Source organism: Leucopleurus acutus (genome assembly GCF_964270905.1).
Source record: "Leucopleurus acutus genome assembly, chromosome: 19".
Lineage (NCBI taxonomy): Eukaryota > Metazoa > Chordata > Mammalia > Artiodactyla > Delphinidae > Leucopleurus > Leucopleurus acutus.
Window position 1 is genome coordinate 20,860,847 of NC_139161.1, and position 136,718 is coordinate 20,997,564.

The 136,718-nt window shown below is 56.5% G+C and overlaps 9 protein-coding genes across 10 annotated transcripts; 3 read left to right on the forward strand and 6 right to left on the reverse strand.

Annotated features, from left to right (window-relative positions):
* Positions 1–3,303: 3,303 nt before the first annotated feature.
* On the reverse strand, positions 3,304–12,350 carry GRB7 (growth factor receptor bound protein 7). Its single transcript, XM_082860969.1, has 15 exons — positions 11,978–12,350; positions 7,709–7,865; positions 7,441–7,594; positions 7,101–7,257; positions 6,853–6,974; positions 6,682–6,759; positions 6,207–6,344; positions 5,770–5,880; positions 5,470–5,568; positions 5,091–5,171; positions 4,862–4,978; positions 4,636–4,696; positions 4,423–4,510; positions 4,225–4,318; positions 3,304–4,003 (listed from the first exon to the last, which is right to left on the reverse strand). The coding sequence occupies exons 1-15, from the start codon at positions 12,039–12,041 to the stop codon at positions 3,857–3,859; spliced, it is 1,668 nt and encodes a 555-aa protein (XP_082717095.1). The 5' UTR covers positions 12,042–12,350; the 3' UTR covers positions 3,304–3,856.
* Positions 12,351–17,686: 5,336 nt separating this feature from the next.
* Positions 17,687–19,749, forward strand: MIEN1 (migration and invasion enhancer 1). Its single transcript, XM_082861015.1, has 4 exons — positions 17,687–18,035; positions 18,139–18,236; positions 18,600–18,676; positions 18,764–19,749. The coding sequence occupies exons 1-4, from the start codon at positions 17,947–17,949 to the stop codon at positions 18,845–18,847; spliced, it is 348 nt and encodes a 115-aa protein (XP_082717141.1). The 5' UTR covers positions 17,687–17,946; the 3' UTR covers positions 18,848–19,749.
* A 127-nt stretch (positions 19,750–19,876) lies between these two features.
* Positions 19,877–42,269, reverse strand: ERBB2 (erb-b2 receptor tyrosine kinase 2). The gene is made up of 27 exons (XM_082860957.1): positions 41,978–42,269; positions 35,787–35,938; positions 34,659–34,872; positions 33,764–33,898; positions 33,410–33,478; positions 33,110–33,225; positions 32,843–32,984; positions 31,857–31,976; positions 31,465–31,591; positions 29,357–29,430; positions 29,177–29,267; positions 28,738–28,937; positions 28,254–28,386; positions 28,077–28,167; positions 27,244–27,404; positions 25,723–25,770; positions 24,243–24,381; positions 24,038–24,160; positions 23,652–23,750; positions 23,184–23,369; positions 22,894–23,049; positions 22,702–22,777; positions 22,256–22,402; positions 21,784–21,881; positions 21,398–21,586; positions 20,861–21,113; positions 19,877–20,719 (listed from the first exon to the last, which is right to left on the reverse strand). Exons 1-27 carry the CDS (start codon positions 42,048–42,050, stop codon positions 20,364–20,366), a joined length of 3,768 nt encoding a protein of 1,255 aa, XP_082717083.1. The 5' UTR covers positions 42,051–42,269; the 3' UTR covers positions 19,877–20,363.
* A 9,451-nt stretch (positions 42,270–51,720) lies between these two features.
* PGAP3 (post-GPI attachment to proteins phospholipase 3) lies at positions 51,721–64,789 on the forward strand. 2 transcript variants are annotated; one of them, XM_082860999.1, is made up of 8 exons: positions 51,721–51,905; positions 53,141–53,238; positions 54,036–54,188; positions 62,003–62,065; positions 62,757–62,818; positions 63,133–63,269; positions 63,552–63,756; positions 64,079–64,789. In XM_082860999.1, exons 1-8 carry the CDS (start codon positions 51,725–51,727, stop codon positions 64,239–64,241), a joined length of 1,062 nt encoding a protein of 353 aa, XP_082717125.1. In that variant the 5' UTR covers positions 51,721–51,724; the 3' UTR covers positions 64,242–64,789. The 2 variants fall into 2 exon arrangements, with proteins under 2 accessions (XP_082717125.1, XP_082717124.1); XM_082860998.1 differs by having other exon boundaries at positions 63,906–64,180.
* A 1,534-nt stretch (positions 64,790–66,323) lies between these two features.
* On the reverse strand, positions 66,324–67,814 carry PNMT (phenylethanolamine N-methyltransferase; the record flags this gene model as incomplete). The annotated part of the gene is made up of 3 exons (XM_082861003.1): positions 66,324–66,765; positions 66,890–67,097; positions 67,613–67,814. 3 exons carry the CDS (start codon positions 67,812–67,814, stop codon positions 66,324–66,326), a joined length of 852 nt encoding a protein of 283 aa, XP_082717129.1.
* A 1,766-nt stretch (positions 67,815–69,580) lies between these two features.
* Positions 69,581–70,764, reverse strand: TCAP (titin-cap). Its single transcript, XM_082861009.1, has 2 exons — positions 70,648–70,764; positions 69,581–70,401 (listed from the first exon to the last, which is right to left on the reverse strand). Exons 1-2 carry the CDS (start codon positions 70,755–70,757, stop codon positions 70,008–70,010), a joined length of 504 nt encoding a protein of 167 aa, XP_082717135.1. The 5' UTR covers positions 70,758–70,764; the 3' UTR covers positions 69,581–70,007.
* Positions 70,765–73,095: 2,331 nt separating this feature from the next.
* On the reverse strand, positions 73,096–95,379 carry STARD3 (StAR related lipid transfer domain containing 3). The gene is made up of 15 exons (XM_082860981.1): positions 95,292–95,379; positions 82,880–83,151; positions 79,879–79,956; positions 79,417–79,494; positions 79,240–79,293; positions 78,724–78,841; positions 78,433–78,531; positions 78,161–78,216; positions 77,701–77,793; positions 75,919–75,981; positions 75,662–75,757; positions 75,201–75,280; positions 74,995–75,099; positions 73,775–73,868; positions 73,096–73,326 (listed from the first exon to the last, which is right to left on the reverse strand). Exons 2-15 carry the CDS (start codon positions 83,099–83,101, stop codon positions 73,222–73,224), a joined length of 1,341 nt encoding a protein of 446 aa, XP_082717107.1. The 5' UTR covers positions 83,102–83,151; positions 95,292–95,379; the 3' UTR covers positions 73,096–73,221.
* A 1,267-nt stretch (positions 95,380–96,646) lies between these two features.
* Positions 96,647–104,141, reverse strand: PPP1R1B (protein phosphatase 1 regulatory inhibitor subunit 1B; the record flags this gene model as incomplete). The annotated part of the gene is made up of 7 exons (XM_082861010.1): positions 96,647–96,696; positions 96,787–96,906; positions 98,199–98,396; positions 101,524–101,599; positions 102,055–102,077; positions 102,363–102,423; positions 104,061–104,141. The coding sequence occupies 7 exons, from the start codon at positions 104,139–104,141 to the stop codon at positions 96,647–96,649; spliced, it is 609 nt and encodes a 202-aa protein (XP_082717136.1).
* A 19,480-nt stretch (positions 104,142–123,621) lies between these two features.
* On the forward strand, positions 123,622–125,032 carry NEUROD2 (neuronal differentiation 2; the record flags this gene model as incomplete). Its single annotated transcript, XM_082861002.1, has 1 exon — positions 123,622–125,032. The coding sequence occupies exon 1, from the start codon at positions 123,884–123,886 to the stop codon at positions 125,030–125,032; it is 1,149 nt and encodes a 382-aa protein (XP_082717128.1). The 5' UTR covers positions 123,622–123,883.
* Positions 125,033–136,718: the final 11,686 nt, after the last annotated feature.

Consider the following 136,718-nt stretch of genomic DNA (forward strand, 5'->3'; position numbering starts at 1 on the left):
TCATCAAACCCAATAACTTAATATTGAAAAGACAATATCCAAGGCACTAGCCCCTACTTCCTCTACCCGCCCCGCCTCCTCCCGCCAGCCCAGATTTCCTCATAACCACAGGCCTCCGCTATCTAGCACTGCAGCTCTCCTTGGCAGTCCCTTCTGCTGTCTGGCCTCTGGGGGTCATGCTGCATCCTCAGAGCTGGGGAATCTTGCCCTGGTCTCTCTGTGAGCTGAGGGGCCCTTGTCTCCCGCATTCTCAACTGCTGCCTCTCCTCCTGGAAGCCAGCAATCTCAGCCACTCACCAAGGATGTCCAGCTGCCGATTTCCAGTATCCAGCTCAGGGCTGAGCCAGCTGCTGCCTCTAAAGGCCCCCAGCAGTCCAGGTCCCTCATGGTGGCCCTGAGAAGGAAGGGGGCAGAGAAAGAAGGACAGGGCGAGGAAGGACTGTGTTCACCACTCGCAAGATGGGCTGAGTCTGACCTCTGTCCCTAACTGTATCTATGACCTCGGGGGGGACTCTCTTTGAAGCTCAGTTTCCCATTTATAAAATGGGAATGATCTCTGTCTCACATCCTCCAATTAGCTGATTGACATAGAAGGGCTTTGTCTCCTGCCCTGTGTCTTAGGCTGTGCGGGGACACTGTGTCCTGTTTTTTGTTTGTTTGTTTTTAAATAGAGCTTTTTTTTTTTTTAACATTTATTTATTTTTTGGCTGTGCTGGGTCTTCATTGCTGCACCGGGCTTTGTCTAGTTGCGGTGAGTGGGGGCTACTCTTCATTGTGGTGCGCGGGCTTCTAGTTGCGGTGGCTTCTCTTGTCGCGGAGCACGGACTCTAGGCATGCGGGCTTCAGTAGTTGTGGCTCGAGGGCTCTAGAGCGCAGGCTCAGTAGTTGTGGCACACGGACTTAGTTGCTTCGTGGCATGTAGGATCTTCCCAGACCAGGGATCGAATCCGTGTCCCCTGCATTGGCAGGCGGATTCTTAACCACCGCGCCACCAGGGAAGTCCTGTGTCCTGTTTTTATGCAGCCTAAATCCCTGGACATGCTTAAGAGGTGACTCATTGTAACCCCTTTACTCTCACCCCGGCCTGAACCCCTTGCACCCATGCTTCGGAAGTGGCCCTGGGCATCCATGGCCAGCACACAGCCAGTACCAGCCAGCTCGAGCCCGAGGGGCAGCCACTGGTAGGATGGTTCTGGGAACCGTGGCAGGTAGCAGGTGGCAGGCAGCAGGTTGCACTGGTCCCTGCCTCCTTAAATCCTGCTAAAAAGAAACAAAATCTGCACCCCTCTCACACCTGGGCTGCAGTTCTTCAGGGTAAACCCTGGAAGCTTCCAGGCTGAGGACGGATGAGGCCTTTCTGCCCACCTCTGTCTGACAGGCCTGGCTCCCCAGCCTGGGATTAGCCAGGGCTGGGGATGCTTCAGTCACGAGTGGCTGCTGGAGCTGCCAAGCCTGGCCCGAGGGCTGGCTGTAGAGGTTGGTCCTTCTCAAGGTCACCTCAGGACACCACCTCCCATCAGCCAGAGGGCTGCAGAGAAGGGAGGGGGCTCTCCAGGGGAGGAACCCCTACAGGCCACTTGGGAATTCCACCTGGAAGTCAGCCTGGCAGGGGCAGGGGAACGGGCCAGACCTGGCTCTCCCACTGATTTGGGGCAGTTCTCCTCGAGGAGGAGTCAGTTTCCTCACCTGCAAAATGGGATCCCACCACCTCGTGCCCAGCCAATCTCAAAGATTTGGGGAGAGAGCCTACATTAAATTTTTTTTAAATTATTCTAGATTTTCAAGCTTATACAAAATTAAAGAATAATTACCCAGCTTCAATGTCAACTCATGGTCAACCTATGACTATACTCACACTCTCTCCCCTAACCTCTGGGTTATTTAAAAAACAAAGCTGAGACATCATTTCACCCATAAATACTTCAGAATGAATCTCTTAAACGTATAGACTTAAAAAAAAAACAAAAAACCACAATACCACTATCACCCCTTAAAAAGTTAACCATCGTTCCTTAATATTACCAAATATCTCATCAGAGTTCAAATTTCCCCCAATTGCTCATAAATGCTTCTTCCAGTTCTCTAGTTTGGATTTGAATCAAATAGGTCAACACATTACATCTGCTTGATAGATGTCTAAATTTCTTGAAACCCCGTCTTTTCTCTTGTAATTTTTTGTTGTTGAAGAAGAAACTGGGTTATCTGTTCTGTAGTTCCCCAATCTGGATTTTGGTAATTGTATCCCCATGTGTCATTTCACGTGTTCCTCTGTTCCTTTTATTTCCGATAAACTAGTCATTGGATTCAGGGAGCTTGATTTCTTGGCAAAAATAATGACCCGTTGAGGTTCACACGTGTGGAGGGAGGGTCTCTCTCTTTGCGATCTGAAGATGGAGCAGGAGTTCAGGTGTTACCGGTCTAATACCTTTCTTATAAAGCCCCCCCATCATGTAAGAGCTGAAACTATAAAACTCTTCGACAGAAACATGGGCTGGTATGGGCAGTGGGCAGAGGCCAGACCCTGCAGGGTGCATCGGGGCTGAAGTGGAGGCACGGGGGAACAGGCGGAGTGATATTCTGGAAAGATCACTCTGGATGCTGAAGGACAGACTGGAGAGGGAAGCCAGACCCAGAGGGCTGAGTGCTGTGGGATTCCATTTATAGGACTTTCTGGAGGGCGTAGAACCAACTGTAAGGACAGGGAACAGACCTGGGGTTGGGGAGGACGGAGAGGGTTGACAGGGCGGGGGGTGGGGGTGCGTCACAGGGACCTGTTGGAGGTAAGGTAACAGAGCCATTGTGTGACTTGGTGGTGGTAGATCGTGTGTTTCTCAGGACTCCTTATCTCGCCAGGTAGCCCCGGACTTGCCAAGGACACGGATGCTGTCTGACTCATCTCCAGCTCCCAGGCCCTGTTAGAGTGACCTCCATAGCTTTAGGTCCTGTCAGGAAACCTCACCTGGATGACAGTCCCCTGTCCATTCATTCATTTAACAAGCAATCCTTGGGCACCCACTATGGGCCAGGCTCCATGCTGGGCACCGGAAACTCTCAGATGACCAAAAGAGGACCTCAAGAAACATCCAGGTTTCTAAGAAATGACTGGGGGATTAGTGGGGAGATGGGATATACAAAAAAAAAAAAAGCAACATCCAGGCTTGGCCAGCATGTGGCCTCGATCCATCTGACACATTCTCAAGGCCTTGACGGGTGCCCACCTCTCCTCTCTACTCCACCTAACCGTGCCTTGCCAGACAGAACTCACCCCTGTGAGTACCAAAAAATAATCTTTATTGTCACTAGTATAAAACAGACATCAACTGGCCTCTCAGTCTGTACAAAGTGTGGAGTGTAAAGACCACCGGGGCTGGGCTTCCCTGGTGGCGCAGTGGTTGAGAGTCCGCCTGCCGATGCAGGGGACACGGGTTCGTGCCCCGGTCCGGGAAGATCCCACATGAGCCATGGCCTCTGAGCCTGCGCGTTCGGAGCCTGTGCTCCGCAATGGGAGAGGCCACAACAGTGAGAGGCCCGTATAACCGCAAAAAAACCCACAAACAAACAAAAGACCACCGGGGCTGCCCCCATTTCTCCCATAATGCCCTGCCCCAGAGCAGCGCCATGAAGGGGAGATGCCCACCCAAGCGCCTTCCCTTAAGGAGAAGTTAAGGGTGGACCGGGCGGGGAGCATTTTCGGCCTGAGGGAGGCCAGGAGCAGAGGAGGAAACCGGGGTGGGGGAGCCCCCAGCCATTCACGATGACCCTGGCCCCACTTTCTGCCCCCTCCGCGTCCGCCCTAGGAGCAGAGGTGGGTGGGCAGCGCAGAGTGGGCTGAGACGCAGGCCTGCCTGTGTGGTGGTCAGAGGGCCACACGGGTGCAGCAGTGGCGCAGCAAGCAGGGCAGGATGCCGCGGTTCAGCTGGTGGAATTCCACAAGCTGCAGCAGGTCGGTGAAGCGAGTCTGGCCCTCGTCCATGCTGAAGTACAGGCGCCCCTCCTCTTCGCTCTGGGGTGTGGCCATAGGGGGTGGGAGGTCAGGGAGGGGCTCGGGGTGGAATGAGCTCCCTCCTGGGTCAGGGCTGAGGTCCCCACAGCTTGAGCAGGAGGAAGGAAAGAGCGGGAGACCCCAGGCACACTGGGGGCCAGCGTGGGGAGGGGGCCTGGCGAGGAGGGCAGGTTGCTGGGACTCCTGCATCTCCACTGCAGCAGGAACCTGGGACTACTCACCGGCATGATGAGGTAATGTTTGACTTTCTGCACATGGCACAGCGAGAGGACAAAGCCCTGCGGGTTCCGCTGGCTCTCTCGTACGAGGAACACGCTGCCAGGAGACAGGGCAATATTACCCGAGGACACACGTCTGCCACCTTGACCCACGTCTCTCTTGTCCCCGGCGCTGCTGCCCTGCCCAGCCCTGCCCCTTACCCGTCTACCAGGCCCTGCTGCCCGATGAGCCGCTGGCTCTCCTCGCGGGAAATGCGTCCGTGGAACCAGGGTTGGGTGCGGTGGATGGCTGGGGTGAGGAGAGGCAGAGGGGCGGTCACTCCAGGGCGGGGACCCTCATTCTAACCCCCCATGAGGAATGTGCAGAGAAGCCATGGCAGTCCCCACTCCTGGGGACGGCGGGCCCTCACCCACCTGCACTGAGGCTCGTGCCGGAGCTCGGGGTGGGCAGGCTTAGTCGGTGGTTCGTCTTCTTCTGCAGAGCAAGTGAGGGACACGGGGGGTCAGGGCGTGGCTGGGGTATTACCAGCCCCTGAAGAATACACAGCCTCTTTCCGCAGCTGGGGGCCTCCCCTCTCCCCTCGCTTTCCTCTTCCCACTCCATGGAAACCCATGTGGAGAGTAGGTCCCCAGAACAAACCCTCCAGGCCTGGGCCTCCTCCAGGGCGGCACTCAGAGCTTCCCGGGGGTTCTCGATGACACGCCCGGCGTGGCCAGAGAAGTCCATGGCCACCAGGGTGTTGTCTGAGACACTCCTCTGCAGATTGGACAGGGTGGGGGGATGGGTCAAAGCAGGACCCAAGTATCCCCAGCACGGGGCCTGGGTGCCTCCCCCGTCTCCCCACACTAACACCCCTGGGCACACTCACCAAGGGCGGGGAACCCACACAGGGTGGGCGCAGGTGGCGGCACAGTGCCTGCTGATAATTCTTATACAGCTGCACCCCATACTGGGACGTGGAGAGAGAAAGAAGGCCGGAGGTCAAGCAGGTGCTGGGAGCTGGGCGGCGGCACCGCCCCCTACCCAGACCAGAGCTCCCCAAGAGCAGGGCTACATCTCTGCCCCTGGATAAGGGCCTTTCCTGAAGCCAGAGCTGAGACTCCAGCCTTGGACCAAGGATTCTGAGAGAGCAAGGTTGTGATGCCCCCTCATTCTGGAGCCTTCCTGAGGGCAGAGCTATAACTCCTCCCTCACCCCAGGGATCCCCAGGGCTGGGCCAGCCCCCCAAGCCAGTGCCAGGACCTCACCTTGAAGAGGCGGAAGGCGGCTAACCAGCAGGTGCGGCTCTGTTCATCCTCACTGCAGAAGATGCGAAGCCCCTTGTGGCCATTTCGAAGCTTGTTTGGCTGCGGGGAGAGGAAACTGGCTGGTCCTATATCTGCCTTTAGGACCAGAGATCGTCTCCCGTCTCCCATCTCCCGTCTCCGCGGGGCAGGGCAGGGTGCAGGGAGAGGAGTCTGGGGGTCCCAGAGGGAGCTTAGAAGCCCCAGGTAGGATCTGGTGCTTAGAAGCTCCTGCTGTCTCCCAGACCAGGCCAGGCCCTTTACCTTGATACAGAAGCCGAAGTCCGTGGGCATTCCGTAGAGCTTGCGGCCCTGGGTCACCACGTACACGTTGGACTCGTTCACATCCGCTACATACTGCAGGTGCCTCGGGTCCTGCACAGCACAAGGGAGCAACACTCGGTAAAGGCGGACCCCATCCCCCGCCACTGCCCCCTAAGCCAGCTGGGGAGAATTCAGGCCCAGAGAGGTGCCCCAAGTCACACAGCACACAGAAGTAGAGCCAGGACTTGAACTCAGTTCACTGCCTCTCCCACTGCTAGCTCCTGAGGCAGGTAAGTTGGGAGGGAAAGAAGAGCAGCTGTGGGTCTCAGGGCCTAGAGGGGGGAAGGTCCAGGAGTTCCAACAGAGAAGGGGCAGCTCCTAGAAGGACCAGGGATGGGGTATCTGAGGGGCTGGGGCTGTCACCCTCAAGACCTCACCTTGGAGGTGCCCTTGGTGGAGTAATAGAGGCCAGACCGGCGTAGGAAGCAGAAGAAGCGTTTCCAAAGCTTGCGTCCTGACCCCCGTAGCTGCAGGAAGCCCTGGATCTCTGGGAAGCTGCCTGCGTTCAGGAAGTTCTGAGGCCAGAGGAGAGCAGGGTGAGAGGCCTAGAGGTGGACAGACACACAGACACACACAGACACACACAGACACACACACACAGAGACACACACACACACACACACAGGGCCTCCCAGGACCTGCCTTTATGGCAGGAGGTGTATCACATACATTTATTGTCTTCATTTAACAAAGACGCTGATGGTCAGGCAGAGAAAGTGACTTGTCCACGGTCACTTAGGGCTGCGCTGGGTTTTCCACCCCCGAGACGGAAGGCACAGGCTTAAGGGCCAAGAAGCACTGGGCATTCCTGCGGAGTCATGGACATGCCGTGAAATGGGGGTGTCCCCTCACCTGGATGAGGTCTTCGTGGGATATGCCCGTGTGTGCGTCCAGACAGCTGGAGACCATCTTTTCTGGGAACAGGGAGTGCTGGGGGAGAAAGGAGCCAGGAGTCAGGGACTGAGGGTCCAGGGTGGGGATCGGGGTGTCCCAGTGCCCAGACCCCCCCACACACACACTCACTGGGGTGTTCTTGAACAGCTCGTACTTGGCAAAGTTCTTCCGGAAGAGAAAGCGGCTGTCTCCGCCGATGGGCCAGGCAGCCTGCACTTCCGCCACCGACTCATGGTCCTCCAAGACCCGCTCTAGGGTCAAGGGCAAAGAGCAGGGGTCAGTGGAGACCAACGAGGCCTCCCGGATGGGCCACCGGCCTAGCCCAAGGTGTGAAGCATTGACTCCCGGGCCAGGCAGCCCCCTGCACCCCAACTCACCCAGTGCTAGGTGGGGGTGGCCCTCCACCAGCCCCCAGTTCTCGTCACTCAGGGCATGAGATCGCTGCACCAGCATCTCACACACGTAGCGAGCCGTGGCGCCCGCTGCCACCTCCACTGACCGGCAGGCCCCATCTTCACTGTACACCTTTATGACCTGTGCCCCAGGAACGGCAGAAGACTCGGGGAAGGGCAAAGGATGGTTCTTTCCCGTCCCCCGTCTGCTCTACCCTCAGGGATCCCTGACCAAATCCCCCCACCTCCTCCGGGGCAGCACTGTGTCCAGCCCTGTCCCATAGCACCCCACGCTCCCTGCCTTCTTCTTCCCAGGACAACTCACATGGGGGCAGCTGGTGTCTCGAGGGAGCAGCCCCCTTGCACTGGAGGGCCCCCCAAGAATGGGGGTCTGTGAAGGAGGACTGCAGAGCTCGGGGAAGGGGTTGGGGATGGAGGGTAGAGAGGTTGACCGCAGCTCCTCCTGTCGAAGAAGTTTCCTGGGCGGTGTGGGGGGAAGGAGGGGGGAGTGAGGAGTTGACTGCAAGCTTCTGTGCGTTACCCCGGCGCTGACCACTCCCCCCCGGCCCCCCTCAGCCGTCACCCCATTTTACCTGCTGGTCGGAATGGGCAGAGGCTGGGACCTCTTCACCTCCCCAGACAGAGGAACATCGGGAGGTGGGGGAGTCCCAGGAGGGGTCCCAGGGGCCAGGTACAGGTCTTCTGGGGAGCTGCTGAGATGAGGTGGAGACAGACCCAGCTCCATGACATCTGAGGGAGAAGAGGGGGCTGACACAGCTGCTCCTGTGCCCTCGTCCTGGGGAGAGGGGCCAAGAGGACCCAGACCTCCTGACTTCACCCTGCTGTCAAGGTGCCCCCCAGAGTTTACACAGCACCTCCTTGCTCCCCCCTAACTGGCATTCCCTGGAGCCTTTGAGGAAAGGTAGATTGTGCCCATTTTAACACAGGGGACACTGAGTTCCTGAGAAGGAAGCATCGTTGCCCCATCACAGGTGAGCCAGGGAGTGGAACCCGGTGTTTGGGCTCCAAGTCCAGTGCTCTTCCTTAGGCCCAGGTTGTCCAGGGGAAGAGCTGTGAGGGTTCCCCACCACAAGACAGGCAGCGGCAACAGACTCCATGACGCACGGACGGTCTGGGGCTCAGCGTCTCGGTGCACCCTTTCTGAACGTGGGGCATTCACTCCTCTGGGCTCTGCCCCAGCTTTTTCCAGCGCTTTGCTGTCAGAGCCTGTTGTGGCAACGCCTTCCCAAGTGCCGAGTGATGCACAGAAGGGGAGAAGGAGGTGCGGAAGGACAGGAGCCAGGAGGGCAGGAGGCGGGCTCAGCTGCTGTGGGAGGGAGGAAGCTAGCCTGGGGGCCCTCACCCTAGAAGCCCCCAAACCTTGTGTGCCTTCCCCAGGCCCCTCCTCCTGCCTAAATTTCTTAAGGCCTCAATGCCGAGCCACTTCCTCTGAGAAGCCTTCCTGGATTTTCCACATTCAGACTGAAGGGCTCCCTCTCCACACTGTGCTGGGGCCTCTGCGCCAATTACTGTGCACCTGTCTTATCCACCCACTGGTCTGAAGATGCCCGGCCACCCCAGGCAAGGCCAGGGTCTTACCCGTGTCTTATCACCCACAGGCATCCAGGACGAGTAAGGAGAGAAGAGATGAGGCAAAGGTGCCCACTAGCGGGTAGAGGCATTGCAGGCCCCTCCCCCACAGGAACCAAGACCCTTTTGGCTGGGCTGAGACCTGGGAGGACCTGGGAAGACTCACAGTTCAGCCCCCTACTTGCTCTCCAGACACTGGGCCGGTGCTGTTCGGTGCCTAAGGTACCTGGGATTGACCCCCGTCCCCCCAGGATGAGGCAGGTCCCCAACCCTTAAGTGAGGGCATTAGGAGATCTGGGGGACAGGTGAGTCAGGGTGGGGTGGGACAGCACTGCCTGGGGCTCTCCATTCAACCTTGACTCATCTGCACAACTTCCTGGCTTAGGAGAAACAAACAACCCTGCCTCTACCCACCCCCTCCACTCCCCCCCCCCAACCTACTGGCCTGGGAGGAATGGGGGAGGGGCCGGGAACAGGACGGGGGAGGAGGAGGATGTGGGGAGGGGGGCGCTGAGGCTCCTCTGACATCATCTCCTCCTCCCACCCTTGGCCTAACTCCAACTCCTCCAGCACAGGTGGCACCTGCAATAGGCCCCAGTAGCCACCACCCAGCCCAGGAGCCCCCTCACCCAGGAGGAAGAGAAGAAAGGCTTGGCCTGGATTCAGAAGCCCATCTGGAGTGGAGCTGACCTCTCAGGGGTGCCCCTAGTGCACCCAAAGTAACCCAAAGAAACATGCAGTGCTCCCTCTCCTGTCTGGGGCCCTCAAGACTTTCATTCTGCTGCTGCTGCCCACCCTTAGCACCCAGGACTCAGCTGGCCCATGGGGCTCATCCTCATCACCCCTGGGGGACGAGGGTCCTTCTAATTAATACACTCTCCTGGCTGTCCTGGCCAGAAGTGTGCTCAGGAACAGGAGTAGAAAGTCAAGACACACAAGAGGACAGACACAGACAGGCAGACAGGGGAAGGCCAGGAGAGAGAGAGCCAGGGGGGTCCTGCCAGGAAGGGGAAGACACACCCACCATCGAACATCCAGAGACACCGACACATCAACACTCCACTCGCACCCGTCTAACCTCTGGCAGCCAGCCCTGGCGACTTCGTTCCGAGGAGGACTAGGGGAGAGGCTGCAGGGGCTACCTCCACCAGGAAGCCAGAGACCAACAGTGCGGTGGTCTGGGGCCCAGAGGACTGGGTCCTCCCCCATCCCAGAGGGAAGAGGAATCTGGGCAGCATTTGGAAGGGAAGAGGGTAGATTTAAGTCAGACTAGAGTCTGGCCTCTGTGGGCAGGAAGGCTGACTCAGGATGGGTTTAGCCTTCAGATTCCTCCACCCTGCTCTCCAGACCCTTCTAAGGCAAGACAGGCATGGGGCAGTGGGGACCAAAGAGAAAAGGGAGCAGAGACGGGGTCCTAGCTGCCCGGCTTGGGCAGCTTCCACCCCCATCGCCAAGAGAGCTGAAGCTTTCAAACTGGGGCCCTGGGAAGGTTTGAAGAAATCGACCCCCCAAATCAATCTGTCCCCTCATTACTGCGAATCCCAGCGGTGGCTTCCCCAGCAGCCTCTCCGGCCCCGGCGGCTCCGGCCCCACCCTCCTTCCCGTCCTCCAGGCCTTCAGCCTCCTTGTTTACTTCCAGAATCCTGCCCCACCTGGCTGGCGGGTGGCAGGGCCCAGTAAGAGGCCCGTAGAAAACAAGGCCACCTTCGGTACCTCCCAGGGGAGGGGGAGGGGCTGGAAGCGCCGGGAGGTGGCGGGAAGGCCCCGGCCTGGCCCAGGACCCCACGCCCCGCCCCCATCGGGTTTTAGTGTGTGTGGGGGGAAAGGCTTTACCCGTGGGGGAGCCCTTAGGGTGAGGGCCCAGGTGAGGAGGCGGGAAACCCCTAGATGACCCGGAGCTGGGGGGAGGGCCATGGACCCTGAGGCCCCGCCCACTCCCTAACTAGGGAAAAAACGCCCAATGGGAGTCCGGGGGGGCAGCTCTTTTAAAGTTTAATTTGGGAAGAATGCTGGAGTGTCTGTGGAGTTAATCATTACAGGCTGCTAGCCTTCACGGGGGGCCTCCCCAGCAGGATATCAGGGGGAGAGGGGAGAGCAGAGTCCAGGACAGGCAGACCAAAAGGGGGCATTCTTGAGGGGCAGTGGGGTTGCAAGGCCTGACAATGGCGGGCAGGTGCATTCTCCATCCCCAACGTGCCAGGGAGACCCAGACTCGGACCGGGTCTTTCCTCAGCCTATTCAGACAGACGAGGCAGCCCTCTCCGCCCCGCACGCACACACACTCTTCCCAGGCCCCCCCGAGCTGCAGATCCCCCAACATCTAGCCCTCCAGCCTGCTGAGACCACTTCTTTCTGAAGCCAGAAGAGACCACCCCACGTCCCCCGGGCCTGCCCCACCCCCACCTTCCCACCCGAGGGCAGGACCCTGTGTTCCTGAGTCAGGATACAATCCAGAGAGACGGAGCTCTAGCAATTAAGAGAATCCCTCTCCTTTACTGCCCTCCAAATTGGTGGGTGCCCCGCTGCCCCCGCGGAGACGTCTGTCTTTAATAAAGACTTGGGGGAACTCAAACTGGGGTCAAGTCAGACTGAGCTAGGGAGAGACTTGGGGCAGCTCCCTCGGTATTCGGACTCCTCTCCTAGCTCTCTTTCTGGGAATGTGGGGAGGGGCTAGTTTCAGCGGGAAAGCCACGTCTCCACGGGGAGAGAATCTGGTATCTTGCTTCCCCGACCCCATCAGCTGGTTCCTGAGTGTGTCTGGGGTAGGGGAGGTTAGGGAGGGGGAGATGCGGAGAAGGACGAAGGACCAGGCAGAACGGGAAGTGAGCATAGGGAGAGACTGGGGGTAGACGGTGAGGAGGGGGCGGGATGGGAGACTGGAGAGAAAGAGAAAGCGAGGCCGCTAGAGCAACACAGCAGGAGGCCAGATCTTTTTCCTTATTGATCCTGCATCTGCCGGTGCTCCCCGACCCCAAGATGAAATGCCCGCTCTGGTCCTTACCTGGACCCTGGGTGTTGGTACACCTGGCTGGGGCCACCGGTTTAGGGAGGGAGACTCCAAGCCCTTAATTACCTGTCCCCCTCCTGTCCCCGCCCTTGGCCTGACATCACTGAGGGGGGGAAGGGGAGGGGGAGCCAGGCGACCGCCTGTCCTGTCCACCTGGGCATCCGGCCAGCCAGCTCCTGGCCCTGAGACTGGCACAGCCTGGGGCCCTGGTGCGGCTGCGGGGTGGGAGCACTTTGTCGTCTGGGACCGATCTCGGTCCCCTTACCTGGAGGAGCCCCAGCAGGAGTAGCAGGACACAGCGTTCGAAGTCCGGCTCTATCTAGGAACATCAGATGCCTGGATTTGATTTCAAATCTGCTCCCTCCTCTCTACAGGTGGCATGAGGGTGTCCTGACTGGACGCAGAAGTGGGGGCAGGCTGAGCTCTGTTGTCCAGGCTCCTGGCCCAAGGAAACAAATTATCCTGGGCAGGTGGGGGCGGGGCCTGAAGGAGGGGCAGGGGAGGAGGAAGCACAGGAGGAGGGGCGGGGACTCCCTGACACTCTACGCTGGCTGGGATTGTTTTTGTCCTTGTTAGCAGGTGCCAGGGGAGAGACAGTCGAACTGAACTGCCTCGAGAGCGAAGATCTAGTATCCTCATGACCTGGGAGGGAGAGGCTGGGGCCTGGAAAGTCAGGGAAAATGGCCCAGCCCACTCTTCCCCATGCCCCTCCCCAGACCTGGTCTGTTCATTGGCCAATTTAGGGGGCCTGTCTGCTGCTCAGGGTCCTACCCCCCTGGAGCAAAGGGCACTCTGCGAAAGAGGGAAGCCAGCCAGAGGGAGTCCAGCAACATGGCCTGCCCCTCGACCTCCAGCCACAGTCTGGCCACCCAGACTGCACCCTGGCCCCTCAGAGGCACCCAGCATATATCTTCCCTTCTAAGCAAAGTCCAGGGTCTCAGCTTCCCCTTCTAAAATCGAAGGGGTTAGGCAAGGTCTCATAGCGGGAGGAGTGATTTGGGGAAAGGTCTGGCCAGGTGCCAGGGGACTCCCCTTAGCGCTCTCCTTCTGCACTAGGCAAACACAAGGGTGGAGAGCGGGCCTGGAAGGCTGAGATCAAAGGCAGCAGCCGCCTTCCAGCCCAAGTGGGTGACAGTGGGTTAACCAACAATTCATAGGGGTGATAAGAGGTCTGCCCTGGGGGACCAAGAAGGAGTGGCTCCAGGCTCAACTTTCTCCAAACTGTGTTTTCCTTGGAAAAACCAGTACGAGCAGACTAAGCAAAGATGTGGGGGAGGGGGCAGGGTCACCCGGGCCACTAGACAGCTTGTGCAAAACATAGACAACTCACTCAATCATTCCTTCATCCACTCAACTAATATTTGTCAAGTACCTAGTATATGCCAACCCCATGCTTGGCACTGGGGATACAGTGAGCAACAAAACAGACCCCACCCTTATCTTCATGCAGCCCAATCAGGGAGACTGGTGTTAATCAAAGAATCACACAAATAATAAGAAATGACAGGACAGGGCTTCCCTGGTGGCACAGTCGTTAAGAATCCGCCTTCCAATGCAGGAGACACGGGTTCGAGCCCTGGTCCGGGAAGATCCCCCGTGCTGTGGAGCAGCTAAGCCCGTGCGCCACAACTACTGAGCCTGCACTCTAGAGCCCGCGAGCCACAACTACTGAGCCTGCGTGCCACAACTACTGAGCCTGCGCTCTAGAGCCCACGAGCCACGACTACTGAAGCCTGTGCACGTAGAGCCTGTGCTCCGCAACAAGAGAAACCACTGCAATGAGAACCCCACGCACAGCAACAAAGAGTAGCCCCTGCTCGCCGCAACTAGAGAAAGCCCGTTCGCAGCAACAAAGACCCAACGCAGCCAATAATAAATTAATTAATTAACTTAAAAAAAAAGAAAGAAAGAAATGACAGGAGACAACTATGCTGGGAGAATGGCTTACCCAGGGAGTTAGGGAAGACTTCTCTGTAGAAGTGACAGTTGAGCAGAGGGGAAGTTGTATGGGGCAGAGAGATTTGGATTGGTGGATGGGAAGTGGGGGGGGGCACCTTTCATGATGATGGAACAAATGTCAAAGCCCTTGACTAAACGGGACAGAGCATGCGTAGGCAGAGTGGGGTGGAGAAGGAAGGAGAGGAGGCCACACAGGTGCAGCTGAGCAGGTGTGGAAGGTGTGGGGAAAGGCTTTGTACTCAGCTCTGTTTCTCAAAGCGTGGCCTGTGACCACGGCCTCCAAATCTCCCTAGGCTTGTATAAAAAAACAGATCCCTGGGCCCCTCCCCAACTACTGAATCTCGGTCTCTGGGGCCAAGACCCAGGAATGTGTGGTACTGACAAGCCCTTGGGTGGTTGTTCTGTAAACCGGGTTTACGAGCCATCCATCCTGTCTGTCCAGACCAGCAGGAACTATGGGCAGAGGCCAGACCCTGCAGGGTCCATCTGGGCTGAAGTAGAGGCACAGAGGAGCAGGCAGATTTATATTTTGGAAAAATCACTCTGGATGTTGAAGGATAGGTTGGAGGGGGAAGCCAACTCAGACTCGGAGGGCTGAGGGCTATAAGATTCCATTTATATGACTTTCTGGAGGGGGCAGAATGCTAAGGACAGAAAGCAGATCTGGAGTTGGGGAGGAGGGAGAGGGGTTGACAGCAGAGGAGCTTATGAGGAGGTAATGGAGATGTGTATATCTCGGGTGGACGTACAACAGGACTCACAGAACTGTACACTCAAGAGGATGTGTATTACTGTGTATAAATTATATCTGAATTTCTTAAATAAAAAAAGAAACAACAACAAAAGGAATAGATTTATAGATCAGTAGAACAGAATCAAGAGTCCAAATAAAACCCCTTACATTTCTGGTCAATTAATCTTTTTTTCTTAATATCAACTCTTTATTTATTTATTTTTGCCTGCGTTGGGTCTTAGTTGCGGCACGCATGCTCTTCCTGGCAGAGCATGGGCTTCTCTCTAGTTGTGGCGTGCAGGCTCAGTTGCCCTGCAGCACGTGGGATGTTAGTTCCCCGACCAGGGATCGAACCCAAGTCCCGTGGTTTGGAAGGTGGATTCTTAACCACGGGACCACCAGGGAAGTCCCTGGTCAATTGATTTTTTTTTTTTTTTTTTTTTTTTTGTGGTAAGCGGGCCTCTCACTGTTCTGGCCTCTCCCTTGCGGAGCACAGACTCCGGACGCGCAGGCTCAGCGGCCATGGCTCACGGGCCCAGCTGCTCCGCGGCATGTGGGATCTTCCCAGACCGGGGCACGAACCCGTGTCCCTGGCATCGGCAGGCAGACTCTCAACCACTGCGCCACCAGGGAAGTGCTGGTCAATTGATTTTTGACAAAGGTGCCAAGACAATTCAATGGGGAAAAGGATAGTCTTTTTGATAAATGGTTCTGGGACAACTGAATATCCACATGCCAAAAGATGTGTTTAGATCCTTCCTTTATATGATGTACAAATATTAACTCAAAATAGGCCACAGACCTAAATGTAAGAGCTAAAACTATAAAACATCTAGAAGAAATTATGCAGGAAAATCTTCCTACCTTGTGTTAGGCAGAGATCTCAGATGCAACAGCAAAAGCACAAATGACAAAAGAAAAAATTTATAAATTATACGTTACCAAAATTTTTAAATTGTGCACTTCAAAAGACATCATTAAGAAAATTTTTTAAAAAAGAAAAAAAAACCAAACCTGTGGAAGACTGGAGGAAAATAATTGCAAGTCGTATGTTTGATTAGGGACTTTGTATCCAGAATAGGGTTGACCCCTGAACAATACAGGGGTTAGGGGCACCGACGACCCCTGAGCAGTTGAAAATCTGAGTATAACTTTACAGCCAACCCTCCCTATGCAGTTTCCATCTACAGATTCAATCAACCTTGGATCATGTAGTACTGTATTACGTACTTTTAAAAATCCACATATAGGGCTTCCCTGGTGGCACAGTGGTTGAGAGTCCGCCTGCCGATGCAGGGGACACGGGTTCGTGCCCCAGTCCGGGAAGATCCCACATGCCGTGGCTGGGCCCGTGAGCCATGGTCGCCGAGCCTGCGCGTCCGGAGCCTGTGCTCCGCAACGGGAGAGGCCACGACAGTGAGAGGCCCGCGTACCGCAAAAAAAAAAAAAAAAAGATTCGAATAAGTGTTTTTCCAAATAAGATATATGAGTGGCTAATAAGCACATGAAAAGGTGCTCAAGATCATTAGTTATTAGAGCGATGCAAATTAAAACCATCTCACTCCCATCAGGATGGCTATAATGAAAGAGACAGACAACAAGTCTTGACAAGGATATGAGGAAACATTGTCATATATTGCTGGTAGGAATGTAAAATGGTGCAGCCACTTTGAAAAACAGTTTGACCATTGCTTAAGATAAACATAAACTTTCCATACAACCTAGCAAGTCTACTCGTAGGAATCTACCCAAGTAAAGACACACGCACATACAAAGACACTTACATGAACATTCATAGCAGCATTACTCAAGACAGCCCCAAACTGGAAACTCAGAATGTCCATCAACTGGTATTGAACAGATAAATAAAACAGTACATCCATACATTGGGATATTACTCAGCACTGAAAGGAACAGACTACTGGTACATGCTACCGCATGGATAAACCTCAAAAACTTTAAACGGAGTGGAAGAAGTCAGAAGCAAAAGACTGCATATCAGTTCATGTATAAGAATATCCAGTAGAGGCAAGTTTATAGACAGAAATCAGATCAGTGGTGGCTTAGGGCTGGAGCCGGGCGCTGGATTGACTGCAAGTACATAGGTGGGACTTTTTCATGTTGGTGGAAATGTGCAGTGATGGCTGCACAACTCTATAAGTCATCGAATTGTTTAAAAATGAATGTGAGAGGGCTTCCCTGGTGGCGCAGTGGTTGAGAGTCTGCCTGCTAATGCAGGGGACACGGGTTCGAGCCCTGGTCTGGGAAGATCCCACATGCCGTGGAGCAACTGGGCCCATGAGCCACAACTACTGAGCCTGCGCGTCTGGAGCCTGTGCTCCGCAACGACGGAGGCCGCAACAGTGAGAGGCCCGCGCACTGCGATGAAGAGTGGCCCCCGCTTGCCACAACTAGAGAAAGCCCTCGCACAGAAACGAAGACCCAACACAGCCAAAAATAAAAAAATAAATTAATTAAAAGAAGGCTCAACATTTAAAAAAAAAAAAAAATGAATGTGAGGATATTATGGTGAGACTCCAAGGAGAGTAGAGGCAGGGAGACAGCCTCCATTTCTAGAGTTACAAGACGGGAATAAAGAAGCCAGCTCTGTAGCGGGGCTAGGATGAGACGGGGAGGTGCAGGAACTGGATGCATGCGATGGCAGCATAGAACCTGCGAAATCAAAGCATCAAAGCCTAAGGTTCCAGAAGGCGGAAGGCTGGCGGCGACTGCCCAGACTGTGCCTGCAGTTTAGAGCTTAGGAGAAGTACCTGAGTGTGTAACTGTAGAGTGGTTTAAAATACCATCAGTGGGACTTCCCTGGTGCTGCAGTGGTTAAAAATCCGCCCGCCAATGCAGGGGACACAGGTTCGAGCCCTGGTCTGGGAAGATCCCACCTGCCGAGAAGCAGCTAAGCCCGTGCGCCACAACTACTGAGCCTGCGCTCTAGAGTCCTTGGGCCACAACTACTAAGCCCACGTGCCACAACTACTGAAGCCCACACGCCTACAGCCTGTGCTCCGCAGCAAGAGAAGCCACTGCAATGAGAAGCCCACTTACTGCAACAAAGAGTAGCCCCCGCTCGCTGCAACTAGAGAAAGCCAGCGGGCAGCAACGAAGACCCAACGCAGCCAAAATAATTAATTAAAAATAAAATAAAATAAAATGCCATCAACTAGTGAGAAATGGCAACTGCTCCGTACCATCAGCCCACCCCAGGCCCTGGGTCCGCTTGCCCCACTTTCTCTTCCTTTCGTAAACTGGAAAGCGCTTTGCAGTCTAAGACACGTCATTAGATTAAATAAGACCGTGAAGTCCAGCGGACACTAGGTGCGGGGCAAGTCGGGCGCTGAGAACGCAGGCCAGGAAAGTTGGTCTGGTCCCGTCCTCGCAGCCCAGCTCTCCAGCTGGTGACAGTGTCAAAACAAAGCAGCAGCAGCCGCCTGAAGGGGGCGCCCGGATGTAACGCGCGGCCCCGCCCCGTCACGTGCCTGCGGCGTCGCGTCACACCCGGAAGCAGCTGCTGTGGGGAGCCGGCAGTAATGAGCGGGGAGACAGGGCCGGCGTCCGCAGCGCCCCCTCCCGGGGAGGTCGAACCGGGCAGTGGGGTCCGCATCGTGGTTGAGTACTGGTGAGGGGCTCCGGCCAGTGGGGGAATCCGGGCCGGAGGAGGGTGGGTCCACCGGAGGTACCGTCCCCGAAACCCAAGCGGACCTCAGGTATCTTCTCCCTAGTGAACCCTGCGGCTTCGAGGCGACCTACCTGGAGCTGGCGAGTGCCGTGAAGGAGCAGTATCCTGGCATCGAGATCGAGTCGCGCCTGGGGGGCACAGGTGAGGCCGCAGAGCACCTGCTGAGTCAGTGTTCTAATTCCCAGCTCTACCACTTTCTAGCTCTGGCACTGGCTGTTTTATATAGTGTCCAGCAGTGTCTGGCACATAGTAAAATGTCCATGCAACTTGAGTGAGAGGGGGTTACAGATGACGCCTGTTGGGAAAAATGGGCGAGACTGAAGTGTAGGGTTGGAGGGGAGGGAACCCTCTATTGAGTTAGGAAGCCGAGTTCAAAGGAAGCGGATGGGGCCCGTGAAGGACATGAAGGAGGAGCCTGTGTTAAGTCTAAGGAGTGTGGAGGGCCTCCCCTGACTTTTGCCTGTTCTCAGCATACAGTTCATTCATCCGTTTATTTAATACCAGGGGCCTTTGAGATCGAAATCAATGGACAGCTGGTGTTCTCCAAGCTGGAGAATGGAGGCTTTCCTTATGAGAAAGATGTGAGTACTTGCCATGCTGGGAAGACCCCTGGTTCACCCTGACCCTACAGTGAACGCATCATCCCATTCCACATCTCTGCCTTCTAGCTCATTGAGGCCATCCGAAGAGCCAGTAACGGAGAACCCCTAGAAAAGATCACCAATAGCCGCCCTCCCTGCGTCATCCTGTGACTACACGTGATTCTGGGTTCCTGTTCTCTTCTGGGATCCAAGCCTTGGTCACCCCTTTGGTTCTGCTGAGGGCTCCCTACTGCCTCTTTCACCTCACTTAGCTCCCCGTAGCTAAGAGACCCTGGTCTCCACTTTGCCCCTTTGGGTACCAGGAGGGTTCTGCGGTCTTAGGGGTGAAAGAGAAAACCCTCTCCATGGACATTTCTACAGCCACCTTATACCCCTTTCCCAGGATCCGTGCCCACAAAAACCTGCTCCCCTCTCCAGCTTAGCCATACCTGTCAGATGCTACCATAGTTCTAATTTATCTTCCACTAACCCCAGGCAATGTCAGCTATTGGCAATAAAGTGGCACTGCAAACACCAGTGCCCACTAGTGTGTGTTTTTCTGTCCAGTTTGGGACTGTGGGAAGGGAGGAGAGGGAGACAGAGGCCAGCCCACCCTTTATACCACCAACGTGATCGTGCTGTCTGGGTGGGTTTTTTCTGGATAGCTACTTCTAATTCAACGATTTCCTTGCCAAGGCAAGGAAAATGAGTCACACAGTAGGCACTGCCTCTTCTTTCCTCCATCCTTCCCCGACTACCCCTACCTACAGGGAGGAAATTACCCCATTCTGGTGGGTGGCCTTAGGAGTTTCTTTTTTTCTAAGCAAGAATGATCTGGTCATCAAAGGGCTCTCAGGTCAGAATCCCAACCAGTTTTCCCCCAACCCAGGAGCCAGGAAACTGGCAGTAGGCTCCTCATTCAAGCTTTCCGAAGATTCCTAGCCAGTCCCTCCAGGCAAGATGAACTGAATGTAGGTTAAGAGGTGAGCAGTAAAGGGATGGCTCAGAGCCACCCCAGACATAGGCTTGTGTCCAGCTGTTTTCCAAAATATATTTGCAAATGGAGAAAGTGGGTATGGAGAAGGGACATTCCTCCCGCAACCCCAGGGACTGCCCCCCCACCCCGCTTCCACAATATCCACCGAGTCCTTATTTCATCTTAAAAAAAATAATAAAATAAAACAACCAAAAAAACATAAGTAAAAACAAAACCAGAAAAGCACTCTGTACAGGGACCGGATCTGGGCGCTGCTGCCGTCCCCTGCTGTCCCCTTCTTCTTAGGGGCAGAGCTAGGTCTCAGGGAGTCTCTGCTCTGGTTCCTAGACACCCTCTTGGGGCCTCTTCCCTTCCTAGGCTCAGCTTCCCTGTCCTTCAGTGTCAGGTTCTGGAAGAAGTCAGGCTGGGCTGCTCCGTAAGGAGACTGGCTGTGGCGTCCAGTGGACCCTAGTGGCTGGGCCAGGGCTCCAGCATCAGTCAGGACTCCCCGGTGCTGCCCCCTCTTCCAGCCAGGCTGGGCGGCTCTCAGCCACCTACGAGTTGGAAGAGGAAGGTAGATTGCTGGCATGGCAGGCCGCCCTGGATGTGATCCAAGGGCCCTCTCCCTGCCTCGTCCGACGCGGGCCATAAGTCAGGCCTTCCACACTCCCTGAGGGGCCAGCAGGGCCTCAGCAGCCCGGGCCTTTTGGCTCATACTGGCATGTCCAGACCCAGGTACTCAGGGTTCTCTGCTGTAGGGGTCCCTTCAAAGGTGCTGGGTGGAGAGCCCCGCTCTGATGGGTCCTGGTCCCAGTAATAGAGGTTGTCAAAGGCTGGGCTGAAGGCCGGAGAAGAGTGGGACTGAGGGGCAGCCCTGCCCCGGGGTGCCAAGTACTCGGGGTTCTCCACGGCAGCCCCAAAGGCAAAAATGTCTTTGACAACCCCATTCTTCCCAGGGGAGAGAGTCTTGGGCCTTTCCAGAGTGGAACCGGCAGGTCGAGGAGGAGGCCGAGGACCCTCTAGGGGTGAGGGGGGCTGTGGCCGAACCTCTGGCTGGTTCACGTATTCTGAAAGGACAAGAGAAGGAGGCTTGTTAGGGGGAGGAGCCCGTGTGTTCTGGCTGCTGCCCCTGCCTCCATAGTGGGCCCTGGGCTGAGCACCCCCAGTCCCCACCTCCCAACCTCTCAGCTCGGGCCTGGACTCCATACCGGGCTGGGGGCTGTAGGTCAGGGGGGCAACGTAGCCATCGGTCTCGGGAGGAAGCGGTACTGTGGGGTCCTCGCTGTACCGCTGTAGAGGGCTGGAGTCATGTTGGGGGAGGTTCTGCAGCCCCTTGGCTGCCCCCATTCCCAAGTCGCCGTCAAACACATCAGAGCCAGCCCCTTCGGAAGGTGCCAGTGGAGACCTGGGGGGCTCCTCCTCCGAGGGCTCCAGACCCAGCGTCAGCTCACCACCGCCACTCTGAGGACGAGCGAGAAGGTCATGACGGGGGTCATTCATGATGGAGACTCCACGGGAGGTGACAGGGTCACAAGAGATAAAAGGAAGTTGCCTTCGGGGTTTGACACAGTCACTGTGGCAAGAGTGGGGTCACAGTTGGAAAGCAGTAGGAATCCTTCTTGGGGATATTGGGGTCTCCTCCATGAGAGGTGATGGTTGGGGGACACTGGAGAAAGGGACTCTAGTCCACTGGGGTCGGGGGAAGTAACCAGCCACACCCACCACACTGTGACAGGGGCACTGACCCTGGTGGATGTGCTGCGGTGCCTGCGGTGGGCTGTGGCCCCAGAGCCCGGGGCAGGGTCTGGGCAGAAGAAGCCTTGCTGGGGTACCAGGTACTCCTCAGCATCCACCAGGTCCCCCATGTCGTCATCCTCCAGCAGTGAGCGGTAGAAGGTGCTGTCCAAGGGGCTGGTAGGGCCCAAGTCTTCATTCTGGGGAGGCGGAAGACAGAGCGTGGCAGCCTCTCCCCGCCCAGCCTCCCGAGGGAGGCTCAGGGAGTACCAGAGGTCTGACGAGTCAGGCAAGGGCTGGGCTTGGAAGCCTGGGACCCAGGAATCATCTCCCTTTCCTCCCTCTAAGGGAGAGTGATCTTAGCCATAGGCAGGGACGGCGTGGAAAGGCCCGGTACCTGGATGACCACAAAGCGCTGGGGGTCCCTGGCCATGCGGGAGAATTCGGCCACCAACTCCCGGAACCTTGGCCGACATTCAGAGTCGATCATCCAACCTGGGGGTGGGCAGGAGTCCAGCATCTCAGTTCTGGCTGCAGCCTGTGTGCAGAGCCCCTCACCCCCACCCCCGGCCTAGACAACCCCAGTTACTAGAGTCCAAAGCCCTCAGGTGGTAGAGAAGAGGTACCAGACTCGGATCCTGAGAGAGAACCTTTGAGAATCTCTACTAGTTTCCCCTTTTTATTTTGCATTAAGTTTCTTTCTAGCTGGTCCTTGATAGCTCCTCTGGACCGGTACTGTAAAGGGAAGTGAGACCCTTTTGAGGCTGCATTAAACACATCCTGCTCTTGGCCCCCTCCCATGCCCCTTTAGGCCCCTCCACCCAGGCCCTCCCACTCCTCCAAGCAGCCGACCCAGCTCAACCACGCACATTTGACCATGATCATGTAGACATCGATGGTGCAGATGGGGGGCTGGGGCAGCCGCTCCCCCTTCTCCAGGAGGTCAGGGATCTCCCGGGCTGGGATCCCATCGTAAGGTTTGGCCCCAAAAGTCATCAGCTCCCACACAGTCACACCTGGGGCAGAGATGGGGTCAAGAGGTGGGGGGACCAGAGGGAGCGTTAGTGTACTGAGCCCCAGAGGCTCTATCCAAGAGCCTGGCACCATGGGGGAAGGAGGGGAGGGATGCAGGGTCAAGGGCAGGAGATACCCAGTCTTTCCGCAGTCCCTGGCAGACTGAGGCACTGGCAGCCCCCTCCTTCCTTCATGATAAAGTGTCCATTAATTCGCTCCATCCCAGCTCTCATCCTTCCACCCACATCTCCCCCAGGGCCACGGCTCTGTGTCCACCCTTCCAACCCACCCCATCACACACCATAGCTCCACACATCACTCTGGTGGGTGAACCGCCGGCGGAGAATGGACTCCAACGCCATCCACTTGATGGGCACCTGGGAGAGCAGAGAAGGAAGTGCTCCAACGAGGTGTGGTGGGGAGGTGGCCGTTCTGAGTTCTCCCAGGGGCCAGACCCCACCCTCCCTCGCTTCACTCTGCTCCCTCCTCTGACCTTGCCCCCATCCGCATGGTACTCTGTCTCATCAATGTCCAGCAGCCGAGCCAGCCCGAAGTCTGTAATCTTGACATGGTTGGGACTCTTGACCAGCACATTCCGGGCAGCCAGGTCCCTGTGCACGAGCCGCACATCCTCCAAGTAGCTCATCCCCTGGGGTCAGAGGCATCTGTGTGGACCTCGCTCTGCCAGAGCTCTCCCAGGAAACCTCCTCATCCTAGCTCTGAGTGGAGACAGAGGCGTGCTCCCAAGGGCACCCGCAGAGCCCCGGCCCCCAAAGTGCATACCTTGGCAATCTGCACACACCAGTTCAGCAGGTCCTGGGAGCCCAAGCGCCCGCGGTGCTCCCGGACGTGGTCTAGGAGGCAGCCATAGGGCATAAGCTGTGTCACCAGCTGCACCGTGGATGTCAGGCAGATGCCCAGAAGGCGGGACACGTATGGGGACCCTACACCAGCCATCACATATGCTTCCTGGGAGCAAGGGTACACACTGAGAGGGTATGGGAAACCACTAGCCCCCAAACCACCACACACCCCTCCCGAGGGCTGAGCCGTGACTGGGGACCCTCACTCAATCCAACCCCATTCGTCACAAACCAGAACCATGGCCCACAGATTCAGGAGGTTAAGAGTAGAGATCTGGGGGATCACAAAGGGTCTCCTAAAACCCCAGTGAAAACAGAACCCACAGCCCACACCTGCAGCCAGGGGGTCCCCACTGTACTCCCAGCTGGAGAGGGTGGAAGGGCTTACGTCCAAGATTTCTTTGTTGGCTTTGGGGGATGTGTTTTCCCTCAACACTTTGATGGCCACTGGGATTTTCACATTTTCCCCATCGGGGATCCAGATGCCCTGGGCAGAGAGAGGAGGATGTGAGCAGGAAGAGGGTGGGCCAGATCCAACCTGCAGTCGTCCAAGGGGTCACTACTTGTGCTCCCAATCCTCCCCCACCCTTGGGCCAACCCCATTATTGAGCAACAACCGCGCCATTTCAGCCCACTCCCTATCCCCTTATACATAACTGCCCCACCCAACAGAACCGCCCCCAGCCCCTGGCTGTCTTCCAGACAGAACCCTCGTCCCCGCCCTGACCGCATCCTCTGGGACCGCCCACCCAGGACTTTGGCCCCACCCCTGACCTTGTAGACGGTACCAAAAGCTCCGGATCCAAGCACCTTCACCTTCCTCAGCTCTGTCTCTTTCAGGATCCGCATCTGAGCCTGATTTGGCATCGCTCCGCTCGGGGTCAGGGGCTCCACCAGCTGGGGTGAAGGGGTGGTGCGTCAGTGCCGCGGGCCGGGCTGCAGACCACAGGCCACGCGACAGGCCCTCGGGCCGCCTCACCTCTGTCTCCTGCAGCAGCCGCCGCATCGTGTACTTCCGGATCTTCTGCCGCCGCCGCTTGACGAGGATGCCGAAGACCAGCCCCACGACGACGACCAGCAGGATGCCCACCACAGCGGCAATGATGGACGTCACGGGGCTGGGGGCAGGAGCCAGGGTCAGGGATTGGGGACCAGTCTGGGGCAGGAGGGATGAAGGGGTCCCATGGAGGGGCCTGAAGGTCACTGGCGTTTGGAAAGGGAAGTTGGAAGGGTGACGTGCAGGCTCCCGTCCTGTTTCACCTACTCAGAAACCTCCCTCGGCTCCTTACTGCCTCCAGGATGAAGTCCAGACTCCTTGCTGGGCATTCAAAACCCTCTCCACCCACACCTCCAAATTGTCTATGCTCTTGCCCAGGGCTCTAGCCCAGGATTCTCAAACTTCCTGACAAAAAATCACCAGGGAGCTTGTCAATATGCAAGAGTCTGGAGCCCTACCCTCCAGAGATTCTGATTGTGGTATGAGGTGGGGAACGTGCGCCCAGTGATTCTGATATTCTAGCCACATTTTCCACCCATAGGTCATGATTTCCACACCTCCCAGCCTTTGTTAATTCTACCTGGACCATCATTTCTGCATGAGGTCATCTTTCAAGACTCAGCTCATCCTGGGATAGAAGGATCTCCTGGGTGCTGACCCTACATCATTGTCATCCTTGCCCCCTTCCCTTGCTTAGCCAAGGGCTGGCACATCACAGACCTCTAATGAACGCTTGTGTCATGGACAAGTGCTTACCTAGGACATACTCCAATCTGTTTTTCTCCCCAAAGCCCTTCCCCAAGCACCCCACTGCCTAGAAATCAAGTCCAGTGATGGCAGTGATGGACATCACAGGGCTTGTGGCCTCATGGTGAGGGAGAGCCTATGCCCTCCAAGATCCTGCCCTAACCTGATTCAGACTTACTCCCTCCTCTGAGCTTACTCAGTGGCCCACCACAGCAGAACCTTCAGCAAACACGTCCTAGATTGTCCTGACCCCTCTCACCATGCTGCCTGGTTGCTTTCCTCCTAATGCAAGTGACATACCTGCCCCTCTTTCAAGACCTGGCTCCCATGCCACCTCCTCCTTGAAGCCTCCCACTGACCCCGGTAAGAATTCATGGTCCCATCCTCAGTGCTGTAGTTGCGTTCTCTTCTCAACGTGCCTTGAGTCCCAGGGAGTTGCAGGCTGCCTGTGTCCCTTAGGAGACCCCTACCTACTCGAGGGTGGGGAGGTGCTGGGTGTCTTCGCCATCTTTTCCTGTTCCCTGCCCCCCAAGCATCCCGAGCAGGTCCTCCGTCCACTGGTTGAAGCTAATTGAAAGGAGGGTCCTTAGTGGAAGAGTGGGCTGGGGAGGGACATGTGTCATGTCAGGAGACCCCCTCCCTACAGCAGTGACCACTCAGGGGCCGGAGGGGGACTGAGGGGCAACATGGGATGTGTCCTGGGGACCAGGCTGACCTGGCTCTCTGCTCAGCGGGGCAGCCCTTGTCATCCAGGTCCACACAGCTGCAGAAGAGAGAGAGTCCTGTCAACAAGGCTGGGAACCACCTCTTGCACTCACTCAGCCTCACAATATCCCCAGAGGTGGGTGTAGCTGAGTTATGATCCCTAACTGACAAAGGCAGAAACTGGGCTCAGGGTCACCAGGGCTCTTTCTACCACCCCACAGGGGAGGCCTTCTCCAATCTGCAAACCTGCATCCCCTGCACCTCCCTGTCTTGGGTAGGAAGTGGGGGCCACCCAGAGGAGCATCAAGTCCAAAAGCTTGGCTATCCCCTCTGTAGAGGATGCCAGGGTAGTAGCTGGGCACAACCTGCATCGAGGACAGTCTGACAATACTGTGACCCAGCAGTTCCACCTCTCAGGATAGACCCTAAAAATGCCAACACCTGTACACTAGGGGGCATGTACAAAATGCTCACTTGTACGTGGAGCTCAAGTGCAATAAACTGCACGCCCCCCCAAAAAAAGGAGACAAGTTCGATGAATATCCCTCGAACAGGGACATGGTTAAATAATACTACATCCGTACAGCAGATTGAGTAGTTAAAAAAAAAAAAAAGGAGGTAGGTTCATGTGCGCTCACAAGAAAGAACCTCCAAGATACATAAAGTGCCGGGACGGAGGGGAAGCAAAGTGCAGAACTATATGTAGAGTACTATCCTGTTTACATTAAAAAATGCACACACACAGAAACCAAAACTGATTATATGTGAGTCAGATGAAATTGCTGTTTCTTGATCATTTTTGACTTCCCAAAACAGCAATCTTCCACCTAACATAAATGTAAAATGCATTTATGTAAATGTGTAGAGCACACCAGAGTGAGCTGGTGGTTCTCCCCAGGGAGGGGAGGGTGGGGGACTGGGTGGGTGGGGGAGTGGACGAAAGGGCACTTCTGCTTTACAGTGTTTATACTTTGATACTGCTGAAAATGTGTATCACAAGAATGTATGCATGTACTCCATGTGTAATTAACAACAACTAAGTGAAAAACATAAAAAGAACAGGGCAGATCACTGTGTTAGGACATGGAAAAACATTGCAAGCAAAATTGCAATGCTGAGTGACAAAAAGCAATTTCCAAACAATATGTATGGTCTATGATCCCATTTTGGTAAAAAGAAGTATATACTAGAATGTGCACAGATAAAAACTGGAGAATAATAATAATAATATATAAACATATACTTTATGTTATAATAATACGTATGTTACTGTGTGCATAGATTAAAAAAACTGGAGGAAAAATATTGCAAATTATTAACAGTGGGATAGAATTGCTAATACTATTCACTTTCATGCTTTAATTAAAAAATTTTTAACCACGTGTTACTTTTGTGATCAGAAAAAAAAGATATGAAAAATTAAGGGTCTCGGGGTAAGCAAAGGCAGAGTTGTCCCACTTTTAGAATAAGAGCCCCAGAGAGGGTCCTGGAACAAAGCCTTTCTTTCCGTGGAAAAGGCCCTCAGACTCACGAGTGGGTGCAGTTGATGGGGCATGGCTGGCACATGCCCTCCTCATCTGGGAACTTCCAGATGGGCATGAAGGAGAGGTCAGGCTTCACACCACTGGGGCAGCGAGCCACGCAGAAGGGAGGATCCTTGTAGTGGGTGCAAGCCACACACTGGTCAGCCTCCTGGGAGGGGAGGAAGGGTTTGTGGGGGGCTGGCACCGACACCCCCAGGGCAGCAGGATCAGGCCCTTGGGTCCCCTCTGTGCTTCCCTCAGTCACTCAGCAGCACTGTCCACCTTGCTCCTGGGACAGCCCCATACCTGCTGTGTCTGATGCCCCTGTTCTGTACCCAGCTCCCCACCTTCAAAGCTTGATCCCCAGGCCTGGTGGGGTGGGGGGAGTGTATTACCTAAGGTATAACAGCAAGTAATAATAGTAACTAACTTGTGAAGCCTTTTTCCTGTGCTCGGTCACTGTGCCAAACCCTATTTTGAGTTAATTCTCACTGCATCCCAATGGGGTAGGTACTAGTATAACGTTCATTTTACGAATGAGCCAGTGCAAGTGGGGCCTGGATTTGAATCCAGGTCACCTGATGTCTAAGCCCCCAGGTCTAACCACCTTAGCACAGCCACGGCCAAGGGCACAGGCTTCCCTGGGCCCTTTGCATGGTCTGAAGGGCCTCAGCGTCCGCAACTCTTGCTGTCCCCAGCATCCCAGCCACCTTCCACCCTCCTACCACCCTCCTACTGTTCAGGTCTGGGCTTGGAGTCCTCCCCAGGGGTATTTCACTGGACTTGGCCAGGTCCCTGCCCTGCTTCCCTCCACCCAGCTCTGAGCGCACCAGCACCTCACCGAGCCAAAGCAGGTCACTGAGCCATTCTGGGGCTGACACTCGGGGTGGCACGGCAGACAGTACCTGTCCTTCACGTACTCCCGGGGGAGCCTGAGGAGAGGACGGCCGGTGAAGGGGTCTGGAAGGAGCCCCTGTGCACCCCCCAGCCCGGCCGCCCCCTCCTCTGCCCCGCATACCCCTGCAGTACTCGGCATTCTTCCACGCACTGCTGGCCCCGGAGGAACTGGCTGCAGTTGACGCACTGGGTGGGCCCTGGACCCCAGCAGTGCCCGTGGGCACACAGCGGGTAGCAGGCCAGGCCCTCGCCCACTGCAGTGAGGAGGAAGGGGTCAGAGGGGACTCTCAAGGGAGACTCCAGGGAGCTGGGGCAAGAGTCTGTGGGCATGGCTCTGAGCTGGAGAGGTGGGGATAGGTGCCACGCAAAGCAGGGAGAGAAAGAGTTCTGAGGTTCCAGGAACGGAGAGGAAAGGGAAGGGAGGGATGCCAAGGCAGTGTGGCAGGACCCTGCTAGAAGCCATGCCAAGAGGCCAGGCCAACCAGAGCTATATCAAGGATGGTGCACCAGGGATGGGCAGTGCACACGCACAAGTAAGTCCCAGACTGCGGCTGCCAGAGGCCCGTGGGCACGCCTGAGCAGCAGTGCTGGGCTCCCTGTCTTACCGCACTCGACCTCTGGCCGGTTGGCACTGTGGAGCAGGGCCTGGTGGGGGTTCCGGAAGAGCTGGTCCCAGGGCACCGTGTGTACAAAGCAGAGGCGGGCGTTGCGGTGGATGAGGGCCAGCCCACTGCCCAGTTCCCGCAGAGAGCGCAGCCCCAGCCAGCGGATGCCCAGCCCTTGCAGGGTCAGCGAGTAGGCACCACTGTGGGAGGGGGAGTGCTCAAATGCAGGGGGGCAACGCACCACTGACCCTCCCCCCTCAGCAAGGGCGGCCCTCGCCTTCCTCCTGTCCCCAGCACACTCTGCAAACTTCCATGGGAATGCTGCTGCTGGAGTGCCCAGGGAATAAGAACCCCCATTCCCCCTCTACACACTCAGAGCTTCTCCCGGGCCTCCCGGGGCAGCTCCTCCTCCGTCAGGCCTCCCTCCCCTGGTGCTCACTCATGCAGAACTCGTCCCCGGATTACTCGCAGATTCTGGAAGACGTGGAGGTCCGGCAGGCTGTCTGGCCACGCTGAGATGTACAGGTAACCTGCAGACACAGGGTGAGGCTAGGGGTGCGGGGACAGGACAAAGACCTCCCAGCCCCATCGAAGCAGGATTCAGAGAGACAGAGCTCACCTGTGATCTCCTCCAGAGACTCAAATACTCTGAGCTGCTCAGGCTGTAGGGGGGCAGTGTTGGAGGCTCGGTCCCTAGAAGGAGGATTAGGAGAGGGCCAAGAAGGGGGTGGGTAAGACCCCCCTCCACGAGCTGGCTCTGCCATCCTCCCCAACCTCCCCTCCACTTAAACCCATTGCCCATCGAGCCCGGCTGTTCCCATCCTGAACTTCAAAGCCCAGGCCCTGGCTTGGCAAATATCAAAACAATATTTATATCCTTTGATCTAGAAATTCTACTTCTAGGAATGTGGCCTAGAGAGACACTGGCCCCTGTTCCCAAAGGCATGTGCAAAGGAGAACTGTTTGTTAGAGGGAAAATAAAAAAACTAAGGAAATTAAAATTTTTTTAAATTTAAACTTAAAAAATTTTTAATTAAATTTTTAATTAATTTATTAATAATTTATTTTATTAATTAAATTAAAAATTTTTTAAATTAAATACCTAAACATCAGTAAATGGGAGCTATTAAATATAATCCTGATCTATCCAGACTACACACGAAAAACTAACATTCAGGAGCGTGTAGTATCTGCTGGGCACAGTTATAGGAGCTTTACAAATATTAACTCATTTAAACTCTATAACACCTTATGAGGGCGGGACTATTTTTGCCCCCATTTAACAGATGAGGAAACTGAGACTCAGCAAGAAGGTCACATGATTAGTAAGTGGTAGAAGCCAGGTCTCAAACCCAGGCAGCCTGGGCTCTTAGCTGCTACTCTTTGCTGCCACCTCTTCCACAGCTGTGGAAAGAACAAGGCAGCTGGACATGAACTAACTGTCATAACCAGCTCTCCAAAGCCAGGGGCAGACAATATTCACAACAGGCTCCCATTTTAAATCAACCTTTCCCCCCAAATTACTAACACTATGTTTCTCTGTGCGTGTGTATCCATATACGTATGAACGGTCTAGAAGAACACACACAAACTGTTAAGAGTGGTCTCCTCTAGAAAGGGGAGTAAACGTGGAGAAAGTGTTGAAGGGAATTTTCTCCTTTCTTAATACATATTTTTATTGAAGTATAATTCACATACAATAAATTGCAGATTTTTAGTGTGCAGTTTAATGAGTTTTGTCAAATGCATTCACTCACCTATCCACTACCCCAACTGGTATACAGAACATTTCCATCACCCCAGAAATTTCCTTTGTGTCCCTTTCCAGGCTCTCACCCTGGTGCAATCACTGTTCTGATTTCTCTCACCACACAGTGGTTTTGCCTATTCTAGAGCAAAGGGAATCATACAGTGTGGACTCTCTCTTGTCTGACTTATTTTGCTTAACATAATGTTTCTGAGACACATTCATGTTGTTTCACGTATCAGTAGGCCATTTCTTTTACTGCTGAGAATTTCACTGTACGGATATACCACCTTTTACGGTTGACCCTTGAACAACGCCTGGGTTACGGCACCAACCCCCCACAAAGTCGAAAATCCAAGTATAACTTTACAGTCAGCCCTCTGCATCCATGGTTCCGGATTCAAGCAACCCCGGACCGTGTAGTACTGCCGTACGGATTTATTGAAAAAAGTTCACATTTGAGTGGACCCACGCAGTTCAAACCCGTGATGTCCAAGGGTCAGCTTTATTGATTCCTTCAGCTATTGATATACATTTGCATTATTTCCAGTTCGGGGCCATTATGAATAAAGCTATGATGAACTCAAAGAGAATTTTACTTTATCTGGATGGTGTGACCTCCATACAAGTGCATGTTTGTAGATAACGTGTCATTTATGAGAAAAATCCCAGGAATTCCCTGGCAGTCCAGGGGTTAGGACTCCTTGCTTTCATCGTCAAGGGCCTGGGTTCAATGCCTGGTTGGTGAACTAAGATCTAGCAAGTCGCGCGGCGCGGCCAAAGACAAGCAAACAAAAAGAAAAACTCCCCCCTCCAAAGTCCCTGCTGGTCTTCCACCTGCTTCCTTTGCATCCCTGGCCTCCCACCTCTGTCTCCCGCCATCCCCGAGAAATGCTTCCACTTCTGGGGCCTCAGGATTTGGTGACTGCCCTGATGCTGCCTCAGGCCATGTGCCCACCCTTAACTCTGAGTATCCTTACCCCTCAAAGCTCTCCGGCACAAACGCCAGGCTCCCAAAGATCTTCTTGCAGCCAGCAAACTCCTGGATGTTGGCACTGGTGACCGCCCTCACCTCCCGCAGGTGTTCCATGCCCAGACCATAGCACACTGTGGGGAGGGGGACAGGGGGGCACCTCAGCCTCCACGTGGAGCACCAGGAATTCAACCTCCTGGGTCCTGTCCACAGTCTCCTCCTGGGGCCACATGCCCCCTCCTCACATTGGCAGAGACATGGGGGAGCTTGTGGGAGTACTCAGGGGAGGGCCAGGGGCAGAGTCAGTGGGAGAACAGGACTGGGTCCCAGGAGGGTCTGAGGGAGGGTGGCACAGCGGGCTAGGCCAGGCTGGGTGTGCAGGGGGCGGCCACTGGGTACCTCGGGCACAGGGCTTGCTGCATTTCTCACACCGCTGGGTTCCATCCTCAGCTGTCACCTCTTGGTTGTTCAGGGGACAAACCAGGGTGCAGGATCCCACGTCCGTGGACAGGTAGTTGTCTGAGGAGATCAAGATCATCTGTCCACGTGCCCTGGCCTTTTAGCACTGCCCCACCATGAGCTGTGTGACCATGCCCAGGTAGCGCAATAAGAATGATATCAACCGATACCGAAATGCCCTTACACCATATCTGAGCCCTGGACACTCGTCCACTCCTCACGACAACCCTGTGCGGTAGGCACCGTTAGATTCCCATTTTGCCAAAAGGGAAACCAAAGCACAGAGTTTTCTGTTTAAATTACTCAAGGTCCCTGTGCTAGTAAGTGGAGGAGCCAGGATGTGAACCCAAATGATCTAGCTCCACACTCCGTACTCTCACCCACCATGGGGAGGGTACGACCAGGACCCAAGAGCCCACTGCTGTCTCCTGTGACAGGAGGAAAGAGGTCCCCAGGTCTGAGGCCAGTCCCTAAATGCCCATCAGTAAATAGGGGAGCTAGTAAATAAAACTCTGATCTATCTAAAAATCAACATTTAGGGGTGCTTAGTATTGTCTGGGCACAGTTATAAGAGCTTTGCAAATATTAACTCATTCAAACTTTGTAACCACCTGGTGAGGATGGGACTATTTTGGCCCCCACTTAACAGATAAGGAAACCAAGACACAGCAAGAAGGTCACGTGACTGATAAGGGGCAGAGCCAGGTCTCAGACCCAGGCAGTCTGGCTTCTGTGCGTGGGCTCTTAGCTGCTATTCTGTGCTGCCACCTGCTCCACTGCTGTTGAAAGAACGAGGCAGCTCAGTACGAACTGCCGTGACCAGCTCTCCAAAGCCAGGGGCGGACAGTACTCACAACATGCTTGCATTTACATAAACCAAAGTCCCCAGCAAAACTACTAAAAGTACGTCTCTCCCCGGCACTCACAAGGACAGGTGGTCACGCAGCTGGCGCCGAAGGTATAACGGCCCTCGGGGTTGGGCATGGACTCGAAGGTGTCCGTGTTGTAGGTGACCAGAGCTGGGCAGTGCAGCTCACAGATGCCACTGTGGTTGAAGTGGAGGCAGGCCTGGGGGACAGGCAGCTGGTGGGCACTGGGCTGTTTTGCCCTGGTGTGCCAGAGGGTTAAGGGCAGCACCAGGCGGGACGCCCCTCCCCTTGCACCCCGAGGGCTGGGGTGCCGGGAGCACGTACCAGACAGTCAGAGTGCTTGGGGCCCGTGCAGCCGGCAGCACACTGCTCGTGGCAGCAGTCGGTGGGCTGCGGGCCCTTACAGCGGGCACAGCCGCTGGCACAGACGGTTCGCGTCACTGTTGGGCAAAGGGCAGGATGAGGGCTGGACGGCAGCCTAGGCACCGGGCCCCTTCACCAGCATCACCTTCTGGGGAGACTTCCTGCCTCGGGGAAGATGCCGAGGCCGGGCACCCACCCGCCATGTCACCTTTATTCCCACCCAGCCCCTGCCCCCAGATTCTGGGCCTCCCTGTAACTCACAGCTCTGACAGTCCTTGGAACTTTCTCCCCAGCAGTGGGGAGCTTTACAAGCTGGAGAACAGGGTGGGCCTGGGGAGAGACACAGAACGGCAGTGAGAGAGACAGAGACCAGGAGACAGAATGCACAGTGAGGGAGAGAGGCAGGCAGGAGGAGAGGACTCCAAAACCGGAGGCGCGATCTGGAAGCAGAGGGAGACAGGGCAGAGAACCGCAGAGATGAAGAGACACAGAGAAAGAGGAAACGGGCGGTGTTAGTGCAGCGGCAGCGGGGGGCGTGGAGTAAGCCAGGCGTCTGGGGTCGGTGGGCTGCGTGAGAAAGAGAGGCGGCTGCAGGCGGCGAGGGGCGTGGCTTACAGGCCCGTGAGCGGTTGGTGTCTATCAGCATGAGGGCCAGCTGGTTGTTCCTGTGGAAGATGTCCTTCCACACAATCGTGTCCTGGTGGCAGAGCTGGGGGTTCCGCTGGATCAAGACCCCTCCCTTCAGGATCTCTGTGGGGCGGGCAATAATCAGGTGCTTCTTCCCTCATCTGTCCTCTTCTGACCTCCCTCGGGGCCTGCCTGCCTTCTAAAAGGGGAATGGGGCTCTTAAACACGCCCCAGGTTCCTCGGGGAGCAGAGGAGACTCCTTCAGCATCTTTTAGCCCTACCAACACCACCCCACACGTGAACAAACGGAGATCCGGGGCGGAGTGAGTTGTCCGTGTCACTGTCTCCTCTCCTCCACCTCTACTCTGTGCACATTGCTTAGCAGTTAAAAGAGAGTGTGAAATCCAGCCTCACCACCACTAACTCGCTGTGTAACCTCAAGCAAGTCACTCATCCTCTGTAAACCTCAGTTTTCTCATCTGTAAAACGAGAATAACACTGGTGCTTCCCTTGCAAGATTAAAGCACGACTGAAATGGGGTTATGCAGGTAAAGCACCAGGCACTCAGAGTCTGGGACACCGTCAGCTCCAAGGCTGCCGCGTACAGTTACACAGGTTGTTCACTGTACGTGTGCATTCAGCCAGGAAGTGGGCAAAAACCCAGCCTGCATCCTACCAAGCTACGTGGGCTGGCACAAGCTGTGACTTCCTGGGAAGAAGGGAAATCTTTTTCGAATCCTCACAAGGGCGCCTCCCCTAGCTCCACTTGCATCCATCCGGAAGGGACCCCAGTTCTTATTCACACGAAGCATCCCCATGGCTGACAGGGGCCCCGGTCAGTTCTCAATAACCAGCAGGGAGTTTCAACGATAAGGATGAGCACCTGTGAGGCTTCGCAGCTGCAGCTCCTGCAGCCCTCCCGGAGCAGCGCGTGCAGCAGGGGGAGCACCTTCCAGAAGGCCTCCGTTGTCCAGCACGGCCAGGGCATAGTTGTCCTCAAACAGCTGGGTGCCTCGCACGATCCGCAGCCTCTGCAGGGGGACCTGACTCACTCGGTTCTGAGCGATGAGCACGTAGCCCTGCACCTCCTGGATCTCCTGGGAGGGGACAGGGTAGGGTAGGGCTAAGGCAGGTCCAGGCCCTGGACCACTACCACCGCCCCCCCCCGCACAAGGCCTCCTCCAGGTTACCCTGTGCTCGGGGAATTTGGGCAAGGCCCCCAGCCACGGACCAGTCCTGCTCCCTCAGGCATAAAATGGAGATCAAGGCCACTCCCCACATCCCCGAACCAGATTCTAGTACGATCAAGAAAGAAGATGGCGGGGGAACACTCTGTAAACTGTAAGCGAGCACCCCACCCTCTCTGCATCTCAGTTTCTTCATCTGTAAAGGAAAGGCCTGGACGAGGTGATGTTTGTGATCTGACAGACTAAGCATCGCACCTGAGGCCCCGCTCCAGGGCACCATGGACACAACGCAGAGGCTGGTTTCCATTCTCTCTCCTGCTCCTGACCCTTTCACATACATTTTCCATGTGATTTCAAAATGGGCCCCCCAGGGAGTTCAAGCATGTCTGTTGCTCCCAATATACAGATAGGGAAACTGAGATCCAGTGAAGCCAAGGGCCTAGATCACATTCACATGGCTTGTCAGTGGCAGAACTGGACCGGGAACCAGCCAGCCCTTGCATTACTCCGGGTAGGAGGGGGACAGTGGCTGGGGCAGTTGGACAATGGAAGGTGATCATGCTGGCGAGAGAGCAAAAAATTTAGCAGAGGAACGGGTGCATTCCACCCAGAGATGTCCACAGCCAGCCACGTTGTAGAGAAGGAGTCAACTGGTCTTGCAGTAGGATGGACGGGGGTTAGACAACAGAAAGGACTTCCCAGTTGAGGAGCCACAACAAAAGAGGAAATACAGGGTGGGGAACACTCTTCTACCACCCATCTGCAAGCAAGGGCTCAGCCCAGCAGGAAACAGGGCCTGGCTGGGTTTTGCCCATGGGCCTCACCTGCAGGAAGGAGAGGCTGGCATTAGCGGGCAGGTAGGTGAGCTCCAGGTTACCCTGCACCACCTGACAGCCCTGGTAGAGGTGGCGGAGCATGTCCAGGTGGGTCTCGGGACTGGCCAGCGGCCGCAGCTTCATGTCTGTGCCGGTGCACACTGGCAGGAGAGAGAAGATGGGTCAGAGGGCACTGCCCAGTGAGCTTTGCCAACCTGGCCACCTCTGCCAACCTACTCGCCAGAGTCATGCCACCGCAGACAGCGAGAAAGCACAACGGAAGGATCCCTCCTCCTGTGTCGCTTGTACCCACAGAACGTGCAACAGCAAAAGAAAGTTTGCAAATTTGGGAAGAGGAGGGACATCAGGGGAGAAGCTCCCCTGACTCGGCCCATCCTGAGCAACCAGAGGGTGTCTCGCTGTGCCAGCCTTAGGGACTTGCCTGTTTGATCCAGAGTGTTGGCTGGCAAAGAAAGCCTCCCTTTGTCCCAAAGGCACAACTCAGGGCCAACGGGTAAAAATCCCCCAAGAGAAGCGATGATGAATCATGAATCCTCTGGATACCCTTGACCCTCTCCCGAACAAACAACGCCACCCACGTGCCAACCTCCTGGCAAGGGGTACCCACCCCCACAATGCCACCCAGAAAGTGGGGAAGGAGGGTCAGCTGGAGTTATAGCTGGGGCATGGGGACCACCAGGGTCCTGGTCACTGCAGGAACTTCTGGAATTCCCCCAGGCAGAGAAAAGGAACATCAGATCCCAACTATGGGCATCCGGACCCGAGCTGCAGATGCTGAGCCAGAGTGCTGCCTACTCCAAAGGCTCCTACGCTGGTACCTCACCCTTGCCACCTCCTCAGCGCAAGACTCCAGAACCAGCTGGCAGAATCTACGCCACGAAACTCCTGCCACAAGGGCATTACGTCAGCCCTGTGTACCTGCCTGGTGCCAACCACCGGCCAAGGGGCGTCAAGATGAACTGCCGCCCAGTCCACCTGGACCCCAGCCCGGTGTCCCTGAGACCAGAAGTACTCACTAAGCCCAGGGATACTAGAAGGGGTACACTAGCCCGGGTAAGGGGGCGCTCTGGGCAACAGCTGGCACCATGCTTGCCAGCAGTGGGGGCGATTAAAGTGCCCAGTTAAACCCGTTTTTCTGCTCTGGTGAGAAGATGAATCACCTGGCACATCTTGCCCAGGAGGGTGTGCCAGGGGGAGGTGGGTGGGGTGCACCCCCAGATCCACAGGTGCCTCAGCTGCCCTGGATTCCTGTTGGTCCCCACTCCACCTCCCAGGGACTACATGCAGACTCAGGGGGACAGCACCGTGGCTGACTTTGGGGTCTGATCCCCTGCTCTCCCAGCAGCTTGGAGCCTAGGGTCAAATCCTGGGGGGTAATCAGAGATACCCCCTGCCTCCAGAAATCGGGGGAAAGGCTGGTGGGACAAGCCCCCAGGGTTCTGGCCTGGACCAATGGCCGCTAGCTGGCAGCCTCCCAGGAGCACCTAGAGTGGTCTCTGTTCCCACCCCTCTGGCCAGATAGGGAAGGAAGCAAAGAGGGAGGAATGGGAGGACCCAGAAATAGAACTCAAGGGTCCCTCCCCCCAGACTCCCAAGAGAAACAGGAGCCGGGGATGGCAGGCCAGGCCCAAAATAACGCCCGCTGCCTCAGCCCCCCCCAGCCTCGGCAGCTTCAGCTGCTTTGCAGGCACAGCTGTCTCCAGGCCCAGACCCCAAGGCCCTGGCCCAAGCCCGGGGCAGGGGCCCGTCTCCACGCCCTGTGCCCTCTGCCGCCTCGAAGGGACACCAGCTGCGGTAGCCAGGCAATAGGAAAACAACAAGGGAACGCTGGGCAGGCACTCCGGGTGGAGCCTCATCCTCCAGAGGCTGCGACTACAACCTCGGTCTTGCAAAGAAGGAAACTGAGGTTGCCAGGGGTTATTCTCCCCAGATCAGAAAGCCTGTGAGCAATAGAGGGAGGATTTGAACTCGAGTCTGCGCCGACTTCAAATCCCACATTCCTTCCACTAGACCTAACTGCACACACACCCCTCCCCACACCCTGTTCAAAGGTAAATACACACCAGCTCTGTTGATGCCACTGATTACATTATAGGCTTCGGGCAGGGCCGAGTGGCTGAGCTGGGTAGGAGGACCAGAAGGAGCAGCAGCCCCGCCCCACGAGTTTGTTTGTGTCCGTTTTTGAGTCTGATTCAGACTAAATGTTTGCAACAGGTGGTAACGTTGGGACCCTGAGACCTACTCCCAGGGAGCTGGAGGCTTGGGGGCTAATATCCTCCAACCTGACACCTCCTCTACCTCCACACTTCCCTCCCCCTCCCATCTCCTCACTCATCTCCCCCTCCCCAGTCCTCGCCATGGTCCCCATATCCACTCTGCCCCCCACTGATTTTCTGGGGCGGGGGTAGGAGGTCCTGTTCCACACAGGGGAGCGCTTTGTCTCCGGAGCACCTGTCCCTTGGGAGCCTCGCCCTCCAGATCTCTGGGGCAGTCAGTGTGACCGGAGCCGGACACAGTGGGCCCTGGATAAGTGTTTGCGGGATGAATGAATGAATGAATAAATAAATGAACTCCAATCAAGACTCTGCAAACCAAAAGGGACCAGTTGAGGTCACCATGTCCAGCCCTCTCTTCAGAGGCTGGTCACGGCCGCCATGTCCCTCTAGCTGGGTGTTAGTGGTCAGGTCCCAGCTCTGGGGGGCTCTCAAGCGGGTTCTTTCTTCCCCACCAGCCTTCAGCCCCAGCTGCCTCTCTCGCTCACCAGCATGAAAGCCAACACTTCCTTTGGTTTCCATGAACACTACCTGCATCCCCAGAGCTCACCTCCCCCAGACCCGTGGGGCCAGAGCCCATTCCAGTGACACCAGGACTCACCCACCACACACGCCTGGGGCCAGGGCTCAGGTCATTAGGCCACAACCCTAGCTGGGCCACTCACGGTGTGACCTTGATCAAGTCCCTGGATCTCGAGGGCAGAGGTCAAATCAGATTCACCTCTACGTCCAGCAGTGCCTGTGACTTAGCAGGCACTCAGTGAATATTTACTGACCTGACCTTGACTGTGAGTGGGGGATGATGACAACTCTTACTCTCTGCAGAGAAATTACATGAGAGTTAAATGAGGAAATGAATCAAGAAACAGTCTGTAAACGTGACAAGGCTTTGTAAACAGAGCTGGGGCAACACAACATCGGCTATAATAATTCTCCCACTCCTTAAGAGAGCACACACCCCTCACCCCGTCTCGGCTCTCTTCCCAGGGGTGGGGAGGAGAGGTGGCCTATTAAGAGATAGGGGTGTCACCCCAGAGGGGTTTCCCACAGGGCAGGGAGGGGGATCTCTTTCCAGGTCATCCCAGCACCCAGGGCCAGGCACTACCAGCCTGGCCCTACACCAGCTCCCCAGCCCCAGCCCGACACTGGTCCCTCCCTCACCCGTAGCCCTGTAGGTCCCACTGGCCTCTGGCCTGGTCCTACCCTCAGTCCCCTGCCATGCCAGGAGGGCCCAAGAGGAAGGCAGACATGGGCTGGTACAGGGAAGGAGAGGACTCCAAAGCCAAGAGGGAACCTGGTGGGGGGCGAGGAGCAGCTCACCCTCATTTTCTAAAGCCTAGATAAGGGAGGTCATTCACCTAAATAACAAAATAGCACCTCTACCGGAGTCTGGCCACCTGAGTGCCCCTGAGGCTTTGCTTAACCCATTCCTGTCGAAGGGAATAAGACTTTGGTCAACTCTTAATGCCTCCTCGTCAGAGTCTAAAAATGCCCTGGACATGATTGGGTCGCTGGGAAGCCTTGGCTAAGTCACTTCGTTTCTTTGAACTTCAGTTTCCTCATCTGTGCACCTACTTCACAGGATTGTTGCAGAGATGAAATGAAACTGTAATGGATGAGAACCAGGCAAATAGGAAGCACGCTGTACTTTTCTAAAAGTTAAGGCAAGAGAAGTTCATATAGCAGGAGTCCGGGTAATTCCAAGCCCAGAGAAAATGAACAGTGCTCTGTGTTTGACTTTGTAATACAATGCATTTTCTCTTTCGGCATTTGATCCTATCTTTCAATTATTTTTTTTCTTGAATATTAAAATGAGGTTACTTTCCCTGAGTATAGCAAAAAGAAGGATGCTGTTGGGAGAATCATTCAGGAATTAAACTATGAGCTCTGCAAGATGTGTTTGCTGCACTTTACAAAACCTTGACCTCTAAGAAAAGAAAATCCCAACCCTCTGGGCCTTCCCCATCTCCCTTTCCCCCACATGCCTGCGCCAGCCCTCAGCCCTGGCATATACCGGGCGTGCTAGAGGCAGCTGAGTGGGGCTCTGCTTTTAGCCATTCCCCTGCACAACACACCCAACACCTCTCTCTGCACCCAGCACTGCAGGCGGAGGGGTGAGGAAGACCTGAGAAGCTCCCTGTCAATGGCGGGAGAACCGACCCCTCAGATCCCAGCACTGCAACAACCCGGCCGCCCTCCCCCTGCTCGACTCCCAGGCCCAGGTGAGGAGGGCTGCGGCTCAGCCTGACAGCCCAGCCTCGCCTGCCTCACCTCACGCTTCTCAGAAGGTCAGGGGAGAAGACGCCTGCCTGGGAAACAGGGAGGGGAAGGGGAGGCTCCTGGGAAAGAGGAGTCTCCTTCCTCAGAGAGAAGGCTGCGCAGGGGGCACCTCCCGCTATTCACAGCAGCTCTTGAGGGAGTTCCTTGAGAGGGCAGAGTTCAGCAGGGAGACTGCCGTTTGGTCACACAAAGGCCAGACACACAAACACACAGACCACACAACTCAAGAACACCCTAGTATAGACATCCCTCAGATAACACAGCAGAGCTCTGACAGAGGGGGCCCTCGGGCAACACACAGACAGCCCGACACCCACCCCTTCTCCAGACTCCCTGATCCATGAAGACCACCCACTACTCCTAGAACATTCTCATTCTGTCTTCTCACAACCAGGCGATGTAGGGAGCAGCAGCGGCCCCCCAATGTTCAGGGCAGATGCATATAGTGATTTTGAAGCTGTGGTTGGGGGTTGCACTGCCTGGGGTCCCATCTGGGACCCACCAATTACTTGCTGCTTACTTCACCTCTTGAAGCCCGGGTCTTCAAGCCTGGAAAATGGGCACACTAGTTAGGACTTCTCTTACAGGGTTGTTCTGAGGATGAAAGCAGGGAACCCAGACAAAACACGCACAGCACCTGGTACACAGTGTATTTCCAGTACACGTTAGCTTTCACCGTTATCGCACCCAGACGGACAGATGGGGCAAGACACACACTGCACCCCACCCCAGCACCCTTCCCCATACACAGCCCAAAGGAAAAGGCAGAACAACCCGGCCCTCGGCATACCCGCATCTGGCCCCGTTCCTTACCCTCCCCCTCCCTCCAAGTGCCCAGGAATCCCTCAGAACCCTCCCACTTTATGCCCCGGACCAGGAAGCCCACCGCCACCCCTCCGTGACCCACGCTCTCCAAGCCACAAAGCACAGAGCCCTAAGTCGGCCCTAACGAGACTTGTTCAAAACAAACGTCTACCCCTTCCCCCACGCCAGTCTCCGGCGTGAGGCAACTCTGCAGCCGGACTGGCCACCCCCTGCTCCCCGGCTCTGGCTGGACAGGTAGCTTTCCTCACCTCCCCCCTCCACACCCCGATCGTGCCAGAAGCTGGAGTAACTCAACCCAGTCGGCCGAAAGGGGGCGGGGAGGGGGCCGGGCAGAAGGGACCCCCAGGAATCCAGCCCAGTCCAGTCTGGAGGCGGAGGCTGCCAACTGGAAAGGCTTTGAGAGAGGCGCTTGAGGGGGGCTCAGGAAAGGGGACACACACACACACACACACACACACACACACACACACACACACACCCCGCAATACACCCTTTGAGGGAAACTTTCTGAACAATTGCAGAGACCTCTTTTGACAAGTTCCGGAGCCGTCGCGGGGTCTGCAAAGCACAAGTCCCTCGAATGGGACGTCTAGAGCCGCTCCGGTGTAATCGCCCCCCTGCCCCACCTCCTCTGGTCCCTCCGAGCCCGAGGGCTGGCGGCTCTGAGCCCCCGGACTGTCCGAAACTTCGGATCGGGAAGCTCCGATGGCCCCTCTGTTCCCGTCTGACCAGGGATTTAGACGGGGGTCCCAGGCTGCACGGGCCCGTCGCCGCTCCCTGCCCTCCCCACCCCAGACCCACCTTGGGTGCCCGCGGCTCCGGGGGGCAGGAGGGCGAGGAGGAGCCCCCAGCGGCACCAGGCCGCCAGCTCCATGGTGCTCACTGCGGCTCCGTCCCCATGGCTCCGGCTAGACCAGGCGGCGAGGGCGCCGGGCGGGCGAGGGGAGGGGGCCGGGCGCTCGCGCCGGAAAGAGCACCCAGTGCAGGGGCGGCCGGCGGCCTCGGGGGGTCTTCTCGGCTCTGTGGGCACGATGGAGAGGAATCTCAGCTCCACAACTTCATTCCTGTACTTCCTCAAGGCAGCCCTCCTCCTCCACCCCCTCCTCCTCCCGTGATTGGGAGCCAGCGCGCTCGCAGCTCGTCCCCCCCCCACCCCCTCCAACCGCATTCCAGCAAGTCCCGGGGAGTGGCAACTCCCAGCTTCACTTTCTCCCTCTCTCCGCGCAGGCCTGGGTGGCGGTGCTGCCAGCGCGCGGACTCCAGGGTTGCCCGCAGCAGTTCTCACCCGTTTCCATGGAGAACCCCCCAAAGCAGAGGAGGGTGATGGCGCCCCTCCCCCGGGAGTCCGGGGCAAACGCTTTAGCCTGCCATTCTTAACTTTCTTTTAAGTCGCAGGTTTTATCTTAAACATTCCTGGCCGTTTGCATCCTTCTCCATCCCATGCCTATTTGTTTTAATATCAAATAATGGTTTTCCTACCGCATCCTCAGGTAAAAATGTTAGTCAAGTAGGGGGATGTGTTGCGTTTAACCTGTGGCTTCCAGGACTCCCTGGCATACCTTCTCGAATCTTCTAGATATCTTTTCCAGTCTGAAAAGCATGCTTTTAAGGGGGTCTACAAGTTTGGGGAGAGAGGCAAATTGTAGAAACCTACATCTCAATCCTTCAAAGAACATCCTTGTTTCTTTACGGGGCACTCAGCACGCAATTCATCCAAGGTTCCTTCTCTGTCCCTGGCCTTTTATTAGTCTGCTTAATTCCACCTCCCCACCCTGCATTCCACCTGGAGCCCCTGACCCAGTTACTAAGACCCGGTCGGGGGTCTCGTGCGGGTGGGGATGGAAAGAAGGCGTGTTTTTGTTGGAAATGCCAACAAAATATTGCACGAGATACACTTATCCTAACAAATTATCTGTTGTTTATCTGAAATTCAAATTTAACTGGGCATCCTCATTTTTATTTGCTAAATCTGGCAACTCTAGTTGGAATGCTCAGCCCTGAGCATGTCTGTGCTGGTCAGGAGGGGATCAGAGGCACCTACTGGGGGCTGCAGAATGAAGGACATTAGCATCTCTTAAACTGCTTCCTTATTCCTAGCGTGGTTCTAGGCAGGCACTTTCACAGTAGGGAACTTGAGAACACGGCACTCTGGGATCAGAATGACCTCGGTTCAAATCTCAACTCCACCACGGGTTAGCTGTGTGACCTTACACAAGCGACTGAGCCTCTCTGGGTCTCAGTTGGCTCACTTGTAAAATAGCATCTGGCACACTGTGCTAAGGGTTAAAGGAGAGAATACTCCTGAAGCTCTAAGCACAGTACTTAGCACACAGTAATTGCTCGAAAAGTGGTCTCAGGTTTAGTTATACCGGGACAGATCCAGGTTTTGTGAGACCTGAAGCTTATGAAATTTGGGGGACTCTCTTTAAGAAAAGGAAAACAAAGTTATAAATACAAAATTAGAAACATAAATGCAAATGAGGGGCCTGAAGCTTACCCCTCTTTAACACCATGGTAAGTCCACCTCTGGCTCTAATCAGTGATGATCAAACTGCAGGTCAGTATCCATTAGAAGGTTGGTTGTGAAACCAATTTCAATGATCAGGACAAGTCTGTCTTTCTTTCTTTTTTATTTTATTTATTTATTTAGTTTTTTTTGTTTTTTTAATAAATTTATTTTTATTTTTTATTTTTGTCTGTGTTGGGTCTTCGTTGCTGCACGCGGGCTTTCTCTAGTTGCGGTGAGCAGGGGCTACTCTTTGTTGCGGTGCACGGGCTCTAGGCACGTGGGCTTCAGTAGTTGTGGCACGCGGGCTCAGTAGTTGTGGCTCTCAGTAGTATGGCACATGGGTTAGTTGCTCCACGGTATGTGGGATCTTCCCGGACCAGGGCTCGAACCTGCATTGGCAGGCGGATTCTTAACCACTGTGCCACCAGGGAAGTCCCAGTTAGTTTTTGAGAAATAGAATGGAATAGAAGATTGACTACAGGTAAGTGGGATAAGGGCATGTGTGTCCTGGGTGATGAGGTACAATGGATTTATTCTTTGGATTATAGTCATAAACGTTCAAGAAATACTGCTGTGTATGGGGACACAGTGGCCCTTCAGGATGGGCATCAATATCCCTACTTTCTCTAGGGTTAGAGTTAGAGTTAGGATGAGGGTGAGGGGCAAGGAAACGGAGGCTCAAACACGTTAAACAATTTGCCCAAGACATTCCCAGAGCTAATGAGGGAAATAGGTGAACAGCCAGCAAAGCCAGCCCCTCACCCTCACCCCATCACCCAGCCCAGGTCCTAGTCAAGGTGCTGCTCAGACGCATAGCCTCTCAGCCCTTCAGGGAGAGGAGACGCGCTCTGGCTCCAAGAGGCACTTGCTGGTCGCACACTGCACTGGGCGCCCAAGCTTGAGGCTTCAAGAGACCATCAGGGTCTTAGAGTCAGGGTTAGAGATGTCCTGTCTCCCCTGGGCCCCATGCTCCCTGCCATTGTGTTGGGGGGGCTTGTCCTGTCGGGAAAGCTGCTGTGATGGCATCCTTTCCTGAGTCCCTTACTCGGTGCCACCGTCTGTCCTAGAGCCACACTCCTCATCTCACTGAGTCCTCTGGCGGGGTGTTATCTTTCCCCATCTTGCAGAAGAGGAACCCTTGGATCCCGAGGTAAATGAGCCATGAGACTTTGGCTTTATCCATTTGGCTCCAGAGCCCGGAATCAAGGGTGCATGAACCCACCCTCCCTGCGGGTCCCTGCACAGGAGTCAGAGGGGGGGTCCTCCAAGAAATCCGGGCAACTGCTGGTCCCTCCGTCCACAAAGATCCCGCCTCCCTACCCACTACTCCTGCCTTGGGCAGACAAGCCCACCCTCTCCCGCATCCCAGATTCCAGCAGGCAACTTGGTCTGGAGACAATGCTCAGTCCTAGATGGCTGCTTAGGGAGGGCGGAGCCAGTGGGCGTGGGGGCTGGAGTGGGGATGGGGGAGGAGCGGGGTCAGAACTCACGCCCCTGGAGGAGGCTCCAGCGGGGCTGAGTTTCCCAAAGAGAATGAACCCATTCAGAGCCAGGAAGGAAGGGGAAAAAACCTTGTCTGGCATTTGACAAGAGGAGAGGAAGGGGGGCAGGGGTGGGAGCTGCTGATTCGCTTCTCCCCTCAACTGCCCCTCCAGCAGGGCCTGCCAGGAGAAGCCAAGGAAAGGGGATATCTGAGGGACAAAGGCGGGGGTGGGGGGTGGGGGTGCCCTCAGGAGGAGAAGGGAGGGGGCCAGGGGACTGCCAGGGTTGCTGGAGGAGCCTAAGAGTTTGCCTGAAGGGTCCGGTGAGGGACCCAGGGAGACAGAGACAACTGCAGAGGAAAGGGGTGGCAGGACAGAGGGCAGCCCCCCAGAACTGCCTGAGACGGTCTTTGGGTGGCAGGTACTGGGTCTGCGGGCAGTGGAAGTGACTACTGGCACTGAAGAGGCAGGAAGGGGCTCTGGCTTAGGGAGGTGACCTCAAGGGGTCAACAGGCTGGGGTCTGGAACCAGCGGCCTGTGAAATACCAGTCAATCATTGACCAGCCCCTGAGACTGGGGGCCCAGAAGGCCGTGTGTGTGTGTGTGTGTGTGTGTGTGTGTGTGTGTGTGTGTGTGTGTGTTGGCACCAGAGTCTCCTCCTCTCTGCCTACCTCACCAGCCAGCCTGCGGTCAGAGGATTGAAAACAAACAGAAAAAGGGAGGAGATGAGGTCCACAGTCCGAGGTCCAGGCCACAAACTGGGGCCTACCCCACAAGGCCTCTAGTCTGGGGCATAGTTTGTTGGGGAAGTGTCTGTATTAATTAGTTAGTTGGAAGGAATACCCTGAAAGTAGGCACAAGGCCTCTCTGGGGCCACCGTAGAGTAATCTAGAAGTTTCTGATAAGAAAATCTGTCCTTCCTAAAGGTGGCCTTTTCAGAACACTTGCAACCTATCCTCTGGGAGGCCCCTCTGTGGGCCCAGGATTAGCCCCAGTCCCCAGGTTAGCAAAGGAGCAGAGCCCAAAGGGCACACCAGACACGTTAGACCCTGAGCACGCTGGTTGCCCCCCTCAACCCGTCACCCTCATCTCAGGCATGCAGGCCCAAGGCCTGCGTAGTTTGCCTTCCTCCCTCCCTAGGCCGCTTGTGCTCTCGCCTCACCTGGCTTTAATGCACGTGCAGGAAGCGCCGGGGCCATCCATCCTGGCCTGTGCGCACACAGCTGTCACGGTCTGTGATCCCGTGTCCTGTGCCGTCGGTGTGTTTGTGCTGGCTGCTCGCCATGTGTCCTTACTTTATCTGGGGGTCTGTCCTCAGACTAGCTGGGCCGTGTGGCCTTCAATAAGGCTTCACCTTGCCATCTGAAATATGAGAGAGTTGGACTGAATGGTCCCTGGTCACAGTGTTTTAGGATTTGGTGTGGGGGTCGTGACCCTTTCAACCCCTACGCTTGTCCCTCGAAAGCCCCATTGAGTCATCTGTTAGGCAGACTCCAGATTCCTTGTTTCACAAGCACTGGGTCTTCCTGCTCCATTCAAGCCTTCAGGACCCCAAGCTCACCCCACTTGCTACCGTAGATACAGACCACTGGGGTGTGAATGAGGACACTCTTGCCTCTGGCTTTTGGTTTGGGGAAGAGGAGGCTAGGAAGCTTCCAGAAGCATAAAGCTAGGGCAATCCTGAAATCCTGATTTGGGAGGACAATTCCAGTTTCAGATGATTTCATTCATGGAACCCACATTGTTTATGCCTCCCTTTCTTTGCCCTTTCCATCCAATCATCTTTAAGATCTATCAATTCCCGTTCTAATACATCTAAGCTTTTCCCACCACCAGTCTAAGCCTCTGTCAGTTCTCTAGGTGAAAGCACTGGCCTTTGATCTTTGCTCTACAGCTCTTGCCCCCTTTCAACCTGCCCCTTTTTCCCCCACAATACCAAAGTAAATGTTTTACTATAATTCAAAAAGATACATGCACCCCATGTTCATAGCAGCACTGTGCACAATAGCCAAGATATGGAAACAACCTAAATGTCCATCAACAGATGAATGGATAAAGAAGATGTGGTTGGGCATCCCTGGTGGTGCAGTGGTTGAGAGTCTGCCTGCCAATGCAGGGGACACGGGTTCGAGCCCTGGTCTGGGAAGATCCCACATGCCGTGGAGCAGCTACGCCCGTGAGCCACAACTACTGAGCCTGCGCGCCTGGAGCCTGTGCTCCGCAACAAGAGAAGCTGCGATAGTGAGAGGCTCGCGCACCGTGACGAAGAGTGGCCCCCGCTTGCCTCAACTAGAGAAAGCCCTTGCATAGAAACGAAGACCCAACACAGCCAAAAATAAATAAATAATAAAATTTAAAAAAAAAAGATGTGGTATGTATATACAATGGAATTCTACTCAGCCATAAAAAAGAATGAAATGTCATTTGCAGTGACATGGATGCAACTACAGATGATCATGCTAAGTGAAGTAAGTCAGAAAGAGAAAGACAAATACCATATGATATCACTTATATGTGGAATCTAAAATATGGCACAAATGAACCTATCTACAAAACAGAAACAGACTCACAGACATAGAGATCAGACTTGTGGTTGTCAAGGGGGAGGGGGAGAGGAGGGAGAAGGATGTACGGGGAGTTTGGGGTTGGTAGATGCAAACTATTACATTTAGAATTGATAAACACAAGGTCCTACTGTATAGCACAGGGAGCTATATTCAATACCCTGAGATAGACCATAGTGGAAAAGAATAGTAAAAAAAGAATGTGTCTCTGTGTATAACTGAGTCACTTTGCTGTACAGCAGAGATTAACACAACATTGTAAATCAACTACACTTCAATTAAAAAAATAATAATAAATAAATAAAAATAATTTTTTTAGAAAGTAAATGTTTTAAACATAAATCAGATCATTTCATTCACTTTGGTGCTAAAACACCTCCTAATGGCTTCCCATTGCCTAAACTCTTCCCTGTGACCTGAGACCTTCTAGAATCTGGTCTCTGGCCTTTGTTTCAGTCTTACAGCCTTCCACCCATGCAGCCTTCTTTTCTATTTTTCAAAGATGACAAACTTGTTCCTGCCTTAGGGCCTTTGCACTGGCTGTTCCCTCAGCCTAGAACAATCTGCCCCCAGGTGTTAGCAGGGCTGGTTCCTTCTGGTCATGAGAGTTTCAGTTCAACTGTCACTTTCTCAAAAAGTCTCTGACCACCCAATCCAATGTAGCCTCCACCTCCCTCCCCACTCCCTTGCCCTCCCTCCCTCACTTACGTTATCCAATTATATAACTCAATGCTTGTGACTACATGAAATTTTTTTTTTTACATTTTCTCTTTCTTTTTAACTGATGACATACACAGATGGCACAAATTTTTCAAAGTACAAGAATATAAAAAATGTCCCTCACTTCCCTGTCACCCAGACACACAATTCCCCTTTTCCACAGAGGCAACAATTATTTCCACTTTCTTATATATCTTTCTAGATACAGTCTCTAAAATAACAAACATAATATATACTCTTATTTTTCCTCACATGAGGTGATGTGTAAACACACACACACACACACAAACACACACACTGTTCTTATACTTACCAAAACTATCATGAAGGCTTTTCTATGTCAGGACATTATAAATCTGCCCCATTCTTTTTTTTTTTTTTTTTTTTTTTTGCTATTGAAAATAATGAACAATGCTACTATGGACAGCTTTGTACTTACCCCATTTTGCACTTGTGTAGGTATACCTAGAGATTGTGTAGATATACCTAGGAGAGAAATTGCTGGTTAGAGAGTCTATGTAAATTACCGGGTTACAGGGTATGTATATTTTACACAGTGCTAAATGATCCTACATAGTGATCATACCAATGTGCTCTTACATTAGCAGTGAAATTATCTTAGTCTTTTATTTGGTACTCATTTGTTGTCTGTCTCCCTCCTCTGACCATGAGAAGGATGACACCTAGTTCATCACTGTCCCCAGAGACTTGCACATGGTAAACTGCAATACATATGTGACGAATTAGGAACCCTCATTGTAGACTATCCTCCCATTTTTATTCTAAGAATACGGTCAGTTTGCCTATGAGCCCTCAGCACACTATAATGTTTGCTTTGTCTTTCTCCTCCCTGGACTGGGAAGTATTTCTGATTCACCTATTTTTTTCCTAGTGCAATGGCTGACACCCAGTAGGGTTCAATAAGCCTGAGTTGAAGGAATGAATCAATGACTTTGCAGGCTGTGCTCACATAAGAAACCAAATGCAAGGTAGGAAGCAGATTAAGCTGAGGGGGCTCTGTGGGGAAGGATAGGAGGGTCTCTGTGTTGAAAAGTGGGGAGATGGAGAAGCCTGGTAATTGTGTAGGGCTCTTCTGGCAGGCAAAACTCTCAAGAGATGTCCCAGAGAAACAACACCTCATCTCCCACCAGGACAACATGACAGATGTCTCCACCGCCCTCTCCACCTTTAACATAGGATTGTTTTCTCCATCAGGTAGCCATGAGTTTTCAAGGACCTATGAAATGTTTGAGACATGAACAGATTTTCAATGTTAGCTCCAAAATACGATAAGAAAACTACAAAAAAATTAATATTTATTAAAAATGTAACACTATGTCAACTATTTACAGCAACTCAATTCAACTATATATAGTTACTTATAAATTTCTTTAATGTGGGTGTTGCCACATTTTAACATGTTTGATATAATATAGGATGAGGCTTCCAAAATTGGAACCTTAAAAGTTTTAAAAGAGCTCTATTTCTACCTTGGTGTTCTCTCAAAGGGAGAATTCCTGCTTTGTCCATATTTCATCCTCTTTAATTCTAAATTTCCTCATCTTTAAATGGGTATCCTCATAAAAAGTTTCATCCAAGCGTTATAGTAAGGACAAAATAAAATAATGTATTATAAAAGGACTGATCTATCACACAAAATTGTAAATAAACTATACTTCAATTAAAAACTAAAATTTTAAGATAAAAAAAAATGAAACGATCCATCAGATGCAAAGTAGTATTAGCACTCTGTTGTTTTCCATCAGCTCCTGGAGGGCTGAGTGGTTGTTTTGTTCATTTCAGCTTCCCAATCAGTATCAACTGGGTGCCCAACTCCAGGGGACACTATTCATGTTATATTTAACTGGAAGAGACACCATTCACAGAAAATAGAATGTGAATGAAGCACCCCTGAGCGCCATTCACAGAACATACAATATGAATGGTGCCTCCTGGAGTTGTGCCTTGCCACCTTGGTGCTAAGGGCTAAGTGCTCAGAAAATGTTTGCCAAACGAGTGAATGAACAGAATCCAAATCCAATTTTACTTCCAGCTCATTCCACCTCCCAAGATAAAAAGTTGACCAGGGGTGAAGAGAGTGGAGAGGAGGAAAGGCGGTCATTAATCTACACACACACTAATTATGCATCTAGCTACAAGGCGTCAATGCGCCAATGAGACGGGTGTGTGTGTTTGTGCTGGTGGTAGTGTGGGGAGGAGGGGTGATATAAAGCGAGTGTTCTAGTCCCAAAGAGCCTCCTGTTAATTTTTCTTGAAACAGGACACCTCTCCTATCTCAGCGTGGTCTGAATCACACTGGTGATTTGACAGCCCTGGTTTGGCGCCCAAATTCTTACGATGAATTACGTTGTTCATTTACTTAAAAAAACCAAACAAACACAAAAACAAAAACAAACAAAAAAACAACGCGTTCTTAGCGAGTGCCTACCCTGAGGTAAATTCTGTACTAGTGCTGGTAGTAGAGTAGTAAACAAGACAAAGAGACCACTGTATGTTATAGCACCCTCCAGGTGTTATCACCCCCAGAAGTAGTGTTTAAGTTGAGACTAAAAGAATCGGCAGGAGTGATATCAAGAGTGATACAGACGAGGTAGAGCCACGGGGCTTGAGAGACATGACCCCTTGAGGGGAGTCTGGGGCAGACGAGTGAGGGAGACCAGTAGGCAGGGGCTGGATCGTGCAGGGCTTGTGGAGTTATGATTTTATCTTGAGGCAAGTAGGAGCCAGTATTTTATGAAGAAGGATGACATGGTCAAATTTGAATTTTTGGAAATAGAGCATGGGCTGGAGGGGTATAAGTAGAAGTAGGGGGATGTGTTAAGAGGCTAATGCGGCTGCCTCGGCGACAGACGATGATGTCTTTAACTAGGGTGGCGGTGCCAGTGAAGATGGAAATAAATGGACAGTTCCGGGTACATTAGGGAGTGGAAACCCGACAGGGCTGGGGACAGAAAACTAGCCCTACCTGAAATAAAGAGGCCCTGGAAAAGAAGGAAGACGGATGTTGATAAGATACCACTTTATTTTGCTTCTTAACCCACCTGGTGTCTCCCCTCCCCTAACCCTGACGTCTGTTACATGCAAATAACATTAAGGCGAGGGGCGGGGCAGGCGCCCAAAAAATTGCGGGAACGTTTATTTAAACTGGGGTGGACTTCAGCGGAGAGTAGATGAAAGAACACAAGGCACTTCCGGTTACTCCGGAAGTGAAGACTCCTAAGCTCCTCCGCCGGCGGAGGGCCAGGGTGAAAGGATGGCCGGGCGAACGGTGCGGCTGGTGCTGCTGGTTGGGGCAGCCGCACTAGCAAGCGGCTCCCAGGGCGATCGCGAGCCGGTGTACCGCGACTGCGTGCTGCGGTGCGAGGAGCGGAACTGTTCGGGGGGCGCACTGAAGCACTTCCGCTCCCGCCAGCCAATCTACATGAGTCTAGCAGGTAAGCCCCACCCCGCGATAGGCCCTGCCCATTGGACTTGCCCTGCCCCTTTCGCCCCCGAAGACCACTCTGCAATCTGTACCTTAGTTCCTCTCCCGGGTCCATTGTGAGTGTGAGTGAGTGGAACCCCAGAGTGATTAGATAGTCTGTCAACCAGGAGCTTCATTTACTTTTTATTTAGTCAGTCAAATGGGCATTTACTACCTCCTGGGTACAAAGACCTGGAAGGACACTGAAATCAGACCAGGGTCCTGACTTCGGGGCTCACAGTCCCCAAGGGGACTTTAGCCTTCTCAAGTGCAAGGGAGAGAATGATTTGAGCCCCAAAGGACTCTTAGATTAAGTAATAGGGAGGAAGGAATCGTTCCTGGCTTTGAGGAGGTGGGGGCAGTGATTATCTTGGAACATTCGAGAGGAAGGGCTTCTGGATGGATGCATTAAATCTAGGCCTGTGGCCATAGTGGGCACTTACTTTGTGGCAGGTGTCAAAATAGTTATTTTTCACAACAACCCTTTGAGGTCAATTCTCTTAACCTGATTTTTGCAGATGGGGAGACTCAGAGAGGTTAAGTGTCCTGCCCAAAATCACATAGCCAGTAAGTGGTAAAGTGGAGTTTTTAGTTCTGGCCTGTTTGACTACACGTTTCTTCTCTTTACTATCCCTTTGCATACCAGACAGAAAGAACAGAGAGTGGAGGCCCTGGACAGATATGGACACATCCAGCAGCTTGGTTTACTCAGCGAGCAGGGTGCATGAAAAGGAGTAGAGGGAAATAAAGTTAGAAAGGGAATATGGGGCCTTAAAAGTCAGACTGAAGAATCTGGGCTTCATTTTCATAGATGGGGTGTAAAACGGCAAGGGTTTCTCCCTGGTGAGTGAGAGAAAATCCTGTGTTCAGGAAAGGCAGACGTAAACCCAGGTATCCACAGATGAGTCCATCAGATGCCAAAGTCTCCGTCTTGGGTGAAAGGAAGAGAGAAGAAACATCTCCACTTGCTCACTGTACACTCCTACCGCTAAAACACACACACACATGCACACACATGCCTTTCCCTTATGTATATTTTACACCATCTCTCATCCATCCAAGCAGGAAGCTAGAATTTTCCGATTTCTTCTGGTTCTCTCCAACCTGCAGGACCTCTTGGCCTGTGTTTGAGTTTGGGCCCCATTCGAGCTCTCTCTGTGCCTCCCTATGCTGGGGAGTTCACCAGGCCATATTTATCTGTTTCAGGCTGGACCTGTCAGGATGACTGTAAGTATGAGTGTATGTGGGTCACCGTTGGCCGCTACCTCCAGGAAGGTCACAAAGTGCCTCAGTTCCATGGCAAGGTGAGTTGGAGGGTCAGGGTTAGGTAGATGATGGGAGTAAGATGCCTCTAGTTGGACCACGCTTTCCAAGCAGGCCAGGGTGTGGGGTGATGAGTGTGTGTTTGGGGCAGGTACCTGTTTTTCTCAAAACATGCTGGTTATCATCAGATGGGAACAATGTGTCCTGCCTCTGGATTTGAGGTAACAGGATCTGGGAGGCTTTGGAGTCTCCTCAGGGAGTGGTTCTGGGCTGCTTAGAGTGGTTGAGATGCCCACCTTGCTACAAAGACCAATTCCCTGAGCATCCCCCGGCACACTTTCTGTTGCTTCTTCAGTAGGAGTCTGGATTAAAATAATAATACCCCCTCAGATTGCCCAGCGAGACACAGCTTGCTGATGCCTTTTGATCCAGCATGATCCTGTTCTAGAGTGTTGAGGTTGGCAAGAATTATTCTCCCCAGTTTGTCACAGTAAGCTGAGGCTCAGAGGGCTGTGGTTAGTAGTAGAGGAGGGATTAGGACCTGTGTCTTCTAGATGGCAGGTCTGTGCTATTTCCACCAGGCCATACTGAGCCATCCACACTGCCCGGCCTGGTCCTCCCAGTGCTGTGAGTGCTGGCCAGGAGAGAGGGATAACGCTCACCCAGGGACTGCAGGGGAGTTTGCGGAGCTGAAGAGGGAAAGCCCCTGAGGCTTTGGCCAAGGTCCAGAGCTGCGGAGCCGGCCGGGGGCCTGGTGATGCAGCAGGTCAAGCAGCGGTAGGTTGGACCAGCTGGGCATTGCTTGCTCCTCAGGCCCCTCCCTGTGCTCCTTTTTCAGTGGCCCTTCTTCCGGTTCCTGTGCTTCCAAGAACCAGCTTCTGCTGTGGCCTCTTTCCTCAATGGCCTGGCCAGCCTGGTTATGCTCTGTCGCTACCGCACCTCCGTGCCAGCCTCATCCCCTATGTACCCTACCTGCGTGGCCTTCGCTTGGGTAGGTAACCTGGCAGGATTCCTGCTCGACACCCTCACCCAGGAACGAGGAACTCTTAGATCCCCATTATCACCCACCTAGCTTCCCCTCTGTTTTCCAGGGTTAAAGTTGCAGCTATGGGATGGTCGAGCCTGGGGAGGACATGGAAGGTACTGAATCAGGCCTTCCCTTTCTAGCAGAGTCCTAGGTCAGGCTGTTTGAGAGAGTGGGAGAGAGGAAAGAAACATTGTTCTTGTCCTGAAGCAGGAAGCTGCTGAAACACCCAGCAGGGCAGTTTACAAACACAGAGGGGAGATGGGTGGGAGCATGAGGGGACCACAGGTCTTTCCAAGGACCCCTCTGGAAGGTTCAAAGCACTGTCAACCCCAGCTGAGGCCTGGAGGCAGTAGCAGCCACAGCATTCCATCTAGAGTTCAGTCTGGTCTTAGACCATCCCTGGAGAAGCTGAAATATGTTCCATCTGAGTATCCAGAGAGGGCTGTGAGCTTCACAGAATGGCTGGTCAGAAGAGCCAGCATCCAGAGCGTGGAGCTGTGTGAGAAGCAGGGACTGTGGTGCAGGAGCCACAGCAACCCTGGGGGCGGGTGTGAGAGGAGGAGGTGGCGGTGGATGTCTCTAGACCAGCGCTACCACTGGAAGCCTTAGGCAAACAGCCCACCCTCACTCACCTTCCTGCCATCAAAGCAGCCTCTTGTTCATATATCAAGCACCTGCTCTGTGCCAGGCACTTTGTTGGGTGCAGGAGATCCACAAGGATATAAAAACAGACAGGTCCCTGCCCTCTGGTACTAATCACATAAGCACACAATTGAATGTAAAAGGACAGCTGTGAACAAGTGCAGTGGAGGATAGATGTGTGCTGCTGTCGGGGTGTGTGATGGGGTCTAGACCAGTACAGGGCAGTCCAGGGAAGCCTTCCCTGAGGAAGGGGTGTGTGAGGTCAAATCAGAATGATGAGTGAATGTGCACTGGCAGGACAGAGTGCAGGTTATATGAGGACCTGAAAGGCCAGGAGACCGACCAGGCAGGAAGCTGGGAAGGGGTATGAGGCGGGTGGGCAGGTGGGCAGCAGGTGGAGCCTGGAGATGAATGGGGATGGAGAGCCTGGAAGGCACAGTAACACTTTAGATCTCGACGGTCAAAGCCTCATGAAGCAATGAGGGTTGGAGAGAAGGGGCTTCGTGAATAGATCTGCTATTCTGGCTACTGTGTAGAGACCAGGTTGGAGCGGGCAGGAGTGGATGCGGGGCCTAGTTGGTAATTTTAGCATAGGGCACAGTAGCGAGACTAGAGAGGTGGCCTGGATCTTGGGAAGGAAGGTATTAAAGAAAAGTATGTTTGAGCTCTGTTTTGGAGGTGACATTAAAATTTTTTAAAAGTTTTTATTTTACAAACAACTACATAGCTGTTACTGTGTGCCAGGCACCGTTCTAAGCGTTTTATAAATGTTAACCTTGTTAATACCATAACAAGTTTATGAGGTAGGTAGTATTATTGTCCCCAGTTTACAGATGAGGAAACCAAGGACTGGAAAGTTTAAGTAATCTGCCCCGGAGCCAGGGTTTGAATCTAGGCATCTGGCTCCAGAGTCTACACTCTTACCTTCTTGGCTGTGTGGATAACCTAAGATGGGAAGAGAGGAATCAAGGATGACCCCTGTGCTTCTGCTTAGGAGACAGTGATAGAAACTGTGGATGTGGTCACCAGGGGGGAACTTGGGGAGAAGAGAAGGGGTCTAGGATGGAGCCTCGAGGAACCCCAAAACTTAATGGCTGAATAGAGGAGGATGAGCCAGCAACAGAGACAGAAGGAGTGGCCAGAGGGGGAGGTGGGAAATGATCCATCGTGTGGTTGGGGGAGCCCTGGGACCAGGACAGGAAGGAGAGAGTAGGCCATACTCCTGAGTTCTGCTTCAGTCAAATAAAATGAGACTGAAGGCCGCCCCTAGATCTGGCGACCCTGAGATCTCTGAGGACCTTGGGGAAACTGATAGTGTTGGGGTGCCGGAAGTCCAGGCCAAACCTCAGACTTGAGGGATGGGGATCGGAAGCAGGGCAGCAAGGAGGCTGCTGAGCCTCTGGGTGATGCAGCTCCTCCCTAACACTTCCCATTCGATAGACGTTAATAATTTTTATCAGTTATGGAACACACGTTACGTGACGGGCACGGTCCTCAGTTCTGTACATACATTTTCTCACTTAATCCTTGTAATACCACTGTGAGCTTTGTGGAAGGCTCAGAGGGGGGAAAACCTGCCCCAGGTTAACAGCTAACAGCGTAGTGAACAGTGGAGACAGGCTGGCACCCAGGGCTGTCTGGCTCCAGGGCCTGAGCACCTAGTCCCTCTCTGGGCTCTCTCCACGTGCTGTGCGAAATGCTTATGGAGCATCTGCCGTGGGTGGAGAAAGAGGTTAGCGCTTGTGGTAGCTGAAGTCCCCGCCCCAAGGAGCTAAGCCAAGTGGGAGGTCCAGGTCCTGCCAATCTGGGTGGCAGGATGGAGGCAGAGGTGAGGAGGGCTCAGGGAGAGAGCTTTGGGAGCTGTGAGGTGGGGAGATCATATCGTCTGGGGGAGAAGTCTTTCAGGGAAGCGCAGAGAGGAGGAGAGGCTTCATCCGGGATTCGTAGGCCTGGTCAGGCTTAGACGTGTGCACATGGCAGGAGAGGAGGTTAGATTCCAGCATTCCAGGCTGGGGGCACAGCAGGAGCAAAGGTGCAGAAGCTGGTCAGTGTGGGGCCTGGACAGGCAGCCTTGGGAAGGTCAGCCTGACCACAGCGTGGCTGGGTGAAAGGGCGTCGAAGGGGGGTAAGATGAAGCAGAGAGGGCCCCAAGTGCCAGGCTGAGAGGCAAGAACTCTTGTGTAGGCAAGGGCCTGGCATCAGCCCAGCCTGTCACAGGCATGGGTGGGATAGAGCCACCACTTCCTGTTTTAGGCCTCACACAGAGAAGGGAATTTGGTCCTGGCCAAGAAAGCAGGAAGGGTGGGGAAACTGAGGACAGTACACCCGTCCCCTTTCCCTTGGGGTTCTTACAGGGACACTGCTGCCTGGCTCACCGCTTTACCGCCCCCTCGCCCCTGCCCCTGTTAGCACAGGACAGCCCCGCCTGATCTCTCCGAACTAAACTCAGAGCCTCCCTGGGTGGACGTGCTGGTCTGAGGGTCCCAGCGTTTGTCTTCACGACACGCGCCAGAGGCCGGTGGTCACTTCACAGCTCTTGCCTTGATCTCCCTGTTTCTTGGGTCTTTCATCTCACTGGCATCTGCCACTCAGCTTCCTTCTTGGTGAGGATCATACCTCCCAGGTGTACCCTGCAGTCCAGCGTGACCAAGGACCCTTAGGGACAGATCAGGAGATGTTAGGTTGAGCGGGGACAGATACCTGGGGCCTGTGTCACAGGGCACCCTATGGGATGTGGTGTCCTGGGACATGGGACCCCCTTCAGGCCACCCATAGGCCCTCGAGGGACAGAGTCTCGGTGCCCACACTCCCTTTGATGATCCAGTTTGGATTTTACACTTGATCTTTAGTCCTGTGTATGTTTGCAAGCGCGAAGGATCCCAAGCTCTGTGGAGGGTGTGGCAGCGGACTTTGTCCTGGGCTGGGTTTTCTGGAACAAGTGGGGCTCCTGATTTCTGGTGGGGTGGGGTGGGAAGGCCCCCCCACCTGCTCCAGCTTAGGTCTTGGGGAGGGGAGTGGGTCTCAGTCTTTTTCTCCGGGAATTAGCAGAGCTAATGAAGCTTTGGCACAAGAAGTCAACCCCTGCCCTGGCATTTAGACCTGGACTTAGGCTGGGCAGCAGCCAGGCTTTGGAGGAGCCTCGAAAACTCTGCCCTCCACAGACCTTTGACTTCGTGGAATCGGGGGCCCCTGCTCTCTGCCAAAGCTGCCAGGCCAGACCAGTGCTCTGCCCCTTCATCCAACAAGGAAAGGTCCTCAGGGGTAGAGGTGAGGCTGAGGGTGCCGGGAAGCCCCAGACTGTCTCTGCAGGATGATTCAGGGAGGTGGGGACTGACTGTACCCTACCTCTGCTGAGGGAACTGTGAGAAGAGACAGGTTAAGCCTACAGCAGAATGGTGGCTAGACTTCAGGAAGGATGTCCCTACGGTCACACAAGAGCCAGTGGAACAGGCAATGGCAAGAAATCAAGGGATTTTTTTTTTTTTTTTTTTTTTCGGTACGCGGGCCTCTCACTGCTGCGGCCTCTCCCGCCGTGGCGCACAGGCTCCGGACGCGCAGGCTCAGCGGCCATGGCTCACGGGCCCAGCCGCTCTGCGGCATGTGGGATCTTCCCGGACCGGGGCACGAACCCGCGTCCCCTGCATCGGCAGGCGGACTCTCAACCACTGTGCCACCAGGGAAGCCCAAGGGATCCTTTTTGATGGTGGAAAAAGCCCCCCTTCTCTAGTCTCCATCCACTTCTTGCCCATTCCTTTCTCAGGAGTGAACTGGGGCCGGCTTGCCCTGCCTGAGGCCTCTGGGGGGGCCCAGGATGGCAGCAGGCATCATATTTAACATTCTGCCTCCCCCACTTCTGAGACACCGAGCTATTTAAAGACCCACTTGTCCCCACCTCAGTGGTGTCAATGACAGCCCCGAGCACTGGGGCTTAGTACTGGGGTCGAATTCCTGACGGATCTGGCTCACTCGGCATCCAACCAGTTTCACGGCTGTGATATTTTTGTCTCAATTTTCCCATTTTCCAACAGACTGAAACAGCCTCCTGCTCTCCCTCCGCCCAGCCTTCCTTGTCCGCCACCAGTTCCACCCTCGTTGGCAACCTGCCCCGCCTCCCCCTTTCCTCCGTGTTTATGCAAAGTTCTTGGCGTCCATCGCGCTCCTGGCCTGTCTGATTGACCAGTTATCCCCCCGCCCCCTCATTCTACTCAGGCTCGGCTGAGGAGGCTGGGAGCAGCCGCACACTTGGGCTGTCCCTTGCTTCCACGGCCCTCTGTCCCTTCGCTTGAGTCTTGATGACAAACTCAAGTGAAGAGAAGTAGCATCTCTTCGGTGCATCCTGGTGGGGTAGTGGCTCAGGAGCAGGGAGGAGGGGCCTCTTCCTACAGCTGAGGCATCTGCGTTCTGGAATCAAGAGACCCTGGGGCCCTGTGGTTTGCCCTGGAACACTGTGACCTTTGCGGGGGGGGGGGGGGTGTCAGGTGAAGAGAAGTGGTAGGGGGTCAGTCCCTGGACATGATGAAGGAAACTGACATTTCTGGGTCACCTAGCGTGTGCCAGGCCACAGTAACAGCCACCACTTACTGAATGGCTTCTTTGTGCCCCGTATTTTGCAGACATCGTCCTCACAACTCTTACGCGGTGGATGCTATTATGAACCCCGTTTTGTAGGTGAGGCAGCTGAGGCTCAGAGAAGCTGTTATTTGTTCAAGATCACACAGCTCTTTAGGGGCCGAGGCAGAACTTGAACCCAGAGTCCATCTCCTTATGGAGGCTGCAGACATCCTGCCCCCAGCCTGGAACTATGGGATGAGCCTAGGCAGTTGTGGGGAGACCACCCCTTCTTGGCCTAGACCTCCCTGGCCGGCAGGGAGAATGGGAGGCAGACTGGGCTCTTTGGCCTCAAGTCTGTGAAGTGGTGTGAGGATCCCACACTGGTCAACTAGGTGGGGAGAAGTAACTCCTAATGTTTAACCCTGTTCCTGGGCGCTGTGCTGTACACTGTACTTGTATTGCTCATTAAATCCTTATCAATACTATGATTATTCCCATTTTACAGATGAGAAAACTGAGGCACAGCAAGGCTAAATAACTAGCCCAAGGACACACAGGAAATGCAGAGGCAGGATTTGAACCCTGGCAGTCTGGCCCTAGGGCCTGCATTGTTAATGACACTATCTCCCAAATCTGTGGAGAGGGTCAGAAGAGGAGCCCTCCATAATGGGAAACTCCCCAGGGGAGAGGGGACTTTTCAGGGGTGCAGAGTCCAGGCTTCAGGTGGGTCTCTGTAAGTGGAAGGCCCCCTGGGGAGGCAGTTGGACAGGGAACCAAGCCACCCCCAACCCCATCCCATAGAGCTAAGCCCTAGCCCTGTGCATTCCCCCCAACCCCCAGCCACCACTTAGTTCAGTCCTCCTGTCACCTCCCCCTTCCTGCCATGGGTGACAAGGAGGCCTGGCTGGCCGCCATTCCCTGCTGCCTTCCCCACCACCTCCCCCTCACGTTGGCTCCAGGGCTACTCTTCCCCAAGGGTGTCCCTGTTCCTCGCCTGCCCAGGAGACCTGGCCCATGTGATCGCCTGGGCCCCATCTCCAGCCCTGGGCCTGCTTCTCTCCCCACGCTGACCCTGAGTACCACAGACTCTGCAGAAGCAGAGTCTGAGAAACGACTCTGCTCTGGAAAACGACCCGTTTTCCAGCCTCCGGACCATGCCTCCATTGCTGTCTCTGGGGAAGGGGTAGCACCAGGGATGGGACAGGTTGGCTGTCCTCAAAGGAAGAAGCAGCCTGACCTGGACTGATCACCTGACATCAGGGCTGGAAAGGGGACAAAGGATCACTTTGACCAGCCCCTGATTTGTCCCAGGGGGAAGCTCGGGCCCAGAAGGACAAAGCCTGTGCCCAGGTCATGAGAAGCATACGCAGCAGGAGTTAGCCCTGGACCCAGGGCAGACAGGCTTACACCGGCCTCCTCGAGCCTCCAGAGACTTCCAGCTTTGCAGTAGAGCCCAGGCCTCCACCCCATTGCTCTTCCCGTTTCCTCATAAGCCCCCTCGAGCCTGCATTAGGGAACTCATCCTACCCTCTGACCTTCCTGCTGCATACCGGCTGGAGAGTAGCTTTTTACCCTGCTCCCTCTGTCCCCTGCCTGTCCAGTTCTCCTGGTATACTGGACCCCACTGAGCAGCTCCGGCCTTTACCCATCTCCGGCAGGCCTGTACCACCCTAGTGCATCCACCCCCACCTCCAGGGCGTTCCAGGCCAGACCTTGGCTGTTTCTCCCTTTGGCTGCTTTCCCAGCCCTCCAGTGTGTGTATCTCCACCCCAGCCCACCCTTCTTTCAGTACGTTGGGCTTCTGCTGTGGACACAGCAGTCCCTCAAAAAAATGTCAGCACCAACTCCCACAAGAGGCAGACCTCGTTTGCAAGATGATCTGTGCGTTCTCCCCGCGGTTAATTTCCAGGAGAAAGGCCTCCAGCGTTCCCTTGGGCCCTTGCCCACCGCTGCCCCTCCAGCCCTGCTCCTCTACTCCTCCCAGAGCTTGGAGCAGCAGCCACTGGCCTGGGCCCGGAGGGTTGGGCCGGCCCAGCCGGGAGGAGGCTGGGCTCCGTTGGCCAGGCTCCTCCTCAGAGACTGGCCCCAGTGGGACCTACTTGGTCTCCCTCCCTTGCTTGCTTGCTCTGGACACGCCCCAAGCTGGCTCGAGCCCCTCCACCCCACCCACTTCATTCCCGCCACCAGAGGCTGAGGTCACTGGTTCACCTGGCCCGGGTGGGGCTGCCATCATCACCTGCCAGTTGGGGGAGGAGGTGAGGTTCCCTGGGGGCTGTTGTCTTAGCCACTGAGTAACCAGGGAACTTGACTCTGCTGGAACTGGTTCCCGGGCCAGGCCGGAACCTGTGGCGGCTGCAGCCCCCGTGGCCTTGGGGGTTCAGGGTGGTGGGAGGCTGAGCCTGACGGCCCCGGGCTGGGTGGGGGTGGAGGGACACGGGTTTGTCCAGTCCATGGGCTCCAGGGCCCAGGGGAAGCATGCTTCTCAGCTCTGTAGATCCCTTTCCCCAAAGTGAGATGGATGTGAGCCCTCTGGGGGGTCTTCCCCACCTTGGGGCACCACACTCACCAGCCACTTCCCTCCTCAGGTCTCCCTCAATGCTTGGTTCTGGTCCACAGTCTTCCACACCAGGGACACCGACGTCACAGAGGTGAGCGCCCTCCCACTCCCGTTTCTGCTGGAGACAGTCCCCAGCGGAGCCAGGAGCGGTGGGGCAGAGCTGAGGAGCCAGGAGCGGTGGGGCAGAGCTGGCTTAGTTCTCTCTTCGTTCTCGTGCTGACTCGTTTACGGAGCACTTGCTCTGTGCTGGGCGTTTGAAACCTATTCGTGCACTTGAGCCTCACTTGACCCCTGTGAGGCAGGTGTGATTATTGGCTCTTCTTAACCGATGCGGCAGCTGAGCCTTGGACGGGGTGAAATCACTTGCCCAGCATCCTGCAGCCAGTGAAGGGGTGCAGTCCAGACTTGAGCCCTCAGCTGCTGAACTCCAGACCACGCTCTGAACTCTGCGCATGCTCTTACGTTCTGGAGTCTTGGCGGGCACCCTCTACCCACACCTCTAAAGCCTCGCTGCTGAGCACACATTTTTTTTTAAATTGTATGTGAATGCAAGGGTCAGTCTGTTGAATTCAGGCATGAAACAGCGATAGACAAAAGGAGCACGAGACACGTCCCCACCAGCCATAGGCCTAGGACTCCCACATTAGACTCTGGCTGGGCCTCTGCCACCCCTCCCTGCCCCCATCCCTAGTGGGTCCCCTCTGGAGCCTGCCCTGCATGAAGCCTTGTCCACCACCTGTTGCCCACACACTGGTCCTTCATTCAGCTCTCCTTGTCCTCAGAAAATGGACTACTTCTGTGCCTCCACTGTCATCCTACACTCAGTCTATCTGTGCTGTGTCAGGTGAGCCCGCCTTGGCTGCTGTGGGAGCAAAATCAGACCCTGGGGGCAGAAAGGGGTCGCCAGTCTCTCCGCTGGGGGTGCTGTCCCAGGGCTTTCATCTCGCACGTGCATACGCTCCAGACGGCTCTGGGTAGGGACTCTGTGGTGGGACCAGGGGCCCTGGCTCTTTTCAAGGAGGTTGGCAAAGTCCACAGGAATTGGAGGCCTGCCCTGCTAGCCTGTTTTGATGGGGGAGGAGGCAGTGGCTCCCCCACACTGCTGCTGCTGCGGGGACGGGTCACCCTGCATCTGAGCGGCTCTGGGTGGCGGGGCAGGACCGTGGGGCTGCAGCGCCCGGCCGTGGCCAGTGCCTTCCGGGCCCTCCTTCTGCTAATGCTGACGGCGCACGTCTCCTACCTGAGCCTCATCCGCTTCGACTATGGCTACAACCTGGCGGCCAATGTGGCGATCGGTGAGGTGGGACAGGGTCTCTGGGGGGGCTGGACCATCTGCAGAGCTGCTGGCTTGGGGTGGAGGTGGGCATTGGTGCTGTTCCCAGAGAAGGAGCTTCTAGAGAGACCCTTAGGGGGAGGGAAGGGAAAAGAATTGGGGCTGGGAGAGGGGGGAGGTTGGGAGGAGCCCCTGAGGGGGGCCCTGGGGTCACAGAGCATGGGGGCTAGGAGAGACTTTGGGAGGAGAGGAGGAGAGAAGGAGGTCGGGGAATGAGCCTCTCCCCGCCCCCACCCGCACCCAGGCCTGGTGAACGCGGCGTGGTGGCTGGCCTGGTGCCTGCGGAATCGGCAGCGGCTGCCCCACGTGCACAAGTGCATCGTGGTGGTCCTGCTGCTGCAGGGGCTGTCCCTGCTCGAGCTGCTAGACTTCCCGCCTCTCTTTTGGGTCCTGGATGCCCACGCCATCTGGCACGTCAGCACCATCCCTGTCCACGTCCTCTTCTTCAGGTGGGTGCTGCTCCCTGCCCGTCCTTGCCTGCTTCTTAGAGGCCTCTGTGCGCTGGTCACCCACTGCCCGCTCGCCTGCAACACCCCACCCTGCCCCCAGGGGACGCTCTCAGAGCTGTGCCTCAGTGGGCTCCTCCCTTGGCCCACAGCTTTCTGGAAGATGACAGCCTCTACCTGCTGAAAGAATCCGAGGCCAAGTTCAAACTGGACTGAAGGCCCTGGAAGCGGGTCTGCCCTCTTGGGGACTCTGTCCCTCCCTGCTGGCTCCCCTTCTTCCCCCCGTCCCCGCCCCAATCCTTGAGATGCCTTTTTTTCCTTTTAGCATCTTGTACTTGGACATGGAGGGTGAGGGACCAGAATCATGTAACCTGCCCACCCCCTTGCTCACCCCCACATGGCCCTCACAGTTTTTGGCGTCAGTTCAGACCTGGCCTCATAACATCTGGGGCTGGAAAATGGGCAACCCCTCTGGTCCCTGGAGCTGAACAGGGCTGGAACTGTGTTCTTAGCTCCACCGAGAGGAGGGCTGCCTCTCCCTCCCCATCATCTTCCTCCTCCCATCCCCTCACTGCCTGGGTGGTTCCCAGAGCCATCTGTCTAGCTGGGAGACCAGGTACCACAGGCCTTTGGGGATATAGTGGGGTCCCCTTCTGTTACCCCCGTGCCCTCCTCCGGGGCACCACTAGGTGGCACTAGATGCTTGCTCTTTGCCCAAGTTTCAAGGCGGGTCTCATTCTCCCCATGGGATCTAGAGGGACCAAGCTGTTGGGATGGGGAGCAGCCTCACCCAGACTGTTGTCCCAGTCAGACCCCCAGGAGGCCTCACCACACCCCCTCTTCGGGGCCAGGACCCCAGAGAACCCAGGACAGGAATCCCTCTGGCCCCTGTGCTGCTCTTCTGGTTGGGAGCCCGCACGTGAGTGCGTAAGGGAGACCAAGTGTGTAGGTGACGGGCTGGTGGGCACGGGCCTGGGTGTGTGGGATGCTGGGTGGGGCAGTGTGTGTGAGCATTGGCCTTGTGCAGTGTGGAAAGCGGGGGTGTATGTGAGTGGTTTTGAAGTGTGGTGTTGGGGGGCAGGCGGGTTAGTGTGGGTTAGGGGAACGTGTAGAGACTGAGTGGAGGTGCAGGGGAGTGTGAATGCCACACAGTGGGCGGGGGGGAATCAAATCATGTCCACAGCCATTTACTGAGCACCAACCCTATACACAGCCCCAGGCCAGGCAGAAAGCCAGGGTGTCCCCAAGATCTGGCAGGGGTAAGGGTGTCCAGGCTGCATGTGTGTATATGTGTTCCTTTCTTTTGCCGCCCTCTTTACGAACCTCACTGGGCTTCTGCACAACCCAAGGTCTCCCCCAGAATCAGCCCCTTGGGAGGCAGAGGGAGGAAGAAAACTGGGGATCCTCCTTGCCTGGACGTGGTTGGCCAGCCCCTACCCCAGTGTCCTGCCTGCTAAGCCCCTTTGCCACTGCCTGACCCAGGGGAGGGAGGGGGCAATCTGAGGGAGGAGGGGAGAAGGCTTTGGCTGGGTCTGGTTTCTGGTCTTCCCAGAGGCAGGCAGGGGCCGTGCTGTACCTACACCCTGGTAAAGGTGACCCCTGCCAGTTGCCAGCAGCCATAGCACATTCCTGCTCCACAAGGACAGAATATGGAGCTGCAGAAACTTTGCATCCAAAGGCAGTGTCTGTGACTGGAGCAAGGAGTTGGGATTCTCTGCCCTCTTGCCTCTCCCTGGGGGTAAGGGCGCTGAGCTAGGACTCCAACCTCAGGGACTTGGGTGACCTGTAACTTCTTTTGATACTAAGAACTATTTTAAGGTAGGAGGGTGGCAAGGGACATTCTTAATAAACCAATTCTCAGACTCACCTACCCTTTTCCGGCTCATTTGTGTAAGTAGGGTGGGCTGGAGGGAAGAAGACAGAGCTGGCTGGAGGCAACAGGCAGATGGCGTCTCTACCTAGGCCCATGGGAGTGGGGATGGCAAGGACCAGATTCAGGGCAACAGCAGATCTGGATGGAGCTCCCGTCCCGCTCGTAGTGGGGGCTGGGAGAGGGAGCTGGTGCCTGTTCTTCCCCTCTGACTTCCCTTGGCCTTTGTGCCTGGGTTGTAGCACCACCGCCTGCAAGTTCTCCTAATTATCCCCCTTCACCTCCCCTTCTGGGCTCCGCTAAGCTCCTCTATTATTTATTTGTTCCTAACCTTTCTGAGCTTCACCTGCAAACAGGATAACAGGACCTGCTGCCGAGTGTGAGGACTGAATGGACCTAGCAGGTGCCTGGCACACAGCAGATGCTGAATGAGTTTCCTCTGACCCTGGCTTTCCTTAGTTTGGGAAGAATGAGTGTACGGAAACCTTCCTTCATGGAAGCTTCTGGGAAAAAGGCCAGGGTTGATGCCTCCCATATGCCCACAACACAAGAGAGAGCTCTGGGCCCTTGTTGCTTCCCAGGAGAGCCGCAGACTGCACTTAACACCAACCAGCATGGACTTATTTCTTTATTAGGTGCCACCTCAGATAACAGGGAATCTAGGTGGGTGAGGGCCGCCGACACTGTATGCACTGGGGCCTCACACCCCCACCTTCTTCTGGGCCCAGGCGAAGAAGATGCCCTTGACATCATCTACGCCTGTCCGAAGGTGGGAAGGCATGATGTAGGTACGCAGATCCCTCACCTCATAGCCGCTACGCACCAGGGCCTCCCTCACCTCCTCCTCACGCACTGGCACCACTGCCAGCCTGGCCTCCCCAGCCAGGTACCATGACTCCTCCAGGGCCCCGATGAGGAGGAGGTGCCCCCCAGGCCTCAGCAGTGTAGTGATGTGGTCCAGGGCCCGCTGGAAGCTGGCAAGGTCCGGACTCACAGCCTCTAGGCAGAAGGCGGAGACCAGGGCATCGGCAGGCAGGGGCGCCAGGCTCCCGGCGCCCAGGGGCTGGGGCTGGTGCACGTCGATGGGCAGGATCCGCTTCACCCTGGCTCTCAGCTGGCACTCCTTCTCTTGGCAGGATTCACTGTTTGACTCAGAAGGCAGAGTCAGGACCAGGGCTCTGGACTGCCCACACCCCGTTCTCTGTTGCCTCCCACCAGCCACTCCGTGGGAAACCCCCTGCCCAACCCGTACCCCCCAGCCCTTACCCCTTGCCCTCGATGAGACAGACATGCTGGCTGTACACGCTCCAGTCGAAGGCCCCAGGCTCGTCTCGCAGCCAGAGCCCCAGCTCCTGGCGGTTCACCTCCAAGAAATCTGTCATCGTGATGTCCTCAAAGTGGGCGCAGGCGCTGAGCAGCTGGTAGATAGTGGGGCCTGAACCAATGTCAATGAGGGTGCGTCCAGACACCTCACCTGGGTGGGGCAGAGGAAGCAGGTCCTGGTGCTAGGCCTGTGCCTGCAGCCCCCAGCCTCAGTCACGGCCTCCCTTACCTGGGGCTTCTTCCCCCTCTCTCTGTTCCTTCTCCCCCTGGAAGTGTGTCTCTGTCTGGAAGAAGCATTAGCTCTGGAGTTAGACTAACCAGGGTCTGAGTCTGGCTCTAACGCCCGCTGACTTTTACCTTGGGAAATGAACCCAACCTCTCTGTGACTCAGGCTCCGCAACTATACTCTAGTCACCTACCAGTGAGGATTAAGTGGGGGAACTCTCAGGTGCCTGGCAGCTTCTCTCCTCCGCCTTTGCCCCTCATTCTGCATTCCCCACTTCACTTCTCAATTCTGAGTGCGCTCCCTCCCGACCCCCCCCCCTCACGTGAGGGATGCTTGCCCCTCTTCTGTTTTCACCCCTTAACTACCTATCCCCATCTGGCTGTCGCGTGCGCGCCCCTTTGGCTCCCTGATGACTCCTTGTCCTGTTTCCCAGCGCTCACCGGTGGCGAAGGTCTGCGCCAAGCAGCGCAGCTTCCAAGGCCCGACGCCGTCGGGGCCGCTCAGGTCCCCCCGAGGGGGCGCGTAGTTGTTGCGGAGATAGGCGCGGGGCTCGAAGCGCTGGTAGGCCGAGGCGACTGCCGCCCGGCCCGGGTCTAAGTCGGGGGCCGCGCCCGCAGCGTGACTCAGGTCTGTCCCGCTCATGCTGCTGCCGCGGCCGCCCTTGTCCCCCGCTCGCCTTTATCTGCGGCCGGACCCCCGCCCCGACCTCTCCGCTGCGGCTGAGCGATGAGCCGCCCGGGGCCACGCGCGCTGCGTTTCCCTTACCCCATCCATCTCCTTTAGTGTCGGAGCAGCAGACACACGGGGGGAGCATCCGTCCCCGCCCCTGCTCCACGGTTGCTCCCCTCTGCCCTCCACCCTTTGCCTCACCTGCCCTGGTCCAAGGCCAGCTCCCGCGCCCTGCCCCTCAGCTTCGTGCCCCCAGACTCCTTAGACCCCTGCGTCCACCAGCCCCAGCTCCTCCCTGTAGCTCTTCTCCATTCACCCCTTTTGCCTGGCATCCCTTCCCTTCTTTTTTGCCAGGGTTCAAGCTAGCCCTTTCCCCCATTCCCAGCTCCCAGCACCAGGGACATCTCTTGGGACACCCTGTCCAACAGCCACCCCCCCTTCCTTAGTGAGGTCACCCCAACTCCCCTTCTCCGCCTCTCCCCTAGGCCTCTTTTGTCCCTGTCCTCCAGCGTTCCCCCCGCCCCCCGCCCCGACTCCAGAAAGCACAGTCCGTTCTGGCCTCCGCCACGGTCGCCCCAGGGCCCCAGAGCGGAGCTCCGGCCCCGCCCGTCAGATGGCAGCGACGATAGGGCAGGCGAGCAGGGATAAAGCACTTAGCGGACGGAACTGCCCGGGCCTCCCCTGCGGGCCCTGCAGGCTCCCAGCCGCGTATCTGGGGGCTGCCGAGGGCGGAAGGCTCGGGACGTTCTGTCACGTCCGGGGCGAGGGACCCAGGTGAGGACGGAAGGGCGCGGGGTGCGTTCTCCAGGCTGCCAGGGGTACCAGGGGACGCGATCCGAGCCTTCGGGTGCCAAGGGATTAGATGTGTCGTCTGGTCTGGAGTCTGACCCCTCTCATCTCCCAGCCCACACTCCAGCCCCCTCTGGGGGAGCAGGGCCAGGCCAGCCCTGCAGATTGCTTGGCACTCCAGGTACCAGGCTGTCGAGATGCCAGGGTCCCCCTTCCTATCCTCCCAAATGGGAAGTGGATTCTGCGGGGCCGTCTCCGTGGTCTTCCTGGAGTGGAACCCTCCTCTGGCTAAGTCTAGTGCCTCTCGGCCCTGGGTAGGCTACCAGCCCCTGGCCTCCTCTGTGCCACACCCTTACCCTCACCTTGTCCCAAAGGGAAAGTGTCTTCTTGTTGGACCAGGCAGCCAGGTTGGGACATGAGTCACCACAACAGCTGCAGGGGTCACACACAGGAACCTGACCACCCCCCTACACACCCTACCCCCAAGAACACCTCACCCCAGCCAAGGATTGATTCTGTCTGGATTCAGAACCAAGAGAGAGGTCAGCCTTGGGGTCACTGACCCCATCCACACCCTGAGGCACAGCTGAGGACAGTCCCGGTGCCAGCCCCTTCCATATTCTTCATGAGGTCATTTAAACAAACCCTGGATGCCAACTGGCCTCCTGGGCACTGCCCAGTGCCAGGGGACTCACACAGAGGCCAGGACTGCAGAGCAGAGTCAGGGGGACTGGACAGACAGCCACCCTGTTTATAGCTCTGTCCCTGCAACCCTCCCCCCCCGCCCCCCCGCCCAGGAGCATGGGGTGACCCACTAACTCTGCCATATTTAGCTCAGATGCAGGGCCTGTTCCCAGAAGTGAGCATAGGGGGGACACCAACGGGTGGGCCCCTCAACCACCAGGAAAGAGACGAAACTCTGGCATGTGATTGAGCATTTATTGCAGCGCTAACAGAGGGTGCTGGGAGCTCCACCCTGCCTCGGCCCTCTTCACGTCCCCCTCCCTCCGCTCTTCTCCAGGCCTCCTTCCCTGAGCATTCCTTATGCTTTTTCTTCATCCTTCTCTGAAGCTGAAATCCGGACTGGGGTCACTCCTCTCAGGGACCTCTTACCCTCACCAGCATTTTCTGCCTTTCCTCCTGGGGGTACTCGGCTGTGCTGGCCCCCAGCACTCCACCCTTAGTGCCCACCGTCTTTGCTCCCTCCCTGTGGGAACTCAGGAGACCCAGGCATCCTGGCCTCTGGCTCCCACCTCCCCTAGCCCCCAATTCTGGGCAAACTACAAAGCTTCCATGGCCAGCAGCTCCCCTCCGTGGTCCTAGCCAGGAAGGGCCCAGCCCAGGGCAGGCACTGTGGAGCCCACGTCACCGTCCCTCTCAGCCTCTCTGTGCTTCCTGGGACGTGGAGCGAGACAGGGTGCGACACAGGGCGCCGGGCTTGCTGACAGGCACCACAGGGGGCAGCTGCTTGGTGATCTCGGCCACGTCCTGGCGGTCCACACACTGGCCACCCAGGGCTGCTTCCAGTGCCAGCAGCTCCTGCAGCTGGATGGGGGTGTCCTCGTGCTCCTCCTTGGTGGAGCCCACCTTGGCAGGGGTGAAGATGGGCAGCGGCAGCATCCGCTGGTAGGGCAGCTGGTACTCCTGCAGCCCGCGGCCCAGGATGCCCATCCGCATCACCAGCCAGGGGGAACGCTGCACCAGCGCCTGACACCGCCCCTGCCGGTGGTAGGTCTCCCGCCGCTGGGCATCCTCCTCATGCAGGGAGCAACTGGGAAGGAGAGGGGAAGGGGACACTGAACTCCTGTGACCTGTTGCCCTCCAGTCACACGCTGAGGACCTGGGGTGCCAGGACCTGGGGTGCTGGAGGGGTGACTCCACTTTGCTCCCCCCAGCGGGAACTCTCCTGGCCCCCACCCCCCGAAACTTCTCCTGGCCTTTGCGCTCCGGCTTCATAAGGCTCAGGAAGGGTGCTCTAGGGGAGGGGAGGAGGGACCCCCAGCTGGCCAGCACTCACCCCTCCTCAGGCCGTGTGGACAGCGTCAGATCCTTCCACTCAGCCCAGAAGGCCTCTCGGCGCTCACAGTCCTGCTCGGACACCTGGCAGCTCAGCTCTGAAGTGGCCATGATGACCGCTCACTCCCTCTGGGCTCTGTTCCTCCCATGCCCTTTAAATAGCCCCACCCTCCCCCTCCTCCAGGGGCTATTTTCAGGCCCTCTGGCGTCAGATGCTACAAGCAGAGCCAAGACTCACTGCTGGGGGATTCTGGGCCCAGGGCGGGGCTTGGGGTACCTGGACTCTGGCTGCCCCCAGGTCAGAGGTCAGCTTCTGAAGAGCTCAAGGCGCTCCTGTGGGGGCGGGGGTCCTCAGCGTGACACCTCCAGGTGTCTGACACTCCTCAGACACCGTCTGGGACCAGGCACGCGCCCAGCCTCGTGCCACCTTGGCACTTGCCCTCTGCCCCACCCCTTCCCCTAACCCAGGGAGGACAGCGGCTTGTCTGTAAACAGAGCAGGAAACAGCAGGAACCGAGGCCCCCTCTGGGCTCTGTACCAGGCCATCGTGTCCTTCCCCACTGCCTGGGCTCAAGGGCACATCCCCTGACTATCCCCTCAGCAAGAAGGGACAGTGCCGCCAGGCCTGGCCCCTGACCACCACCTCACCAGCAGGGGCAACGGAAGTTAATTCCACACGTGGGATCCTGGACGCCAACCTTTGCCAGGCGTCTTCCTTTCCCGTTGGGCCAGTAGGGTGGGGGGAGCAGATGTGGGAGGTGGCCCCAGCTCTACCCCAACACCGCAGGTGGGGTGAGGTGGGAATCCAGGGGCTCCAGGGAGTGGCAGCCAGAGCTGGCTGTAGCCCCAAAGCAGCCATAAATGGGCTATGTGACTATGGGTCAGCGTCTGCCCCTCTCTGGGCCTCATCTTGCCCCCTTTCTGTTCACAATGGCCGTACCAGAAGAGTTCTGGGTCCTGCCAGCTCCAGGGTGCCACTGGGCAGGACCTGGCTCTCATCCCCAGGGAGAAGGCCAGTAGGAGGGCTGCCAGGACAGCCCAGCACTGAGAGCAGCGGCGCGTGCTGCTGGAAGCTGGCACACAGGGTGGAGGGCATGGGGGAGGAGGAATAAGGGCGTCGCCGAGTGGACAAAGCGAAGGGCACCAAGAGAGGCAGGGACAGGAGCTGAGATGAGAACTCAGTGGTAAGGCCTGTGGGCACCCACCTGGGGCAGAACTGCATCCTCTTGACTACTGAGCACACCTGATTCTTGGTATCTTTTAACCTTACAAAAGCTTTTATAAAGTAGGAAATGGAGGCTCAGAGAGGTAGATTTGCCCAGGGCCGCACACCTAGCCAGGACCAAGAGGAGACCCCGCCCCCACCCCTGGCTCTAAGCAAGTCAGCTCCTCCGGAAGCCTGCAGGCAGGGAGGGGGGAGGGCAGGTTTTCTGGTGGCCCCAGTGTGATGGGGCAGAGACGGGAGGTTAAGTGGAGCCCAGAGGCCCGGATCCCGGCGGTGAATCAGTGACCTGGAAGGCCAGGCCCCACGTCCAGGCTCCCCCCGGACCCCAGCCTTGGGACCCCAGTGGCAACCAAGGCCTGCTGTGGGCCTGGGTACCAGGTCTCTCCCTACCTCCCTCCTCCCAATCCTGGGCTGGAGACCTTAACCTGACCTTCCCTCACCGGAGACCCAGAGACCCGGCAGGGAGGCGGGGAATTTTTCTCTGACCAGTCATCTGCCCAGCTGAACCATTCAAGAAAGTTGGGGGTGGTTCCAGGAACTGGGGCTCCACTGGCTCCATCCCGGCTCTGCGAGGCTCTGCGAGGGTGTGTCACGTGGCGGCTGCAGCCTCCGCGGTGCTGCCCTTCTCTTCCCTCAAGAGGCCAGGCTGGAAGGACTGCTTTTTTTCTTTTTTTTTTTGAGTTCATGTCTTTAATTGGCTCAAATTACAAAGGTCCCCAACGAGGCCCTGGGCGGGGTGTGGGGGGGGAGGCAACCTGAAGATAACCTGGGAGAGGCAGGCTCCCTGCCGGCACCCACCACTCCCACCTGCAACCTACACCCCCACAAGTGCAAGTGGAAAAAGGTCCCAGACCCTTTAAGTAATCCTAAAACACTGTGATGAGAGAGCAGGCGGAAGAAGGGGGTCCTGCGCCTTCACAATGGTGACAAGGCTGCCCTGACTTCTGTCCTGCCCAGGGTCCTCCCCAACCAAGTCCGAGGTTCCCATTCCAGACCCCGGCCTGGCCAGGTGGGGACAGCGGATCTCCTCTTCCAGGAGGCAGGGACGCCATGTAAACGTCGGCAGGATGGACCCCACTGGCCTCAGCGGCAGAGTCAGACGCTTGAGCTCTCGACCTGCCCACGGCCAGGGATTCCAGGCACAGTGAAGCGCGTGGAGGGTGGCAGCTTGGGGCCGAGGGGCTGCTGTGGGAGGAAGCCCCTTCCTCCCCACTGTTTGAGGAAGCCCCTTCCTCCCCACTGTTTGAGGCCAGGTCCCCTGTGGGCAGCGGGAAGCCCAACCGGCCCCTCCTCTGGCTCTGGAGGCCGTGGCGACAGGACCCTGGCCCGCAGGGTGGCGAGGGGGCACGCTCATGCCCGTGCACCCAGCTCTCCGACGCGCTGCCGCAGATGAAAGGCAAATTCAAACATGGTGGCTGCGAGGCTCTGGTGGATGAGGTACCGGGGCAGGCGGCCCTGGGGGAGGCGAGAAGTTCCAGGAAGGCTTGCCCTGGGCAGGGGCTCCCCCTCAACAACTGGCTCCAGCAGGAGCTGCTCTGGGCCAGAACACAGGTGCAGCTCTGGAATGCAGCCTAGGCTGCCCTCCCCCCTCCCCCCTCCCCCCTGGCAGGAAGAACATGCCGTGCCCCGGGTTTGGCGTGAGTCACACAGAAAGACCTGGGAGGGGCTGGGCTGGCAGCCAGCCACCCCCTTCCTGGGGTCCTCGGGAGTCAGAGGTAAAAAGGGGAGGCACAAGCCCGCCGGCAACTCAGGGAGAAGACCACCTGGACCCTGCCCCCAGTTTTAGAGTAAGAAAGGAGGCGGAGAGTAGGGGAGGCTCTGAGCAGAGCAGGGAGCGCCCAAGGTCACACAGCAGAGGCCCCTCCGCTCCACAGAACCTGCCTCGCAGCCCCGGCGCGCCCACCTTCAGATCTGCATTAAGGATCCAGATGAAGGTGCAGACTCCAGGGTTACTGGCTGACTTGAGCACAATGAAGCCCCCAGGACCATTCTCCCCCCTGAGGAGAGAGGCACCAGTGGGGGACCTTGGAGCCAGGCAGAAACCGACTTCCCCCCCACCGCCCCATTCTTGGCCCACCCTGGACTGGGGTGGGAGAGGGAAGGGAGCTGCTGGTCCAGCAACCCCCTCGCTGCCTGAGCAGGGCCCAGGACGGGTGTCCCAGAGGCCACAGCATACAGCCCTCCACCCCCACCTGCCATGTGACGCTCGAATCCTCCTACAACCGCCTGCCGATGTTTGCATACCCCCAGTGGCAGGGAAGCCCCAGCTCACCGCCTTCCCAGCCCTCATCTAGTCGGTCCAGGGATTCTAGGTCTGCTCTAGTCCTGAGGAGGTGGGCTGGGCGGGCACTTCTCACCAGGGCCCAGCTCTGGGAGCGGTGCAGTGCCACTGGTCTCCAGGAGGGGGCGCCTTGTCAGGCGGCGTCAGGCCTGAGCTGTATGGTGCACATCCCATCTCCATTTAATTCGCCTACAGCTCCCCTGACTCCATATAAGGAAGCTGGCACCCAGAGGGGAAATGAGCTTGCCCATCACCCAGCAAGTCTGCGGTGGTGGCGAGACCAGAGCCCCAAGCTGACACTCAAAGAACAGTGCTCTCTGAGGAACCCCAGGACAGAAGGGGAAGAGTGGGGTATCTGGGAGGAGGTCACCTGCAGGGCTAGGATTAGACAGCAGGAGAATTGGAGGAGGCCCTGCAACAGGCAGTAGAGAGTAAGGCCTCTCCTTTGGAGGTACTTCCAAGCGCTGCAGGAGGAAGGCAAGGCCGCGGGGCAGGCAGAGGGGATGAAAGGGGCCCGAGTCTCCTTAGGCAGGAAGTTGATGGTTCAGAACACAGAGCCTCCTGCTCAGGTCCCCCAGACCAGTGCAACCTCATGGCTCCCAGCCCCCTTCCCCGGGCTGGTCCCTATTCATCCCCATTCACGGTCTATCCTGGAGCTGCCCTCCAGCCTGGTGGTGGGTCCAGCCTCCAGCAGGTAAGCAGGATTAGGGGCAGCGGGACTGGGGACAGGAAGGCAGCCTCGGCAGGAGAAAGTGCCCAACTGTACACACCGACCCTGCCCTGTCCCCACAGCTACCAGGGGAGGGGCCGGCGCAGACGACCCCAGGCAAGGCTCAGCTCACCTGACGTATTTGTGTGTCGGGGGCTTGGCGCAGTGGGTGGTGGCGATGCCCGATGACAGGTATCGGTCTCTGCGCCGCTCAATGCGTCGGACGTTCACGAAGTCCCTGGAGGGGTTGGGTTAGGTCAGGGGGTGCCGAGAAGGTCCAGGCGGTCCAGCCAGGTCCAGGCGGCCTGGCTGAGAGGAGGGAGCTTGGGGGCCACTCACCTGGGGGAGACCACACCGCCCGCGGCCCCCGAAGACACATCGTAGGAGATGAGGGTGTTGTCTTCTACTCGCTGCAGGATCTGTGGGCGTCAGGGCAGACGTGAGGTGTATCCACCCCAGGAAAACCCCAGGGAAGGGTCCCAGCATCTCAGGAAAGCCCCAGGCCAGCCTGCTCTCCGCTCAGGTCCCTTAATTAAGAGCCATTCCCATTCATGGGCACTGGCTGGGCCAGGCGCTTTGCGCTTTTCCTCTTTCCATCTTCCCCACCCTCTCCAGGAGGCACTAGTACCACCATCCCCATTTTACAGATGGGGAAGCTGAGGCACAGGGCAGTCCAATGACATGACCTGGGTCCCCTGGGGGTCACTGGTCATGCTGGGGTACAACTGCGCCCTCATCTGCCATGTCGCTCTGCCTCTGCCCTGAGGGGTGACCAGGCCTGGCCCCCTGGCTCGGCTCACCTGGCAGGCTGTCACCGTCTTGTTCCACAGCACCATCCTCTCGGGCTGCAGGATCACCTCCTGGTACACCAGCTCCGCGGGGCAGGGCAGGAAGGTCTGGAGCAGGGCAGGCAGAGGGCTGGGTGGTGCCCTCTCGGGCACACCAGCCCTTCCCTCCTGGTTGGGAGAAACCTGCCGGAGGGTCCCCCTACCCCCGGGCTCTTTCCTTGAGTCCCAGGCAGAGCAGGAGGCTCCAGAACACCTCTTCCCTCACTCACCTTCAGGATGAAGGTCTTGCCATGAAAGGGAACCTCGATGGTGTACACAGTGTCCCCATATTCCTGTGGCAGGGACAGAAGGGTGGCAGGGAGGTGAGCATAGGGCAGAGGGGAGCCTGGGGGGCAGGAATGGGTGACAGGCAGGGCAGGTTTTTAACAGCTCAGGGTAGAAAACTCCAGGAGTTTTGGGATATCTGAGCAGCCATTAAAGAACAGTGGTTCTGGGACCTCCCTGGTGGCACAGTGATTAAGAATCCGCCTGCCAATGCAGGGGACACGGGTTTGATCCCTGGTCCGGGAAGATCCCACATGCTGCAGAGCCACTAAGCCTGTGAGCCACAACTACTGAGCCCACACGTCACAACTACTGAAGCCCACATGCCCACACGCCTAGGGCCCATGCTCCACAACAAGAGAAGCCACCGCAATGAGAAGCCCATGCACTGCAACGAAGAGTAGCCCCCGCTCGCCGCAACTAGAGAGCCTGCGCGAAGTTATCTACAAAGACCCAACGCAGCCAAAAAATAAAAAAGTGGTTCTGCCTCCTTGCCTCCTTCACTGTTGGTGGGAATGTAAATTGGTGCAGCCACTATGGAAAACAGTATGGAGATTCCTCAGAAAACTAAAATTAGAATTACCATATGATCCAGCAATCCCACTCCTGGGAATATACCTGGACAAAACTATAATTCAAAAAGAATTCAAAAAGTCCCTATGTTCATAGCAGCACTGTTCACAATAGTCAAGACATGGCAACAACCTAAATGTCCATCAACAGATGAATGGATATAGAAGATGTGGTACATATATACAATGGAATACTACTCGGCCATAAAAAAGAACGAAATAATGCCATTTGCAGCGACATGGATGCAACTAGAGATTATCATATAAGTGAAGTAAGTCAGAAAGAGAAAGACAAATACCATATGATATCACTTATACGTGGAATCTAAAATATGGCACAGATGAACCTGTCTACAAAACAGAAACAGACTCACAGACAAAGAGAACAGACTTGTGGTTGCCAAGGCGGGTAGGGAGAGGGAGAGGGATGGACGGGGAGTTTGGGGTTGGTAGATGCAAACTATTACATTTAGAATGGATAAACACCAAGGTCCTACTGTATAGCACAGGGAGCTATCTCCAATATCCTGAGATAAACCATAATGGAAAAGAATATATAAAAAGAATGTGCATATGTGTATAACTGAGTCACCCTGCTGTACAGCAGAGATTAACACAACATTGTAAATCAACTACACTTCAATTAAAAAAAAACAGTGGTTCTGACAAATGTTCCGCAACGAGGAGAGAAAGGCTTTTGATATCAAGTTTAAAGGCAGGAGCACAGCTGCGGCTGCAACCACGAAGGACCGTGTCTCCAGGCCGACAAGGGCTGCCAGAGGAACTGGCCAGAGAAAGGGATGACGATGTTTTCCCTCTGTTTTCCAAGCTCTCTGCCATCTTTTTAGATAATACTGTTTTGACCCTGAAACAAAACACCAGACACAGGGCCGAAGCCTGGCTTCCCCTTCAAAGCTGGAGCCGAGGGAGCAGAGCAGCGGGGGGAGGTGGGGGGGGAAGCAGGGAGAGGGGCGGTGGGAATGTCCAATGCAGCCCAACCAAGTGGCTGACCCCAGGGCTCAGCCCCCTCTCCCGGGGTTAGGAATATGGTTCCAACCCATGCAATCTTTGGGCTTATTTCTCAGGCCTCAGAAAAGGGAGGGAAAACTCCCCACAGGAAAACCCTCAGGATCAGGTGGGAGACAGGTTTCTTACATTATTCTTCTCAAACTTCCAGTTCTCCTCCTGGGCCAAGATCTGGTCCACCACCGCCATAGCCTCCTTCCCCTGGAGGATGTACTCCCGTTCCTGGCCAGGGATGGGAGTCAGGAAGGGGTCAGCCTGGGGTCTGCACCCCACCTGCTCTTCCTGCACCGGGCTGGGTGGGAAGCCTGACTCAGCCAGATGTCCAGATGCCGGGTCTGGGCTGGTCTCCCGGGCCCTGCGGGCTTCCTGGGACCAGGTGCCGTGGCTGCGGTTGCTACCCCCAGGCCCCAGGCAGGAAGCAGACCAGTGGGCCTGACCGACAGTGGGGCACACACCCAGATGGACACAGACTGGCATTCAGGCTGCCTAAGGTCTACCCTCCGCTGGGAAGCCCCTGCCCACCTGGCTGAGCGCACCACTGGCCCCTCCTCCAGGGTGCCCACCCGGGGCGGGGTAGGCAGCCAGATACCTGGGCAGAGAAGCCTTTCTTCCCAACAACTTCTTCATCTGATTCATTGTCAGACCCTGCAGAAAACAAGCAGAGGACAATGGGAAGAGGCGGAGAGAGCGGGGCGGCGGGGGTCGGGGGGGGGTTCGGGGTACAAGGGCAATGGTGTAGGGGTATGAAAGCGGGTGTGGCAGAGGGCTGCTCGCCTTCCCCGGGGAGCTGACACGAACAGAAAGAACAGACCCAGCCAACGCCCCTCCCCGAAGGCAGTTCTCCCACCCACCAGCCCGCACCTGCAAAGGATTCTGGGGGTGAATAGAACTGGCCCTCGGACAGGGCGCCGGAGAAGAGCAAGGGTCCTCGGGCGACAGCAGCCTGGGCAGCGAGATACCCTGGGGGAGCAGACGTGGGCAGCCATCGCCCCAGACCAAGGACAGTCGGCCTGGGGCCCCCCAGCCCAGGCTCACCCTAAGGCTCCCAGAGGCAGAGCTGGCAAGAGAGCTCAGAACTGGCTCTCAGGCCCGAAACTCTCCTCTCCTGGGTGGGCCGACCCTCACTGCACCCCCTCACCCCCCAGCACTCACATCGCTCCTCCTCAGCCTCCTGGGGAAGGACTTTGAAGTCAAGGAACCAGGTCTCCAACCAGGCGAGAACGAAGGAGACGATGGGGAGCAAGTAGCCGAAGGCCCCTTTGCTGAGCAGCTGTGGGGGGGGGGGGGCTGGGCTCCACGGCAGGGAGTCACCTCAAACCCACAGCCCCACCCTGGGGCTACCGACTCTGGCCTACACCCCGCTCCTGGTACCAGCTGTGGGGACCCTCTGGGGCACGCGCCTTTGAGGTGGATGGATTAATGGGTTCTGCAGCAGGATAAACTCAGGTTAGGCAGAGGAGGAACTTTCCGTCCTTGGGGCTGCAGCAGGGCGAGTGCGGAAAGCCAGTGGAGATGACCCCTTAGAAATCTCAAAGGACAGGATTCCCCCTCACCTCAACCCCGACGACAGGGTCAGACACCCCAAATCAGAGGAGCGGCCCCTTCTTGGGAGAAGCCCACCCCTCAGGCCAGATGCCCACCAGACCAGCCAGACCCTGAGCCACTGACCTCAGAGAGGATGACCTTGACAATGAGGAATGCACTGGACACCAGCGTGGTGACCTGCCCAGGGGAGGGAAGGAGGAAGAGAGCGAACACAGAGGCTGGGGAGTGAGGCCTCCTCCATCCCATCTCTTGCGCCAGCCCCGCCAGGGCCTGAGAGCTGCCAGGAAAGTGGCATCTTACCGCAATCACCCACCAGTGCCGGAGCCGCAGCACAGCATAGCCCAGGAGCAGTCCGGAGAAGCGGAAGGCGGCCAGGACCTGGCGTGGGGGGCCGGGGAACCATCACGGGCAAGCCAATGGCCCTACCGCTGCTGAAGGCTGGCCTCCCCCTCCAGTCCTGCTGCCTGAGGTTCCCTCCACGTGGTGTGCACACCCCAGGAGAGGATGGCCGAGGCCAAGTCAGCGTTTCTTTGGGGACGATCTGGATGTGACCTTCTTGGATAGGGGTCTCTCGTCTTCCCCTCCCACTTGGGGCTCTCTGAAGGTGGGGCCTCATTTAGGAACCCGTTTGAATACTGAGGGCTCCCTGAAGATAGGAGCAAGTCTCCCTGATCAGATGAGGATGTGTGTTGCGAGAAGAGAATCCAGCGAAAGAGTCACGCTCCTACGCCCTCTGTCCCCAGGATCTCCAAGGCCACTCACCAAGATGTCAAAGAAGGAAGTTTTAAAGCTGTAGTGGATGATCTCCTGCTCCAGGTTCTTCTGGATGCCTGTGTTGGTCTGAAGAGAGAGATGTGGACAGCTCTGCAAGCGGCACCAAGTCCCCAGGGCTGCCCCTTGTTCTCCCAGAGGGGGAGGGGCGGGAGGGGGAGAGAGTAGAACCAGGAGGAGAGGCTGCAAATGCTCAGCTACCACCCAAGAAGCCCCTGCGGCAGCGGGGAGCCCAGCCAGGGACCTGAGACCCCAGCACTATTACTGTTTCTCTAAGGATCCAGGCAGCCCAGACAGGCGGGGCTAAGCTGAGGCTCAGACACTCGCGGGCACACTGCCCAGGAGGAGGCAGGCCTGGAGGGCCTTGGGGCTGTGCAGGAGAGGCGATGAGCCCTACGCAGGTAGGCAGCGCTGGCACACAGGGTGCTGGGAGCATGCCTCTCACATAATTTCATCTCCCTCCCACCACTGCGGTGCTCTATCTTCCCAGCCAAGCATCCGTCTGGGGTGATGGGGGCCAGGGGTGGGCAGTGGTGTCAGACGGAGCCCCAGGTGGCAAATCAATTGATTAGGTTTGTGCTTAATGGGCAAAATCCATCATGCTGCTAGAGGGGGTGGCATTCAGAGCGAGCAGACTGGTCCTTGCCCCTGCCCTCGCCACCCACACATTTTCAATGGGACCCCTGAGACCCTGGCTGGGGAGTGAGGGGTCTGGATGGACACTGAGAGCTAGAGCAGCCTGAGGCTTCAGGAGGAATGGGGTGGCAGGCTTACGCCTCTGCAGGTGGGGCGCCAGCCCCCGGAGAAGGGGGGCACAAGGGGACTCTCAGGAATGGGGCCTGGGAGCCCTGAAGGGGAAGAGCCTTCACACCTGGACCGGGGCTTCTGATCTCCGGCAGATGATATGAACTGGGGCAGTGGGGCTTGAGGGGGTTTGTTAAAGATACAGATGTTCAGACACTGGGTCTGAATCTCAGGCTGAGCTGAGCATCTAGAATGGTTATAAAACTCCCAGGTGATTCTGATGCTCGGGGCAGGAGCCAGCAATGTGGACAGCCCCTCACTGAACTTCGAGCCCCGGCACATCCCCACTGAATGCCTCAACCTCAAGACCGCTCTGAGCCCCGTGGAGTCTGACGCCTCGCTGCCCCTGGTCTGACACCGCACCCCGCCCCAGCTCGGTCCACCTCTTCCTCCTGACTGCTCCCTCTTGGGCTCCACGGCCCCTCCCACCCCTAACAGCCCCTGTCCCTCAAGCTCTGTCTTCCACCATTTTTCTCTTTACAGAGAACTCTCCCTCTGCCTGGGTACCCACCTGCCTACTGCATGAGGACCCAGGACAGTGGAGTTCCAGCCCCTGCTTTGCCACGGGCTACAAGACTTTGGCACAGGTCTTATAACCCGGCCAGGGTCGTTGCATCCACTGGGCAACACACAGTCTGTTAGAGAATTTAAAAAATATATGCTCCAAAATATGAAAATAAGATGACAGAACTGAAAATTAATAAAATTTCAATTAAGTGTCTACTGAGTGAAACATTATGTTGATTCTATGAACTATTAAATCCAGCACTCTGAAATTTTTCATCACATTTGAAAACAATTTGGAGGTTAGATTTGCGCACTTTGCAAGAATTCCCAAGTCTGCATGATGACTGCTAAGCTATTACAGCCAATACAGCCAGAGAGTTTCAAAAGTAAAATTATCAAAAATTTTTTTCAGCTCTTTTCTGGCAAGTAAATATATATACTGAATGAAGGATGTGGGTGAATTTTAGCGTCTGCTTTGAGATGCTGCACGGGACCTTCAAAAGCAAGAATGTCTAAGACCTCGGAAGCTCTTCAAGTGGCCCTGAACCTTGCTGGGCCTCAGTTCTCTCATCGGTAAGATGGTCCCAAAGGCCCCGTGGCTGTGGCTCCTCGCTGAAGGTGCCAGCTCATCCCTGTGCACAAAGGACAGTCACCCTCAGAGCCCTGCCTTGCTTTCCAGCTCAACACGCCTGGAATCAAACTTACCCTCTTCACCCCTAAACCAGCCCCTTCTCCAAATTCATTTCTAGCACCAGTCATTCTCCTGACACCTGAGCTTGTGATCTGGAGGAAGGGCACCTGCCATGCAGAACTCTGACCCACTTTGCACAAGGAGAACAGGGGGTCTCAAAGAGGCTGAGTCCCTTGCTGAGGTCACACAGTTACTACAGAGGAGAAGCTGGCATGGGACCAAGCCTGGGATGCCCTGTTCCACAGCTCCTGCCTCTATATCAGGTCTTGCTCTGCCCTGTTAGCACCAGGGGATTAGGTCCCACCACCAGCTGGCCAAGCACTGCACAGGGGGAGAAGGGGGCAGACCCTGCCCCGACAGGCAGCTCCGCCTCCAGACTGCTAGGTGGCATCTCACCAAACCCAGGAGGCCAAACTGGGGGGCACTGGAAGAATGCCCCAAGTGGGGAAGGAGAGCTGGGTGCCACGGGGAACTGGGAGTTTTTACTGGTTGCTCCCCACTGTACCCTCTGCTTTTAGCACAGTATCTGGGACACAGCAGGGGCTCAAAAACGTTTGTTGAATGAATGAATGAATGAATGAATGAATTGAGCCAGAGAGTAATGTAGAGCAGAAAGAAGACAAAGCTTTCAACAGCTCAACCAGAGTCCTCTGGGCTCCCTCCTCAAGAGTGTCCGCTAGGGGGCAGTATGGCGCAGAGGTCAAGACTGCAAGCTCTGGAGCCAGAGAGTCTGGGTTCAAACCCTGCCGCCTTCACATACTTGCTGAGAGACTTCAGATAAACGACTCAGCCTCTCTGAGTTTCTTTCTCTGGAAGATGAGAACAGCTATTCTTATCATCTCATTCTTCCTTTTACCTGGAAATCAACAGTCCCTCCCCCCCCCCCGCCCCCTGCCGCCGGAGGCAACCCTCCCATACCGCAGATGGAATAACTGAGGCCCAGGCAACCCCCACAGTGCGGCCTGTGCCTCCAGCCTTGCCCCCACTCACGTTCAGCTCAATGATCCAGAGCAGGGAGATGAAAAGCAGGTCGAAGGTGACAAAGAGGCAGAAGGTGCGGCGGACGTCGGAGATGGACCGGCGCTTCTCGCGAGGCGGCGGGAGGAAACGCGAGGAGAGGCTCTGGCTGTGGGACAGCGACGAGCCGAGGGAGGCCACGGCTGGCAGGCTGCGCTCCAGGTCACGGGCCGGCTCCCCAGACAGCTTGCTCATCCTGGCGGCCCCCACCTCCAGGCAGACAGGGCCGGGCCTCAGCGGCACGGCTGCGGGAAGACAGGGCGGCTGGCTCAGGTCCTGCATGTCAGGGTCCTGGAGGTCCTGGTCACCTCCCTCATCCCTTCCCACGCAGCCCCCGGGGACCCCGTTTGCTCCCAAACACATCTGCCCCTCAGCCCCAGCCTAACCCGGTGGCCCAGGGCCCTCTGCCTAATTTCCCACCGTGGCCTGCCCTTCAGGCTGGAGGGGTCTGAGTATCCCTCTCACTCTGTCGTGCTGCTACACCCGCCATCCCCGGCAAAGTCTTGCAGCCCCACGGTCAGCCCTGGAGGCCTCTGGGATCCTCCCCGATGTCTGGGGGCACAGCCTGCTCCTGCCAAGCGCTGCCCTGTGGTTCAGCCTCTGGGCCTGCCCCCACCCCCAGGAGAAGTCAGTCCCAAGCTCTGTTCTTTGTTTTCCAAGCACAAAGCCACATTCCCTCCCAGCAGCCAGCCCTACCCTCCCACCCCCTAATCCATGGCGACTGGGAGGGACTTCCTAGAGCAGAGTGCTCTGCGCTGGGGGCGGGATGGCGGGATGACATCTTCATCTCCAGCTATGTCCCCATCACTGCCACCTCAGGCCCACCCAGCACGGCTCTCTCCCAGCCTCCAACTTGCTCCTCATGGGCGTGTCTCCAGGCTTCCTCTCCCCACCCCGCAGCAACCACCTCTCCACACGACAGCCAGAGAAAGCTTTTCAGAACATGGATCAGATCCTGCCGTTCCCCACTTACAGCCCTTCAAGGGCGCCCCCCGGGTCTGAGGATAACAGCACCCTCCTCGTGATGCCCTCGCAGGGCGTGGCTCTGCCTGGCTCCTCGCACCACTCCTCGCACAAGGCACGGGCCCCGTCTCACTATGATGGCCACCCGGGCCTTCTAGGTCCCTACACGTGGCAGCCCGGTCCTGCCTCGGGAGCCTTAGACCTAGCTCTCCGGGCTGGGTGGAATGTTCTCCCCAGTCCTTTCAACGGGCAGCTCCAAAGCCCTCTCCTCAGAGCCTCCCACCCTCCTGTCCCCAGTCCCAGTTAATTTACGGGGCTTTACCTTCTTCAGTGAACTCTCACCATCTGAAACCATCTTACTGATTGTTCTGCAAACGCCACGGTGCAGGCCTTTATCTGACTTGGTCTCTGCTGTGTCCTAGGACCTAGCACAATGCTGAATAAATGGATGGCCCTCAGCTCCATGCTACATGGTAGAGAGGACCAGGGCAAACCCAGCCACTACCCAAGGCTCGCCCAGAGCTCCAGTGCCCACAGAACACTGCGCCCATGGCCGTGTTTCATGCCCACACAGGGCAAGATGGTTCCTCCTATTCTTCAGATAAGACAGCCAAGGTTCCGAAAGGGTGAATGGACTTACCCATCCCTTACCTGCCTGTGCAATCACGAGGCTGAAATCCTCATGAACCCTAGAGACAAAAGGGGCCCTGGAGCACCCCCTCCCTGCCGTGCAGGCCCCAGGCCTAAGGTCTCTGCTCTACCAGTTTGCTGGCGGGGGCCCTCAGCCCCAGGCCTAAGGTCTCTGCTCTACCAGTTTGCTGGCGGGGGCCCTCAGAGGCCCTGTCCCCTGCACGGGGGGAGGAAAGGTTTAGTCTAGAGACAGAGAAGAGCTGATGCAGTGTAGTGGGGCCTGAGTTTCTGGGAGCCCATCAAGGGTCTCCCTGAGTGTTCTCACACGCCAGCACCAGGGGGCAGGTTTGGGGGCCAGTGGAAGGGGAGCCCTAGATCTTTGTGCTTGATCCTGGGAAGGCAAGATCTAACCAGTCTCCCCTCCAGATTCACTGTCCCCTCCATACGTTTGCTATGTCTGCTACCTTCCACGCCCCACTCCATCTACTAAGTCCAAAACAAGCCCCCCATATGTGGCCAGCAGGGGGTTCCGAGCAAGCCGGATCGCGCATCCCTCTGCCTCTGTGCCAGTGGACACAGAGCTGACTGTTCTCAGCAGAGGCACCAGCCCAAGGCCATCCCCCCACTACCACACTCTTGGGATCCCTGTGACAAGCTCACCTGGAGGGTATTGAAGGAAGGCTGGGCCCAGCTCTGGAAGGCGGCAGTCAGAGGAGGGGATGTGACAGGCCGCAGGCAATGGGACCCCCCAACGTCCATCAGCTGGATCTGGTGCCAGACTGCATGCTCAGCGCATCCCTCACTGAGACAGGGCCGCAGCCCCAGGGCAGGTGACATTCGCTTGTCTCTAATAGCCCTCTTGTCTCCTGCCAGACCTGTCTCTATCTCTCCTCCCCCTTTCTGTCTCTCTCACAAGCTACCTCTCTACCTTTCTTTAGAAGTGTCTCTGTACCCTCTCCCACGTCCATCTTTATTTCGCCCCCTCTCTGGTTCTTCCTCTCCATCTCTCTCCCATCTGTGAGTCTCTCTCCACCCCCATCGGATCAGTCTCTCTCATGTTTCCCTCTCTCTCCTCTTTTCTACCTGCCTTCCCCCTCTCCCTCTTCCTTATCTCATGGCAGGGCGCTGTGACTTCCCCACTCCCAGTCTGCTGCAGGGTCTGTCTGTCTTTCCCCCTGGCTTTCCCCTTCCTTTCTGGGGACAGGACTTGGGTGGCAACAGCTTGGGTGTGAGACACACTCAGAGTGGCAATAGCACTGACACTCACACCCTAGATATCCCTGTGGAAGCGAGAGACAGACAGGGGCTGAGAGCAGAGGTGTTGGGGGAGCCCGGGTGAGCTGTGGACGCAGGGATGTGAGGGAGCCAACCCCGGGAGCTCTGAAGCAGGGGTGGGGGCGCCTGGCCAAGAGGCAGAGAGAGAAGGGTTCTACATTACCCTCCCCCAGGAAAGAAACTCCGGGTCCAAATAAGCAAGAGCTGGTAGGGTAGAATGGGCACTGGTCAGGAGTTAAGACCTGAGCCCCAGTTTGAGGGCAGCCACTAACCCTGAATAACTTTGGGCAAGTCCTTCTTAGCAAACCTCCATTTCTCTATGTGGGAAAAAGGTCCATGGTTTAACTTAAAACGAAACAGCAACAAGAAAACCTTACTTAGAATCTCAATATACGGGAATTCCCTGGTGGTCCAGTGGTTAGGACTCTGTGCTTTCACTGCCGAGGGCCTGGGTTCACTCCCTGGGCGCAGCCAAAAAAAAGAACCTCAACATAGAAAACAGATAAAAGCAGGACTGTGTGGGTCCTGCCACAAGACGCGGCCACAGAGGGCCCCACCGGTCAGCCTCTCCTCAGACTCCATCCATGGTCACCTCTGAGGCGCCTCCTTGGGTGTGGTTTGAAAATGACTCATTCAGACGACTTCAAAAGGCTTTTGAGCTCCCTCCGACCACCTGCCAGTCTAAGAGGTGAAAGCCACCTTGGCCTGGAACTGCCCTGACCCTGGAGGATGGAAGGTGGCAGCTGCCGGCAGAGCAGCTTGGCCTGGCCTCCGCCCACCGCCCCCGCCAGGGCTGCCATGCAGCCCCCTGGGAGCAGCGCCCCCTGCCAGGCCCACCACCTGCTGTCACCGGCCCTTCCCAAGCGCCTTCAGAGGCGTCGGGAGTGGAGCAGCACGTGTGGCATGAAGGAGTCCGCCTGGGCTGCCTGCAGACTTGACCCTTGATGTGTTTGCGGAAGCTGAGCGGCTGAGGCTTGGGGAGGGTTGCGGGGAGGGAGGGGAAACTGGAGGTTTTATCGTCCTGGCTCTGAAGGGAAAGAGGCGTGGGGAGGAGTGGGCAAGGCAGGTCTCTGGGCCCAGGGAAAGCTCAGCAGGCAAAGGGGAGGGGTGGGCCCTCACGCCCCCGCCCAGGCCTTCTCTTACTCGCCCCAGGAAACACTAGCCCGAGCGCAGCAGGAGCTTTGGGTGGGGCCCGACTCAGCGGACAGCAGCAGGCAGCTGTACTGTGCAAAGAGGACTGGACTCTGCGGCCAGGGCTCAAGTCTCAGTCTGCCCTCACCAGCCGTGCGAGCCGGGGCAAAGAGAGCCGTTCTGAGACTCGGTTTCTTCAGCTGCATTAAGTAAAGGGGACGCTAATATACTTAATGCCATAGAACTGTCCACCTGAAAATGGCTGAAACGGTAAATGTGACGCTGTGTATGCTTTACCACAATAACAAAGGCAGCAATGATTGCTACCGCCTCAGGCCGGCAGGTCGGGAGAAGGATGGCAGGTGCTTGGATGGAACCAGCAACTGGCAAGGCCGTCCAGGTGAGAGGGAGATTAAGTGGGGTGCGGGAGGGGGTGGGGCTTACACACCACAGTAGTAAAGTCACCCCCAAAGGCCTGAGTTCAAATGTGAGCTCCACAGTCCACCCGCCTGGTGACCCAGAGCAAGCTGTCCAAGCCTTCAGCCCAGGTTCCCTCACCTTGTGCACTAAGGGCCCAGCTACTGCAGCTCCAGGCAAATGTGTCTCCCCAGGGAGGGGCTGCGGCGGGAGGTGGGGGGCTGCCCTGGCTCCCGGCACAGGCTCTGGAGCGCGGGGCCTGGGACTGATCTCTGATACTACCCCTTCCCACTGGTGCCTGCTCCCCCCACCCCCGCCTCCCCCAGGGTCCAATCTCCACGGTTCTTAGGTGGCAGGGGCACAGACAGGGTCCTTCCCAGGCCTCAGTCACACCCGAGGCCAGAAGCTCCAGCCAGCGTTTCCTGGCCAAGGCAAGTCTGCAATGTGAGCGATGTCCCTCCCTCCCTCCCTCACTCAGCAAGCCCCCAAGGCTGCACCTGGAAACGGGGGATACCTGTACTGAGCCTGGGCCACCTGGCGGATCAGAGGAGACAGCGTGCGTGGGGAGCGCGGCACCACAGAGTCAGCGTGCCATAGACGCCAACCACGGCCACCACGGCTCCCTCTGAGGTCCTCTCACCCTCTCCTCTGCCCAGCTTCCCACGGAGGGCTGGGCCGAGCCGCGCAAGTTCTAGCTAGTGTTCCCTCCACCAGCTGCGCTCTGTGACCCCGAGGGGACGGAACAAGTCTCACCCACATCCAGAAATGATTCTCACTTCGGAGCAGTGCGGCTCCTCCAAATCCTCTCCCCAGGCTGAGGGGACAGGAGACACGGGCTCAAAACACATCCCCCACGCTGCACTGCTCAGGAAATGCTGGCACTAGCCACGGGGGCTTCCCTGACGGGTCCCTAACTCAGCACAAATCAGGAGGAATCGGTGAAGCCAAGAAAGGACTGGATGTCAAGCCAGGAGAAGATTCAAAGCCTGGATTCCCACCTTACTAGTCATTGAACCTCTCTGTGCCTCAGTTTTCTCCCTGTAAAATGGGGGTAACAGTAGTACCTACTTCTTGGAGGTATTATAAGGACTAAGTGACTTATTACACATAATGGCCCCGAACAGTCCCTGACGCAGAGCAATCGCTGCAGAACGGTGAGCTAACATGACACCCCTGCCTCTTTGGCGGAAACACGGCCTCGAGCTCTGACTGTCTCTGGGGGACGGCCTCAGGCCAGGGCTGGGGTTGCTCTGGACCAAGCCCCTGTTAATGCCCAGGTTAATGGAGAATCCACAGCGGGGCAGGAGGCAGAGGCTCTGCGTGCAGAAGAGGTCGGCCTTGGCCTGTGTTCTGCTGCTGGCCGGTCTGGGTGGAAGCTGGCTCGGGGACGGAGGACAGCAGACCGAACAGGCCTGCAGACCATCCACTAGAAACAAATCTGGGCTGGCAGTGGCCCACGCTGGCCCCCTGCAGACATCCTCTCCTTTACTCACTGCACCCACTACCAGGAGCTGTGGAGATGAGAAGACTGAAGCTCAGAGAGGCCTGCCTACAGCCCCCCAGCCTGGATGCAGCAGAGCTGACCCCAGGGACATGTGGGCTTCCCTCAGTGCTGGGCTGGGACCCGGTGAACCCAAACGTGGCTGCCTCCAGAGCCTGTGCTGGCTGGGGAGCGAGGTGTCAAAAGACCCCAAAGAGCTTAACAGCCACCCAGGCAGGGCCTGTGGAGAGCCCAGTGCCCTCCGCTCCACATCTGAACGATCAACAAATCCTTCAAAATCCAGCCAGTAGCTGCCACTGCTCACCACTACCGTCACCTGCCCGAGCCACATCTCTCACCTGCTACAGCTTCCCGACCGCCTCCTGTCCTCGTCCCGAGTCTATTCTCAACGCAGCAGTCAGAGGGATCCCAGTAAAAGTCAGACCACACCTCCCAATGCCCCAAACCTCCAAGAGCTTCCAGCTGCCCCAGAGTAAAGGCCCAAGTCCCCACCCTGGCCTGTAAGCCTCCTCTTCCCCTAGCCTCCTCCCCTGGAACCCTCTGCTCCAGCCACACCAGTCCCTCACTGTTCCCTGGACACATCAAGCACGTTCCCAGCCCTGGACCCTTGTTCCTGCTGTCCTGTCTGTTCCTCCCCTAGGTCTCTGTAATGTCCTCTCCCTCCATTCTGGTCCCTTTGGAGAGGCCTTCCCTGAACACCCTATTTAGCCCCAACCTCCACTCCCTTCCCCTGCTTTATTCGTCTTCACAGCACACATCACCCCAGACATACTGTATGTTTGCTGGGCTGTTTCCTGCCTGCCTTCTTCCACTGGAACAGGGACTCCCATGCTCTGCTCACCGCTGCGTGCCCAGTTCGCAGAACAGTACCAGGCTCACGGTAAATATTCACGAAATGCGCTGAACGACTGCTTCCACCCTCTCCTGCAGCATCACACGCACAGGTGTACGTTCACACCCAGCCCTAGAGGAGCGGCCCCACCTGTCCAGCCTCTCCTGGAGCTGGACTCCACCCTCTCTTGGTGTTTCGTGCTGCCCAGAGCCCCGGCACCTCCGCTACCAACGGGCAAGGGGGACTGGTTTCCTGGGCACCCTCAGGCAGGGCGGCAGCTCCCCTCTTCCCTGAGCCCCAACTCACAGAGAGAAGACCGGGTGAGGAGTTAAATCCCTCAGATAGCAAAAGGGTCCCCGGCACTCTTCTCTTGCTGTGGGGTTGATACCCCTCCTCCAATACTGTCCAGATCACTGGCTGCTCCCAGGACACACCATGGCCAGCTGGTCTCCCTTCTGTGCCTCCAGTGCCTCTGTTTCCCCATTTTGGAATGACCTCCGCCCCCTGGGGGGAGCTCCAACTCTTCAGAGACCAGTTCACAAGGCACCTCCTGGGCAAACCTCACCCTCAGCCTCAGGATTCCCCAAGCCCAGGTCTCGGGACTCTGCCTCAGCACTTCCCTCCCAACACACTAGACCTGAGCCTCAAAGTCATCTCTCCTTAAGCCCCTGAGGCCCAGCCACAGTGTCTGGCCATACATGGCACATATCTAGTAGGTTCACTGGCCTGTGGATCTGTAATGCCTACCCTGGAACAAGGGAAAGGGTGTGGGTTTGGGGGTTGGTCAGCAGACCTGGAGTTGAAAGCCCAAGGCCGTTCTTTATTAGGCTGTGTGCCCTTGACCAAACCACTGAGTCTCTCACCTGTAAAATGGGGATGGTAGAGTGCTCACTTCACAGAACTATTGAAAGGATTAGAAATAACACCTGCAAAGTGCCTGTCCTTAAATAACAGTAGCTATTACTAATATTAGGGGCCACAGTGTTAGAGGCAGGGCCCTGGGCCAGGCATGTGTAGCATGGCACTCTGCCCAAACTGAGGGTCCATCAGTACTGCTAGGTGGTAGGATGGGCCCTGACCTCAGGGAGCTGCTCGCCCAGGATGGTACACATTAGGCTCTCCTGTAGTTCAGGGCTCAGTGGCCCATGCCATCAGCCTCGACAAAGTTGGCTTACTGGCACCTACTCTGCCCCACCCAGAGGGCTTGGGAAGTTCCCTGGAGAGGTAGGAATTTAAGGAGAGGAGGACACGGCAGCAGTGACAAATAAGATATCAAAGCCCAAGCCAGGCTCTGTTTCTCCCTTCCTTTTGGGGAAGTGGAGAGGGTACAGTCAAGCCAAGAGACCATATTGATCACTGTGCACTCCCTACCCCTCCCCAGCCCAGAAGGCTCTGACGGTACCGTTTACTGGAAAATCCTAACAAACTGAGATCTACTCAGCCCTTCAGTTCCCTCTACATGCCAGGCCCTGTTAATGTTGGAGATGCCCCCTGCTCTGTGATTCTCTGACCCCTGGCCTACTCAAGGGCTGGTGAGTCAGGCCCCACCCGACCCCTTGGTGCTGTTGGATACAAATGGGGGCTAATGAGGTCAAGTTCTCAAGGTCAGTCTGGAAACAGCCTGTCATCTTCCAGGGCGATCTCAGTCCTATCAGCCTACTTGAGGGAAGGGCTCTGCAGGGGTGGGGTTGATTCAGCACAGACTCCTCCCAGCACCAGCTCTGACCAGACAAAAGCCAGGATCAGCCTCTTCCCAGGCAGGAAAAGTTCAGAGGGACACACAACGGCCGGATGGGATGCCTTCCTTGTCGGTTATCCCACTGATGTGGCAGCTGCCCCTTTGAGGGCTGGGAGTCCGAGGCAGTTTCTGGGAGACAGCTGTGGACCTGGAGTCAGAGCATGGTTCCTTAAGTTCCTGCTGAGACACCTCCCAAGTCTCAGCTTCCTTGTCTGTAAAATGGGGCCAACCATCTCTACCGTTCAATGCAATAAGCGTGAGCTGTCAAATGTACAGGATTTTTGGTCTCACCCACGCCCCCCTCCTCCAAACAAGTCTAGGTGTGGGAGAGCTCAGTTTACCGCAGCACGAGAACTGAGAGCGTACAGTGTGCCAGACGCTGTGCTGCTCCCTGGGGATATTCAGGGGTTCCGGGTCTGCTGAGGGAGGCTGACAGATAAATGTACAGTGCCATGCTGTGATCAGCACTTTCAGGGAGGAACGAACAAAGGACTGTGGGCTCCCAGAGAAGGGAGCATCTGACCCAGGCTAGAGTGGGTGAGGTCAGGAAAGCCGCAGGGAGGAGAAGCCATTTGACTCGGGCCTCCACATCTACCAGCTGGACGCAAGGAAGATGGGCATTCCAGGCACTAACAAAAGCCCAGATTCAGGTTTAAAGCACAGGCCCAGCCCACAGGAGTGCATGCTGACCTTACCCCAGGGACCTGTCCCCAAACACGGGTACCAGGCCTCCAGACCTCCCCAGGGCATGGTCCCTGCAGGGCACACTTCTTCATGGCCAGGTGAGGGAAAGAATCCCCAGCCTCGGCAGCGGAGCCTGCCTCTGCCCTCCTGCCCACCTCAGCCCCCTCCCCTGCAAGCGCTCTCTATTCAGAGGACCCAGCTCTCCATTCTCTGAGCCCACCCTGGTCTCTACCTCCTCTGGTAAACTCATTTTCTCGCTCTAAGGCCCCTCACTAATTGTCAGCTCCTCTGGAAAGCCATCCTTGGCCTTTTTCTTGCTTGGGTTCCCAGAGCTCTGTGTACATTTCTCTAGAATTAATGCTTGCCATGTAACATTTATTCATTTCCAGATTCATTTCTTGAGCAGAAATGACAAAGAGTCATGAGAAATGACAAAGAGTCATATTCATTGACAAAGAGTCAGGCTTTGGGGCTCTGGGACAGAATGAGAAGTAAGCCACGTCAACTGTCCTCAAGCACTTTATAAAATTAAAAGTTATAGGCTTCCCTGGTGGCGCAGTGGTTGAGAGTCCGCCTGCCGATGCAGGGGACACGGGTTCGTGCCCTGGTCCGGGAAGATCCCACATGCCGCGGAGCGGCTAGGCCCGTGAGCCACGGCCGCCGAGCCTGCGCATCCAGAGCCTGTGCTCCGCAATGGGGGAGGCCACAACAGTGAGAGGCCCGCGTACCGGAAAAAAAAAAAAAAAAAAAAAAAGTTATACCCATTGGGACTTCCCTGGTGGCACAGTGGTTAAAACTCCATGCTCCCAAGGCAGGGGGCCGGAGTTCGATCCCTGGTCAGGGAACTAGATCCCACATGCATGCTGCACCTAGGAATTCGCATGCTGCAACTAAGGAACCCACCTCCCACAACTAAGACGGGGCCCAACCAAATAAAATAAATAAATAAAATATTTTAAAAAGTTATACCCACTGTTCTATATTATTCTTATGTAAAGAGTAATAGCTGGGCTTCCGTGGTGGCGCAGTGGTTGAGAGTCCGCCTGCCGATGCAGGGGACGCAGGTTTGCTCCCTGGTCCGGGAAGATCTCACATGCCGTGGAGCGGCTGGGCCCGTGAGCTGTGGCCGCTGAGCCTGCGCGTCCGGAGCCTGTGCTCCGCAACGGGAGAGGCCACAACAGTGAGGGGCCCGCGTACCGCAAAAAAAAAAAAAAAAAAAAAAGAGTAATAGCTAACATTTATTGAGCACTCATGTGCTCACTGTTTTAAGCCCTAAACATACACTATTTCATTTAATACTCACAATAACTGTCAGGTAGGCACATGACTATCTCCATTTGACAAATGAGGAAACCGAGGCAGTGACTTCATCAAGATCACAAAACAGTATGAGAACGCAAGAAGTCTGATTCAGGAGTCTGTATTGTCAATCATCATGCTATTACGGACAGGTGCTGCAGGGACTCGGGGCAATATTTAGCCTTGGGGGTGGTGGGGGGAAGGTGGTCCAGAGGTGATGCTGCCTGAGCAGAGCACTGAAGGACAAGCAGAAGGTAGCCCAGCAGGTAAGAGGAGAAGGGGCTTTCAGGCAACGGGGCTGGTGCATGCAAAGGCATGGAGACACAAAAGGTGTGCACAAGCGCATCCTGCAATGCCATATTATTGGACCTTAGGGTACACACAGGGTAGGGAAGAGGTAAGGTCATTGAGAGCTCTGTAAATTGTGCTAAAGATTCAGTCTTTCCCATAGGCAATGGGAAACCATCAAAGGGTTTTAAGCAAGGAAGTGACATTATGAGATGTGTTTCTAAAGGATCATAAGAGGCACTTCCTTGTGGCGCAGTGGTTGAGAATTTGCCTGCCAATGCAGGGGACACGGGTTTGATCCCTGGTCCGGGAAGATCCCACATACTGCGGAGGAGCTGAGCCGGTGCACCACTACTAGGCCTGCGCTCTAGAGCCTGTGCACCTAGAGCCGGTGCTCTGCAACAAGAGAAGCCACGGCAATGCGAAGCCCTCGTACCGCAACGAAGAGTAGCCCCCACTCACCGCAACTAGAGAAGGCCCGCGTGCAGCAACGAAGACCCAATGCAGCCATTAATTAATTAATTAATTAATTTTAAAAAATAAAAGGATCACAAGAGTTACAGTTTGGAGGCTGGGTTGCAGGCAGCCATGACTGGAAGTTGCTGGGAAGTCACTGCAGTCATCCTGGTGAGAAACACATCAACAAGGGTGGTAACAAAAGAGAGGCACAGGACCAGGTGTGAAGCATGTTCAGGTCACCTCTTAGATATGGGAATTGAGAAAGAAGAGGAAGTATAATTCTCAGGTTTCTGGCTGGGATGGGGTGGTAGAGAAAGAATGAAGCTGCAGGGGAGAAGGCAGCAGTTCAAGTTCAGACGAAGTGAGTGGCAGCTGGAGTGGAGCTGTACAACTGGTAGCTGGATGGCCAAGTCTGAGGCTCCAGGGAGGGGCACTCCGCTGAAGATGTAGATCTGGGCGCGTTTCGGGTGTTTAGGCGGTGTAAAGCTGAAGCCATGAGAGTTGACGAGACCACCCAATTCAGTGTACAGAGTAAGGGACTGGGCGAGAGAGGAGAATGTGAAACGGCATTTCTACAGTCAGAGAAGTAGGAAGAAAATAAGGGGATGCTGACGCGGAGGAAGCCAAAAAAGGCGGAGAGAGGCACGTATCAACTACTTCAATTACGAGTTAGTATGCACCTCTAAGAACTCAAGAAAGACACTAAAGGGCCCTTCTGATGTCAATTAGGAAGTCATTCACTGCCATTTCCAAAGGAAGTTGAGGGAGACCGGATGACAGTGAGACGCAGACCTACAGTAACTTGTAGATATATTCATTCTCAGGCCCTGACCCCTCCCCATATCCAACTCCTGTCCTTTAATACTCTGATACCGCCCCCTCGCTTCTCCGCTCACAAAGAAGAGATAGGCTTTGGAGGCCGATCCGGGACGCCCTTCCCGGGCTCTCTCGAGTGGGCGGGGCCGCGGACGGTCGACGCCCGAGACCCTCGAACCCGGCGCGGGGTGGAGCAAGGCCAAGCAGAGGAAGGGGGCGGAACCTGGGGCGCAGGGGGTGTGGGAAGGGTCGGACGGAACTATGAACGGACACCGGCTAGAGAGGCGGGATCTGCTGGCAAGACGTAGCCTTCGTACCACCACCCGGTCCCACTGACCTCTCGCGGACCCACCTGCTCCATGTCAGCCACGGCCCCAGTTCTTCTTAGCCCCAGCCGCAGCCGGTCTCCGCGGCCCCAGCAGCGCCTCGGAGAGGAAGGGGATCTCCCGGCGGCGCCACTTCCGCCACTGAGTCCGCCCCCGAGAGCGAACGTGCGTAGGACTGAAGCCCCGCCCCCAAGCCCTCGGGCCCCACCCCCAAGGGGCGGAAGTGGGGGCTGCAGCTAAAGTTAGGCCTGAAAGGATATTCGTAACGGTAGGGGTGTTGGAAAGAAGCCCAGGGGCATCATCCTTATTGGGCCACACAGGCCTGGCACTGTGGAGAAAAAGGGATCTTCCTGCGGGGAGGCCTGTGGGGCTGGGGGACAGGCCCTTTGGAGGAATCCAGTTACTCTTGAAGGACTCTTCTTTCCCCCTCTGCCTCTTTCAGCCATCCCCAGCAGGATCAAGAACTCCTGTGGTCCTTCCCAAGAGGGCTCGGAGCTTGTCAGCAGTCAAGGCTCCAAACTAGAGGACTGGACACTAGGGTCGAGGACCTGACCCTTGGATGACCATCACAGGGTAACAGGGAAACCTGTTACCTCCTCCCTCTCCTTTCCCCCTGAAAGAGAAGTCTCAGCAGTTATTTACAAAGATTTATTACAGCATGGGAGCGGTTCAGTCCTGGAGTCAGGGAAGGAGGGAAGGGGGCAGAGCAGCTGGAGGACAAGGAGAGCCTGGCTCCCCCACCATGTGCCCCCCTAAGGACTTATACTAGGCGGCATTCCTGGCATCAAAGCACAAACAAAATGCAACAAAGCAGCCTCTGCCAGTCCATCTTCCAGGCACCCAGGCTGGGGAGCAGTTGATAAGGGGAAGATTTCCAAAATGTTGAGGCTGTGGAAAGGATGCCTGAATCCTGGGCCCTGGTAGAAGCCAGTGAGAGGGGTGGTGACTTGGAATTCCCCAGGGGATGGAGAAGGATCTGTGGGCGCTTAAAGTTCTCAGTACCCTCTTTCCCCAGATCTTAGGGTCCTGCCCTGTGGGTTTCCTGTGCCCAGGGGAGAGGGTCTGGGGAGTAGACTTGTGAAGGATGAACCTTTGTCCCCCATTTACTGGATTTCCCAATGCAAGCTCTCTCACATCCCACCACCCACTGGGTGAATGGGGGAATGACTGGCAGGGGTAGGCATCAGGCAGCAAGTGCCCAGGGACTCTGGGCATCAGCCAAAGGTGGGCAGACAAGCAAACACAGACCAGCCCTAGTCTTCTAAGTCAGAAGCCGCAGCCCTAGCAAGTGAGGGGAAGGGTACAAAATAGGGTGGGGACAGAGTGGGTTTCTGGGGAACAGCAATGCCCTCGCCACTTCTGGGAGATGCAGGGCTGGTGCCTATGTGCCAGGTTCAGGGTGAGCAGGGCGCTGTGGCTCCTCCCCAGGTTCTGCAAGGCAAGCAGATGGACTTAGGGTCTGGCCACGCCCACCAATATCCCAGCCCCGCCTCCCCAGCCCCACCCACCCCCAAACCTCACCATTTAATGCAGGATCTTCCACTTGGTCCTCAGAGCTTCCGTCTCTCTGGGGCTCATCCAGAGGAGGCGGACGCTCCCAGGGACCCTCCAGACCTTGACCAAAAGTAGTCTTCTGCCCAGCTGGGGACGGGAAAGAAGGGATAAAAGCACAGGCTCTGAGTATCCATCTGGCTGTCCTGGAATAGGAGCCGAGTCTCTCAGCTGGCTGTGGCTAAGCCTTCGGAGGGTATCGTGGTATAGTGAAGAGAGCACTGGACTAAGACAGCTCTTGCAATGACTAGCCATGTGACTTAGATAGGTCCGTCGTTACCTCTTTGAAGGGGATGGTAAGAGGGAAATTGTGTAGACTGCCTTACATAAGATAATAGTTCATACCCTGCAGCCCAGCGCCGGCACTTAGGAGCTGCTCCAAGACTGGTGCCAGTTGATATTGCTCCTTGGTCATCCTGTCATTTGACCCACTGCCCTGCTGCTTTCCTAAGGGAACAGTCTCCTCTCACCTCCTCTTCACCTGTTCCAACTGGAGATTTTGCTCCCATGACCGATGCCCCCGCTGCCAAGGCAGAGAGGAGGCCCACGCCATTTTGGGGGGAGGTGCAAGGGATGGATACGTCAAGCAGGAGTGGTTGGCTAGTTTTCATCTCCATAAATAATGGCACCAAAACGTTTAAGGTGCACTGGGAGGGATAGATGTGGATGGCCTGGGCCTAGAAAGAACAGTCCTGGGAGGGCTGAGATCTTCCTGCCTAGGAATTCTCTGGGCCTTGGGACTCCCTGTGGAGATTTGGGGATCTGGGGTCTCTAGCTCTGAGGCCTTCTGTGTAGGTTTCATGCCCCTCCCTGGCCCCTCTCTTCCCAGGCAGCTGGGGTTGGAGCTGCAGCCAACGCAGTTGGTTCTTGAATCCTACATTCTCCATCTAGACACTAGAGGGCACCCTCTCACCTCCAGCCTAGGAAATAAAAAAGGGGAAAAGAGCCACAGGTTCCTGGAAAGGACTTATCGACCAGCCCTGTGCCCTCCAGCAGAAACCACATCCTGTGTTCAGAAATGCAGGCGATGGGGCACTGGATACTCTTAGCCCACTATCCCCCATCTCCTTGCACCTCCCAACTGCCGTGGATGGGAAGTCCTTTCTTGGGTCTAGCCTCAAACCTCAGGTGGCCTTGCCTTAATTCTTAGGGAAGAGAGGAATTATTGGAGGAAACCTGATTGGGAGGACTGAGTCAAGGATGGGAACAGCCCAGGTGTCAGGTAAGGCTGAGTGCAAGGCATCCTGTGGGATGAGAGAGTGGGGAGGCCCTTTACATGTGTGAGAAAATGTGAACCGGGAGGGGGTGTTCCAGGACACTCAGGGAGGATCCCACATAATCTGTGGTGGTGGAACCCAGGCTTCACAGCCTGTTCAGCTTACCAGACCCCCTGCCGCCCTTCAGGATTTCAGCCTGGCTGTCCTCATCCTCCTCCTCTTCTTCGTCCTCCTCCTCCTCGTCCTCCTCTCTTGGGTAGCCCAGCTCCCGCAGCTCCCCCAGCTCATCCTCCTCCTCTGAGGCCTGGTTCTCACCCAGGTTGCTGATGGACTGCAGGTGAGACTCAGCAATGCGCTGCACAGCTGGCACAGGGGGACCGGGAAGGCAGGGCTCAGCCAGGCCCAAGAAGCGGGAGAGGCATGTGGCCCAGTCCCCAGCCCCCTTCCTGTGGGCCTGGGGCAGAGCTAATCTCCCACAGGGGTCTAGTTTAAAAGCTAAAAGCTGCAGGTCAGCCTGCTGGGGGCCAGACCAGGGAAGAAGCAGCAGGGGGTAGCCTCTTGATCACGTCTGGCTCCTAAGCTGTCCAAAGGTGCTGCTCTCCCAGAGGCCGGCACCAGGCAGCTCCTGCCAAGCCGGACAAGACCAGGCGGGTACAGCAGCAGCTTAACAGTCCCTGGCTGGGGAGCTTGTCCACCAGCTACAGCCCCTGGAGAAGGCACAGGGCCCGTGGGCCAGGCCCTGGGGGATGTGTCCCTTTCAATTTCTAGGGGAGTGCCCAGCCTGCTTAGGGCTCACTGCTACCCCGATCCTGCCCACCACCCCATGCTGGGCTTGGTCCCCACTCCCTGGCACTGCCCCATCGTAGATGCTACTCCACACACCCCTGCCCTAGGCTCTAAGAGGTAGGAACAGTTCTGAGGCTGAGGACATAATAGTCTGAAGCCAGTGAAGTCCGTGCCTGGGGATGCGGCGTGCTCAGACGCGGCCCCCACAATCTTGACCCACATCCCCAAGCTTCATCTCCCTCTGCGGTGACCTAGAAAGCAGTGAACACCACCCACCCCCCCCAACGCCACCAAGGCCTGCTGGGATAGGACCTAGCAAGGGAACAGTGTGGGCAGCTGGAGAGAAGTTTCCAAAAGATGGAAAGGACTAGGGGGTTAGGAGAAAGGGGCCAGGGCTGGGGGACTCTGGGAGAACGACAGGGGTTGAGGGGACCCTGGGAGGAGTGGCTGGGACAGAGGCAGCAGGGGGGCCAGGAGCTGGTGGGATTTTAGAGCATTTGGGTCACTAAAGTCAAGGCCCAGAGACCAGGTGCTGACGAGCTGGGCCCTGCAGTTGCTGCAGCTCCTCCTTGCTCCGCAGGCCGCCCCTCCCCTCGGAAAGCCCAGAGGGGGCAGATCCAGGCTGGAAACCTCCAGTGTAGGGAGCAGGGCACCGCTCTCCTGCCAACTCAGGGCCAGGCACAGAGGGTGCATTGTGCCTGCCCGCTGCCCTGCCTTGCCCCGAGCTCCACCCGGTGCCTCCTGCTGGCTCTGGGCAAGCTACCCAGGCAATAAAAGTGCGATAAATTACCCCACCCTGTCCTTGGGGAAAGTTTCACCTTGAGCCAAGTGTGAGAGCTCGGCCTTGGAGAACCCCCTCAAGCCAAGACTCAGTGTCCACCCTTCCTTGGGGGCCCTGAGCTTCTCCACCTACAAGTCCCCCACCGTGCCAGATGCTTTCCCTGCCCAGAAAGGAGCCAAAGCCTATAACACAGTGCCCTGCAGGTTCAGAAGGGTCCTCTGAGCGTTGGGGAAGGGAGGAAGGGAGGAGAGGAGGTGGCAGCTCGAGCAGCCGGGGGTGGAGAGTTCAGTTCTTCAGTTCGTGAGCCACAGCGTCAACAATAGGTGTGCGCAGCCCTGCGCTGGCGCCCGTGCGCCTCCCGCGCACCTCGCCCGCCTCGTGCCTCGCAGGGCTCTCTGGGGTCTCCCCCTCATCCTCCCAACTGTCTCCTAATCCCTCTGTCTCCAGCTCTGGGAACCTGAGTTCCCCCGACCCAAGTGGCCCTTTTTAAGCTCCAAGGTCCCCAGCACAGCCCCCGCACCCCTCTCCTGGCCCCTTTCCACCGCCCTGCCTCTCCCCACTCAGACACGCCTTAAGTTGCAGCCCAAAGGGGCCACGGGGGCGGGGGCTCATTTCTGGCATCTTTTTCACCCCAGCCCTCTGCCCCTCGCTCACAATCAAGAGTCCAAGGGTGATTCTTCCCTCTCACACGCACTTGCCCCCAGCCCAGCCCAGGATGGGGAGGAGAGAGATTTCTCATATTCTCTCCTGGGAAGATGCCACCTCCTCCCTCATGCCTGCTTCAGGGGCTGGCCTTCCCCACATCCCTACAGGTAGGAAGGCCTTCCAAAAGCTGAACCCACTGCCCGCTTGCTGTCCCTGCCTCGTCCTGTCCTTGAGGAAGAGAAAGGGCTCCTGCCCTTCTGGCCTCTCCTCCCAGTCTCTCTGCTCCCAACCTTGGCCGGCAGGCTGACAGGTGCACCTGTTGACTTGGCTGGTCACTGGGAACTCATTAAACCCACCCCGGAGGGAGCTCTCCGCACACCCTTCTGGTTCCCTCCCTGCCAGCCTCCGTGGGAGGTGGGGCTGGCCAGGCAGGAAGAGCCTCAGGTGGGAGCTGAGGTGGGTGTAGGAAGGCATCCTAAGGCTTAGTTAGGAAGAGACCCTCCTCACACCCCCACCTGTGCCACCTTCTCCTCCAGGTGTATCTCCCCCAGCTCCCCCCTAAAGCCAAGTCTCCAGGCCAGCCCTGAAGACCCCTGTGATTCCACACCAGCTTCCCTTTGCACACCTTCCCCCCTCTCCGTGGAATGCCCCTCCACGCCTGGCCTGCCTGTTGAATTCTCATTCAGCCTTCCCATCCAAGCTTAAACACCCTCTCCTCTGTAACTCTCCCTGACCCTTTGAGGTGAAGGGCCCCAGGAGGGCTGAGGCCAAATCTTACTCTTATTTTTGCCCAGCACCCACCAGGGGGGCCTGGCATACACTAGGTGTTTGATAAGTGAGTGCTATAGGAATGACTTGCCTTTTGGTATAGAAAGGAGAAGCAGGAACATCGGTGTGCAGACCTGTGCAAATGGCACGGGAATGGGAGAGGAGAGCAAGGGGTGCAGCCCAAAGAAGGTGCCCTTCGGGGAGAAGGAGGGGGAGGTGGTCCAGTGCATGCTTGCAAAGGAGGTGCAGAGCCGATGCTACTTGTTACGTACCTCTTTTCTTTCAATCCCACAACTAATTTTAAGACCCATGCCACCCTTTTCAGCCCCTGGGCTCCTTCTTTTCACAAGGCCAAATTAAGAAGGAACTGGTCTCTAAGTAGGGCTTGGGGTGGGTACACAAGACTATCCGTCCCCACCAACAAAAGCTCAACGTGTCACGCACACACCCAATGTCAGCCCAGTTGCAGGGGTCAAGGGGACAGCCCAACTGATGGGTGGGAGACAGTACCTTTCAGCGAGGGGGGTGTGTAGGCACAGGGGTTGGGTCTCTTCGACTTGAGGTGGTGCCCCTCTCCTGAGGCTCTCTGCTGGGGAAGTACCAGGTTAAATGGGCTTACAGAGGCCCCTGTCCTTCACCCTCCCTCCATTCCATCCCACCAAGGCAACCCAGGCAGACTGGGCTAGCCTCTGTTCTCAGGTCCAGGCCCAGGCACTGCTGCCCCTCGGGTCCTGCACCTCCTGCACCGAGGCTGAGGCTAACTGGTGGCTTTGGGAGGGGCTCCATAGACATGGCCTGGCTCAGATCAGGACCCTGCGTTCTGGAGGCCCAGCCTGAGTCTGAGCAGAGGAAAGACAAGGGCAGAGGAGAGACAAGGGCAGGGTGTGGGTGGCACCCTGGCACCAGGCACTCTCACCGAGGTGCCAATTGATATGCTAATGTCCTCCTGGGTGGCACTGTGTGTTAGCTGGGAAGTAATCCCCTGCAGCCCATCACAAAGGGCCCTGGCATCCCTCCTTCCAGCTGCCCCTGGAAACTCACCTGGTGGGGTGAGGCCTCCTCCTCTGAGGGAGGCCACCAGTGAACCGAGCCAGGAAGAAGAGAGAAGAGGGAGAGAGAGAAGAGAGAAAGAATCTGAATTACTTTCCCCAAAGGCTCAGTCTCTGTGCCCTTTCCCTCTTGGTGTTGGGAGGTGCCTGGTCAATAAATGAACCCAGTGGAGTTGGGCTCCCAGACCTTAACCCCCCCATCTTCTGCTCAGTCTCCTACTCATGGGACTTTGGCAGGGGCCCCAAGAAGGCATCAGGGTTAGGATGGGGCCAGGACTAGGGGGCAGGGTAGGGGCCCACCTGGCGAGGAGTGCTCTGAGAGCCGGAACAGCATGGCAGGGGTTGGTCTCCTGCGCCGGATCTAAGAAGATAGAGAAAGAGATGGGGAGGAGGTGGGGCAGGACAGACACCTGCAGCCCACTCCCCACCCCCTACCCAGGCAGCAGGGAACAAACAGTGCTTTGGAGTCCCCAGGGAACCTTTGAATCAAAGCCTGTCAGAGCTGTAAGGAACTCCATAGCTCACCCAACCCCCTCATTTTACCAAGGTGAAACCCAAGGCTCAGAGAGGTTCAGCAAAGAGCTCAAAGTCACACAGCATGCCAAGGCAGGGAAGGGACAAGAAAAATGCATCACTGGCTCCCAGCTGACGCCCATCCCACTCCATGGCTACTCCAGAACTGCCACCTCCCTTTCTGTCTTCCCCTACCAAGGCCCTTCCTCTCTCATTTTTGAAGACATCAGACCTCAGGACCTGAAGCTGGCTGTGGAAGATGCCCCATGGGCCATGGCACCCACATGGCCCTGCCTACCTAAGGTCAGCTCAAGGGCTCCAGGGAAAGTGGGTCCAGTTGCAGAGGGAGGCTGAGCCTGGTACTGCAGGCACCTCCAACCTCACACTGAGGCTCAGGTGTGGGTCTGACCCTCAGACCCACAGGGGCCTGGGTGTGGTCTCTGGGGGCCTGGCTCTGGGTCCCAGAACTCTTCACCCAGTCCTCATAAAAAACAAAAAGTTGCCCTCCTTGGTACGTGAGCCAAGCTGCACCGGGGGGTGGGGGGCGCACTGAGCACTCCTAGTGACTCCCCCGCCTTCCCCCCAGCTTGGCAATCAGACCAACTGTCAGTTAATTAGGTCCCCTCTGAGCTCCAGGGAAATGCACAAAGAGAACCAGGTGAATTAAGCTGAAACTGCCACCTCCCTCTGCCAAGCTCCCAACACTGCCCTCAGACCAAAAGCTGCTTGGGCCGGGGACCCAACCCGCCCCCATGGCCGCCTAGCTCTCCTCAAAATGACTTGGCTCCACTCTCACTGCGCTGTGGGGGGCCAGCTGCATCTCAGCAACAAGTGAATGGCTAAGTTGCGGGGTGGGGGGCAGAACCCTCTTCTCTCCCTCCATCACATCCCACCCCCCACCCCCACCTCAAGCCGTTGGAGGCCGCCAGTCCCCAGAAAGGCTGTCCAGAGAACTCAGTTGTCGGTGGGAGGACTTCTGGCTTCTGTGATGACTGGTCATCATCCCCCCAACCCTTGTTGCCATGTTGTGGCTCTGTCTAGAGGTCAGAACAAGGTTCTGGCGACCCCAGCCCAGGCACACAGGGTGGAACTAGACAGAAAGCCAGAGCGTGGGGCAGCTGGGCGGAGGCCTGCTCTGTGTAATAGGTCAGTGTACCATGTTTCTCACATCTGAGCGGCACCAGTGGTCCGCGTGGGAGTTTAGGGAAGGAGGACACTGTGCAGGGTCCGGAGGACCGTCTGCCCTCCCTGGGGCCGCCCGGGATTCTCCCGCCCCGGGATCAGGACCGAGGCCCCGGGGGAAAAAGTTGCACGAGTCTCCAGCGAACTTCACGCGCTGCCCCACGTCCCCGCCGCGTCCGAGGCGGGCCCGGGACTCCTTCGCCCCCGTCTCCCGGGCCAGTTCAGACCCCGGAGCGCAGAGGAGCCTGGGTGTTTAGCGGGGGTGAGGGGGGCGCCGCCGGGGCTGGGGTGCAGCCCCCTTACCATCTCCACCTGGCGGGGGTCGAGCTGGCTGGGGGGCGCGGGCACGGAGAACTGGATCTTCTTGCGGTCCTTGGGGTCCATGGCGGGCGGGTGGTCGGTGGGCGGGGCGCGCGCTGCGGGGTCCGGGGCTGCGGTCCAGGCGCGCTGCTCAGGGCGGCGCGGCGACAGCGGGCCGAGTGCGGCGGGGAGGAGCAGGAGGGCTGTTCACGCACAGATAAAAATACCGCGCCGGCGAGGGGAGGGGGCGCGGGGGCGGGGGGCGGCCGCCTGCTCGCCTACCCCGCCGGGCTCCGGGGCTCGCCCGTGCCTCGGTGCCTTCGCGCCCGCACCCCGGGCTCCCCGGCTCGCGGGTCTGGGTCCCTGTCGCTCCCCTCCTTCCCTCGCTCCCTCTCAGTGTCTCTCTGCCCTTCCTCTATCTCCCTTGCTCCCTCTCCGCATGTCTGTCTCTGTCTCTGCCTCTGCCTCGCTCCGTCTCTCCGGGTCTCACCCTCCGGCCCCAGCCTTGGGGTGCCCAGCCCGTCCCCTCAGCCTGGGACTGGCGCCCGGGAGCTTGGTGGGAGGACTCAGGAGACAGGGGCCAATGAGCGCCGAGGAGCGTGTTCTCCCGGGGCCGGGAGGAGGGCGGGGAGTGTGAGCCAGGACGCGGGGAGCGGGCTGGGGGCCCCCTGCCGTCTCCCCAGAACTTGAAGCTGCATTATTGATGGAGTCCAGCAGGGAGGATAATGCGGGCAGGCCGAGGGGAGAGCAGCAGCGGGGACTCTGGCTTTAACCCTTTCCTGGCGTGGATGCTTGGAGTTTCACGGGGAGGCCTGTGAGGTCGTGGAGAGAATACCACCAGCCTGCCACGCTGTGAATGGGGGTGTCCTAGAAAGCGAGTGAGCGTGGAGCGGGTTGTGCGTGGGGGGACACGTGTCAGTCATCATGGCAGGGAGTGTGTGAAAGTGAGTGCCAGGGGCCCTGTAGTGCCTATAGCTAGGGAGTGTGTGTGGGGGGTGGGGGTGGGGGGGTGTCGGTGTGGTGAGAGTGTGTTCGAGTCTATGTGAGTAAGTGTGTCAGAGTGTCAAGGATGCGGGTGTGAGTGGCAGGGTGTGGGAAGACTGTGTGTGTGCGGGGGAGGGGGTGAGGTGGGGGAGGATGTCAGAGGCTGTCAAGGTGATGGGCAGGCTGTGCTAGCTTGCGGGGGGGTGGGGGGGGGTACTGTATCCACAGCTCCAGCCTGTACAGTAGAAGGGGATGAGGTTGTGATCCTGGGAGCACTCCCGTGGGGGGCGGGGAATGTGTCCCTGCCGTGAAATATCCTGGATTCAAGTGCCTCCCCAGATCTAACGTGGGGGAGACAGAGCCAGCCTGGGGGAGATGGATTTGGGGGTGTTGGGGGCCAGCCTGTACCAGTACACGTGCCGTCACGTGTGTGAGTTTGGTGCAGGAATAGAGCAGGGGGGAGAGGTGTGTGTGCGCTCGTTTCTGAGGTGTGAACCTCTCTCTCTCTGCAGAGGCGTTTGTGTGTGTCTCTGGAGGGGAGAAAGGGGAGGAGATGGCCCTGTGGTTTGGAGTGTCCCTGTTTATCTGTCCAGGTCCTGGGTATCTTTGCAGGAACCGGTGTTTCCCTCTGTGGACCTAGGGGCGAGGGACTGAATGCCCTTCTGCGGTGACGAGAGGGTGTGTGTGTAGACGTGTACATAGGCATGTGTCTTCTTGGGGCTCTGTTTGTGTTGGCTCTCTTTTCTCCTGGTCACCCTCGGGCCTGGAACAGTCAGGCGTCCCCCTCCCCCCACCCAGCAACTTTTCCACTCCCAGCCCCAGTGTGCTGGGTCCTTGGCAGAGCGAGAAGGAGCAAGAGGCCAGAGGAGTCTTGTGAAAATGGGGTCGGGGCACAATGCAGTGCCCCAGAGCCAGCGCCCACTCTGGGGGTGAGGAGAGGGTAGCAGGAGGGCAGAGCTTTGCCCATGGGCACTGGAAGCCCTGGCTGCTCAGTGCCACTCCCCCCAACCCCCACGCCTGGCTCAAGTCCCGCTGTGTTTGTTGACTTTTATGCTTGTGGGGAAACAGCCAGATGCCAGGTTGCTGGCCCAGGGGTGTGGGCATCTCTGGCAGCCCCTGGCTTGGCCCAGACCCCTCCTTCAGCTGGGTTACGGTGGGGGGCGGTAACGACCAATTTGGCAGTGCACATGAGGAGGTCCTGGGAGTCGGAAGGGGCACAGGAAAGGCATGGCTCAGGCAGTAACCTGAGTGGCCACTGGGCTAAGATGAGGCTGAAAGGCCTGTGGCTTCCAGTGCTGGGGAGGTGGGAAGGTCCTGGTTGGGATGAAGGGGACAGAGGACAGCTGGATGGGTAATGAGAGGACAGGGACAAGGAGGCATCACTACCAGTGGAACCTCACAGCCCATCCGAGCTGAGAGGGCCTTGGGGAACACAGCGGCTGAGGCTCCTTTGACCAGGGAGGCTTGTTCATAGAGCTTCTGCCAAAAGGATTGGAGCTCTGGGTGGCCCTGAATCAGGAAAAGTTCCCCTGACCCAGGCTGGGGCAGCTGGGAACGGAGACTCTCCTCTCTTGGCTAAGCTTGGAAGATGGGGTCTTCAGGGATAGAGGGGAGGGTCTTTGCCCTCTTCCCCCAACCTTTGCCCAGGCACCCACAGCTCTGGCTGCTAAACCCTGGAGCCAAGAGGGACGGGGGAACCTCACTGACAGAGGAACAGTCACAAGGGACAGACAGGAAGGAGGAGGAAGGGAAGGAAGGATGACAGAGACAGGAGGTGAGAGAAAGAGAGGAGGGGGAGGTAGGAAACATCGGAAAGAAAGAGCGAGAAAACACATGTGAGAGATGGAGAGACAAAGGGGGAGAGAGAAAGCCTCACGACAGAGAGAGGCAGGAGACAGAGATGGAGAGAGAGTAAAAATAGCTCAGCATTAAGATAATTGCAGCTCACAGCTCTGCCCTCCGTTAGGAATTAAATGAGGTTTTATTACTTTGATTTTTCTCTCCTGGATCCTACGCGACTTCTCAAGAACTTGGGGAAAAGTTTTTCAGGTGGGCGGCCAGGTGGCGGGGGCTGCGTGGGTGACAGAGGAGGAAGGGAAAGGGACTTCTGGGGGGAGGGAGGTGTGGGCAGGGGCAAGGAGTGGGGAGGGGCTGGTGAGGATGGAGGAGCCCAGCAGGGGCTGGGAGAGGTGGCCAGCGTCAGGCCCATCCCAGAGGGGTTGAGAAGCAAGGGGCCAGGGCGACCTCCATTTTCTCTGACTTAGAATTAATCATATGCAAATGAGATGTAAAAATAATATGCCACTCCTCGGTTATTATTCTTGAGTTAGAAACACAGGCGTTTGGGTCCAAGGAACAAATTCAAGACCTTGTTTGACTTAACTCCCATTGAACTATGGGTCTTTCTGCTTGGACTGACAAAGTTTGTCACAGAGTGTCTATTAATGTATAGTAGGTCTGAGCACACTATTTTGAGCACACCGTTTCTCTTCACATCATTGCCTCTTGCCTGCCACATTGTCCGGCATACAGGAGGCACTACATTCACCTTCTCTGGAAGTGTGAAGCCTTTGTTCTCTTTTGGGGAGGTAGGGAAAGAGTTCAATCGTGAATTTACCCTCCTTTCTTCCAAGCAAGGTATAGTCTAGTGGACAACATAAACTGGGTAGATTGGACAGACCTGGGTAGGAATCTTAGCTCTGTAACTTACTGTGTGACCTTAGACAAATTCTTAGCCTCACCGTGCCTCAGGTTCCTCGTGTCTCAAAGCCCACCTTACATGGTACCTGTGACGATTCGAAAAAGTGAAACTAATGAAGTCCCCAGCCCAGTGCAGGGCTCCCCGGTCAGTATTCAATAAAGGTTCCAGCTTCTCTAGAGCGCCAGGAGTGCAGTTCCTAAAATAGCCAGAAGGTGGCGGAGTCGGCCAGTGTTTGGGCTGCTGCGCCGCTGGCACTGCGTGTCTGTAGCTGGGCATCACAACCCTGACCTTGGCACCACGGAGCTGAGTCAAGCTGGCTGTGTTGGCATGTGGCAGCTGGAAGGGAGGCCCCCGGAAGCCCCTGGAAGCAACCTTAGAGAAGCCAGGGAGCATTAGCTGGGCTCTCTGGGGCATCTTTCCCTGCCACTGCTGGGGGAGGGGGGGCGGGCGGGGGGGGGGGGCGGGATGGAGAGCGGGAGGGAGAGACTGGGGATTCCAAGGCCCGCCTTTGGGAAAACCCGTGGACACCGAGAGAAGAGGGCAAAGGCACCCTCAGTAGGGACACTGGTGACACCAGGACAGGTGGGCAATCATCTAAGACACTCATTGACACACATTCATTCATTCATCCATCATCCAACCCTTTGCCCATTCAGTAAATTCACATTGGGTGCTTTTTTAAAAATCAACTCTATTGAGTTAGAGTTTATATACAATAAAATGTACCAAGTTTAAATATAAATTTCTATGAAACATTTCCATACAACATGTGACCACTATCAATGCAGATATAGAACGTTCTCATCACCCCCAAATGTTCTTTTGCCCCATCCAAGTCAATCTCCCTTCCCCCCTCACTGGGAGTATCATAAGTCTTAGCACACTATTTTGAGACATGTCCTACCCACTATCTGTCTTTGCATCATCACCTGCCTGCCATAGTGCCCAGAATACAGTCGCACTACATGCTGTAGAGGGGATGGATTGAGGAATGAATGAATAGATAAATACACGAGTCATAGAAATCGGCAACGCATGACGTATATGGAGCATTTACTCTGTGCTGGACACGGGGCTAGGCCTTTTATGTGTATTGTCTCATTTAATTCTCATTAGATTCACTCTGTTTTATAGATGGGGCAAATGAGGCTCAGAACTTCTGCCCAGAGCCTGCGTTCAAAGGCAAACCGTCTGACTTCAGAGTTAAGTACAAGATCGCTTGCATACACAGAACTGGGCTTCTCTCTTGCTCAGAATTGGACCGGGTTTCTCTCTCAGCCCAGTTTGGACCAACCTGGGTGGGAAGCAAAAATCAATGTGCGGAGGCTGCCCTCTGGTGGCAGACATGAGTACAGCGGTATCTGTTCCCTCTGGCGCCCCCAGGTGGGATTCTGTTGAGAAGAATGAGCAAGCCGGCAGCCCACGGCGGGGGCAGCCTCAGCCCCGGGCACCTGGAGACCCCCTGCTCTGGCCACTGCCTGGTGCCCCCCGAGGTGCCAGCTGAGGCTGCCCCCGAAGAACGCCAGCTGCCGGAGCCTGCCGCCTCCCACCCCCTCCACCAGCCTCATACACACTCCAATCCCCGTCCAGTCGGCTGCTTCCATTCCCTGAAGAAGAGGCCCTAAAGTTAAAACAGCTGTTAATTTATAAACCAATTTTTCCGTGACTGCTTAATAAATCGCCAACAGCTGCTCTGCCCCCCTCCTGCCCAGGCACCCGGCCCCGAGGGCTGCACGGAGAAGCTCAGAGCCGCCAGCCTGCCCCTCCTGCCTCCTTCCCCCAACTCCCCAGCTTGCCCCCAATCTCCCAAGAACTGGACATGTGTGGGGGAAACCCCAATGAAACCCAGCTTCTGTGGGCTTCAGTGGAGTGGAGAGGGGAGGATGATTTTTCTACAGCCCAAAGCCCATCCCTCCCAACGCCCTAAAACCCCCAACCCAGGACTCCCAGGCCCAGAGGGTAGGTGTCAAAGGTTTTCTTAGTCCTGGGGGAGATGAGGTGTTCAGATTCCCTAGAGAAGTTCCCCTGAGCAACTGGGAGGCAAAGGGAACCTGGACTCATCCCTGAGCGCACTGGAATCTCAATTCGCATATCAGGGTGGTCCCCCTGACAGATGCTAACAGACTCACTGACCCTGCTGTTCTCTCGGGGGGGGGGGGGGGGGGGGGGGGGGAGGGGCTGGGAGGCGGCAAGGAATGCTGGGATAACATCCCCGCTCTGGGGAGATGCCCACACACACTCATCCCCAGGATAGTGAGAGGAGGGATCTGGACCTCCAGAACATTCACTTTGCCTAACATCCACTAGCATATAAAAGGCACCATGAAAATCCACGCGGGGTGGGGGTCTTGTGAATGGCAGACATGAGACATGTTCTTTGCATCTGCAAGTTCCAAAGGCACCCAGGGTGAAAGGCCTGCTGCTACTGTGTTCCCTGACTCTGCTGGGCAAGAGTCAATCCAGCTATGCTGGACTTCCCTAGTGGTACAGTGGTTAAGAATACGCCTGCAATGCAGGGGACACAGGTTCGATACCTGGTCCGGGAAGATCCTACATGCTGCGGAGTAAGTAAGCCCGTGTGCCACAACTACTGAACCTGCGCTCTAGAGCCCGCGAGCCATAACTACTGAGCCCGCGAGCCACAACTACTGAAGCCCGTGCGCCTAGATCCCGTGCTCCGCAACAAGAGAAGCCACCATAATGAGAAGCCCTCGCACCAAAATGAAGAGCAGCCCCGGGCTTCCCTGGTGGCACAGTGGTTGGGAGTCCGCCTGCCGATGCAGGGGACACGGGTTCGTGCCCCGGTCCGGGAAGATCCCACATGCCGCGGAGCAGCTAGGCCCGTGAGCCATGGCCACTGAAGAGTAGCCCCTGCTCGCTGCAACTAGAGGAAGCCCGCGCACAGCAATGAAGACACAATGCAGCCAAAAATAAGTAAATAATTTATTTATTTTTAAAGAAAAATCCAGTCATGCCCCCGTAGACACAAGGAGCTCAGTAGGAAACGGGGAACAGTGTGGTAAAGCACACCAGGTCAGAAGTTCAAATCCCAGTCTCCCACCTACTAGCTGTGTGACCTTGGGCAAGTAACTTAACTTCTCTTTCCTTCCTCAGTGACTCCATTTATAAAATAGGGATAATAATTACAGAACTGTTGTGAAAATTAGACAAGCTGAGGCACACGAAGTGCCTGGCACATCGTAGGTGCTTACGGTAATATGACAGTATTATCTTTCTCATCCCCCCGCTGGGAAGAGCAGAGACTGGATCTCCTAGCTCCCCACAAGTAGCAAATCTTGGGGTGGGGTTGCTCAGGAGATTTCCACGGGTGGGGGCAGGTAGGTGTTCTGGGGACAAAACCAACCCGGATTTCAGAGTTATATGGTTCTGACTGGGTTCTCTCATTCTGGGCCCTTCTGTTTCCTCCCATTCCTCAAACCCCCAACCTCCTCCTGACTCAGGTAGCCATGGCCTTTCCCCAGCCTGCTTCTTGGAAAAGAAGGAAAAGCTTCCACCTGACTCCAGCTCCTCGGAGCCCCACCTCTCAAGAAGAAAGTTCTCCCCACATTCTGTCTAATTGAATTCCCTTCCATTTCTTCTCTTGTTCTATTAGCTGTCATGACCCTTTCCTGCCCCACACCCAGAGACCTGCTGGCCTCTACTGTCATTCAGGCCGAGCCTGACTCTGCTACCTCCTCCCTGTGTGCCCAGAGCAACTTAGTCAACCTCTCTGAGCCTTGGGTTCCCCAGCTCTAGAATGGGGAGAATCCCAGAACCTACCTCCTGGGTTGTCATGAGGGTTGAATGAGACACTACCCATGAAGTTTTTATCCTTAGCATAGGGCCTGGCTCTCAGCAGGTGCTGAGGACATAGTGGTGGAGAGAGAGGTGGCAGAGTGTGGTGGAAAGAACCCGGATGCCAGAACTGGACTGTCTTGGTTCAAATCCCACTCCACTCCTCGCAGCTGAGTGACCTTGGGCAGGTTGCTTAACTGTCTAGTACCTGTGTTTCTCCATCCATAAAAGGGCCTGTGATAGAACCTACGTCACTGGGGGATTGTGAGACATCTAGAATTCTCGGAACAGGTCTCCAGCTAAATAAATGTCTCCCTGAATTAACAGTATTGTGAGTTGCTGTTACTATCATGGGCCCACTAGAGCACTGACCCCCTTTAGGCCTTGCCCCACTAGGGGCTTGTTGATGGTAGAAGGTTGCAGGGTGAGCAGAACCAGACTGGAGACCCTAGTATTGGGGTTCCTGGCTCAGGACAGACCCGCAGGCTCCACTTCCTCAGTTTTCCCACCTCTGACATCCCCCTAGACCCTGGCTTGGGCTCAGTCAGGAGGCACAACCCTCTACCTCCCTGAGTCAATGCTCCTGCAAACTCTCCAGCCCCCTCCCTATGCCTAGGTCCTGACGACCTCCTAGAAGAAAAAACCCAGGTCCCGGGGGCCCACTCAAGCCTAGGACTTCTCTGCCAGGGTGCCAGCTGGTGCCCATGGAGGCGGTGCTGCAGTTTGATCATGTGGAAAGGGAAAGCTTGGAGGTACCCCCAGCCGTGGTGGCCCCCACCAGAGACGAGACTGGGGCACCCAGGACATCCTGGAGGCTTCCTTCCCCTGGGGACAGGCTGGGGTGAGAGCTAAGCTTGTCTTGTCTGGTGCCTCAGTTTACTCAGCCATCCTGGAGATGGAGTCTTCATTTCTGTCTCCCCGGGGCGCCAAAGGCCTTGGCATTGGCCTCTCGCAGCTCCTTGCCCTCTTTCCTTTCTTAAAGAAACCGAGCTCAGCCTCCTCCACCCGGCCCGGATTCTCTCCTTAGAAGCCACCCAGGAGGACCCTTAGCCCGGGAGGGGAGGGGAAGAGCCAACCCCGTGCTGGAGATCGCCTCTGCAGGACGTGGGGCTGGACCTCCAAGCACGCCCAGGGCCGGGGTCGCCCCGCGCCCCGCGCCCCTGCCCCTTCCCGCCGCCACTGGCCCTTTAAGAGCCTCTCCGCGCGCCGCCGTCCCGGATCAGCCAGAGAGACCATTAAAATTTTATGCAGAATGAAAATGGGCCAGGTCTCCAGCTTCCTCGCTCCCATCCAATGATTTATTACTCGCAAATACCACAGAACTAATTAGTATAGTAATTAATTAATACGCATTTGCATATTTGCATGTGCAATTAGTGCAGTGGAGTGATTACTGGGAGAATGAGGGGCCCTGGATTGTCAGCTGTGAGGAGGAAGTGGCCTGGAAAAGAGTTAGTGGGAATGAACTTTGTAGGGAGCGCGAAGGCGGGGAGGGAGGGGGAGGCGAGCGGGGCGAGGCCAGGGTCGCCGGGGCGCTGGGCCACCTCGCGAGGCGCGGAGAGGCTGCGCGGGGCAGCGCGGGTTCCGGGCCGACCCGCGGCCACCGGACGCCGGTCGGGGTCGTGACCTGGGCGCCCCCACCCCGCCCGAGGCCCCGCCCCGCCCCCGCCGCGTGGCACAGCTCCAAGAGCGCGCCTGATTGTTATGCATTGTGTTTCTTGTTGCGAGCGGAGCCTGGCGGAATGGGGCTGGCACAAGCTGTTTCCCTGCCACGCGGCGGTGGCACCTTAAAGGGGCAGCGTCCGCTTCCCGCGGCCGCCCGGCCGCCCCCACCCCCGCCGCCCCCACCCCCCAGCCCCAGTTGAACACGCTTCCGGGAGGCGACCGGCGGCCCGAGCCGGGCTAGAGGCCAGAGGGCGCGCGCCCAGGCCGCCCAGGAGGTGGCGCGGCCCCAGGGGGCGCGGGGCACGTGCCGAGGGAGCCTGGCAGGCCGGAAGGCAGGCTGTGAGCCGGGACCCAGCGGCCGGGGAGCTCCAGGCCCTCTGCCCGGCACGCGGCAGGGGTGATGAGGAGAGAGCCGGGAGAAAGCCAGGGTGGGAAGGACAAGGAGAAGGAGTGGCAGGGGCCCACTGGGCGCCAGGTGCTTCTTCATAGGACACCGCTTTGCTTCCCATCTTCACAAAGATTCCGTGAGGCAGGGCTCCTTATTCCCATTTTACAGACCGAAAAACAGAATGGGGTGGGCCCCCGCTAGTGGGCAAGTAGTGAAGCTAGGTTTCCAGCAGGTCGGCCCATCCTCAAGCGCTCAACGCGGGGCCAAGGGCCAGGGGAAAGAGTGACATTTCCTCAGCAGGCATCAGGGAGGACTTCCTGGTGAAGGAAGCACCTCGCTGAGCTTGCAGGGGCGAGGAAGTCACCTCCTGAAGGAGCTGAGGGAAGAGGGATACAGGGTGGAGAAAACCCATGTTTGATGTGACTGCCCCTTTCCTTGTGTAGAGAGACCCCCCCCCCCCCGCCACCTACCATGAGTAGAACTGCAGAGACCCAGGCCAGGGCACTGACTTCCATTACGTGGGGGCCTGGATAACAGGCAAACCCTTGGCCCCAGATCCTCCCAGGGTGCCCTCCTTTCCCTCTCTATTGTAGCGTCTGCTGGTCCCACAGTGTGGAGATAAACCCAGGTTTCAGAGAAGGGAACACTTTGTAAAAGTGAGTAAGAGATTGGACTCAGAGTAAGGCAGAGCTTGGTTCAAATCCAGGCTCTGCCACTTACCAGCCATGTGACCCTGACACAGCAACATTTTTTAAAAAATAAATTTATTTATTTTGGGCTGCGTTGGGTCTTCGTTGCTGCCTGCGGGCTTTCTCCAGTTGCGGAGAGCAGGGGCTACTCTTAGTTGTGGCGTGCGGGCTTCTCATTGCGGTGGCTTCTTTTTTGCGGAGCACGCGCTCCAGGTGCACGGGTTCACTTAGTTGTGGCTTACTCCGCGGCATATGGGAATCTTCCCGGACCAGGGTTCGAACCCACGTCCCCTGCATTGGCAGACAGATTCTTAACTACTGTACCACCAGGGAAGTCTGACACAGCAACCTTAGCCTCAACCTCTCTGTGCTTCAGCATCTAGTCTTTAAGTGGAGGTAACAGTAATCCCGCATCCGAGGTCATGGTGAGAATGAAATAAGATTGTGTGTGTGAGGTCAGGGCCTGGCACAGATAACACTGCCACTGTCATTATTTCACTATTATGGATTACAAAACATTAAAGTATTACAGAGAGCTCTGAGGCCCCAGGGACGGGAGGACCCCAAAGCAGTAATCAGGGTCCTAGTTTCTAGTCCCAGCTCTGTCACCACCTATTGTGTGAAACAAGGAATGTTGCTTCTCCTCTCTGTGCTGTGGTTTCCTTATCTGTAAGACGGGGCATTGGGCCATGAGGCTCCTACCCCTAGACTGTTCCCTTCCCTCCCCGTGCCCCCCTGACACCACAGGGTACTGAACCAGGGAAGTAAAGGCTAAGTCTCATTCACACTGTCTTGGGCTCCAGTCTCCCAGGGGCTAAGTCAAGAGGTCTCTGGTTAAATTGTGACCTCCTGCCCCGCATGCACACCCCCGCCCCCACCCCCATGCACAGCCCTTTAAGGCTGTCCTCCTGTGAACACCAGCACCACTGCAGCTGTGGGTCCTCTGTGCCCACTGCCAGCCTCAGGTGCCCCATGCTCTGATACTGGGCTCAAGGGAGGCATCAGAGAACTGTCCGGTACCAGGTACCCAGAAGTCCCCAGCCCAGATCCTTGGTGCTGATTTCCAGGGGAGGAAATCAGGACATGCCCAAGTCATGGGCAAGTTCAAAGCAGAGCCTGCCTGGAGGAAAGAAACCTGGGATGCACACCCGTCCTGTGCTCTTCCCACTGCCCTGCACTGCCCCATCAGGCGTCCACTTTCTGCCATTAATCAGGACTTAACCACTCCAAGCACACTTCATAATCACTGTCCTTTTGGTCCTCCCATCAGTGCTGAGAGAGACAGCAGGTGGACAAGTGGCACTAGTCCCATTTTACAGATGAGGAAGCAGAAGTTTACATGATTTGACAAAGGTTGAGACCCTGCTAAGTCTGGTGTTCTTTTGACCAGCTCGAGCTCCCTCTTCCACTGACCGCCCTCCTCTGCAGACCCGCGGAGGGGCAGGGGCAGGACATCCCAACTGCTCACTTGGAAAACTGACAAGAAAGGCAGAACAAAGATGCAGTGATGAACAGAGCTTCAGAAGCAAAGCTTTGTTTTTAATTAATTATTTATTTGTATACCTTTGGCTGCGTTGGGTCTTCGTTGCTGCATGCGGGCTTTCTCTAGTTGCGGCAGGTGGGGGCTACTCTTCGTTGTGGTGCGCGGGCTTCTCATTGCAATATCTTCTCTTGCTGCGGAGCACAGGCTCTAGGCACGCGGCATTCAGTAGTTGTGGCACGTGGGCTCTAGAGCACAGGCTCAGTAGTTGTGGCGCAGGGGATTAGTTGCTCCGCGGCATGTGGGATTTTCCCGGACCAGGGCTCGAACACGTGTTCCCTGCATTGGCAGGCAGATTCTTAACCACTGCGCCATCAGAGAAGTCCCAAAGGTTTTTTGTTGTTGTTGGTGGTGGTGGTGGTGGGTTTTTTTTTAAAGTTGATCAGGGGCCTGAGGCAAAACCAGCCATACCTGGATGGGGCAGTTGCTGAGGCAGCACTTCCACATTTGTTAGCTCATTTGATGCTTAGCAGGCATCTTATTGTAATTATCACGCCCATTTTACAGGGGGGAAGGTTGAGGTTCCATGTCAGTGCGGGGATTGGTAGGGAGGTTGAGGGGAAAGGAGGAGGAGCTTCCTCTAGGCGAGTGCCCTGCCCTGGCTGCAGCCTCCAGTTTCTGGGCAGTGGCAGGACGGACCTTTGTCACCAAGGCCACTTATTGCAGATATTGTATGTGCCAGGCTCTGGGACCAGTTCCTGCCTTCCAGGTGGGAGAGACCCATGAGGCAAAGGTCATGGCCTGTGCCTCCGTAGAGGTGTGCAGAAGGCATTAGGGAAGTCTGGGGAGGGCATCTAACCCAGAGAGACTTCCTGGAGGAGGTGATGCTTAGGCTTAAAAGGTGAAGAAAGTGGAGAGGGTGCTCCAAGCAGAGGGGACAGCCTGAGCAAGGGCTCATAGGCATGAGGCTCATGAAAGCTGAAGGAGTTTAGAGTGGCTGAGGGGCAGAGTTCAAGGCGGGGACAAGCGTCGAGAGAGAGCTGCATAGCAGCCAGACCAGGGTGTCCCTAAGGAGCATGGCCTAATCCTAGGGGTGATGGGGAGCCACTGAAGGTGCCTGAGTAGGGGAATGTCACGTTCAGATTTGACTTTTCAACAGGATGAACAGCCTCTGTCCTATGCAGGAAGCCAGAGGAGCAAGGGCCTGTGGGAAGTCAGGGGAACAGAGCCTGGGCCAGGTCCATAAGTCAGAAGGGTTGAGATATTGGGGGGTGGCTTTGGGGAGTAGCATCAGCAAAGAAGAAATGGCAGTGGGAGTGGGACTCAGCTGTGTCTCTGGACCTCATCTCCCCTCCCCTCGGGGAGTTGCCTTTACCCCATGCAGGGAAGGTGTGGGGTAGGGAGAGGAAGGAGAGGGGCTCTAAGCCTGCTGAGAGGTGTGAGGTCCAAGAAGGGGGTCTACAGCTGGGCAGGAACCACCCTGGAAGGGGAGGCATTTTGGGCCTCATGTGGCCTCAGAATCTGAGCTTGGTGCCCAGGGAATGGGGGTCGGGCACTCCCGGGCTCAGCCTCCATGCCCTGAGCCCTCTTTCTGAAAGCTACTTTGAGGGGAACCTGTGACCCCTGCATCCCAAGTCCTCCTCCCCACACTGAAATTGGTAAAAAAAAAAAAAAAAAAAAGGCAGGAGGGGGAGTCTGGGGGCTCAGGGATTGACCCGGGGCCTTGGACCTGACTGCTTTAGAAGAGTCTCTGGAGAAAGGCTCCAGTACCCCAAACCCTATAAATCAGCCAGGCATTAATGCAAGGAGCATTTATTGAGCACCAACTCTATACAATCTATTTGAAGCCCCGGACTACTGAGCTATAAGGTAAGTAGCCACCACAGTCAAGTCAGCTAGACATGGGTAAATGGTTTCTCCTAACAGAGGGTGGTAAGTACTGAAGCTGCCTGGGGAGATCAGGGAAGGCTGCCAGGAGGAGATGTCCAGCCAGGAACACCTCTTGGTGAGGAATGAGAATGAGTTTGATGAAAAAAAGGACTCAGAGGCCAGAGCCTGTCAGGGAAGGAGCTCTTTTCAGAAGAACAGGGCTCAGAAGCCGGAAGTCAAAGGTTATGGGGCATAGGTCACTGTACTTTTGGAGCAAAGGACCAATCCCAAGGGTGCTGGCTTTGCTGGAGGATTAGTGGGCCTCCTCCATCGGCCTTTGTCCCAGGTTAGGGGAGTCTGACCCGGGACTCTCAGCTCACGCCTGGACCGGCGGGCATGTGCCCACCTATCTTTGCGTGGCGCCTAGGCCCAGAGCGGCAGCCCAGGGCGCAGGCAAAGGAAGTCGAAGAGAATCCTGGTAGTGAGCTCTGGGGGGCAGGCCGGGAGGTCAGCACAGAGGAGGCGGGCTACACCTCACTGGTCCTCCCCCCTCCCCCTCCCCGGTGGCACCACAAGGCACGCAGCCGCATATCACCCGTGCCAGCCCTCACCTCCCGGCAACGTCGCCGCATTCTCAGCCACGCCATCTGGCGTGCCCGCCGCTCCCCAGAACACTGCAGCGGGTGGGGGGAGGGGGCAGCGGGGCAGGTGCCCACCCCAGAGCCAGGAAGAAGCGGCAGGTCCCCTCCCCCAACGTCCTTTCGGACTTGAGGTGGGCAGGGGGCTGGGGAGGAGGGCGGCAGGTGCTCTGATACTTCAGGAGGAAGCTTCGAGCATCCGAATTGATGGAAGAGTCGCCGTCTGGGCAGCGCCAGCCGGCCCCCTCCCCTCCCTCCTTCCCCACTGCACAGCCGATGCGCGGAGCACCGGCCTTCAGAGGATCCCCACATTCCTGCCCTTCCCCTCAAATCAGAGGTGGGGGCGAGCAGAGCAGACCGCCGCCTCCTCGCCCTGCTCCTGTCCTCGTACTTCACCCGCCTGCCCACCTCAGCCGGGGAGGCCCCGGGAGACGGAGTTAGAGGGCGGCGGCCGGGGAATGGACGCCTGGGTTCTGATCCACCTGCCCCTCGTGGTCTGACACTCTGGTGGGAAATGAAATCTCCTTCTCCGGCACAGTTGCCCCCAGCAGTCTTATTTGGAGCATGGTGCTGGTGGTGGTGGTGGTGGTGGCGTCTGGCTAGGTGTCCTTTCTGGGTGTCAGAATGGAACGCGGGTTTACAGATTTGTGTGTGTGTGGTGTGGGGTTTTTTTTTGGTTTTTTTTTTTTTTTTTTTTTGGTTTTTGGTTCTGTTTTGGGGGTTTTTTTTTGGTGAGAGCAGTTTTATAGAACATTCTCCTGTCCTCTGAGCAAGATTACCTAGACTGCTCAGGAATGACCTATCCCTTCCCTCCTTCTCCCCTCTACACCCCCAATGCTCCCCCCAGGACCTACGCCCGCACAAAATGGCTGCCACCCCTCTGAGGCAGCCATTTTAGGTGCCCAGACTGTGGCCTCCCCTGGGACGGGGCTATGTCTCCATGGGAACCTCAGACCCTCAGCTCCCAGCTCCCTGGATGGGAGTGGGCAGCAGAAATGGGAGTCTTTCCGACCTGGCTGAGGTGCCCAGCCTTCCCCTTTCCCTCTCAGAGACCCAGAGGGGACCAGGCCCCTCACTACCTCCCTTCCCCCAATGCCAGGGGGAGGAACAGATGGCATCTCTGGGTGTCCTTCTCCTTCCGTCTCCTTCCTTCCATTTCTGGCTCTTTCTGTCTCTCCATCACTGCATCTCTGCATCTCTGGATGCACAGAGAGGAGCACAGACGTCCCTGTATGTTCATGCTTGTGCATGTGTATGTGGACACGTGTGTGTTATACCTCTTTCAAGCCCATGTCTAAGGCAGGCCCATCCCACACCTCCCTCTGTTCCAATTTTCCCGTTTTTTTTTTTTTTTTTTTATTGTATCTTCTAAAAAAAAGTTGAAATGTGTCGAGTGAGAAAAACTTGTTCCATTTTTCTGAAGGAAGAAAAGACAGGGGCAGCAAACAGACTGAGAGGGCTGAAGTTCTCCATACCCCAAGGTATATCCCCCTGACCCCTCAGGCCTCTTTCTCCGGGGGTCTGAGAGGAGCTGACAGGAGACAGGGCAGGGTGGAAGAGCCTCTGAAGGGCTCCCCTATGCTGAGGAGGTCTGCCTCCTGCCTGGAGCAGAAAGCAGAGCTGGTAGGGACCTGTGAGGCTTAACCCAGGCCCCAGTGTCCAAAGGAGAGGGCAGGGGGTATCTTTCGACCCCAAGGAAGCATTAATTCACTTACTCATCCATTCATTCACCCATTAATTCAACAAAAACTCAGTTCTCATGTAGACAAGGCATTCTGAATGTGTATGTGCCGGGGGACATGTGCAAGAAACCAACAGCATAAAGCATGTTACAGTTTACAAAGTGCTTTAATAAAAAGGAGAGTGGACGTTTATTGAAGGCGCACTCTATTGCTAGCCCTGTGCTAAACTCAATACATGTACTATCCCATTTAGTACTAACAACAACCCTATGAGGTGTAGGATAATTGTCCCCATTTTACAGATGGGAAAATCAAGACTGAGAGCTGTTACATAACTTGCTCAAGGCATTCAGCATTCTTTAAAGCTGGTAAGTAGGGTGGCCAGGAATCAGAGCCCAAAGCATGTGCATGTAATCAAAATACCATGTGACTGGGGGGCTCAAGAAGGGCCATGTGTCAGGATTGAAGACCCCCACCCTCTGTAGAGGGACAGGAAAGCCTTTGAGGCTGTGCCAAAGGCCTGGCCAGCACCCCTGAGTCTCTGCCCCACCTGAGGCCTATCCTTTGGCCCCTCTCTCTGCCATGCCCAGAGTGCCCCAGACCATCTGCCAGACCATGGGTGGGAGCCTACCTTCCCAGAACCAGGATGTATGAGTGGAGGAAAACTTACCATTGGTTTCTCATCCTTGGAGACCCCTGAGGCAGACTGTGTGATTGTAGAAGGAGCACTGAGCTGGGAGTCAAGTTCCTGGGTTCTAGACCAAGTTCTGCTCTCCACTGTGTGGTCCTGGGCAAGTCAGTTCCCCTCTATGGGCCTCTGTAGGAGGAATATTTGAGGTGCCTTTCGGTACCTGGTCCTGGCTTACACAGTGCCAGCCCTCCTTCTCCTCCTTGGCCATCATGCGTACCTCTGTTTAGAACCTAATTCATTCTACCAGGCATCAGATCAGTGTCTTACCAGCCCGAGACCCCTTCTGGAGGTCCTAGAGGGAGAAAACTGCTCCTGTCCAGATTGAGGGTGAAACCCCCATCTTTGTACCACCCAGTGCTTAGCACGTGGTTGCCACCAAAGTGCATGTGGTTAAAGTATTATTGAAGTTGTCTAAGCATATGGACGCTGGAGGGTGGGGAGGGATAGGAAACGTAGGTCTGAAACACACGAATGCCTGAATAAAGGTGTAGACAAGGGTCTCTCTACACCTGGATGTGATTACCTGCTTACACACATGAATCTATCGGAGTAGGGGTGTGTATCCATTTTCTGCACCACAGAGTGAGGAACACGTGTGTGTGTGTGTGTGTGTGTGTGTGTGTGTGTGCATGCACGTGTGTGTGTCTAAAGCTACCTCCCTCAACTCGTGCCATTTCCATCTGTGTCTGGCCCAGGGAGAGGGTTGAAAGGTGAGCTGTAAGATAAAACAGCAATTTCCTACCTTCCTTATCAAGACACCTGTCTGACCTACCTCCCCCTGGTCACTCTCAAGACTGCTGGAGTTGGCTTCAGTACCTGCAGTATTTTTTTGCAGGGGGAGGAGAATGCTTGAGCCTCTTCCAGGAACTTTAGGCAATTCCCAGCTCAGCCCCCTCCTCCCTCAAATAAGCAAGTCAGAGGCCGGGAGACAAAGCCACTGGTGGGATGGTCACTTGTCTAGCAGGGGGAAAGTATGTTAGGCAGGGAAGGGGGGGAGAGGAGGGAGAAGTTTTGGGGTTAGGAATCCAGACTGAGCCCTCTCCCACACCCCCAGATGGTGGGTGCATTGGCTCATCCCAAGGGTTCCTTTCCATTCCCATCCCAACCTACATATACCCCTAAACACCCAAGGAAATCTTTCCCATCAGCTGACGCCACTGATACACACACATGTCCCCACAGACACACACACGCCCATGCAAAGGCACAGACATCCAGGCAAGTCTTTCCTTTCCTCTGTCTTTCCCTTGGTTTGAATTGCGTTCAGCCACATATGTTGTGTGTGCGTGAGGGTGGGTGGGGGAGGGGCAGACAGGGATGAGGGATGGCACGGTGCCAACATCTACCTATGGGGCTTAGGCCAGGGACGCCCCCCACGCCCACCCTGGGAGGGGGCCTCAGCTGTCCCTTTGTGACCGAGGGGATCCTCCTGGGGGTCGGGGGGGTGGGGTGGAGGCAAACATAGAGGTCCCTCCTCCAGAGCCGAGGGTCTGGTCCCTGACCCACCTTTGGGGGCCTGCAAGGGAGGAAGTGGACAGAACAGGGCCCTGGAGGGAGCATAGAATTGGGGACATCAAAACCCCCCAAGTTCCAGCCTTGCCACCCCATTGTCCCCGGGGGACTCTATATCCAAGGGGGGCAACTCCTCCTACCTCCCTCTCAATCCCTGCTTTCCCTGCGTTGGGCGGGGAGGGGAGGGAGGCAGAGATATTTATTTATTTCCTTTATTTATTTAATTTTTTTTTTTTTTTTTTTTTGGAGTAGAGAGTGACAGATGGCGGCGGGTCCCGGGGGAGCCGGCTCTCCCCCAATGCAGACGCATGCCAATCACCGTCTCTCATGTGATAGCTGCTGCCCGTGACGTGCCAAGCCCATATGGCCTGGCATAGAGGCTGGTACCCCGCCTGGTAGAGATGCCACACTCGCTCCGCGGTTCGCATGGCGCTCTGAAGACGCCGGCGCCTGCCGCCTTGAGGAGCCGCTGCCCCCGCTCCCTGAAGATGGGGGAACAATGAAATAAGCAAGAAGATTCCTCTTCTCCCCCCTCTCTCTCTTGCCCCCCTCCCCCCCCTCCCCTCCCCTCTCCCCTTGACTCCTCTCCGAGGTAAGTTGTCCGAAAGGCAGCTAGATCTGACCCGCCGCTTGGGGGGTGGGGGGCAGCGTCTTCGGCCGACAGGAGGGTCCCTAAATCCCCCCTTCCCGGGACGATGCCCCCTAATGGGGTGGGCATCGGAGGCGCCCAGGGTTCCCTCTCCCCTAGGGGCTGCAGCTCAGTGGGCTGCGGAGGGAGGCGTCTCTGCCTGCGATGGGCTTGGGGAGGAGGGGGAAAGCAGGGTCATGGGGGGGGCGTGAAGAGGCTGAGATGGGAACCCCCCCCATGGTTGTCCCGGAGGAACCTTCGACCTTTCCCTACCACCGAAAAAAAAGAGAGAGAGAGAGAGAGAAGGAAACAAACAAATTTGGATTTTTTCCCATCAATCCCGAAATACAACGAGATCTGAAGAGCCGTGTGGGAGGGAGGCAGTTTAAAGGGGGGAAGGGGGTCCCTGACCGCAGGGGAGACGGACGGGGCTCGCTTCTCTCAGTCTCCTCCCCACGCCCGGCTTTCTCAGTCCTCGCCGCCCCGAGCCGGCTCCGGGAGCTGGGGACGCCCGGCTGGAGGAGACGATCCTCCCGCCTCTGGAACTGGGGCTGCGGGGGTGGGGGCCGAGCCGAGGGCGGCGCGCGGCCAAGTTGCAAATTGGATTAGGGAGTGTGGGGGTGAGAGCCACGGGAGGGCGGGGGAGCCGGGCGGCGGGGCCCGGGCCGCCGGAGCCGCCGAGCGGGGCAGCTGCCCCACCGCGGCCGCCCAGCCTTCCTCCACCGCCGGGAGAGAAGAGGCTTCCTGGCGATCGCGCCGCCTCCCCCCGGCGAAAGATCTGCTCCCTAAAGCCCCTGTTCTGTCCTGTTCTGTCCCCGACCACACCCGGAGAGGACCGGCGCGGGGAGCGGCCCCTCGTTCAGGCGAGGGGTGGAGCCGGGGCCCAGCGCCGGAGAAAGGGCCTGTGCCGAGACCCCGGGCGGGCGGCGGGGCTGGGCTGGCTCGGGGTGGGGCAAGCGGAGGAGGTGGGCACCCAGGGCCCCCCGGGCGGGAACCCGCACCGGACTCGGGGGTGGAGGCGGGTTACGGGGGTCGGGATGACCCCAGCGCTCCCCTAACTCTGTGCTCTCTCCTCTTCCCGCCCGCCGGGCGCCCTCAGGCACCATGCTGACCCGCCTGTTCAGCGAGCCCGGTCTCCTCTCGGACGTGCCCAAGTTCGCCAGCTGGGGCGACGGCGACGACGACGAGCCGAGAAGCGACAAGGGCGAGGCGCCGCCGCCACCTCCGCCTCCGCCGGGGCCCGGGGCTCCGGGGCCCGCCCGGGCCGCCAAGCCCGTCCCTCTCCGTGCTGACGAGGTGCCGGAGGCCGCGCTGGCCGAGGTCAAGGAGGAAGGCGAGCTGGGGGGCGAGGAGGAGGAGGAAGAGGAGGAAGAGGAAGGGCTGGACGAGGCAGAGGGCGAGCGGCCCAAGAAGCGCGGGCCCAAGAAGCGCAAGATGACCAAGGCGCGCCTGGAGCGCTCCAAGCTGCGGCGGCAGAAGGCGAACGCTCGGGAGCGCAACCGCATGCACGACCTGAACGCGGCGCTGGACAACCTGCGGAAGGTGGTGCCCTGCTACTCCAAGACGCAGAAGCTGTCCAAGATCGAGACGCTGCGCCTCGCCAAGAACTACATCTGGGCGCTCTCTGAGATTCTGCGCTCGGGCAAGCGACCCGACCTGGTGTCCTACGTGCAGACGCTGTGCAAGGGCCTGTCGCAGCCCACCACCAACCTGGTGGCCGGCTGCCTGCAGCTCAACTCGCGCAACTTCCTCACTGAGCAGGGCGCCGACGGCACGGGCCGCTTCCACGGCTCCGGCGGCCCATTCGCCATGCACCCCTACCCGTACCCGTGCTCGCGCCTGGCGGGCGCACAGTGCCAGGCGGCGGGCGGCCTGGGCAGCGGCGCGGCGCACGCCCTGCGGACCCACGGCTACTGCGCCGCCTACGAGACGCTGTACGCGGCGGCTGGCGGCGGCGGTGCGAGCCCGGACTACAACAGCTCCGAGTACGAGGGCCCGCTCAGCCCCCCGCTCTGTCTCAATGGCAACTTCTCTCTCAAGCAGGACTCGTCGCCCGACCACGAGAAGAGCTACCATTACTCTATGCACTACTCGGCGCTGCCCGGCTCGCGGCCCACGGGCCACGGGCTGGTCTTCGGCTCGTCGGCTGTGCGCGGGGGCGTCCACTCGGAGAATCTCTTGTCTTACGATATGCACCTTCACCACGACCGGGGCCCCGTGTACGAGGAGCTCAATGCGTTTTTCCATAACTGAGACCTCGCGCCCGCCCCTTTCTTTTTCTTTTGCCTTTGCCCGCACCCTGCCCCTAGGCCCCTCGAACGCAGGGGCACCCCACCTACTCCGGCGCGGGGCGCGGGGAGCGGGCTGCCGGTCGTGCCGCTCTCCTAGGCAGCGCGGTCCCCTTACCTGTGGGTGGCCCGTCCCAGGGGCCTCGCTTCCCCCAGGGGACTGCCTTCTCTCTCCCCAAGGGGTTCCCTCCTCCTCTTTCCCAGGGAGTACTTCTACAGGGACCCCTCTTTGGGCACTCCCTGGAGATCCCCCCACCACCACCAATTCCCAATCCCTGCACTTAGGTTTTCTCTTCCCCTTTCCCCCTGCAGGCCCAAAGGCTTTGGTAAGGGGGCAGCTGAGCTGTGGGATACTGTTCTCCCCCTATTATTATTATTATTACTAGAACAGACACCGAGCTGCCGGGCGCCCCCTCTTTCTTGAAGAGGGCAGAAGTCAGGGCACGGAGCCTGGACCTGGAAGCCCTCATCATCCCCAACCCCTAGTCTAAGCGTTTTGTGATTTTAATTTTGGCGGGAGGGAATGTGGATTGAAGGAAAGAGAGAGGCCAAGACAATTTGTAACTAGAATCCATTTTTCCCTTTTCCCTTTTTTAAACAAACAAACAAACATACAAAAAAAAAAAAAAAAAGCTAAGAGGCGACGGAGGCCGAACGCAGAGTCCGGATCGGAGAGAAAACGCAGTAAGAACTTTTAGAAGCAATAAAAGGCAAAAAATACTACTACCAATAATAAAAAGACACAAATATCTATGCAAGGAGGTTCTGACTGAGCCTAGCGGCCCGGCCCGGCCCCGGGATGCTCCCCACCCCCCCCCCCGGCCCGCGGGCCGCGCCGCCCAAGCGCGGATCTGTGCACTTTGGTGAAGTGGGGGCCGGCGCTGCCCCCTCCCCTCCCCAGGTTCTTACAATCAGTGACTCGGAGATTTGGGGCCCCAGTGCCACTGCCCTCCCCCGCCCCGTCCCCGCTGTGCGTTATGCTGTTTTTTAAAAATCTGTTTCCAAATTTGTATGGAATGGCAAACTGTTGGGGGGGTCGGTTTGGGGAGGGAGGGTTTGCATGGAAGACACACACGCACACCACACCGCACGCACACGCAGCCCCGGCGCGGGCGTCCGGGGACAGAGAGAGGAGAGCTCACCGCACACACCCCCTCCCCGCAGGCAACTCTGTCCTTTCCCGGGACGAGGGAGGAGACCGAGAACTGGAGGCAGCCCCACCCCTGCCCGACTGTGCCTCGGTGGGCGCCAGACGCCCAGCGATTTCCAGTGTCTGGAGAGGGGGTTTTTGTCCGAGACATCCTCTTGGCTCTGGTTGGCAGGTGGGCAGGGAGAGGGCTGAGGGCTCCTTCTGGAGATTTCCCAAAAAAGGGGGCAAAAGGAGAACCTCTTCCCACCGGAGGCAGGAGATCAGGCATCCAAACACACTCTGCAAAGATGCAAACCCACAGGCCACACACCCACACACTCACCCACACACTCACACGCAATTTTACCTTCCTCTTGTAGTGAAGATGAAACTCCCGTCGGACACCCGAAGTGCATTGCGTGTTTCTGTTCAGTTTAATGACGATTAATAAATATTTATGTAAATGAGATGCAAAGCCGGACCGGTTTCTCACGGTGGCCTCATTTCATTCGGGGGACTGAGCTGGGACTCCGGGTGATGGAGAAACAGAGTCAAGTGACTGTGCAGTGGCCATGTAGAGGGACCCTGGGCATTCCTGGGTAGGATTCCCACACTAAACCCCCTCCCACCCACCCACTGGGCACCAAAACAGCTATACTTCTGCCCCTCCCAGACCTTACACAGACTCACACACGCCCCCAGCACAAAGCATTGCACTAATCTCATTACACTCCTTCAGTTCCCAAACATGCACACGCACCTCTTTCGAAAACAAAATATCTTTCCATCACTGAAAAATGACCGAGTTGGGAGCAGTCGGTCATTTTACAACCCTCTGCTCACTGTTGCAAAAAACAAGTGTGTAGAAATGAAGAGACAACCATTTGAGCCAGACAAGGGTGTTTAAAATAAAAAACAAAAAACTATAAAGTTATGAGGATGAAATATTAATGGGAGAAGTCTTTTCAGTCTTAAATTTGCAATTTCAGTGGACTCAAGGGAATCAGCCTTTTTCAGCCTCAGGAATGCTGAAATTTGTAGGGGTGTTGATGAAGTTGGAGGAACACCCCAGAGTTCTATGAGGGGACCTGAGTCTAGGAGTCCACCAGGTAGACAGAGTGGAGCTTGACCTAGCCACAGGCTTCCCCTGACAGGGCCTCGAGAAGCCCTGTGGTCTACACAGGGACAACCCCCTTCCTGCCTGGTGCAGCTCCCGGTAGAAGGAAGCCCTCAACTTAGGCAGACGGAGGAAGGGCGCCTCGGAGGAGCCTTCGGCCCAAGCCGCTTCCCCCTCTCAGGCAAGATAGCCCCAGAGTTCTTTCTCCGATCCTCAGGGACAGAGGCTGCTCTGAACTGACTTCCCGGAAAGAACTCCCCCCCCAGACATCAGTGCCCCCTGGAATATTTGGAGAGGGGTCTAAGTCCCAAAGGTCCCCCCATCCCAAAGCCTGAATACACTTAGGAGTACCAGGACCAGACTGTTTCTGAGTCTGCTTATTTAAATTATTTTTTCATAAATATTTCTGCCCGTTTCAGAGCAGAAATGGGCGTTGTAGTGTTGAGTTTGCGGTTTGAGGTCAGGCACGCTGAAGCTTTTAAAGGTTGGATCCAAGACCCCAAAACGAGAGCACCCTGACAAAGGGGGAAAGGGAAAGGTAGTTGAAGAAGGACTCCCTAGGTGCAAAAGGGAAGATCGGATTATCCTCTCTGACCCTGAGCGCGGCGGCTCCCCTAAATGACCATCCCAGTAGAGACGTGGCCCTCCTTCCTTCACCCCGGGATGGATGGCGCGGAGCAGGGACCGGGCCGGGAGCTGTCCGCTCCCGGGTGCTGACGCTCTTCCAGCCTCGCGCTTTCTTCCTGCCCCAGAGGGAGGCCGAGCTTCCCTGGCTCCAGGGAGTGCCGCGCAGCGTGAGGCCCTTCCCAATGCCTGGCCTGCCGGAATTCTGGGCGGAACTCTCCTACAGTTTTCGGAGAATTTCACTGGAATCCTTTCCAAATTTCACCGCGTTCTCTGGAATTCTCGTAGGATCGCTTCTCTAGCGTGAGATTTAGAACTGGGCCTTTCGTTCTGAGGATTCGCCCCTGTCGGTGGTCTAAGGCGGGGGCTCTTATAGACCTCTAAATCACCCCTATTCTTAGGAGAAAGAAGTCGGCCCACCTTCAATCTCCCTCACTTCTTGCATGGAATATGGACCAAGGTGAGAACCTCAGACCCAAATCTGAAGGAGTCAGTTCTGCTCATGGCATGGGTCATGGCCTGGCAGGGGCAACTGGAGAGAAAAGGAACTCGGTACACATCCCGAGGCCTGAGTCTTTTCCTGCCCTAAGAGCAAGGTTAATTGGGATTCCCTCCCATTCAGCTGGCTTCCCAGAACGCCCTCTGAAGTCCCGGGCTGGGTGGCATCCAAGTGGCTTGGGGCCCGACGCAAAAGACCCCTCCACGTGGCTCCCCGGGCCAAACCATAGACTCCTGCGCTTTGCTCTTCCACGCGGCTCGATTCTGTTTTTGAAGCCGGATCCCAGCCCTTTCCAAGGATGCTGACGACTCTTGGGCCGCTGCGTCTGTGGTCACTTCGGGCGGACGGAGTGCCCGGGGCCCCTTTTGGGGCGGGGATCCCTAGCGCCTCTGCATCTTGTGAAACCGGCGTCCTCGTGAGCCGCCCTTTTCCCAATTCCTGACCCTTCCTCCACCTCTCTGCACTCCGGCTGCGCTCTATTCTCCCATCGCCCCCCTCCCCAACACTCAACTTCCCTGGCGAGATGGCGAGATGAGCAGGAGAAGAAGATGCGTGCGGACACACGGCCCCAAACTCCCCCTCGCAGGTCTTTTTCTCTCGCTGCCCTCCCACTTCTGCGCGCACACACGGAGAAGCTCCAGGAACAGAAGGAGGTGTGTTTGGGGGGGTGGGGAGGAAAAGAGGGGCCAGAGCGGTGGGAGGGAGAGGGCAAGGGGAGACGTCGCATGCCCTTCTTGCCCGAGCCTGAGCAACGGATCTCCAAGCAGGAGCCAGCCCGTCTCAGCTCAACCCCTGGGCTGCCAAACCGAAGGCTGGAGCCGAGATCAATCCGGAGGGCATCCTCCTCCTGACTTTCCCACCCCCGTTCAAAGTCCAGCGTTTGGAAATGACTGGGAAATAGAGATGTCTCTGAGTCCAGGCCATTTGTACATCAGGGGAAAGAGAGGGAAAGCACTACTGATTCTCCCCTCTCCGTTTAACCCTATTTCAGCCAGGATCTGGACCCTGACTCCCCAGTGAACCTCCAGTGAACCCTCAGCTCTGATTTCGTCACCCAGGGGGACAGCTCCATAAATCACTGAGTACAATCCAGGGAAACTGAGCCCCATTGGAGTCAATGACAGGGAAGTCCTGACACACCCTAGACTCCACTGTCTTGTGTTTACTTCTCTCTTTTTCCCTTTTATGGGAAAGTCCACAAGATGGGAGATGCAAGGATTCCCCCTCAGAGGTCAGAGGTTTCATTCCCTCTCGGGCAACCTTTTCTTCCTCCTCTTCCCCAAAATCTTTAACCTGAAGTTGCCTGCTCCTTGGAGGAATCTGTTGATTTGAGGGAACACTGAGACGGAGGGATAGTTCTAGATTCCACAGTTTAATTCTCAAGGAAAGCAGGAAGAAAGAGACAGTGGAGGCCAGGCCTGACCAGCCTTGGCCTTGACATCCACTCCCAGGCCCCCCGTGTGACAACCAGGGTGAGCACAGGATTCCACACCTGACTTGCCCATATGTGCTCAAAGGAGAAAGCTTTTTCTTTTGGTGAGATGTAGGAGGGGGCAGACGGGCCTTGGCTGTCACAACAGGCTTCTCAGCTCACAGCCCAAGACACTGTCACTTTTCTTTCTTTAGGGCTGGGTGCCCAGGCACTGGCCACAGGCCCAGAGGGGAGGTGACGACCTGAGCGGTGAAAAGTCTTGAAAGCCTGTTCCTTTTCCAAATCCTGAGGTGGCTTCTGCCTTTCTATTCCTCATTCTTTTAAAATTCTGGACTAAGTTTTCCTGGTTGAGAAGTGGTAAGAAAGGGCACAGACACCTTGGGAGGGTCGTTATTGCTCTCTGACATTTTCTCCACCCTAAAGCAATGGGGTAGGAGCACCCCACCCGCTCAGGAGTGCCAGCATGAGAACGCCCAGACCAAGCCTGGGCTCACGAGCAGGCGGGCAACCTGTTTCTGGGGGCAGATGCCAATGAATGGGAACCTCAGCCCCAGTGCGGGGAGGGGAAGCTGGGGCACTCGGGGGGGGGGGAGAGGGCGAGGGAACCCCTAGATGCTGCCTGTGCCAAAGGAGCTGGGGCACTGCGTTGGGTGGAGATGCTGCCCAGATGTGTGCCTGGGTGTGCTCTGCTGCTGCCCACTTGCCTGCCCACTCCAGCGCAGGAGCCCAGCGCAGCCTCCCAGGCGGACTGCGGTTGCAGGGTTCCAGAGCCGAGAGCTTGTGCCCGGTGTTCCGTTATTCGAACCTTTCTCTGGGCTTCTCTCCACTTCTGTCTGCATCTCATTCCTCTTTTCGGAATTAATTGAATTAGGAACAGGTCTTTCTGGGGCGCTTCCACTTCCCGCCCGAGGCTGTGCTAGCCAGGAGGCCAAGGCTGCGAAGTCAGGTCCGCCAGGGCCGAGGGAGCCCCCAAACCCCTTTGGGGACCCGCGTGCCAGTTCCAACCCTCAGCCAAGTCTTCGCCAAGGGCACAGCTGGGCGGGGTCTGGGCAGTCCGCCCGGCTTGGGACATCTGTTCTCGCCAGAGTCGCATTAAAGGCGAGAGGTGGGCGGGGGGGTGGTGGTGGTGCTCAGAACCAACCCCTCAATCCCGAGTCGATGCCTGCTTTCTCGACCACAGGCGGAGGCAGCAGGGGACACTGGACTCGCAGAGTTTTTTCTTTCCCCTTGGGAAAAGCGAGCGAATCGTGTGGGGCAAGTAGGGATTTCTCTCTTGCCTTCATCTCTCCTGCTGCTTAATCAGATGCCACATCCGGCCTCCCTCCTGGAGGGCAACAGGGTACTCCTGCCCTGCGGGAGGTGCCCAGGAGTCCCCGGGGGCGCCGGCGCCCAGGATACCGTGGGCCGGCCGGCTGTGGAACGGATCCCGCTTGCAGCGAACGAGCGCTCGGCTGGGCTCGGAGGCAGAGGCCGGGGCGCCGCGCAGGGGGTGGGTTCAAAACAACTCAGTTAAAACAGCGAAAACACTTGGGTTTATATCGGGGGGAGGGCGGTGCTTTTTTAAAAAATCTGAGAAGAACCACACAGCCCCTAAGCAAAACCAAAACAAAATCCTTAACTACTGATCTCTTTGTAGCAAAAGACAGAAAAATTCCTCAAACACTTCTCCCTTGGTGCCTCCACGAGAAAAGCTCCCGGCTGGCTAAGCCCGGCGCCTGGACACCTCTTCACCACCCCAGCGCCCTGGCGCTGAGCCCAGGTCGCCCCCTGCCCACCCTTCGCTCGCGCGTTGGTGCCAGTCTGTGCCACTCAGCCGGTGCCCGGTGCCCGGTGCCAGGCGCGGGGGGAAAGCGGGGAGGAGCTGAGGCTCCAGCTTAAATTCCATGGCATCTGTTCATTATTATACAGTGAGGAGTTTTATATGGACAGCTAAATTAAAGACAGATTTTTGCCAGAATTGCAGATCCCATAAAAATGATGACACAGGATGGGGGCTTTTGCTTTAAAAAAGAAAGAAAGAAAAAATTTAAAAAACAATCCAACAAACCGCAACCCAAACCCTTCTGTGCCCTCTCCTCCGACATTGTGGAGTTTCTTTGCCCCCTTTGCCTGCCTCCCCTTCTTCCACCAGCATGGGCTGCCCAGGGAGAACAAAACCCCAGTGGCTCTTCATGCCCGCTCTGCTCACAGATGCCCAGTGACCAACCAGGTCGCTCCCACAGCCGCGGGGAGGGGGGGGGGGCGGGCAGGCAGAGGTGGAATAGCCAAGTCCACCTTGGTGTGGAGGGTCAGGATGGGAACTGGAGCTGGGAAAAGAGTGCCAGAAAGGGGCAGGAGTCAGGGGGCCTGACCTTTCCACATTCCTAAGTCAAAGAGCAGGCTGCATTTGAGGCTGGTTGCCAAGGCTGGGGACAGCCGGTGAGTACCAGGCATGCGGGGCCCTCCAATCCAGGGCACCAGGCATTGCCCAGGTCCCCCTCTCTAATGGAGAAGGTGATCCAAAGATTGGGCACTGGGCACAATTTGCCCTGGAGTGGGAGTTGTGGAATTTTTAATTTCAGAGATTCTAGACGACTGGAACCTACACCTTGGTGATATTCTAGAGCTTTGCAGGGGTTCAGAAATTCTGAGTTCTGGGTCAGGGAGCAGACCTCCCAGGCTCCAACTCTGGAGCTCTGGTTGCAACAACTCTAGTTGCAATGATTTGAAGTTCAGGGATGCTGTTGTAGGGTGCTGGGGGAGGCTGGAAGAGTCTGGGCAGGCAACCCAGGGAGGATGGAAGGAGTGAGGGCCACTCTCAGGGGTTCAGACACGTCTCCCCAAATTAGTGGGAGCCTTTCTTATTTTTCTTTCATTCAATTTTTTTTTCAGGGAAGAAAAATATCTGTGGAGTTCTGTGTCCTCCAGACAATTGCACTGTCTGTGTCTGTGTCTGTGTCTGTAACTGTCTGTGTGGCTGTCTGCTCATCTCCCTCAGATTTGGAGCTGACAGAATTCATATCAGAAGAGTGAGCACAGGGACATCTGTGTGCGGAATGACTGTGCCTCCTCGAACCTGCCAATCGCTCCTGGCACGAGCTGGGTAACAAATGCCTGTTACCTCGGAATGCTGGCGGGTGGGGGTGGGGTGGGGGAGGGCGCCTGGCACCACCCGGCTGCCGAGCCCTGCCAAGGCCCCCGCCTGCCCTCAGCGGGTCCCGCCCGCCTTCCCCGAGTTGGGGGTCCACGGAATTGGATTGCTCGTTAATTAGCAGCGGTTAGAGAATTTGGGTGTCTCTCAGCCCGGGCCGACCGGCCTCGTCAGCCTCCCTAATCCGGAGCCTCCTCCCCTCCTCCCCTCCCTCCATGTTCTCCGGATAAGCTCCGGGTTTCTACTGAGGGCGGGCGGGCGGCCAGCTGGGGATGGGGTGGCTCGCGGAATGCAGGGAAAGGGGTCTCTGGAGGGAAGAATTCCGCCGAAGTTGCCAGGAGGTGTTTCTGTCTCGAAGCGGGAGGCTCTGTGCGGAGGGGGTCTGCATAGACGCGGCTGGGCTGTGGGGTGGGGCAGAGAGACCGTAGATCGCGGACAGAGGACCGAAGAGAGACGGGGCTGAGGAGCTGCGGCAGAAGGGAAGGAACGAGAGAAGGCAAGAGGCCGAGCCGCAGCGTCCCCGGTTCCCTCCGCGCCAGGAGCCTCCGAGACTCGGCCCAGCCCGCTGCCGCGACCCCGCGGGCCTCCGCCGCCCCTCGGCCCAGGCCTCCGGCCGCGCTCCCCGATCCATCAGCCGGTTCTGCTGTCGGAGGTGGGGGAAGGGAGGGCGCCACACCACAGCCGGTGCCAGCTTGGGGTGGGGGTGGGGGTTATTGCGAGGAGGGGCGGAGAGCACATCTAAAATTCCGAGACATCTGTTCACCCAGGGAAGAGGCACCGGGCGCAGGAAGGCTGGGCGCCCCACCCGCGGTTCTGCCCGCGGTTCCAGGGGCGGGACTCCCGACCCCCCCGACCTCAGCCAAGCCCCCACCCCCAGCCACCAACGCTGGCCTGCACGGGGAGGAGGAGGGAGGCGCCGATCTGGGGATCGGACTGGGGGTGTGAAATTCAGGAGCTGCTGTGCTACTGGTGGGTCCTCAGAAGGGGAGAATCAGGGCCCAGGAGGGCTGTGTGGGGTGGAGATCCTGCAAAGGAGGATGTGGAAGGATGTCTGTCAGGCTAGATCTCCTCAGAGCACCCACAGACACCCTCCACAAACACACAACTCAGAGATCATACACACTCAGATATGAATGCTCCCCTTCTTGTAAACATGCATAACTGGCCCCCTTCACACTCAATCACTTATTCATTCAAGCAGTTTTACAGATACTTGATCTGTGCTGGGCCTGGGCTAGATAGTGGGGACATACCTTCTTACCCAACAGGAGCTGTGAGCACATTCAGATACCCAAGTGCACAGGCCCTCACACTGCCCTGACACTCACATAGATTCCTAGTGGGAGGGGGACCTGGAGGGAGGAGGTTCCAGTGGCAGCACCCTCCTCCTCATCATAAGCAGCTTCCCCCAGGGGAACCCAGGGCAGGGTCTAGGAGCCCCAACGGGGGGCTCTGGACCCACTGCCAGGCACTTGTCACCTCCTTACCTACTCCTTATTGGTGGGAGCCCCTGCCCCAGGTTTTCCCTGAACAAGTTCCAACCCCATTGCCCATCAAGTCTTGATGACAACCTCTCTCTCTCCCTACCTTGACCTGGCACCTGCCTCTCCACCTGGGCTGCCCTAGCTGGGCTAACAGAGGCCAGGCCTCTCAGCTGGGAAATGTCCATGTGGTTGCTACTTAAAAACTGATTTATGAGGCCGTGGCGGCTGCGGAGGCTTGGCCTGCGGTCCTGGTAGTAATCAAGGGCATATGCCCATCTCGCCTGGCACTGCCCAGCTTGTGAGCCCAGCCCTGGCCTCTGCTCTCCTGCTGGGATGGGAGAGGCATAAAAGGTACCAAGTCTTCTTTCTCTTCAAGTCATCTCTCTCCTCCTCCACTCTCTTCCTTTTCCTCCTCCTCTCTTCTTCCCTTTCCTCTCTCCCTCCTCCTTTCATCCCTCCTCCTTCCCTCCCTCCCTCCCTTTCTCTTCCTTCTCTCCCAAGTGGCACGGACCAGCCTGTGTGCCTGGCTGGCGCTCACAGCTGCAGCCCATCTGCTATGATTGAATAGTGACAGTGATGAGACAGGAGCTGGGGGGAATGGGAGGACATGGGGGCTGCCCTGCCACCCCTCACCCCTCCTTGTGCCAGCCCCCACATGCTTCCTTGACCTCCAGAATGAGGCCATCCATTTGGCCTGTGAAGGGTGGGGAAATCCCACACCTCTAAATAGTGAGGGAATTCCTTTTCTCCCAACTAGATTCCTGAGAAGAAAGAAGGTGAGGGGTAGGTAGAAAAAAGGCAAAGGAATCGAGATTGGGAGAGCAGTCTGGAAGAAATGCCCCACATGTCCACATCCGTACAGGCTTGAGCAGGACCGAGACACCAGCACTGAATAGGGTGGGGTGCTGAGGCTCCAGTCTTGGCAGAGAAACACTGATGTAGGTCCAGGGCCCAGCTCTCTCAGGAATCCAGGAAAACATCCTTAATGGCCCCTGAGGCACCCTGTTCCCTGGACCATGAGGTTCCCCCCCTGTACCCCCAGCAAACCCCCTGGCTCCTTCTCTTTAGGAGTAAATTTGAAAAGCCGGGAAAATCACAGTGCCCAAAGGTGGACCTGAGACTGTAGCAAGAAGGTCTAGTCATAGATGAAAGATTTCTCAGCTGATCCTAGTGCAAGACCAAGATGCAGCAACGACATGGAAACTAGCATATGTTTGGAGTTTATTATGTATCAGTAACTGACAAGCATTGTACATGACCTGATGATCATCTCAACCACCCTATGAATTTGGGACTCTGGTTACACCTATACTATAGGTAAGGACACATATTTTGCCCAGCTTGTATCCTAGGCTTGGCTTCTTCCCTCTTGATAGGAAAAAAAGAAAGAATACTTACAAGGTCAAAAAAACTTTAGGAAAAAACAAACAAACAAAAACAAAAAAACTTTAGGAGATCCAGTATCCTTTCTCTTCCACTTACTCTTCTTCTTCTGCTTCTCTTCTTCCTCTGCCTGCTTCTCATCCTAAGTCAAATATCCACTCTCCAGTGACCATCCACACATGTTGCTTTCTCTTCCTGCCACTGGTGCAAATAGGTGGAAATACCCCCAAGGGGCCACCCACTATTCCCATCCCACCCACGGGGAAACCACACAGGCGATTTGATTGCATCTGGCCTCACCCACCCTGTTTGCTAGGGCAGCTTCTCCTCACATCCATAGTCCTGGCCCATGGGGTCTTTTGCTTGAAGCTCTGGGTGAACGATGCCACTGTGAACAGCTCCAGGACTTCCAGTCTAATCTGGGCCTCTGGGAAGCTCGAGAGAAGCAATTTGCTCCACCTGGCATTCTTCCTCTGCCCTTTCCCTGGACACTGTAGTCTGTCTGGGTCATTCATGCCCTCTCTCACTCCTGCCATCTGCATCTCCACCCTCCCCCTTCCTCATTCTCCAATCTCTCTCCTCTTCCCTTCCTTCTTTCATCCTCTGTCTATCTTCACAATTCTTTCTCTTCCCCTTTCCTCTTTTTTCTCTCTCTCGTTTCCCCCTTCATTCTCTCTTGCCTAGTTATATGGTAAACCTTTTGGTCCTTGAAATCCTCCCCTCCCAATCAGGAAAGTGGGCATTACTCGTGTTCCATAAATTTCACAACTAAGAGGCTGCTGGTGGGAGATCCATTCTTACTAGGCAATCCTACCAGAGGGAAGCTTTTATCTCAAGAGAGGGAGATAGTAAA

Bases quoted from the DNA above. Each gene is read 5' to 3' on its own strand.
- GRB7 (XM_082860969.1), bottom strand. From the start codon at position 12,041: ATGTTCCTAGATAGAGCCGGACTTCGAACGCTGTGTCCTGCTACTCCT. The intron at 6,760-6,852 runs GTGAGTGTGTGT...TTTCTCCCCCAG, and splicing joins AGCTGTTCAAGAACACCCCA to CACTCCCTGTTCCCAGAAAA. The intron at 4,697-4,861 runs GTTTGTTCTGGG...CTTGCTCTGCAG, and splicing joins AGGAGGCCCAGGCCTGGAGG to AAGAAGACGAACCACCGACT.
- MIEN1 (XM_082861015.1), top strand. From the start codon at position 17,947: ATGAGCGGGGAGACAGGGCCGGCGTCCGCAGCGCCCCCTCCCGGGGAG. The intron at 18,036-18,138 runs GTGAGGGGCTCC...TCTTCTCCCTAG, and splicing joins CGCATCGTGGTTGAGTACTG to TGAACCCTGCGGCTTCGAGG. The intron at 18,237-18,599 runs GTGAGGCCGCAG...ATTTAATACCAG, and splicing joins GTCGCGCCTGGGGGGCACAG to GGGCCTTTGAGATCGAAATC.
- ERBB2 (XM_082860957.1), bottom strand. From the start codon at position 42,050: ATGGAGCTGGCGGCCTGGTGCCGCTGGGGGCTCCTCCTCGCCCTCCTG. The intron at 21,882-22,255 runs GTGCGTGGTTGA...GCCCACCCCCAG, and splicing joins CTACATGATCATGGTCAAAT to GTTGGATGATCGACTCTGAA. The intron at 21,587-21,783 runs GTACCGGGCCTT...CCGCCTCCCCAG, and splicing joins AGCGCTTTGTGGTCATCCAG to AATGAAGACTTGGGCCCTAC.
- PGAP3 (XM_082860999.1), top strand. From the start codon at position 51,725: ATGGCCGGGCGAACGGTGCGGCTGGTGCTGCTGGTTGGGGCAGCCGCA. The intron at 51,906-53,140 runs GTAAGCCCCACC...TATCTGTTTCAG, and splicing joins AATCTACATGAGTCTAGCAG to GCTGGACCTGTCAGGATGAC. The intron at 53,239-54,035 runs GTGAGTTGGAGG...CTCCTTTTTCAG, and splicing joins TGCCTCAGTTCCATGGCAAG to TGGCCCTTCTTCCGGTTCCT.
- TCAP (XM_082861009.1), bottom strand. From the start codon at position 70,757: ATGGCCACTTCAGAGCTGAGCTGCCAGGTGTCCGAGCAGGACTGTGAG. The intron at 70,402-70,647 runs GTGAGTGCTGGC...TCTCCTTCCCAG, and splicing joins TCCACACGGCCTGAGGAGGG to TTGCTCCCTGCATGAGGAGG.
- STARD3 (XM_082860981.1), bottom strand. From the start codon at position 83,101: ATGAGCAAGCTGTCTGGGGAGCCGGCCCGTGACCTGGAGCGCAGCCTG. The intron at 78,842-79,239 runs GTCAGTGGCTCA...CCCCCCCCACAG, and splicing joins TCAAGGTCATCCTCTCTGAG to CTGCTCAGCAAAGGGGCCTT. The intron at 75,982-77,700 runs GTAAGAAACCTG...TCCCTGCCACAG, and splicing joins GGAAGTTTGAGAAGAATAAT to GAATATGGGGACACTGTGTA.